The following is a 143797-nucleotide window of genomic DNA, read 5'->3' as shown; positions in this document are numbered from 1 at the left end:
TATTGACAGCTGAAAAGGGGGAACAAATTTGTACAAACTGTATAATTGATTGCTGGGAAGTATGTTTCCCGGGGTGTTTATGTGTTGTAACCGGTTTTGATACATGTTGGTAATAAAATACATTTTTTTTTAAAGAGAAAGGAAAGGAAAACAGGCCTGTAGTCATATTCACTGGGTTGTCCAAACTTGCTGTACTCCTAATACACATTATTGGTCAGTTATGTTTTATTCGGTTCTACTGAAATGATGTGTTGCTTTGAACTGGCATCTGCTGGGTTGCAAAGACTTCTGTGCAATAAAAGATCCTTCCGCCTCTAGCTCCAGTTGTTCCCCATTGCCAGCTTGCTTCCCTCCTTTTATGTTCAATTCTCCTTTGACCTTTTCTCTCTAGTTCCTCCAACTGAGTTTCCGATGACTAGCTGTACCTATATTTCCAAAAGGCCATTTGTCACTCAAAATGTTAAATGGCAAGATAATGACTCATGGAGTTCGAGGTGATACGTTAGCATGGATAGGGAATTTGTACAGCAAGCAATTCGGAAGGCAAATGGCATGTTGACCTTTCTTGCAAGGGGATTGGAATACATTGGGGCAGCACAGTGGTGAACACGTTCTCCCCGTGTCGGCGTGGGTTTCCTCCGGGTGCTCTGGTTTCCTCCCACAGTCCAAAAATGTGCAGGTTAGGTAGATTGCCTCATCATGATGTGACTCCCACCCATTGCGGGCGGGATTACTTTCTGGCAAATCTGCATATTAGAGTGAGACAGCACATTCCCCGCTAAGGCTCCAATCGATCCAAATGGCCGTTCAATAGAGTGGTGTTTCCGGCGCTACGGGGCTCTGTTCCCATTGGGTAGATGGTGCCCACATTCTGAATGGGTTTAACAGGGAGGACACTGTGAGGTTGTTTCTGTCGGCTGGGAAATCCAGAACACAGGGGCAGGGGACTAAGGGGACAATCATTCATGACTGAGTTAAGGATAAACATCTTCATCAAAGGGTTGCGAATCTTTGGAATTTTCCGTTACAGAGGATTGTGGATGTTCCATTGTGGAATATATTTGAGTCAGGGCAGCACAGCGGTTAGCTCTGCTGCCTCACGGGGGGTCAAGGAGCCAGATTTGATCCTGGCCCCGGGTCACTGTCCGTGTGCACATTCTCGCCGTGTCTGCGTGGGTCTCACCCCCACAACCCAAAAATGTGCCCCGTAGGTGGACTGACCCCTTAATTGGGATTAAAAAATAATTGTACTCTAAAGTTATAAAAAATGAAAAGGAATATATTTGAGGCTGGGATAGACACATTTTTGGTGTCTTGGGGAATCGAGCATGTCAGGTGTGGGCAGAAAAGATCAGCCATGATTTTACTGAATGCTGAAACAAGTTCAAGGGGCCACATGGTCAATGCCTCCCCCACCTCTGTGTGTTCTTAATTACCAAAACATTGTGCTGTGGTCTATGCTACCATCTCTTGCAACACCATTATTATTAAGGGTGCTCCAGGCTCAGCCTGGTACGATTTAAGGTAGTCCACCGGGCACACGTGACAGCGGCTTGGATGAGCAGGTTTTTCGGGGTAGAAGATGGGTGCGCGAGGTGCGCGGGAAGCCCAGCAAATCATGTCTACATGTTTTGGGCATGCCCGAAGCTTAGAGGGTTTTGGCAGGGTTTTGCTAAGGCAATGTCCACGGTGCTAAAAACACACGTGGTGCCGAGTCCAGAGGTAGTGACCTTTGGAGTGTCGGAAGAGCCGGGAGTTCAGGGGGCGAAGGAGGCTGACGCCTTTGGCCTTTGCCTCCCTGGTAGCGGAGACGGGTCTTGTTAATGTGGAGGGACTCGAAGCCCCGAGTGTAGAGACCTGGGTTAGTGACATGGCTGGGTTTCTCAGTCGCGAGAAAATAAAGTTCGCCCTAAGAGGGTCAATGGTCGGGTTCACCCGGAGGTGGCAGTCGCTCGTTGACTTTCTCGGGGAAAATTAAAATGTCAGCAGATGCAGTATTCCGGGGTGGGGGGGGAATCGTGTCGGATTGTTGTTTTATGGTTGGGGTGTGTGAAGATTGAGATGGGGGAAACGTTTATTATGCCATGTTGATGTCATTGTCTATGTTATTTTTATTAAAATTTTCAAATACCTTAATAAAAATATTTTTAAAAAGAAATTATTAAGTGTGCTATTATATTCCCCAATACCTGCATGAGCGCTGCTGACTTCCTGGAGTGCCAGGCTTTGCTTTTGAGAGGCTTACGGATGTCTCAGTGAAAGGTTTAGCTTTCAAGCCCCACTCAAGCGATTTGAGCAGACGAGGCATTGCGGTGTAGTGCTGATGGGAGTACTGCACTGTCAAAAGATGCTACCTGTCAAAATGAAAGGTTAAACTGATGTCTCGTGTAGATGTATAACCTCCTATGGCACTACTCCAGGAAAGGGCAAGGCTGCTGTCCCAGCCAATACTCATCCCTCGAATAGCACCACTAAAACTGATGATCTAGCTATTTACTAAACCCCACTTTGGGGGATTTTGCTGTGCGTTAAATGGCTGCCATGTTCCTTACTTTTTTTTGTTAAAAGCGAAGTCACTGCTGAAAGGTATTCAATTGGTTGCAAACCACTTTGGGAAGCCTAGAGGCTGTGAAATGTGCTTTATAAATGCATGTTCTTCCCCGGCACAGCTTGCTCATGCTAAATATAAAACAAGGACTCACTAAGACCGACTGCTGGGAAGACCTATTTTTAGACGTCTTTATGAGTCCAAACAGTTTTATACATAATAACCGCGTTGCGGGAACCCTGGGGCCCGGGCGCAATAAAAGCTATTTGTGGCTCAATATGTTGTCTCTTATTCTTAACTCATTCCTTCCCGGAACTCAAAACTGTGTATCCTTTGCTGCCTTCAGCTCCCGTTATGGAATCCTTATAGACTTCCTTTTTATACAATTTGCTTTTCCCTCCGAATCTCTTCCATATTCCTGCTGTCCTGCACTTTGACTATTGACCTTTCACCTAAGTTGCCCAGTTAGGGCAGCACGGTAGCGCAGTGGATAGTACTGCTGCCTCACGGCGCCGAGGACCCGGGTTCGATCCCGGCCCCAGGTCACTGTCCGTGTGAATTTGCACATTCTCCCCGTGTCTGCATGGGTCTCACCCCTACAATCCAAAGATGTGCAGGGTAGGTGGATTGGCCACGCTAAATTGCCCCTTATTTGGAAACATTTTAAGAAGTAAAAAAAAGGTTCCCAGTTAGAACAAACAGAGGTGAAGGGATCCCAAATTCCCAATTCTACAGTCCTCCCAAGCGACGCAAACACACAGTAGCACGAACAGGAGTTGCGAAATTCGATCAACGATATTACTGCCAAATGACACGGAGATTCATTTTGTTATTTAACTCAGTGCATTCGTTATTTTATTTTTAGAAATTGTTAATGAATTCATCTGGATTCACATACACATCAATTATTGAACTACATTGAGACAGATGTAGTAAATTTATTTATCGAGAGCAAGTTCAGCCCAGTTGCAACGGCCACACAGGTTTATCGTTGTATTTTTAAGTTTGAAACATTTCCTTCCACACTAATGGTGTTGGGAGATAGTTCATGGACATCAGAAGCCCTTTCAGTATCTCACTCTAAGTGTCCTTTCTTTGTGTGGGAGCCTGGTAGTCAGCAGGCTTTTCAACTTAAGTATTGCTGGAAAAAATTCATGCTGTGGAAGGTTTTCAGTTTACCTTCATCAGGATAGATGCAAGAACACCCCATTTCAAAGGTAAAAAAGTCCAGATATTGCGCCTCTAAACAGATACGGGACAATACTTCCCTGGTGCATTTTCCATGGCAAAGTCTCGACCAGAGTGTATTTGTCAACAAATCGGAATCCATTACTCATGCAGCATGGCTGGTTTAGCACAGTGGGCTAAATAGCTGGCTTGTAATGCAGAACAAGGCAGCAGCGCGGGTTCAATTCCCGTACCAGCCTCCCTGAACAGACGCCGGAATATGGCAACTAGGGGCTTTTCACAGTAACTTCATTGAAGCCTACCTGTGACATAAGTGATTATTATCATTATTATTGACCCCTTTGAAATTTGGCATTCTTGTGTCTGTCCTGATAGGTGCGATACAAAAAACTGTGACACCTTCTTATTTCAGCAATACACAAGCTTCTCAATCTATTGAAGCATTAACACCAACCACAAAACCTACACCTGCATGCATTTCCCAACAGGGATAGAGACCATGGTTATTCTCTTCCCCCCTACGCCCCATTCCCTAGCCCAGGCAACAGAGGCCAGTTGTAGGCATCTCTGCCACTGTGACAGCTGACGCAGCAGATCGGAAGGGTGCAATCTGGGGTCTTCTTGTTTCTTTAGCTCACAGGTTTTAAAGGGTGGGTGGGGGGGGGGGGGGGGGGTTAGACAGCTGATCTGTTGAATCTTCAGTAGAGATCTTAAGTACAAGTAAACCACAAACATGCAGCAACTTCCTCACAAACAATTCCTGTCGTTTAACGCAAGCTTCAAGAGGTGCGCGTCACGACTTGAGTTTGATCGCCTCATTGCTTCCTGTGAAATGTCTGGAGCAGTTTGGGGCTTCAGGCTAAACCGTGAATAGTCACACGATGAAACATTATTTGTCGAGCAAATAAAATTGTATCAGGTGAGATGGGTTTCAGCTGATTTCCTCTGGTGTTGAAGCTAAGAATGGCAGCAAGTCACTCTTGGTCTTTTGACTTCTAAAGTGGTCAGGATGAAGCTTCAGGAATGGTGTCACTGCGGCGTGACTGCTAACACGATGATCGTCTTCAATGAGAGTACAGTGCTGGGGTTCGCTGTGGATTCTGACACTATGTTAGACCGGTAATTAGTCAAAGAGGACATGTGAGATGGGCAATAGATCAACGGGCACTGCAGATCATTGCCTGCACACTGTTCAATTGCCTTTTATACAGTACTCCCAATCAGTAAGCAGATAAACTCGCAGTTAGTTCTACCATCAAGCTCAGGTATGCAGACATATCCTAGGTCCCAAAGGACATTTTAAATATATTGATTTGTAGAACATTCCTTATAAGAATATATTACACTCCCTTGACAGCTGAAATGTACAGATATTTACAGGATGCTTTGCAACATGTCAGCCAAGCGTTCGTTGAAATATAAATAAAAATTGCTTTAAAAATGTAGCGGAGATAAGTCTGGTATGGCTATGGTTTGACGGAAAATTTCAGGGGTCTATCCGAAAGGCCAACAGCTTTTCCGAGTGCATGTTGTTCAGAGTGCGGAGGTCTGGCAGTTTCAAAAGCAGCTTAGTGAAGCGCGTGGCCTCGTTGGGGTAATTCTTCATTATCAGTGCTCGCAGGACTCGGATGAGCGTTTCTTGGAGCTGTTCCACCGAGGTGACGTTCTCGATTCCAGAACGATCTGAGAGCATAAAGAGAATGGAGACAGGATGGTTAAGTCGGATCAAGCAGCATTGAAAGTTATCGGCATGAAAAGCGATTGGAGAGCAGGCAAGTTCACCGTTCACTCCCTAAACTGACGGCAAACTCGTCTTTTTTTTTAAATAGTCCCCCCTTCCCCTTCCCAAAACGGAGCGAGGAAGTGTAGAAGAGCAAGCCAAACCTGCCCTCACCCCTGAGAATTGCTGCTTATTCAGGAAAAGAACACAATGAGCTGAGTGTTCAGGCCCCGCCAGTATTCCAACCTCGCTCCTGCCGATCAGAAAGAATCCTGCAGAGAGAAGGTGGCGTCACAAGTCCAACAACACCTCCAGACCCCGATTAACGTGGTTGAGGAGTACATTAAAGGGGGGGGGAGAGAGAGAGAGACTATCTGTGTGGAGTTTGCACTTTCTCCTGTGTCTGCGTGGGTTTCCTCCGGGTGCCCCAGTTCCCTCCCACAATCCGAAGATGTGCAGGTTAGGTGGACTGGTCATGCACTAAATGCCCCTTCGGGTGGAGTTGCAGGACTAGGACAGGGAATAGGACAGGGAATTGGGCCTAGATAGGGTGCTCTTTTGAAGGTTCAGTGCCAACCCAATGGGGCCCCTTCTGCACTGTAGGGATTCTATGGGAGGCTGGTAGACAGCAAGGAGCCAGTCATGCTGACCCCGGGGGTCCTTGAAGGCGTGAACAGTGCAGCGATAGTGTCCAGCATTGACAAACAGTGGAAATGGCAGGAAGGCAGGGCAGAGAGCGAGGGAGAGAGACAATAGAAAACACCCTCCTGGCATAGCCATCTCAGAAGATCATGGGGCATGGTTGCCAAGGACAACTGGGCTGCCAGCTGACCTCAAGGTAGGCAGCTAGGCCTCTGGTTTTGCTGAGGAACTATGCAAATCAAGTGCTTTGTGATCTCTCACTCTGCCGCGTGAATATTCGAACAGCGGTCACAGTAATGGCCATGGATGTGAGTTTAAATTAGGCCCTGCACTTGAGTTGACCCACCTCTGCTCCCATCCCCACAGTCGCTAATTAGTCACCAAAACCGTCACCACATCAATCAACTGGCTGGCCCCGTGAAGCTGGGGCCTTATTCCTGCTACCACAACCCCCGGTGGAGTGGTCGAGGGAGAATGCAGCCCAACAAATTCTGAGACCTAGTCAACATGCTGTGTGTTAGGACGAGCTGACAGGAACATGGGGCTGCTGGTCTTTGTGGTAAACTGAGCTAGTTAAGGAGCGTGAAACCTGCTAACAACAGTCATGTTTTCTATATTTTCTGGGTTCAGCTGTACACTAGACATCAGGGAATCTCCCCATCCAGTTGTTGTTCCCAGACATGCTGACAAAGTTACTGCTGGCATGGAGGCAAAACATCAATACAGGGCTTGTCTGCAGGCCCAAGGGGGTTAAGCAAACCCACAGTGCGCTGAGCTGCTCAAACCATATTTGACATAACTCTCAGCTGGGGCGCCAAGGCAACCATTATAATTAATTGGCTTCCGGGCCCATTCTACAAGTTGCATCAAATCAGCCAAGATTCAGGACTGGTTCCGCTCGCCCTTGGAAAGAGAACCTCAACCTCCAGTACCTGACCACCCCCCTGACCACCCCCCCCCCCCCCCCCCCCCCCAGTCCTTACCTGCAGAGACCAGCACAACGGCAGTGAACAGACCCAGCTCTTCCTCACTGAGGTGCAAGGAGCTCAGTTTCTCGCTGAAGTCGAACATGGAGTTGAGCAGATCTCCCATCCTCATGCCCCGCAGCTCTTCGATGGAGTATGTGGTTCCACTGATAAATGTGACGGTCTGCTCCTTCATGTTGAACAGCGATGCAAACCTCACCATCAGGACCTGCCGTGCAAATGGGTCAAAGCAATCATATGTAAGTGCCCTTCAGAAGTGGGCTTTTCCTGCAGCGAACGTACACTACAAATTACACTGCAGATATACATTGCAAATACATAAATGTACCCCAGTCTCGGTGAAAACACAATTTGTCTTCCTGATGATTCAGCATGCTTGCGAGTTGTTTCACGTATGAGAAATTGCTTCTGACTTCGTCAAATCAAAATGAGTTCTTAAGGGCAACAAGGTGGCGCAGTGGTTAGCATTGCTGCCTGACGGCGCTGAGGTCCCGGGTTCGATCCCAGCTCTGGGACACTGTCCGTGTGGAGTTTGCACATTCTCCCCATGTTTGTGTGGGTTTCGCCCCCACAACCCAAAGATGTGCAGGGTAGGTGGACTGGCCATGCTAAATTGCCCCTTAATTAGAAAAAATGAATTGGGTACTCTAAATTTTTTTTTTAATGGTTTCTTAATTAACGGGGGCGATTTAACGGCCTCGTCACACCAGATTTGGTGTTGCGACGAGGCCATTGAATCTCACGAGGTTCATGATGCTCGAGACGTCTCGCGAGATTCAACCGAACCTCACGAAACATTGCGATCTGGATCTTGTTCGCATTGGGCGAGATCCAGATCAGTATTTTTTAAATAGTCTCATTTAAATATGAAGGCGCCGGATTCTCTGGGTTCCCAGAAACTAATGGCCTCCCCAGAGAGGCCTCGACCTCACCGTTTAGTACAGGTTCACACAAATGTGGACCAGGGATAACGGCAGCTGGGAAGTTTCCCAGGCTATTGGAGACCTCTGGGTGGTCAGGACAGGGCAGGGTGGCACCCTGGCTTTCCCTCTGGCATGCAGGAACCTCCATGCCCATAAAGGGGGAAAGGTGGGGGGGGGGGGGGGGGGGGGGGGGGTGAGGGGTGGGTATGCAGGGGCCTGAAAATTGGGGAACACTCAGCAACTTCATAGCAGGGTGCCCTTTCAAAATGGCGGCCAGATCTCGGCGGAGCCGATCCTGCCGGCGAGTTCAGCTCCCCATCGCTGAAAAAGATTCTAAATGTGGGTTTGACCAGGGAGAAACTCCGCAAGGCCCCAAAAAATGACTGAGTGTGGGTGATTAACGGTGTGGATCGCACCCAAAAGGCCGGTGGGAAAGACAGCCCCAAGATCACCCAAAATGACACTTAAGAGATTTTTTGGATAAATCACGCCAATAAATTCTGAGATCGAGTCAATATGTTGTGTGCTACTTTTTTGTCACCAAACTTTTATGTCCCCACCTTCATTTTTTCCCATTGGTGTGAGGAGGCAACACCTAGACTTTCATGAGTTCTTTTACCCTCCTTCCCCATTGGAATCTCCCTTGCCTGCATCCTAAAAACTCACTAAATGGAGACTGGTGGTCAAACCCTGAGCCCTGCCGCCTATGTGTTAACACAGGGATGGGAGGAGGAGTGGACCATGTGGGTTGGCGAGTCTGCCCCGCCATTCAATACAATCATGGCTGATCTAGGGTCAGCCTCAAATGTATTCAATGATGCAGCATGCACAACCCTCTGGGGTAGAGAATTCCTAAGATTCACAACCATTTGATGGAAGAAATTTCTCCTCGTCTCAGTCCTAAATGGGGCCCTTATCCTGCGGCTGTGCACCCCCCCACCCCCCCCCCCCCCCCCACCCCTGCCCCACGTTATAGACTTCCCAACCAGTGGCAATAATCCCTCAGCGTCCACCCTATCAAGCCCCATCAGAATCTTGTATGTTTCAACGAGATTGCCCTTCATTTATATAAACTCCAAAGAACATAGGCACAATTTAATAAGCTGGGCCACCTGCGGACTGAGTTTTTTTTTAAACTTAAATTTAGAGTACCCAATTCATTTTTTCCAATTCAGGGGCAATTTAGCATGGCCAATCCACCTAGCCTGCACATTTTTTGGGTTGTGGGGGAGAAACCCACACAAACACGGGGAGAATGTGCAAACTCCACATGGACAGTGACCCAGAGCCGGGATCGAACCTGGGACCTCAGCGCCATGAGGCAGCAGTGCTAACCCACTGCGCCCTGGACTGAGTTATTATAGCAACATTTCTTCATAACTGTTGCAGACCAGATTCCAGTGGTGTCCAGTTAACCCTTGGCCATGCAGTGTACCAACATCACATTTATACTGTGTGTGCCTGATACAAGTACAGGCAACACGGATTCAGAATTACTCCAAACCCGCAGCGTTTTAGACATTCATTCCACCCAAAAGAACAAATTAAATTCAAGTTCTAGCCCCAAAACTGAATGGACTCAAAACCTGACCCTGCTAAATTTTTTGCCATTGCATTTACTCCACCCAAGAGTACAGACATAATCATCTAGTAGGTTGCATGTAAATTAACTAATTTTTGCTCTCCCAAGTTTAGTAATGAACTTTGGAATTAACCCAACTTCTGATATTTAACTTTTCACAATTAGGTATTGCGTGTGCCTCAAAAGCAGATCCTCTAATCCCGTGATTTACCTCAAACGCTCCAGCTTTCAGCAGGATGACCTGGTCATGCTGGGACAGGTCCTTGAACCCCGGAATAAGTTTTGCAAACTCGACCACTTCTTTGACAGCTGGTGTGAAACTCAAGGAGAAATCCTCCCAGATCTGTTGTACTGATCGATTGCCTTCTACATGTGGCTGTATGTTCATCGGACAGGCCTGAAGAGAGAGAGAGAGAGAGAAAAAAATGTGACTTTTAATTAATCTCTTTTTTTTATTTTCCCCTCCCGATCACTTGGGCTCACTTCTTTGAATGTTTGCTCAACCAGTGTGGGCAACCAACCAGCAGCAAGACCCCGCTGCCTAGCTAAAAGAAACCAACAACAATGTGAGCAAGGACAGCGAGTGTCGTGTTTCTCAGTTCTGGGAAACTCTCCCTCCAAGCTGCTCGTTCATTACTTGGTTAGCTGGCAGACTGGGTCACCAATGGCAATCTGCTCAGGGTGTTCAGAAAGGTGAAGCCAGCCCTGTGGGTGCCCTACCACTGAGCTGATGCAAACACCCTCCAGGGACAAAGTCAGCTCAATGATTAGCAAAATAGAGAACGTTCTCTATGGCACCCCTTGTAATTCCTGTATGACGGGGCAGCATAAGAGAAATAGCACATTCCTTAACATTTAAATAACAGAGGAATGACATTCAAGTGACCGTACAATCTACTTTAGATCTTGATGTCAATGTTTATATGATTATGCTAATCAAACAATTTATCAAAACTCAACAAATTAACATATTGTGGTTTTCTATTAATTGCTCTTGAATCTAAATAATGGTGATTTTTAAGCTCTTTTTTTCTCCCAAACCACCTTTTTATTCAGAAAATCGATTCGATTAGAGAACCATAGAATCCCAGAAAGAGGCCAGTTGGCCCATCGAGTCTGCACTGACTCTCTGAAAGACCACTCTACCTCGGCCCAATCCTCTATCCTATCCCCGTAACCTCGCCTAACCTACACATCTCTGGACACTTAAGGGGCAATTTAATCGTGGCCAATCCACCTAACCTGCACATCTTTGGACTGTGGGAGGAATCCAGAGCACCCGGAGGAAACCCACGCAGACATGGGGAGAATGTGTAAACTCCCCACAGACACTCAAGACCAGAATCGAACCCAGGTCCCTGGCACTGTGAGGCAGCAGTGCTAACCACTGTGCAAATACTTAGTTTATTAGTATTTCATTGGGAAAATAATTTATTATCTGCAAACATATTTAATGGGGTTCCTGTTCAGAGGAATCTGATCAGGTGGCTGCCATGTTTCACAAAATTAGACACAGGTTGGGCAATACCGTACCAGAATAACACTGTTTACTCCTTTCCATGGGCAGGTCCTCCCATTGTCAGTCTCTATCTCGGCATTGGCAGTGTACGCGTTTCTAGTGTGTAATTTTTGTCCATTGGTCTGATTTTGGTAATGTCCACTGATGTGCCCATTAGTGTGACCGTTGGAGAAGGAAGATGGGTAACACATATTCTTCAGTCCACCATTATTGGTTTTGTGGAAGATATTGTTCTCCTGATGATAGATGGTGTTCATTCCGTTGACGTGGTACCCGTTCAGGCAGCAATTGGCATTGTGGTTCGTCAGTTCGATGTTGTGTCGGCAGGCAGCAGTCGTTTGCTTTAACTTGTCATGGGCATAGGTAAAGGTCTCTTTATGTGCCCTGGAAATAGTGTAGATGACTTCTTCCATTGAGGCTTCGGTGCTGGGACAGTATAACTGCTGGGGGTTGTGTTGCTGCTGGGGATGGAGGCTGGGGGATGACTGTTCCTGCTGTGGTGGTTGGACAGGACCTGCCAGAGGTGGCTGGAGTTGCCAGTTCTGCTGCTGGGGCTGGATTTCATTTTGTAGCTCTCCATTCAGCTGATTGTTCACCATATTATTCATGGCACTTTGCATCTCCGCCAACATTCTTTGCTTCTCTCGCTTGGGAATGCGCCCGAAGCGCACCGCTAATTGGGAAGGAAGGCAACACGTTACCCTTAATTCAACTTGTTTCTGCAACCATTCAAGACATCACACACTTTAAAAAAAATAATTCATAGGATGTGGACATCACAGGCTGGGCCAGCATTTGTTGCCTAATTGCCTTTGATCGGAGTGGTTTGCTGGGGCATTTCAGAGGGCATTTAACAGTCAACCACATTGCTGTGGATCTGGAGTCACAAGTAGGTCAGAACAGGTAGGGACGGCAGATTTCCTTTCCTAAAGGGCATTGGTGAGCCAGATGGCTCCAATCGACAATGGTTAAATGTCTTGATTTGACTTTTAATTCACACTACACCATCTGCCATGGCGGGATTCGAACCGTGGTCCCCAGAACATTACCCTGGGTCTCTGGATAATTAGTCCAGTGAGAATACCACTGGGCCACCACCTTCCCACCTGGCAGTTGTGTTGCCTGGGTTAAATCCAGACATTCCAACACCTCATGACACACAGATACTCATCCAGTCCATTAGATGGGAAACTACATTCAATCTAGTAGTGATCTGCGCTACCTTAAAGGAGCGAATAAGGACAATGCCTATCAGCTCAGCTTGAGACCACCGTAAGATGCATCTAGAAGCAGGTGCTTCTCAATGTGGTGGCAATAAATACAGGTAGGCGATTTTAATGGAAAGGCAATGATGCAATTAAAGTTATATTTTCAACTTAAATGTCTGGACACTGTTGGCCAATGTGTTGCTTTCTCGCCATCCATTCCTTGGCTCCGTCAAATGTGAAACAGGAGAAGGAAAAAGAGACTTACCGTCCCTGGACATGCCGACAGCAAGACACTTCTTAAAGCGGCATTGCTGGCAACGATTCCTGTTGATTCGCATGATGGTGCAGTTCTCGTTCTTGAGGCACTTCTTATACTGGATGTTCTGCTGAATGCTCCGCCTGAAGAAGCCCTGCAATGGGGGAAAAAATACCGTGTGACTCAACATCAACCAAAACAACACGTTTAGCTGACCAGCCAATGAATACCGAGGCGATTTTCAGTAAGAAACCTTGGTGAAGGGCCAATGCCCAAATTGCAGGACACCAACAAGATTTGCAAGAGCAAGGGGGAAAACAAATCAAACCAAGAAGCACTGGTTAAGTGGCAGCGCATTTGGGCTTTCAGGACAATGGAAGTATTGCAGCACTCAACTGGGCCCAGAGGCTTCGGGACATGGGTTCGAATCCCACCATGATAATTGGTAAAAATCAAATTCAATTAATAAATTCTCAGTAGGGCAGCACGTGGCGCAGTGGGTTAGCCCTGCTGCCTCATGGCGCCGAGGTCCCAGGTTCAATCCCAACTCTGGGTCACTGTCCGTGTGGAGTTTGCACATTCTCCCCGTGTTTGCGTGGGTTTCGCCCCCACAACCCAAAGATGTGCAGAGTAGGTGGATTGGTCACGCTAAATTGCCCCTTAATTGGAAAAAATGAATTGGGTACTCTAAATTTAAAAGAATAAATTTTAAAAATAAATATATTCTCACTAATGGTGACCATGACAACCAACACCAATTGTTGTAAATACCCATTGGTTCACTGATGCCCACATGCCATGCAAGAAAAATAGGTTATTCACTTGTGTCACTGACCTACATTGATTCCTGGTTAAACAATGTCTTGATTTTAACATTTCCATCCTTATTTCAAATCCCTCCATGGCCTCAACCCTCCCTATCTCTGTAATCTCCTCCAGTCCCACATTCCTCCGAGATATCGGTGCTCCTCTAACTCAGCATTTTTAACATCCCCAATTACAATCACGCTATTATTGGTGACATTGTTTTCAGCTGTCTAGGCCGAGGCCTTAAGCTCTGGAATGTTCTCCCTATACCTCTCCCCCTTGCCTGCCTCCTCTAAGGTACTCACTAAAAACTTACCTCTTCAACCAAGTTTTTGGCCATTTTGCCTCATATTTCTTTATGTGGCTTGGTGTCTCAATTTGTTTTATAACGCTCCTGTGAAGCACTTTGGAATGTTTTATTATGTTAAAGGTGCTACATAAACGTAAATCATTGCTGTTGTCATGCAGGGAATCACAGACAAAAGTGACCAATCCTGTCCTCGTTTCAGATCTCCACGTGAATACCTTTCAGTGGTGTTCTGTGGATCAAGGGTAGGGATTGGAACTCTGGCAGACTTGATCCCTTCTTGGTCCCAGAGACCATGAAACCAATGGCAATGTCCAGCCCCAGCTGAGGTCAGATTAAAGCTAGAAATGTCTTTGAATGGCAGAGGAATGTCTTACACAATGTCTTTGCTAACTAAGCCATTCAGAAACATACTGTGTACCTGTGTAAACACAGGCCACGTCTGTGCATATGCATGCATTTACATAGTTGCACGCGTGGATGCATACTGGTATGGTCTTCTCCTGTAACTTACCTTGCAACCTTCACAGGCATGTACTCCATAATGGAAACCAGAGGCTACATCCCCACACACTTTACACAGCAGAATCATTCCACTGATTTCTAGATGAAAGAAGAACAAATAGAAATGATGAGAGGTTTTGTCAAATTGTAAACAGCCTATTACATATTCATCTTTAGAGAACTGTCAACAGCCAATGCCTTCAAGCAGTGTCAAGGTGAGAACATGGGCTCGCAATGAAGGTGTGACTTCACTGTCCTGGTACAAAGTGGAACGTGGCCACATAGACCAAGGGTGAGGGCCAGGTTTGAATCCTTGACCTGTGTTGTTAGCTGATCTCTGATGGACTGGCTGTTGGGTTATTACAATTGATCGCAATGACTCCTAGATTAAGGAAACCAGCATTTTCTTCTCCTGATTGCTATCCAGTGACCTCTACTGGAAAACACGCATGCACAAGCAGGATGCAAGTCCCACCCCTCCACGATTAACTGGCTTGCCAACTTGCAATCTAGGTTTGTATACTTAAGAATTAAATCTTGGGCAAGGTGCAGTGTGAGACCAGCAACATTGGAAGAGACCCCAGCATAGGTCAGCATCCACTGACGAGATGAGAATGTGGTTGAAGGTAAGAGGGAGAAGATTTCCCTGGTAAATCATCAACCATTCTACCGTTGAAGCCCAAGCCTCACGGTCAGATAATGGAAATGAATTAACATTGATTCAAGAAACGTGATTAGCTCTGGCAGCTTCAGCTTCTGTTAAGCATATTTATACATCTCTCCTGATAGGGAGATGGGCTTCCAATCAAAATCATTCACCCCAGGGGTGTTAGTTAGGGTAGATAATTTTCCAACTTGTCAGATTTGGAAATCCAACACCATCCTCCAGCCTCCCGGCTGACACCTAGGATGCGGTGTATAGCGAATCACTCTGGATAGATCCCATTCTGTTTAACAAGGAACAGCGCACTCTATCCCTACCCAAGCTGTTCCCCTCCAGCAGAAAGACGGTGGATCTCCAATAGGTCAGCTCCTGACCCTGGACATATTTTCAAATTCTTCTCTTAGACAAAAACTTTTTGAAACTATTAATTTCCAAAAAATACTTTAAAATTCGATTTCAGCAGAAGATGCATCGGGAAAGATGTTAAAGCGTTTATGATGGGGTCATTCAGCTTTCAGTACCTCTTCTTGATTAACCGGAATTTTATTTTTACAACTTGCATTGTAAACCAATTGATAGCAAACATAGAATTTACAGAGCAGAAGGAGGCCATTCGGCCCATCGAGACTGCACCGGCTCTTGGAAAGAGCACCCTACCCAAGGTCAACACCTCCACCCGATCCCCATAACCCAGTAACCCCACCCAACACTAAGGGCAATTTTGAACACTAAGGGCAATTTATCATGGCCAATCCACCTAACCTGCACATCTTTGGACTGTGGGAGGAAACCGGAGCACCCGGAGGAAACCCACGCACACACGGGGAAGATGTGCAAACTCCGCACAGACAGTGACCCAAGCCGGAATCGAACCTGGGACCCTGGAGCTGTGAAGCAATTGTGCTATCCACAATGCTACCGTGTTGCCCTTCATGTGAAAGAATATCTCAGAGCATTTTACAGGAGGCTGAGCAGCAGGTAAAGGAGAAACTGAAAGTAAACTCAAGAGGTAGGCTTCTTTTGGAGGGGCAGCACAGTGGTCAGCACTGCTGCCTCACAGCGCCAGGGACCTGGGTTCAATTCCGGCCTCGCGTGACTGGAGTTTGCACTTTCTCCCTGTGTCTCCCTGGATTTCCTTTGGGTGCCCGCTTTCCTCCCACATCCAGAGATGTCCAGGTTAGGTGGATTGACCGTGCAAAATAGCCCTTTAGTGTCCAAAGATGTGAGGTTAACTGGGGTTATGGGGAAAGGGCGGGGAAGTGGGCCTAGGTGGGGTGCTCTTTCAGAGGGTTGGTGCAGACTCGATGGGCTGAATGGCCTCATTCTGCATTGTAGGGATTCTATGGAAATGATCTGGGAGTGCTTCAAAAAGCAGGCAAGCCTCCAGAAATATATTACTCTTTATCAATCTGTGGTCAATTTAAGAGTTACTTTTTTGTTGGAGGGAAAAGGAGAGGCTATGCCACTCAATGATGTCAAACAGAAGGAGGAAAAAGACATTGGGATTACTTACTGGTGATTCCAGAGCTACTCTTTGAGGTGGAAATGTTGGTTCCCTCTTCTGTGGAAAGCTTCAGATTGCTGAAGGGCCCAATGGTTGGACAATCCTCGCCGGATCCCGTCGAGTTACTTATGTAGTGTTTGCCATCCTGGGAGCCAGCGGTGTTGGGTGACGGTGGCAATGGAGAACATGATTGGGACACAGACTGGAAACTACTATTGGAGTTATCACTATACAACAGTACTGGACTCGAAGAGGTGCTGTTTGGTCCAATATAGGTGATCACTCCACCTGTAACAGAAGGACAGGATGATAAACATATAGTACTTGAGTTTGAGTTTTTAAAAACATGATAGTACTTGCCCAATATGCTCAAATCTAATTGGTCCAAGAAAAGAAAATATGCTGGATTTCATACTCTGGCCATCAAATAAGCAAGATATCAGGCTCATCTGCGATGCCTCCTGAGGCTGAAAAGCCTTCTACCACTCATTGCTCTTGCATGTTTATACTTAGTTCTCCTGTAGCGTGGTTCACAAGATAATAATAGTTTATTGTCACAAGTAGGCTTCAATGAAGTTATTGTGAAAAGCCCCTAGTCGCCACATTCCGGTGCCTGTTCGGGGAGGCTGGTACGGGAATTGAACCCGCGCTGCTGCCTTGTTCTGTATTACAAGCCAGCTATTTAGCCCAGTGTGCTAAACCAGCCCCTAAACCAGCCTAGATTCAACGCTGCTTACACTATTAAAACTGCCTCCCTTAACACCACAAAAGTATCTCAGAGGAGCCATGAACCTGAATGTAGAAGGGCTGGGGAGCCAGAGGACAGATGTTGCTGTTCCAGAACCTGAACTTCGGAACCACTAAAACAAAACATCAAAGCAGCAGATCATGGCCAACATGGGCAAGAGGTCCCAGAATGCCCAGTGCCCGGGGAACCATGCCCCACCAAGAAGTCAACACCCCCAGGGGAAGGGAAAAAGAACAAAAGTAGGCCAAAATAAAATTGGAAATCGCAACTGACTTCCATTCATTGAAGACAGGGCAGGAACACCTGAAACTTGCCCCCGGGGGAAAACAACATAGAGCAAACATTTGCATGAATACTCCCTTCATTGAATGGGAGTGCACTGGCAGTCAAATCAACTGTGGTATCAAGTTTACAGCTTTTGTTTTTAAACCAACCCAACCAAAAAAAAAGCACCAAATTGAAATATCAGAATGTCCTTGTCACAGTCATCTCTGTCTGTACTGTGTCCTGTTACTATTCTGCTAAACTGAAGAAAAGTAAAAATCAGTATTGACTCAGATGTACTGCAGATACTGCAAATGTGAAAACAAAAACAGGAAGAAAAGCTTCCATTATTTAGCAGGTCAAGTAACATCTGAAAAACAGAAATCAGTAAATTCACATTTGAGACCCAATCTGCCTGCAGATGCTGCCCTGACCTGCTTTGTGTTTTCTGTTGACTGTAATGAGGTTTACCTCCTCCTCCTCCTCCCCCCCGCCCCACCACCGCCACCACCACCCAACTCTCCACTCCCTACCCATTGTAGGATTCTGCTGATCTCTCATTGCTACAACATTCCAGCCTATTATAGCTCAGGAACCCAGTGACTGAACTGGAGCTTTATTATGCTTCGCAGTGCCAAGGCATACATGTTTACAGTTTCACCATTGGGATTGCTGCCAACTGTTTGAGGCTCATTTGCTGCAAAACAGAATTGCAGCAAACCATTTTATAGGGCACACCATAAAACTGGGTTTGGTTGCAAACTTGGGTATTTGAGGTTTGTGCAAAGCTCAACCTGTCTGCTGCTAAAATAAATCTCTTCCATGCCTGCGTTACGTCCAAGCTCCAATTATTCCTGGTTGGTACCCTCCCCAAACCCGAACTTATCCAAACTGCGATCCAACTCTCACTAAATCCCCTTCATCCATTATAGCTGTGCTCTGTGACCTACTTTGATTCTCCCTCTGGCAACGCCTCAATTTTTGACTTATCATTGTTGTTTTCATATCTGTCAATCGTCTCACCCATTCCTATAACCATAACCTTCTCCAGCCTTACATTTTGTTTATGATTCTGGCCTCTTGAACAGCCTTGATTTTCAGCATTGACTCCTGAGGTGTCCTTCAGCCGCTTAAACCTTTAAACTCTGGAATTCCTTTCCTAAACCACCTCTCAACATCTTTCCGACTTTAAGGCACCCCTTAACTATCTCTTTGACTAAGCTTTTGGTCATCTAACCTAGTATTCTCATATCTGACTCAGTGCCAAATGTTGTTTCATTGCCATCCACTACATTCAAAGGCACTATATAAATGCAAGTTGTTGTTTGTATGGGGTTGACTACTCAGTACTATCAAAATGTTCTTTTTCCACGGGATGCAGTGGTTAACTAGAGGCATTACCGAACTACCTCATCAGCAGTTCAATATTCAGGGACCTTTCAGTGAAAGGAAATACCTCCTACTGTGTTTTAAGGTGACCGGGAGGATTCACACTGCTATGAAGAACAGAATTGTGATCATCACAGAATTCGATCATACTGTGCAGAAGGCTGCCATTCAGCCCATCACGTCTGCACCAACCCTTCAAAAGAGCACCCTACCTCAGCCCACTCCCCCGGCCTATCTGGAACCCCATAACCCCACTTAACCTGCACATCTTTAGACACTAAGGGGCAATTTAACATGGTCAATCCACCTAACCTGCATATCTTCGGACTGTGGGAGGAAACCGGAGCACCCGGAGGAAACCCACACAGGCACGAGGAGAAAATGCAAACACCACACAGTCACCCAAGGCCAGGTGGCATGGTGGCACAGTGGTTAGCGCTGCTGCCTCACCGTGCCAGAGACCCGGGCTCAATTCCAAAGCTGGGTGACTGTGTGGAGTTTGCACAGTCTCCCCATGTCTTCGTGGATTTCCTCCAAGCACTCTGGTCCAAAGATGTGCAGGTTAGGTGGATTGGCCATGATAAAATTTCCCCTTAGTGTCCAGGGATGTGCAGGTTAGGTGGGGTTACGGGGTTAGGGCGGGGGAGTGGGCCTAGGTAGGGTGCTCTTCCAGAGTATCAGTGCAGGCTCAATGGACCAAATGGCCCCTTTCTGCACTGTAGGGATTCTATGACTTCCATGACTTCTACAAACTCGGGTCCCTGGTGCTGTGAGGCTATAGTGCTAACTACTGAACCACCGTGCCGCCCCATAACCCACAATCTCCGATATGCCAGCCTCATTCCTCCTTAAAGTGGGTTCACATGGCTACAGCATTGAATCTAGAGCCAGAGTAAATAGGTCAAACAATTGGTCACCACCCTGAGTAAAACCCCACTCAAACCACCCAACGGCCTTCAGAAAATGGCCAGGGGAAATCATCAATCCAGCCCAGATTAATTGAACTCAGAAAAATGACGTTGGACAAGATCTAATTTGTCAACAGTTAGTGTTTAACATTGATGCTGCAATATCTTGTGCTGGACTTAAATACCATTGCACCTTTTGGAATGACCAGCTTGAAATATCTGTCACGATCTTTTGATTGTACTGAAGCATTTTGGGTGCAACAAGCCGTATGCAGAAAACCTGAATATTATTGCACTTTCTGTGACCATTTTGAAATGTTTATCAAATTCTTTCAGATATTGTACAAATAAAGTACATTTATTTTTACAAAAAGAAATCTTGAGCTGGATTATGGTTACACAGATGCAAACAGCCATGTCTGCATAGTCATTCATCAAAGGTGACCTTAACTAGCAGTGTCAGTCAGCTATTTGACCACACGGGGCATCACTGTCAAGGTCGATCCCAATTTTAACCCAACGTCCACGTATTAATCCTCCTGCACAAGATTATTTTTCTTCCTCTGAAGTCAACTGCTCCTCAAAAGGACCGTGTTGTTGCATTTACACCTCATTGTAACCTGTACCACCTGGCTATCCCTATCTCTCGCTCCCAGTGACTCAAAATGCACCAAAAGTCGAATTTACAGAAGGGACATGATGGAAAATGTTTACAACTTGGGAAGATGAGGCGCTGGGGAAATGTACTCTTCCAAATACGTTTTGGATTGCCTATTAATAATTAAACGTTGAGGGCAGCACGGTGGCGCAGTGGGTTAGCCCTGCTGCCTCACGGCGCCGAGATCCCAGGTTCGATCGCGGCTCTGGGTCACTGTCCATGTGGAGTTTGCACATTCTCCCCGTGTTTGCGTGGGTTTCGCCCCCACAACCCAAAGATGTGCAGGCTAGGTCGATTGGCCATGCTACAAAATGCCCCTTAATTGGAAAAAATGAATTGGGTCCTCTAAATTTATTTTTTTTAAATAATTAAACGTTGCGCATCCAGCCATCCTGGAATTGGGGGGGGGGGGCACTCATGTTTGCAAAGAAAACCTCTCCCCCCCCCCGTTGTGTTTGTTTCATGTCAGTTTCCATTCAGCAGGACGCGCATTAGAGAGAGAGGCATAGAGAGAGAGAGGAAACATCGCTGCGCTCTCCCGCACCCAGTGAATGAAGGTTATTCCTGAGGCGGGGATATTAATAGAATTTGTGGGGGTTGAGTCACGGGCAGATCCACGTGTTGGCCGCAACTCGCGTGTCTCAGCAACGGGACCACCCCGCCCCCGCACGTGTCGGCCCAGCCAAAGCGGGGGAGGAAGGAGGCCAGCGGGAGCTGGGTCACCTCCTGCTCACAGATGTTGCTAAAACAGCCGTCACGTGTACAATTCCAGGAAATGTACGTGTGTCATTTCAACCTGGAGAGAGGGGGGAGGGGTCTCTGAATTTCTCACCACCCTACCCCACTCCCTGAATTTCCCCCCACTCCCTGAATTCCCAACCCTCTCCCTGAATTCCCCCCACTCCCTGAATTCCCACCCCACTCCCTGAATTCCCCTCCCCACTCCCTGAATTTCCCCCCACTCCCTGAATCCCCCCACTCCTTGAATTCCCCCCCACTCCCTGAATTTCCCCCCTCCCTGAATTCCCCCCCCCACTCCCTGAATTCTCCTCCCCTGAATTCCCCCCCACTCCCTGAATGCCACCCCACTCCCTGAATTCCACCCCACTCCGAGGACATCCTTTCCAGAAAAAAACACCTGTTTTGCAGCCAGATTCTGGAAGGATTGAGTGAACCCAAGTGCAGAGTGTTGGGACCACCAGCCAGCAAACCCCATCTCATCCCCCCAAACACTACCTTTCCCCACCCCCAATCTCATCTCCCCTCACCCCCATCTCATCTCCCCCACCTCCACCTCATCTCCGCCCACCCCACCTCATCTCCCCTACCCCCACCTCATCTCCCCCTACCCCCCACCCCCATCTCATGTCTCCCCCCACCCCCCATCTCATCTCCCCCACCCCATCTCATCTCCCCCCACCTCTATCTCGTCTCCCACCCCCATCTCATCTCCCCGCACCCCATCATATCTCCCCCCCCCCCCTCCAGCCAGCCATCCCATCTCCCTCACCCCCTTGACCTAGATGTTGTTATTTTTACTCCAGTGCTGTTTCAGGCAGTCATCCCAGCAGAGGTCCCCCTCCCCCCCCCCCCATCCACCATCACACGCCCAGCGGGGCGTAGACAGGGATCCTGGCCGAGGAGGCTGAGCCTCAACTTCCAGCTTGGAGAAAATAACACTGGTGAAAGCACATTCCCCGCCCCCTGACCTGGATTTACTGCTGCATCACCGCCACCCCCGCCCCCAGTTAACTGTCCAGGCACCGGACTCTCTGCTCCGCATTGGACTCACAAACATGTCCCTGTTCATGTGCTCCGGGTACGTGGGTCGCGGTGCAGTGCGGCGCAAGAGACCCATTTGATTTCTGTCTCCTGTCAGTTTCAGTGAAACGTCTGTTACCGCAAAACGTGTCTTTGGTATTTTAAATGAACTCCCGCAACCGAAGACAAAACAGGAAGTGATTTTCATTTTTTTTTTAAACTGCACATTTTAAATGCACATTAACGATCCCCCCCCCCCTTCCGCGCTGGGATTTTGCCTCATCCCCCCCCCAACCACCCACAACAGGCTTTACGAATGACAAGTGGCCATCTCCTCAATGAAACTCATCCAAAGCTCGACTGTGGCATCAGATAACATTAGCTCTTGTTTTTCTCTCTCTCTCTATCCACATATGCTGCCAGATCTGCGGAGTTCATCCAGCATTTTCTGTGTTTATTTATTACAGCACATTTACAGTCAGGTGGATCACACTGGGGGGGGGGGGGGGGGCACACCATAAATTGAATTGAGCTTTCCTTATTTTGGGAGAGGACTGAACTATGAATATTTATCGCGAATTCTAAAACGTATAAAATATAATTACCTAACCCAGTGGGTTTGCTCACTAAATTCTACTTAAGTCTGATATTTCTTTCTAGCAACGAGCAAGCTAACTGAAAAATCTAATCTCCATAAGGTTCCTGGTAAACTGGGGAGAAAATAAGTTTGAATTCACTTCCTATATCCCACACGCTAAAAGGCGTGGTTTATTTAATCCAATTCCCCCAGTGTCAATCCGAAATGCTTCAGTAGGTTATTTGACCTCTGTATCTTTTTGTTTTAAAAAAAAAGGCATTTAATAGTTTCGTGAAAACACCGCATGACTGCTGTCCTGACAACAGAAAAAATGTATCACAGATCTCAGAGAGGCACTGAGAGTGTCTTTTGTAAGAGTGAGGGGGGGGGGGGGCAGTTCTGTGTGTCCCCCCCCCCCCCCCCCGTCTCTTCAGCTGACATTACGTCAGTATCTGGTCAGACTTGCTGGAGAGATGCTGCCCACTCCCTCTTATGTACACTTGTGAGATTGAATGGGCGGGAAGAGGAGGAGCAACATACACAAGGTACAACACATGGCTAGGGTGCAACGTCCATGTGAGTTTCTGCAAAAATAACTTGCGCCTCACTCAGACTGTGACCTACTTCTGTGGGACTTGGAAAAAACAACGGTGGGGGGGGGGGGGGGGGGGGTGCAGGGCTCACTACAGTCCCATCCCAGTGGCACTAGCACCGAGCTAATCACGTCCTAAAAAAAAACACAGTATCAATCAGATAGCACAATTCAAGATCAGGAGGAAACTGAACCAACCGTGGAGGCAAGACACACACTACACTACAGTACAATATCCCAGTAATACTAACACAGAAACGTCAGTCAAACGAACGCAAAATAGCTCCTCTGCGACGTATAAAAATGCGAGGTCCCTATTAATAGCAGGTCCTGCTGGCAGAAGTTAGCTCACACATAGGTATACAGCCGGCTGTTTTAAGTAGAAATTGTCATGCTAGGAATTGGGCGAGATAATGCTGATACAGGCCAGCACATCTCGTACCGTTTGTAGACAGACATCGAGGAATTGTAACCATAGAGACAGACCACTACAGTGAATTGAAAATATCAATTCTCATCTGACCCCAGTCGCTGACTCGAATACAATTAAGTCATCTTATCGGCAAGCCCCGCTTCAAACGGACATGCTATTAAAACACATGCATTACAATTGCGTGTGTCAAAATGGTGTTTTGAAAGACTGATTTCCAATACTTCAGTAGCAGAGCAGGCCTTTTGACACACATTTTAAAAATCATGCTATGCATCTTTCTTTTTAAGAAAATGGTATTCCCCGCCCCCCCCCCCCCCCCCCCCCCCCCTCTCATACCTGTGTTGTTGGGATCCATAGCTGCCTTCCTTCAGGATTTCTGTTTACCGCTACTGAACAAACTATTTCTAACTGGCGTGCCAAACTGCTGGACGGTTTGCCAGCAGCGTTTTTGGTTTGGTCTATCTGGCCGCTCCGTCTTGCGATGCTGGGAAGGAGTTGTTGAGTTGCTGTTTTGAGCCAGGAGTTGCTGCTTGCCAGTGCAATTCTCTCCCTCTGCCGAGTTGGGAAAATCTCGCAGCCCCCCAGTAGCAGTGAAGGCAGCCCTCACTTCCCCGAACGGGGCAGGGAGAGGGGGTTCTATTTCAGGCAGCCTCTTCTGCCAGGTCGGTCCTCCGCAAGAGATGCGCTTGAAAAACAAAAAAACTCTGCCCCTTGCAGCACGGGTAGAGGGTGCTCTCTGCGAATCCCCCTCTAACAGGGCAGCCCAGCTACCGGCTCCCACTGCAACAAATGTGCACTGACACAACAGGAAGAGTTACTTGGAAGCGAGCGAGAGCCACACTGCGGTGAATCTGGGCCGAGCAGCAGATGAGACGGGCTCTGTGATTGGTGGCAGTTATTGTTTCCAATACTTTGATTGAAACCCAAAGATTAGGCAGAGTGCAGGGTGCTGTGATTGGCTCATCTTTAGCTTTCGTCGAATAGTATGCCCACTGGCACTAGTGTTGCAGAAGTAAAAGGTAAATATACATCTTCCAACCCTAAAATGCCCAATCTTTGTAACGTAATCCTTTTGTAAACCAACACTTTCGGGGTTTTTTCCCCCACCCTTGCACGATACAGTGAAAAAATAAACTTATTTCATCTGTTGGCGTTACAGAACGAGTAGAACAAGAAACAAAATAAATGCAGCACGTTTTGAGCAGATTCCTTACTGATATAACCAGCAACATTCTGCAGCTGTTGTGCATACATACATACAATTTACAGTGCAGAAGGAGGCCATTCAGCCCATCGAGTCTGCACCGACCCTTGGAAAGAGCACCCTACTTAAGCCCACACTTCCAACCTATCCCAGTAACCCCACCTACCTTTTTGGACACTAAGGGGCAATTTAGCATGGCCACTCCACCTAACCTGCACATCTTTGGACTGTGGGAGGAAACCGGAGCATCCGCAGGAAACCCATGCAGACACAAGGAGTACGCAGACTCCGCCCCGACAGTGACCTGAGGGTGCTGGATAAACTCAGCAGGTTTGAACTCAGAGGGAAAATAGCTAGTTTTTTAAAAATTTGGGTCTTCCATATTTACTTTAAAATTATTACTCATATTGATGTACCCAAGGCTATCTTTTCATAGAATCCCTACAGTAGAAGGAAGCCATTCAGCCCATCGCATCTGCACCGACCCTCTGAAAGAGCACCCTACCTAGGCCCACTCCCCCACCCCCATAACTGTAACCCCAGTTATCTTGCTCATTCTTTGAAGGCTAATGGCCAATTTAGCATGACTAATCCACCTAACTTGCAAATCTTTAGACTGTGGGAGGAAACCCACGCAGACACAGGGAGAATGAATAAACTCTGCACAGACAGTCACCCGAGACTGGAATTTAACCTGGGTCCCTGGGGCTTTGAGGCAGCAGTGATAACCGCTGTGCCACCCTGTTGGTGCTGCACCATGTTGGTGCAAAGCCATTGATGCTAAGGAATGGTTATTGTGAATCTAACACTGATCTAAAGTAGATTGGCACCTCGGATTGGGACGGACTCCTTTCTTTAATGATAAATGAGTGATAGGAACTGGATGAAGTGTTGAGTTAAGAACAATACCCAGGAAATGTATTTTCATACTAAATTAGCTTGGCTCAAGTGTGATTTTCCTTGTATTTTACTGCAAGGCCTGGGAATAATGTTCCTTACATTATACTGAGAGAGGAAACTCTCTGCTGCGGCCTCAATAAGAACATCCATGTTGCACAGCACTCACAGGGAAATTCAAGTGATCTCAGGGCATCACAAAGCACACAATGGCTCATGAAGTACAGTCACTGATGCAAGGTCCCACAAACAGCAATGTGATAATGGCCAAATAATTGTTTTTTTGTGTTGTTAATTGAGGGATAACTTTTGGCCAGGGCATCAGGAATAGGTAAAGGTAAAGTCGCCATAGTCCCAGATGACCATAGGCTGCTTTCCCCTTTAAGGGGGAGAGCTGACTGGTGGTGATTTAACCTGAGGATCACCACACCTCAGGCAAGGTTGATAAGGCCTTCATGATTTTTTAAAAATAAATTTAGAGTGTCCAATTCATTTTTTCCAATTAAGGGACAATTTAGCGTGGCCAATTCACATACCCTGCACATCTTTGGGTTGTGGGGGCGAAACCCACACAAACACGGGGAGAATGTGTAAACTCTACACAGTGACCCAGAACCAGGATCGGTGCCGTGAGGCAGCAGGGCTAACCACTGTGCCACAGTGGTTCCCCGAGCTAAACCAGGAATAACCCCCATTCCCACCCCCATGCTCTTCAAAACAGTACCAGGATATTTTATATCCGCCTGAGAGAGCAGGCGGGCCTCAATATCATGTCTCAACTAAAAGGCAGCACTTCCAACCATGCAGCATTCTCTCAGCACTGCGCCAGAGTGTCTACTGAAATATTTGCATTCAGACAAACTTGCAGGGAATAGAGCAGAGCAATGGGAATGACTGGAGTGCTCTGCAGAGAGCCGGCCTCCTTCTTTGCCGGAATGACTCTGTGGCCAGCATTTATGGCCAACTCGTTGCAGGCAAATCTTGAGCCCTCAAGCTTCTGACTCAGAGACGAGTGTTTTGGCTGTCACAACACCCATCAGTGAAATTCTTGTTGTTGTTGTTTGAGAAATATTGCAATTGTTGTATTGTTCCTGATAATACACTCTTTGCTACAATATCGTTACAGGCAACTATTAGTTAAATTGGTCCATTAGGGAAATAGCAACAAGAATAATAATAATAGCTTATTGTCGCAAGTAGGCTTCAATGAAGTTACTGTGAAAAGCCGCTAGTCACCACATTCCGGCGCCTGTTCGGGGAGGCCGGTATGGGAATTGAACCCGCGCTGCTGGCATTGTTCTGCATTACCAGCCAGCTGTTTAGCCCACTGTGCTAACCAGTCCCAGAACAGAGGATGCCAGAAAAAACTCAGCAGGTCTGCCAGCATTTATTAGGAGAGAAGCAGCGTTTTGAGTCCTTTGACTCTTCATCAGAATTGAAGGGAGGGAGAATGTGTTACAGCTGTAGAAACTGCAACAAAAAGTAGCAACTTTAAGAACTAAATCCAAATGGCCTGGTTTAGGGATGGGGTGCAGGGCGAGCGATGTTGCATTGAGGCAACAATACATGTATGGGATATTTTTTTAAAGGGGCTTAAGTTGGGGGTGGAAGGTCAAAACCTAAAGCTGCAAAACTCAATGTTGAGTCTCAAGGGCTGCAACATGCCCAAGCGGAAGATGAGATGCTGCTCCTCCAGCTTGCATTGGGCTTCATTGGATCCTTGCAGCAGGTCAAGGACGGACATGTGGGCACGAGAACAAGGTGCTGAGTTGAAATGGCACGCAACAGGAAGGTTGGGGTCATACTCGCAGACAGAGCGAAGGTGGTCTGCAAAGCTAGTTTGCGTTTAGTCTCCCCAATATGGAGAAGACAGCATTCGGTGCAGCTGGTTCGTTTGCTTACAGGGAAAACCATATAAGGTTGATATAAAAGAAATCCGTGTGTTGTGACTTGTACTAAAAGTCATAATGTTTTATCAACAAATTATAGAGCTGCTATTCATTTCAACTGTGGGCGAATTAATTTATGACCTTTCTCGTATGACTAGAAGTCCAGCTCTCTTGTTCAGGCTCGGTGCAATCCATATTTAGGTCAATGATGTCAGCCAGTGGCAGAACCACTGATGCATTATACAACTGGAAGATTTCCAAGCCAGTAGAATTGACGTAGCTAGTCTCAACTAGACTGATTTATCTCTGAACAAAACAACAAATAGCTTCTCTCAGGGAGGAGATTTGCCTTATGAGTTCTTTTCATTTTCTCTCCCCATCATAGTGTTTGTGAGCTGAGACCCTTAGATTAAAAGTGGACTCAGTCAGGCGGCACGTGGCACTGGGACTACGGCGCTGAGGACCCGGGTTCGAATCCCGGCCTGGGTCACTGTCCGTGTGGAGTTTGCACATTCTCCCCGTGTCTGCGTGGGTTTCACCCCCACAACCCAAAGATGTGCAGGTTAGGTGGATTGGCCACGCTAAATTGCCCCTTAATTGGAAAAAAAATAATTGAGTACTCTAAATTTGTCAAAAGAAAGTGCACTCTGTCACAGAAATAGTGCTCGTCACTGAAGTCTGATAGGGAAACTATCTTGCAGGGTCTTCATTCGACTGAATTCTTGGACGCCGAGTCTGATCTATTGGAAAACCATTGGAAGAACTCCAGACAAAAGAGGAATTTCTGTACCTCCCCTTCCCCCCTCATTTTAAGAAGAAATTGAAGTATCTCAGAAATGCCAAAGACCTAAGAACTTCTGTAAAGCTGACTGTATAGATGTCGATCTCGATCATACCTCAATGTCATTTCAAATGTTAATGGGGTGTTCAAATATTCTGCTTATCGTTCAACAAAACTTACGGCAGTCTGCCTGTATGTCACACATTAACCTGAAAGAATTATACATCTGCGACTTTCCCACTAATGTCAACCTAACCATTGCTATATATGCTGTATACATTTACTTTGAAAGGCATTAAATGGATAAAAACAAACAAGCGTGAGAAGCATCGCAGTCTGACATTTAAGTCACTTTGCTGGAACTTGATCTCTTGCCAAAAACATTTCCAGCAATGATGTGGCCAAAATGTATTTAGATAGATGATCCTTTTACTGATTCCACCCAAATATCCCCTGATTCAATGTTTACAGTGGCTTGGATATAAACGGCAGGATTCTCCGTTCCTGAGATTAAGTGTTGACGCCGGGCAGAATTCGTGGACTCCCACGACAGCAAAACTGGCACCGCATCTGGACCGATTCAGCTACTGTTTAGGGGCTAGCACCAGTGCCACGTGGAACACAATCAATTCCAATGAGAAACAATGCGGGATTCGCTGGATTCGCATTTGACGCTCAGCAGGCCGACAAGATGCAGCCACATATACACACTTTACTGCCCACACACACCACCCCAGCCAACAAGGTGGTACTGGTTGCGCTGGAGTGCACCCATATGGCTCATGGGTCGGCTGGGGCCAGAGGGCACCTAGGGGTGTGGCCTGGGGGTGGGGGGGGGGGGGAGGACACCCATACAACCCGTGGCCCCAAGTTCACAGTGGGAAGTCAGCAGCGTGTACAGCTGCATGGTTGCCTTGCAGGCTGCGGCAATGGCGTTCCGGGCCCGCCCCATCCACCCCGACACCACAGCCCACTTCCTGGCCAACCACACTACTCTCCCCCCCCCGGCCGTGGCAGATGCCCCCCCCTCGGCCAGCGGCACAACTGTCAACAAACTATGGCGACGTTGGACCCTTTCCATATCCCCGCCCTCTCCCTCAGCAGCCATGGCGCCTGTTTCACGATTTTTAAAAGCACAAGTGAACCTCGCCATCAGGAATTCGGCCCATAGGAAACGGAGAATCGTAGCGGCCCCGGAGAACATAGAACATACAGTGCAGAAGGACGCCATTCGGCCCATCTGCACCGACCCACTTAAGCCCTCACTTCCACCCTGTCCCCGTAACCGAATAACCCCTCCTAACCTTTTTGGTCACTAAGGGCAATTTATCATGGCCAATCCACCTAACCTGCACATCTTTGGACTGTGGGAGGAAACCGGAGCACCCGGAGGAAACCCACGCAGACACGGGGAGAATGTGCAGACTCCGCACAGACAGGGACCCAGCGGGGAATCGAACCTGGGACCCTGGCGCTGTGAAGCCACAGTGATGTCCACTTGTGCTACCATGCTGCCCTGTGAATGCCGAATCAGGCCCGCTAATGATATGCCAATGTTGTTTACTGTACGTGCGTTTCAGAACGCATTGACGCCGCTGTCGAGGTGACGGAGGATTAAGATTTGGCGTGAAATCGGTGCCAGCCGTGATTTCGGCGTCGGAATCGATTCTTCAGCCAATCACGTATCCCGATTCCGCCATCAGCCAACGGAGAATCCCGCCCAAAATGTTTACTGCAGTAGTTTTGAACTCACTGCAATAATTCTGATTGTTAAACACGTGAGAAAACATGGACTGAGAGGAGAGCACTTGTCTCATTGAGCCAGTCCTTAGACAGTTCACCCCTCCTTCACCCCCCCCACCCCCTCCCCCTGACATTACAGGGTGTGTTTTATGTACAGTGACAATTAGAAGTGACCATGAACATAGGATTTCAACTGCCTTCTATGAAGTCCAACCCAGTTCTGCTATATTCCAGAATGTTCTGGAAACTTTCCTAATATTGGTTATGAAATGAATCGTCTGTGAAACACCTTTTGTTCTTCTTGATGGCAGCTGATCAACTTATCTATGTTGGTTTGTTTACGTTGTGGTATATATAAGCAGATGCACTGACTGGAGGACACTAATGTTCGTGGCAGCATCTTAAACAAATCATGTTTTATACGGTTCAAAATTTGGAAAACATATACAACAACAACTTGCATTTTGATAGCACATTTAGCTTAAAAGAAAACCCCCGATTGTTTCATTGAAGGGCAATCAGGAAAACGTTGACACCAATAAGGAGATATTAGGAGGGGTGACTACAAGCTTGATGAAATAGTTAGACTTTAAAGAGGATCTTTAAAGAGATGGCAAGGCAGGGACATTTTGGGAGGGAATGTCAAAGCTCAGGGCACAGACAATTAAAGGCACAGTCACCAATAGTGAGGTAAATGGAGTGGGGGATAGGTAAGAAGCCTGAATTGACGGAATGGAGTTTTGCGAGGGTTGTAGGGATGGAGGAGGTTTCAGAGGAAGGACAAGTGAGGAGATGGATGGTTCTGAACACAATGAGAATTTTAAATTTGAGGCATTGGGGGGGCCAAAGTCAGCCAGCAAGCAACGGAGTGTGTTTGTGCAGGTTAGGCAGGGTTTTTAAAAAATATTTTTATTCTTCTCCTTTTTCACATTTTCTCCCAAATTTACTCCCAACAATAAACAATAATCAGTAACAAATGCAATGTCGATCCCCATATCAATAACAACAATCCCATCCTCCCACTAAACCCCCAAACATTAGCCCGAAAGTTAACATAAACAAATAACAAAACGGAATCAGGAATCACCCATAGTCACCATTAACACACACAGTCCCCCTCCCCCCAACCCTCCCAGCCCCCCACCACCCTAATGTTCGATGTGGTCCAATTCTCGTAAGTGCAGAATGAATAACACCCATGAATTGTAGAATCCCTCCATCCTTCCCCTCAGTTCAAATTTGACCTTCTCAAGAGTCAAGAATTAAGAATTCCAGCAGGTCCCCCGCCATGCCAGGGCATAGGGTGGAGAGCGTTTTTAATTTTTTTAAAATAGAATTAGAATACCCAATTCATTTTTTCCAATTAAGGCGCAATTTAGCGTGGCCAATCCACCTAGTCTGCACATCTTTGGGTTGTGGGGGCGAAACCCACGCAAACACGGGGAGAATGTGCAAACTCGACACGGACAGTGACCCAGAGCCGGGATTGAACCTGGGACCTCGGCATCGTGAGGCAGCTGGGCTAACCCACTGCACCACCGCTGCCCCAGGGTGGAGAGGTTGATCTCCATCCTAACAGGATCTGCCTTCAGGCAATCAATAAGGTGAAGGTTACAACATCTGTCTCCGGACCCATTTCCAACCCCGGCTGGTCCGACACCCCAAATATGGCCTCCCGAGGGCCCGGGTCCAGTTTCACATGCACTACTTTAGAGATTACCCGAAACACCTCCTTCCAGTAATCCTCCAGCTTTGGACAGGACCAAAACATATGAACATGGTTTACGGGGCCCCACCCCGCAACGTTCACACACATCTTCTACCCCCTCAAAGAGCCGGCTCATCCTCGCCCTTGTGAGGTGCGCTCTCTGTCCCACCTTCAGCTGTATCAGCAAGAGGTGAAGGCGTTCACGTTCTGGAGCACCTCACACTAGAAACCCTCCACCAATCTTTGGCGGGTAGGATCAAGGAAACCCCAAGGCCTTTTACACATATGTGAGAAATATGAGAATGACTAGAGCGAGGGTAGGTCCAATCAAGGACAGTAGCGGGAGATTGTGTATTGAGTCTGAAGAGATAGGAGAGGTCTTGAACGAGTACTTTTCTTCTGTATTTACAAATGAGAGGGGCCATATTGTTGGAGAGGACAGTGTGAAACAGACTGGTAAGCTCGAGGAAATACTTGTCAGGAAGGAAGGTGTGTTGGGCATTTTGAAAAACTTGAGGATAGACAAGTCCCCCGGACCTGACGGGATATATCCAAGGATTCTATGGGAAGCAACAGATGAAATTGCAGCGCCGTTGGCAATGATCTTTTCGTCCTCACTGTCAACAGGGGTGGTACCAGGGGATTGGAGAGTGGCGAATGTCGTTCCCCTGTTCAAAAAAGGGAATAGGGATAACCCTGGGAATTACAGGCCAGTTAGTCTTACTTCGGTGGTAGGCAAAGTCATGGAAAGGGCACTGAAGGATAGGATTTCTGAGCATCTGGAAAGACACTGCTTGATTAGGGATAGTCAGCACGGATTTGTGAGGGGTAGGTCTTGCCTTACAAGTCTTATTGAATTCTTTGAGGCGGTGACCAAGCATGTGGATGAAGGTAAAGCAGTGGATGTAGTGTACATGGATTTTAGTGTGGCATTTGATAACGTTCCCCATGATAGGCTTCTGCAGAAAGTAAGGAGGCATGGGATAGTGGGAAATTTGGCCAGTTGGATAATGAACTGGCTAACCGATAGAAGTCAGAGAGTGGTGGTGGATGGCAAATATTCAGCCTGGATTCCAGTTACCAGTGGCGTACCACAGGGATCAGTTCTGGGTCCTCTGCTGTTTGTGATTTTCATTAATGACTTGGATGAGGGAGTTGATGGGTGGGTCAGTAAATTTGCAGATGATACAAAGATTGGTGGAGTTGTGGATAGTGAGGAGGGCTGTTGTCGGCTGCAAAGAGACATAGATAGGATGCAGAGCTGGGCTGAGAAGTGGCAGATGGAGTTTAACCCTGAAAAGTGTGAGGTTGTCCATTTTGGAAGGACAAATATGAATGCGGAATACAGGGTTAACGATAGAGTTCTTGGAAATGTGGAGGAGCAGAGAGATCTTGGGGTCTATGTTCATACATCTTTGAAAGTTGCCACTCAAGTGGGTAGAGCTGTAAAGAAGGCCTATGGTGTGCTAGCGTTCATTAACAGAGGGATTGAATTTAAGAGCCGTGAGGTGATGATGCAGCTGTACAAAACTTTGGTAAGGCCACATTTGGAGTACTGTGTACAGTTCTGGTCGCCTCATTTTAGGGAGGATGTGGAAGCTTTGGAAAAGGTGCAAAGGAGATTTACCAGGATGTTGCCTGGAATGGAGAGTAGGTCTTACGAGGAAAGGTTGAGGGTGCTAGGCCTTTTCTCATTAGAACGAAGGAGGATGAGGGGCGACTTGATAGAGGTTTATAAGATGATCAGGGGAATAGATAGAGTAGACAGTCAGATACTTTTTCCCCGGGTGGAACAAACCATTACAAGGGGACATAAATTTAAGGTGAATGGTGGAAGATATAGGGGGGATGTCAGAGGTAGGTTCTTTACCCAGAGAGTAGTGGGGGCATGGAATGCACTGCCTGTGGAAGTAGTTGAGTCGGAAACATTAGGGACCTTCAAGCAGCTATTGGATAGGTACATGGATTATGGTAAAATGATATAGTGTAGATTTATTTGTTCTTAAGGGCAGCACGGTAGCATTGTGGATAGCACAATTGCTTCACAGCTCCAGGGTCCCAGGTTCGATTCAGGCTTGGGTCACTGTGTGGAATCTGCACATCCTCCCCGTGTCTGCGTGGGTTTCTTCCGGGTGCTCCGGTTTCCTCCCACAGTCCAAAGATGTGCAGGTTAGGTGGATTGGCCATGATAAATTGCCCTTAGTGTCCAAAATTGCCCTTAGTGTTGGGTGGAGGTGTTGACTTTGGGTAGGGTGCTCTTTCCAAGAGCCGGTGCAGACTCAATGGGCCGAATGGCCTCCTTCTGCACTGTAAATTCAATGATAATCTATGATTAATCTAGGCCAAAGGTTCAGCACAACATCGTGGGCTGAAGGGCCTGTTCTGTGCTGTATTTTTCTATGTTCTATGTTCTATAACCTCTCCCAACTCTTCCTCCCACTTCGCTTTGATCCCTTCCAGCGGTGCCTTCTCCTCTTCCAAAATAGCCCCGTAAACCGCCGACACTACACCCTTCTCCAGTCAGGTTAGGCAGAGTTTGGATGAGTTTGCAGAAGATGGGAAGCCAGCCAGGAAAACTTTGGAATCTCCTGTCTGAAGATAAGAAAGCACGGTTTATGGGAACCAGTGAAAAAGAATGTTAAAGGAGAGGGGGGACACAAGATAAAGTGATTAAATGAGGGAAAGGTGCCAAAGCAGTAAGTGAAATTTGATGACAAGGGCCACACTTGTCACCACGTCGGATTGGGTGGGGGGTGGGGGGTGGGGGGTGGTGGTGGTGGGGGGGGGGGGGGGGGGGGGGCAGGCAGAGAGGCTTCAGTGAGGAGCAAGATGTTATAATTTATGAGACAAGTTTCCATCAAGGCCATGATGTCAGTGCAGCCATCATAAGGTCATGGCTGGCAAGGGCTGTCCTTCCTTAATTCTGGTAAGTTCATTGCAGTGTTAATGTAAGCCTCCTTGTGACACTAATGAAGATTGTTATTATAGTGGGGCTCATTATCTGTTGGCAGATTCAAAGGGATCAGCACTGGATGTGTGGAATGGCGACATGAGCTCCCAGTGGGTGCGCTGGCTGGGAATTCTGGCAAGAGAGTAGGGTAGGGATGTTGGGGTTGTTGTGGGTAGGAGGCAGCGATGAGTACGCTGATGGGCCCTTTGGAGAATGGCAAGAGAGGCTCAAAGGGAAGCTGTGAGTTTATCCATGAGGGTGTCAAGCCTGGAATGGTGGCGGCAGGAGTGCAGGAAGACAGAGGGATTGGTAAAGGTTGTGGTAGGGATGGTAGACTTTATCTAGGTGGTGGACAAGATGGATATAGTAGGACCTGTCAAAGAAGCCTTGGTGTATTTTGTAGGTGGTACGCACTGCATCATCGGTGATGGAGAGAGTGACTGTTTAAGTAGTGGATGGGGTGCCATTCAAGCAGGGTGCTGTATACTGGAAGGTGTTGAACGTCTTCAGCATTGTTGGAGCTGTGATCATCCAGACTAGTGGGACTCATTCCCTAGGGCTCCTCACTTGTACCTTGCAGATAGTAAACAGTCTTTGAGGAGTCTGGAGATGAGTTACTCATGGCAAAATCGTAGAATGGTTACAGCACTGAAGGAGACCATTCAGCCTGCCTCGTCCATGCCAGCTGTCTGCAGGAGCAACACAGCAAGTCCCACTTTGCCGCCTTTTTCCCAAAACACTGGTAATTTTCTTCCCTTTCAGATTAACCAATTCTCTTTTGAAAACCAGGATTGAATTCATCTTGTTCACAGGGTGTGTACAGCAGATTACCTATAGTTCTTTCCCCATTTATCTTAATTTGGTGTCCTTTGGTTCTCAGCATGCCCACCAATGGAAACAGTTTCTCCCGATCTACTCTGTCCAGGCCTCTCATAATTTTGAACCCCACTATCACATCTCCTCTCGGCCTTCTCATCTCCAAGGAGAATAGACTCACATTCCCCAATCTATTTACGCAATTGAAGTTTCTCATGCCTGGTACCAGTCTCAGAACTCTTTTCTGCACCCTCTCTAAAGCCTTCATATCTTTCCTTAAGTGTCGTGCCCAGAATTGGACATAATACCAGTTGAGGCTGGACCAATGTTGGTGGGCAATTCAACAATGGGAATGCCACTGACTGTCAAAGAATATGGTTAGACTCTTGTTGTAGGGCATGGTCACTGTCTGGGTAACATGAAGAGGAGGAGACAGGAGAGAAGGGCACTAAAAGGGTAAATGGAAAAGAAGGAAAAGGGAGATAGAAGAAATGGGCTGGGGTGAGGAGCAGCAGCCAAAATGCACGCATGAATGATCATAGAGGAAGTTCAGGTAAAATAGGTTAAACCAAGGTAAGGCTAGATATGACCTGGTTATAAGCAATAGATTCGGGAGGAGACAGTTAGAGAGCAGCCAAGAGGGTGCAGTTAGCTTGGAGCACCACACTTTAGGAAGAATGTAAAAGGCTTAGAGAGGATGCAGAAGAGATTTCTGTGAATGTTTGATTGATGAGGTACTTCAGTTCCTTGAATAGACTGAACAACATGAGGCTGCCCTCCTTAGTGAAGTGTTCAGTACAAGTCAATATGGTCTAGCTTAGTTGGCTAGACAGCTGGTTTGTGGTGCAGAGCAAGGTCAACAGCATAGGTTCAAATTCCTGTACTGGCTGAGGGTCATAGAATTATCACAGAATTTACAGTGCAGAAGGAGGCCATTCGGCCCATCGAGTCTGCACTGGCTCTTGGAAAGAGCACCCTACCCAAGGTCAACACTTCCACCCTATCCCCATAACCCAGTAACCCCACCCAACACTAAGGGCAATTTTGGTCACTAAGGGCAATTTATCATGGCCAATCCACCTAACCTGCACATCTTTGGACTGTGGGAGGAAACTGGAGCACCCGGATGGTGACTTTACACTTAACACATCAATAGATGCAACGGACCAATAGAGGAATGAGAAGAATCCACAGCAAAATGTTGTTAAAAATTGAAGACAAGTGATGTCACAGCAAACAAATCTTCCTGGGTAGTCCAGTGGAGTGTGTCATCTTGACTAGAGGGATCCAAATTAAATTTGAGGAGAATTCCATCCACTGAAAAGAGCACAAAGAAAACAAGGACATGAAAGGCCTCGGGACGACAAAGAGGGCTTTCTACAGGTGACTTTAGATTTGTATCTTGAACTTGCAGTAAGTGCATTTTAACCCGACCTACGAGAGGGGGAGGACCTGAGGCAATAGAAGTGAGGACCAATTTCAACTCTGTTTAAGTGAATACATTTAAATGTACTAAATTCAGGCCTGAAATTGGCGTGGAAAGGATGTTATATGGGTGGCACGGTAGCACAGTGGGTAGCACTGTTGCTTCAGAGCTCCAGGGTCCCAGGTTCGATTCCTAGCTTGTGTCACTGTGTGGAGTCTGCACGTTCTCCCTGTGTCTACGTGGGTTTCCTCCCACAAATCCCGGAAGGCGTGCTTGTTAGGTGAATTGGATATTCTGAATTCTTCCTCAGTGTACCCGAACAGGCGCCGGAATGTGGCGTCTAGGGGTTTTCACAGCAGCTTCATTGCAGTGTTAACATAAGCCTACTTGTGACAGTAAAGATTATTATTATTATAAAGGTAAGGGTTCAAAAAGAGGAGCTCATTAAAGAACTTTCAGCATGGGACCCATCTTCGAAAATGTTATAACCCTTTTTGACATAGCCCCGAGATTTATGATAGAGCATATTTAAGCATATGGGCGGCACAGTGGCGCAGTGGTTAGCACTGCTGCCTCACAGCACGTGAGGACCGGGTTCAATCCCAGCTTCGGGTCACTGTCCGTGTGGAATTTACACATTCCCCCCGTGGGTTTCAACCCACAACCTAAAGGTGCAGGTAGATTGGCCACGCTAAATTGCCCCTTAATTGGAAAAATAAAAAATGTTTTAAATTTAAAATAATTAATATCCGTGATAATTCACATACAATGAGCTTTCAAATTGGCTTTAACTCTATGGTTTTATTCAAATATCTTTAAAAAAAAATTTTGAGTACCCAATTATTTTTTTCCAATAAGACCCAATTTAGCGTGGCCAATCCACCTACCCTGCACATCTTTGGCTTGTGGGGGTGAGACCCACGCAGACAGAGGGAAGGTGTGCAAACCTCACATGGGCAGTGACCCGGGGTCAAACCAGGGTACTCAGCGCCATAGGCAGCAGTGCTAATCACTGTGCCATTGTGCTGCCCTTTTATGTGTTTGATCAGGGACGGGATTCTCTGGACCCCCAGGCGCCTGTCTCTCGGCAGCGCGAGGTTCGTTGGCGGCGGGATTCTATCTTCCAGTCATTTGTCAATGAAATTTCTTCTAATACCTGAAATGTAGCAGCTCTGAACTTATTGGAACAATTGCTATGGGCCATGTAAATTAAGAGTTAAATTCAAAACAAGGGCATGGGGCAGCACGGTGGGGCAGTGGTTAGCACTGCTGCCTCATGGCGCCGAGGACCCAGTTTCGATCCCGGCCCCAGATTGCTGTCTGTGTGGAGGTTGTGCACTCTCCCTGTGTCTGCGTGGGTCTCACCCTCACAACCTAAAGAGATGTGCAGGGTAGGTGAATTGGCCACGCTATATTGACCCTTAATTGGAAAAAAATAATTGGGTACTCTAAATTTTTGTAAAATTCAAAACAAGGGCGGCACAGTGGCTAGCACTGCTGCCTAACAGTACCAGGGATCCGGGTTCTATTCCGACCTCGGGTGACTGTCTGTGTACAGTTTCCCCCCTTGTCAGGGCAGCACGGTGGCGTAGAGAGTTAGCCCTGCTGCCTCACGGCGCCGAGGTCCCAGGTTCGATCCTGGCTCTGTGTCACTGTCGGCGTGGAGTTTGCACATTCTCCCCGTGTTTGCGTGGGTTTCGTCCCCACAACCCAAAGATGTGCAGGTTAGGTGGATTGAACACGCTAAATTGCCTCTTAATTGGAAAAAATGAATTGGGTACTCTAAATTTACTTTTAAAAAGTTTCTCCCCTTGGCTGCGTAGGTTTCCTCCGGGTGCTCCATTTTCCTCCCACAGTCCAAAGATGTGCAAGTCAGGTGGGTTGGCCATGCTAAATTGCCCCTTAATGTCCAAAAAGATTAGGTAGGGTTATGGGGACAGGGTCGTGGAAAGGGCCTGGGTAGGGTACTCTTTTCAGGGGTCAGTGCAGACCCGATGGGCCAAATGGCCTCCTTCTGCACTGTAGAGATTCTATGATTCTATGAAATACTCATTCAACCCACCTTCAAAGAACCTCAGAAGCTGTTTACCACCAAGCTAACAAGTACAATTTTATGGACTCGGCTCTCAAATACAAAGCTCTTGTTCATATTTATCAGATGTGTTTTTATTTCTAGTAATCTATGTTGGATCATTACTGTATAATTTATACAACTCAATAAATCACTTAATACAATCAAAAAATCCCTGAGGTTGTTATTTATATTGAAGTGCTGTCTGGATAATATCACATTTCTTCTCCCACCACTTTCACCCCTCCTCTCCTAAAGGTATGGGCTCCTTATTAGGTTGTGCTCCCACAGGGTGGCAGGCAGCCAATGAAACTTCCAAGTGCCTATAATTCATGTGATAGGCATGAGAGGGGGTGCTGGTAGCTTATTTACTCTGCAGAGTCTTTCAATGAAAGCAACCCTCAGCTTAGTCCGTACAATATCCCTAAAACTACAAATGTACAAAAATACAGGTTGTTTGCACTCTGTAGAACCCATAGAATCCCTACTGTGCAGAAGGAGGCCATTCGTCTTCGCGTCTGTGTCGACCCTCTGAAAGAGCACTCTGTCTCGGCCCAACCCCTCCACCCTATCCCCGTAACCCCACCTAACCCGTATATATCTGGATTCTAAGAAGCAACCTGGCACGGCCAATCCACCTAACCTGAATATCCCTGGACACTAAGGGGCAATTTATCATGGCCAATCCACCTAACCTGCACATCTTTGGACTGTGCAAGGAAACCGGAGCACCCGGAGGAAACCCACACAGACACGGGGAGAACGTGCAAACTCCACACAGACAATCACCCAAGGCCAGAATTGAACCCGGGTCCCTGGCATTGTGAGGCAGCAGTGCTAACCACTGTGCCAATATGCCACCCCAAATAATTCAAATTCTTCCATAGATTTAGTTGGATAACCCCTTCAGAGTACCAGCACAAACACAGTGGGTGAATGGCCTTATTCTGTACTGCATCACTCCCTGATTCTTGTTTCTAATGTGTTTCAGTGTGTAGTTTCAGGCACCTGGGGGTGAGGTTGGTCTGTGGCATTAATATGAAATGGAAGTCAGTGAAAGATAAAAGCTAGCTCAGTGAAAACTTCGCTGCCATTTCACTTCAAGACTACTTGTGCTGCTGGAGTAGACCAACAGTGCAGAAGGAGGCCATTCAGCCCATCGAGTCTGCACCAACCCTCTGAAGGAGCATTCTACTTGGCCCACTTCCCCAGCCTATCCCCATAACCCCACCTAACCTGCGCATCCCTGAACACTAAGGGGCAATTTAGCATGGCCAATCTACCTAACCTGTGCATCTTTGGACTGTGGGAACATGGCTGGGGACACAGGAGGTGGGTCTCATGAACAAGCTGAACTCAGAGGGCATCAGGATACAGGAGAAAAACGAGAGAAAAATTCAAATTCATGGATAGGCAGTGGGAAAATCCTCTTCTCCCCCACGCAGACACGGGAAGAACGTGCAAACTCCACATAGACAGTCACCCAAGGCTTGGAATTGAAACTGAGTTCCTGCGAGGCAGCTGTGCTAACCACTGTACCACCATGCCACCCCAGTCTTGACCCTACGTGCTATTAAAAAGTGACGTAACGGGGGCAGTGGAGGCGGCATGGGGGGGAGTTAGGGCCTCGGCGTGGACCCCATTACGGGGGAACCACCGGTTCGCCCCAGGAAGAACAGGTGGAGGGTTTTCGGGGTGGCACAGGGCAGGCATACGAAAATTGGGGGACCTGTTTGTGGACGGGAAGTTCACGAGCTTGGGTGAGCTGGAGGAGAAGTACGGGCTCCCCCCGGGGAACACCTTCAGGTACTTACAGGTAAGGGCGTTTGCCAGACGGCAGGTGATGGAATTCCCACGGTACAGGACAGGGTGCTCTCGGGGGGGTGGGTGGGAGTGGGGAAGATCTCGGAAACTTACCAGGTGATGCAGGAGGAGGAGGAGGCCTCGGTGGTGGAGTTGAAAGGTAAGTGGGAGGAGGAGTTGGGAGAGGAGATCGAAGAGGGGACGTGGGCAGATGCCCTAGGGAGGGTGAACTCTTCCTCATCATGCGCGAGGCTCAGCCTCATACAGTTTAAGGAGCTGCACAGGGCACACATGACCGGGACAAGGATGAGCAGGTTCTTTGGGGGTGAGGACTGGTGTGTTAGGTGCTCAGGGAGCCCAGCAAATCACACCCATTTGTTCTGGGCATGCCCAGCGCTGGAGGAATTTTGGAAGGGCGTAGCGAGGACAGTGTCGAGGGTGGTAGGATCCAGGGTCAAACCGGGCTGGGGGCTCGCAATATTTGGGGTGGCAGAGGAGCCGGGAGTGCAGGAGGCGAAAGAGGCCGGAATTCTGGCCTTTGTGTCCCTGGTAGCCCGGCGAAGGATTCTCCTTCAGTGGAAAGATACGAGGCCCCCAAGCGTGGAATCCTGGATCAACGATATGGCAGGGTTCATTAAATTGGAGAGGGTGAAATTCACCTTGAGAGGGTCGGTACAAGGGTTCTTTAGGCGGTGGCAACCGTTCTTAGACTTTCTGGCAGAACGATAGACATTGGTCAATGGCAGCAGCAGCTCGGGGGGTGGGGGGGGTTTACTTTATTTTTGTTTATGTTATTTACACTTGTATTGTATACACCGCATATGAGGGGTATTACGGTAAGGCCCCTGTTCCACAGGTACAGGGGGTAGGTCCCTGCCTGCTGGCTCCGCCCAGTAGGCGGAGTATAAATGTGTGGGCTCTCCGAGCTGCAGCCATTTCGGCAGCAGCTGTGGGAGGCTACACATCTCTGCGTAATAAAGCCTCGATTACACTCTACTCTCGTCTTATTGTAATTGATAGTGCATCAATTTATTACGCAGAGATTTTACAACAATGGATCTCCGCATCGAGCCGGAGCGCCTGCAGCTGCACCCTCAAGCAGACAATGCCAAGTCGGCCTTCGCCAAGCTTGCTTTGAAGCATACATCGGATCTGCGACAGAACCACCCTCAGAGGCACAGAAGCTCCAGTTCCTTTACATGCAGCTGAGCTCCAATATCTTTTGGATATCCGGGACGCGCCGACCTACGCTGAGGCCATGGCGCTACTCAAGGAGAACTACACTCAGCAGACCAACAAAATCTATGCCAGGCACCTCCTGTCCACACGGCATCAACTCCCCGGTAAGTCTGTGCAAGATTTCTGGCGTGCCCTGCAAGCCCTAGTGAGAGACTGCGATTGCCAGGCCATTTCGGCCGTTGAACATTCTGACCTGCTAGCTAGAGACACGTTCGTTACGGGCATAGGGACGACCTATATCCGCCAGCGCCTCTTAGAAGGGGCTACCCTCGCCCTCACGGCGACCAAGAAACTAGCGATCTCGCTCACAGTCGCCTCACGCAATGTACAGGCGTATGACCTGTGGTGATATACTTCACTGTAAGTACACAATGGGTTAATGTACATACACTACACCTAGCTAGACACTAGAGGGAGCACCAGAGACATGACACACAGACAGTCAACCAATAGGTCAGTAAGATAGGACACGACCAATGGGCATTCACGATACACACAGAGGTGACACTACCACAGGAGGGCATTACACCAACCCATATATAAGGACACAGCACACATGCTCAGTCTCTTTCCAGTGGAGACACTCAGTGAGTACAGACACAGGGTTGATTGAACATCATACCCACCACGTGGATTGTAGCAGACTGGTTCGTCAGTCTGAGTAGCAATAGAAGGATTAACAGCAGAGTCAAATCCAAGTAGGAGAATTGTTAACAGTTTAATAAACGTGTTAAAGCTATCTCCAAGTCTGAACCTTCCTTTGTCAGAGTGCACATCAAGGAAGCAGCTTGTGCTATGTCAAGAGCATAACAAAACATGACCTGACCGCATGGCCCACCCCTCCTGGACATCGTCGACCCCGCCAGCGAACACCCCATCATGGACCCCATCAGTGACCGCCCCCAGCCAACACCAGGCCTGCGCCGCGCGGCAGCCAACCAAACCCGGGGGACCCAAGTGCTACTTCTGCAGACAGACAAAACACCCCCGGCAGCACTGCCCAGCACAGAGTGCGCTCTGCAAGGCCTGCGTGAAGAAAGGCCATTTCGCTGTTGTGTGCCAGGCCCACTCGATCGCCACTATTGTCCCTGCACCCCCCACGTGCAACCCGTGGGCGCCGCCATCATCTTCGCCTCAGACCATGTGCAGCCTGTGGGCGCCAGCATCTTGCTCGCCTCACAACACGTGCGGCCCGTTGGCGCCGCCATCTTGCTCGCCATCTTGCTCACCTCACAACACATGCGGCCCGTGGGTGCCACCATCTTGCCTGCCTCAGGACACGTGCGGCGATGGGCACCGCCATCTTCCCCGCCTCCGGACCCCTGCTCGTCGGCCATCTCATCGGGCCGCTCATCGCCTGCAACCGCCGCCGACCAGCCGCGCCTCGCCTCCATCACGATCGACCAGTCCCGACCGCACAACCTCGCGACCGCGTCAACGACAGTGAAGGTCGACGGGCACAAGATATCCTACCTTCTGGACTCTGGGAGCACTGAGAGCTTCATCCACCCCGATACGGTAATGGGCTGCTCCCTCACGGTATACCCCATTAACCAGAAAATCTCCCTGGCCTCCGGATCCCACTCTGTGGTGATCTGGGAGTACTGCACTGCCGCCCTCACCATCGAGGGCGTAGAGTTCAGCGGCTTCCGGCTCTACATCCTCCCCGACCTCTGCGCTGCCTTTTTACTCAGCCTGGGCTTCCAGTGCAACCTCCAGAGCCTAACCCTGAAATTTGGCGGGCCCCTACCACCCCTTACTATCTGCGGTCTCACGACCATTAAGGTCGACCCGCCTTCTCTGTTTGCAAACCCGTCGCCACCAGGAGCAGACGGTACAGTGCCCAGGACAGGGACCTGACCACCCCCCCACCCCCGGGACCTCGCCGTCGTGATGCAGCAGTGCTAACCACTGGGCCACCGCGCAGCCCTCTCTTTTTGTTTTTATTATCTGCTTTTTTGTTTCTCATTTTGTACACCTGTAAACATAACGTGCAAAAAAACCAATAAAAAACATTTTTTTTAAAAGAAGATGTGGCGTGGCATCGGGTAAGGTAACCAATGAGATTATTCTATTGACATCAACAATTGGCCCGTTCAGATCTCAACAAAATAAAGATAGATGGATCTACTCTTAATATACAAATAACCCCTGCAGTTTATGTTCCCAGTTTACACTATAGTGCAGCCTATTCTTTTTCAAATTGGCCAGTATGTGGGGATCAACTGAAGAAATCTGATGTTTGATTTAAAAAAAAACAATCTTTAAACTTTTAAAACACTTTTACACTTCACATCCCTGGCACGTACTGAGCTCACACTGGAACACGTTTTTCAAAATGCTCTTTTTCAAAACAACTTGCTGCCTAAATACTGCTTCTATTTACCTGCTAGGAGACGCTGCCACTCTGTACAGAGAGCAGTCTGAGACTGGTATCCGTAGTGCAACAATGCTCAGGGTGCAATAAGCCATTCCCAGTGCACAGTGAATTGTGAAAAAGTCACATTCAGGTGTGCGGCTGGTTTGGACACCCGATTGACACCAGTTCTCCCAAATCAGCCCTCGCTTCCTCTTTTTGAAACTAGCATACAAGGTTAGTGTGGAATTAAGGTGGCAGGCAGCAAACACAAATTTGATTAGGTCTGGAGTTTTCCTTATTTCTAATAATATACATTACCAAGTCTCAGGCGGTGTCAGAATTGGAATTAATTCAGATTCATCAGAATGTCTTCTGTGCAGAGGCAAAGAAAATTCCCCTTCTGTGACTGACTGGGTGGAAATTGCCTTTATCAGGATCGCAGAATGAGGAGTGTCTGGATAAATAAAGTCAAGAAGACGATGTAGAATTATATTTAAATGAGAAATCAGAGCGAGGATACTTGGACCATCAAGTCTGTGTTGATATTAATCCTTCACAGGCACAGCAGCTCTAATCCCATGATCTCCCTTATATCTCTTTTCCCTTGAACCAGTTATTTAAGCTATTGATGACATTGTTTGAGGCTTCATCACAAAGTCTGGTTGATTTAGCTCAGTTGGCTAGACAGCTGGTTCATGATGCAGAGTGAGGCCACCAACGTGGGTTCAGATTCCCGTAGCGGCCTTATCAACCTTGCCCCTCGACTGTGGTGTGGTGATCCTCAAAGGGGAAAGCAGCCTATGGTCATCAGGAACTCCGGCGACTTCACCTACTGCACCCCGCCATTTCTGTTTAAAAATGTTTCTCCGACTTTCTGTCACAAATCTCTTTTAATTTTTGAAAATTAATCACTAAATGTCTTCTCACTTCCAACAACAAGTGCAAGGAGCATATGGATTTGTTTAGCACTAAAGTTAAGACCATCCAATCCACTGCCTCTAACGCTTCCTTCCCTTGCACCACTGGCGCACATTTCATCTAGGGTTCCCCCTGCAGGATGTCCTGTGCTGCAGTGGGCAGAATGCCAGCACCAGAAGCTCCAGGTTTAAGTTCCGCTTCGAGCTTTTATTTTAAATAAATTTAGGGTACCCAATTATTTTTTTTTCCAATTAAGGGGCAATTTAGCATGGCCAATCCACCTAATCTACACATCTTAGGGTTGTGGGGGTGAAACCCACGCAGACACAGGGAGAATGTGCAAACTCCACACGGACAGTGACCCAGGGCCGGGATTCGAACCTGGGACCTCAGCGCCGTAGGCTGCAGTGCTAACCACTGTGCCACATGCCGCCCTCACTTCAACTTTGATGGCCAAGGAGGGTACGTTCGTCATGCAGCCAAACAGGTTGAGTACCAACCTGCTAATCCCTACAACACATACCAATGGCAGGCGGTAAGAGTGATATAGTTCCCTGGGCAGCAATGTGATGGAAAGAAATTAGCGGCTCCAGCATCACTACCCATAGCTCAGGGCTGCAGCATTCATGTAAGAGTGCATATTATCACAGGCTGGTGAGGACCAGATTGGTGCCAACCGCATGGATTTGATCCCTGTTCCGGCTGGGATTTGAAAATGAAAATCGCTTATTGTCACAAGTAGGCTTCAAAATGAAGTTACTGTGAAAAGCCCCTAGTCGCCACATTCCGGCGCCTGTCGGGGAGGCTGGTACGGGGTTTGGGCCGTACCTCCTTGCCCTATCATTAGGTGAGGTTGTGACATCCTGTGGGCAGAGAACTTAAGAGGGTTTTTCCACTGCCTATCCCTGAATTTGCATATTGCTCTAGTTTTTCTCCTGTATCCTGATGCCCTCTCCGAGTTCAGCTTGTTTCCGAGACCTATCTCCTGTTCCCCCAGCCCTCTCCCCACTACACTACTGAACACCCAACTTCCCTTCATGGGTCCCATGTAAGTTGATGTTATGAATGCTTCTCTCGGAGCAGCACGGTGGCGCAGTAGTTCGCATTGCTGCCTCACGGCGCCGATGTCCCAGGTTCGATCCCGGCTCTGGGTCACTGTCCGTGTGGAGTTTGCACATTCTCCCCGTGTTTGCGTGGGTTTCGCCCCTACAACCCAAAGATGTGCAGGGTAGGTGGATTGGCCACGCTAAATTGTCCCTTAATCGGAAAAAATGAATTGGCTACTCTAAATTTATTTTTTTAAATGAATGGTTCTCTCTGTTCAGATACGTCCCCCACTTCTTCAAATCTGCCATCATCTACCCTCGTCTCAAAAATAAATCCTGGACCTCCTCATGGAAACGATTGCCCAATCTCCAGCCTCCTTTCCCGCTTCAAGTCCTTGAACATTTTGTCCTGAATACCTACCCAATCCGTGCCTATCTCTCCGGGAATTCCGTAGTTGGACCTCTCCAGTCAGGTTTCCCAGCTCTTCCACAGAACCCAAACAGCTCTTATCAAAGTCACAAATTACATTCTATGTGACTGTGACTAAGGTAAACTACCCCTCCTTGACCTCTCTGCAGCCTTTCAAATTATTAACCGCACAATCCTCCACTGTCTCTTAACTGTCCAACTGCGGAATCTTACTCCAAATAAATTTGGGGACGATTGAACCCATTATCTTTCAGCCCCGCCACCAATTCCATCCCTCTCGCTGGCAAATGGCTGATGCTGTTCATAACCCTGGTGTCAAGTTTCACCCTAAGATGAGCTTCCAACCAGATATCCATGCCATCACTAAGACCACCTATTTTCACCCCTGTAACACCATTGACTCTGTGCCTGCCTCAGCCCAGCTGCTAAAACTCGCATCCATGTTATTTGCAACCTCTGGGATTAACGTTCCAATACGCCCCTGGCTGGCCTCCTACATTCTATCCATTGTAAACTTGAGGTCATCCAAAATTCTGCCACCCATGTTCTAACTCACATCAAGTGCCATCACGCCAGCATTCTCTGATCTATATTGAATGCTGGTTAAGCAATAACTTGATTTTAAAATTCTCACCCTTATTTTCAAATCCCACCATGGTCTTGCCCCTCACTACCTCGGCATTGTCCCCCAGCCCCACAACTCTGAGTTAGGTACAAGCCTTCAATTCTGGCCTCTTGAGTATCCCGACTTTAAGTGCTCCAGCATTGACAGCCGTGCCATCAGCTCCCAAAGCTGCACCTTTTGGAATTCTCTCCATTAACCTCGCCAACTCTTCTCCTCTTCGATGCTCCGTAAAGCCTACCTCTTTGACCAAACTTTTCGTCATCCCCCTTAGCATCTCCTTATGTGTCAAGTTTTGTTTGATAACATTTCTGTGAAGCACCTTGGGAAATTTTACTTTGTTTTTTTTTTAAATATATTTTATTGAAATTTTTTTCTAAACAACAATTTTTCCCTCTTACAAAGCAAACGAAACAATAACAAAACAGAAATTTTTAACAATACACAGGTAACAAAACCCCATTGTCTATTGACCTAAACTAAAAAAAATTACTTTGTTAAAGGTACTGTATAAATACAAGGTGTTGTTTTTTTTCATTCTACCTGCCATGTTCAATCACTTTATAATTTCAACCACCTCCACCAAATCTTCCCATGAGCACATCTGTTCTAACGGAGAATCCCAATCTTATGGCGACAGAACATTCTCCACAGTAAGAGGGTAGGGTTTGGAATAGAAACTGCAGAGGAGCACAGTCATAGAACATAGAACATACAGCACAGAAGGAGGCCATTCGGCCCATCGAGTCTGCACCGACCCACTGAATCCCTCACTTCCACCCTACCCCCGTAACCCAATAACCCCTCCTAACCTTTTTGGACACTAAGGGCAATTTAGCTTGGCCACTCCACCTAACCTGCACGTCTTTGGACTGTGGGAGGAAACCGGAGCACCCGGAGGAAACCCACGCAGACACGGGGAGAACGTGCAGACTCCGCACAGACAGTGTCCCAGCGGGGAATCGAACCTGGGACCCTGGCGCTGTGAAGCCACAGTGCTATCCACTTGTGCTACCGTGCTGCCTGTGCATGGTTGACCATATCAGGTTTGAAACCCTTGAGTGCTGGGAGTTTCTCATTGAAGTGTGATGGGGGCTCTTGGGTTGATAACTCTGTTTGGATGTATTCCAGAGGTTTCATCATATGATCTCCGTCTCACCCTGACCTGCCTCTAGTCTACCAATACAGCGACTTGGATTTATCCCACACCTTTAAAGCAGTGTTTTTCAAACTTCTTTTCCTGCAACCCATTGTTACCAATTGGCTAACCTTCACGACCTATGCCGGCCGACTTCACAACACACCATTTCAATAATAATCTTTATATGTGTCACAAGTAGGCTTACATTAACACTGCAATGAAGTTACTGTGAAAATCCCCTAGTTGCCACACTCCAGCGCCTGTTCGGGTACACTGAGGGAGAATTCAGAATGTTCAATTCACCTAACAAGCACGTCTTTTGGGACTTGTGGGAGGAAACCGGAGCACCCAGAGGAAACCCACGCAGACACTGGGAGAACGTGCAGACACTGCACAGACAGTAACCCAAGCCAGGAATCGCACTCGGGTATCTGGTGCTGTGAAGCAACAGTGCTAACCACTGTGCTACCCGCTTACATTTAATGCGACAGGTGAGCCTGCTTGGTCCTCACTATCTCATTCCAATCAGGTTCACAGGAGGAGATAGAAATGCACATATCAGGTGCAGAGTTCGGCCATCTTTTGTACTGTCTTCATCTTCGTGAGGTCGGAAAATCCAACCTCACACATGTAGGTCAATGTGGAGGGCAAGAGCAATAAAATGCTTGTTTTCCTCAGAACTGGATACTCCTCAGAGATGCTACTCCAGAATGCTGACAGCCTCATGAGCTTGTGCCGTGTGTTTAATGTGCTGCCACAGGTGAGGTGCAGAAGTTCAGTCTCTTCATTTGGAGTCAGCTGTAATTTAACAATTGACTCTGGGGTCTCAAACTCAAAAGGGTTTGTCACCCACCTCTTCTCTTTCAAAGTCTGAAACTTCTCCTCTGGAGAGTAGCGACAAAAATTGTTGATCAGCGCAGCCAGATGCGGTTGAAAAAGGCTTGCCAGTCTATTTTTTTTTATTTTTTAAAATAAATTTAGAGTACCCAATTCATTATTTCCAATTACGGGGTAATTTAGCGTGGCCAATCCACCTACCCTGCACATCTTTGGGTTGGGGAGGGCAAAACCCACGCAAACACGGGGTGAATGTGCAAACTCCACACGTACTGTGACCCAGAGCAGGGATTGAACCTGGGAACTTGGTGCCGTGAGCCAGCAATGCTAACCACTGTGCCAACGTGGTGCCCGGCATGCCAGTCTATTGGAAGTTCCCTTATTAATACTGTTTTCTTCGATGTATCGTAGCAGTGTGACGAACATTGGTACTTTGGGCTTTGTACATACACTTGCCAAACTTTCAAAGACTTTTGGAAAGCATCTATTTCTTCACAGTGCCGAAAGCAATCAACATCCTTCCCTTGCAATCTGAGGTTCAGTTCATTTAGACTTAAAAAGAATTTTGCAAGGTGACATAGTTAGCATCCAACTCTCATTTGCCAGTATTTCCCTGCATATAGCACGCATGGACTTTGCACACTGATTTACATTGGCACAATTAATAAAGCCATACCTCAAGAAATCATCTTGATACTGCTTTGTTCCCGATTTCCGTTTGTTCTTAATGGATTGTTCAGTAGAGACCCAGAAGCTCTGTATACAGCTCACACCAGCACTGCTTTGTCCTGCAATGTAACTCTCTCCAGCAGATTCAGTTGTGAGATCCTGGCCTGTTTTGTCTCTGGCCCTCTCTTCCTTATTGCAAAACAATCCAACTTCAGCTCTTCACAGTCCTGTTGCCTGTTTACTGGCAGCTAGAAAATGAAGGAATCTCTCCTCCATGATTTAGCGCTCAAAGCACGAATATACAAGGCGCGCGATGTCAGTGTACTTGCTTGGCATGTGACCTGCTCTCTGTCACCACTCTGGCGAGAAGACTCCAGCCAAACACTTATAAGGGCGGTTGCGGCCGGCATTCTTAAAAGCTGGTCATGGCCGTTGGGCGCATATCACGCGATCGGGAACACCGCAACGGAACACTCCACGATTCTCCTGACACCCACCCGTCTCATAAGAACAAGGAGCAAATCAGCCGCTCGAGTCTGCTTCGCCAGTCTATACAATCATGGCTGATCTTCTCTTGGCCTCAACTCCACTGTCCTGCCTATTTCCCATAACCCTTCTACCCATTCCTAATTTAAAATCTGCCTATCTCCTCCTTAAATTTACTCATTGTCTGGACGTACACCTCACTCTGGGACAGTGAATTCCACAGATTCTTTCCACAGACCCTTTGAGAGAAGTAGTTTCTCCTCCTCTCTGTTTTAAATCTGTCTCTAATGCAAATACATCCTTATATATATCGTAAAAATGACCTCTTGTTCTAGATTGTCCCACAAGAGGATGCATCCGCTCTACGTCTACTTTGTCAATACCTTTTATCATCATATATACCTCAATTAGATCTGTCTCTCATACTTCTAAACTCAAGAGTATAGGCCTAAACTACTCAATCTCTCCTCATAAGACAAGCCCTTCATCTCTGGGATCAATCCAGTGAACTTCCTCTAAACTGCCTCTGATGCAAATCAATCCCTCCTCAAATATGGGGACCAAAACTGTACACAGTACTCCAGGTGCAGTCTCATCAATGCCTTGCACAATGCTTTCGGAGGGTTTTCGGGCTAGAGGAGATTACAGAGATAAGGAGGGAAGGCAAGGTCATGGAGGGATTTGAAAACAAGGATGAGAAATTTAAATTCACAGTGTTGATTGACTGAAAGTCAGTGTAGGTCAGCAAGCACAGGGATTGATGGGGGAAGGAGAATTGCTGTGAGCTGAGACACAAGCAGCAGGTTGGTAGGGGATGGTTTAGCACAGGGCTAAATCGCTGGCTTTGAAAGCAGACCAAGGCAGGCCAGCAGCACGGTTCAATTCCCGTACCAGCCTCCCTGAACAGGCGCCGGAATGTGGCGACTAGGGGCTTTTCACAGTAACTTCATTTGAAGCCTACTTGCGACAATAAGTGATTTTCATTCATTTCAGAGATTTGGATGGCCTTAAGTTTATGGAGGGTAGAATGTGGGAGAAGAGCCAGGATGGTGTTGAAGTAGTTGAGTCTGGAGGAAACAGAGGCATGAGTTAGATTTTCTGCTGCAGATTAGCTGAGGTGGGGTGAAGTCGGGCAACGTTGTGAAAGTGGAAATAGTGATGGATCAAATGTGAGGTTGGGATCCTCATCTTGGGATCAAATGTGACACCAAAGTTGTGAGCGAACTGGCTTAATCTCAGACCATTGAAATGAAAATGAAAATCGCTTATTGTCACAAGTAGGCTTCAAATGAAGTTACTGCGAAAAGCTCCTAGTCGCCACATTCCGGCGCCTGTTCGGGGAGGCTGGTACGGGAATTGAACCCGCGCTGCTGGCCTGCCTTGGTCTGCTTTCAAAGCCAGCGATTTAGCCCTGTGCTCAGAGGGATGGAATTGATAGCTAGGGAATGGAGTTTGGAGTGGGGACTGAGAACAATTGTTTCAGTCTTCCCAATATTTAATTGGAGGAAGTCACCCAGTACTGGATGTTGGATCAAACAGTCTGATAAATTAGTAGCTATGGAGGAGTCGAGAGTGGTGGCAGTGAGGTAGAGCTGAGTATCCTCATTGTGATAACTAGCAGCGATGCCCTGGGGTGATATCACTGACGGCAACATGTAAATGAGAAATCAGCGAGGGCCAAGGGTAGATCCAAATGGATAGTTCCCAACTTCAGTCAGGCAGCCCCTTTTCCTTGAATTCAATCATTTTTGTAGCTAATAAGCAAAAGTGTTCAAAAATAAAATTTAAAAACACCATTTTTTAAATGCCATAACATTTTTCTCCAGGATTGATCAGCAGCAGTGTCTGCCTGGAGATTGACCTTCCAATTGCTGGAGACTCCAGGGCCCTCCAGGTGGGTTGGCAACTCTGGGGTCAGGCAGTTCATCAAATTTAAATAAAAGCAAATGACTGCGGATGCTGGAACCTGAAACAAAAACAGAAAATGTTGGACAATCTCAGCAGGTCTGACAGCCTCTGTGGAGAGAGAAGGGAGCTAACGCTTCGAGTCTGGATGACTCTTTGTCAAAGCTGGAGGGAGCTGGAAATAGGGTGAGTTTTATTCTGTTACGGGGCGGGGGCCAGTAGTGGGGCTGGATCGATGATCCAGCGATAGGTGGAGATTGACAAAGATGTCGCAGAGGAAAAGACAAAGGAATGTGGATGGTGGTGATAATGACTAAGAGGTCATTAACCCATTAAGAGACCAGAATGTGTTAATGGCAGAACTCAGATAGGCAGTGTGTCAAAATACAACTTGGAGCAGGGAACAGATGGCCCTGGTGGAATGGTGGGTTGGGGGAGGGGGCACACAATGGTGAGGGGGAAATGGATTGATGGAAGAAATTAAAATAAATTGATAGAAATAAAAATGGGGTGAAGGTGGAGAGAGTTCACGGTAGGAAGTTGTTGAACTCAATGTTAAGTCCGGAAGGCGGTAACGTGCTTATTCGAAAGATGAGGTGCTGTTCCTCCAGTTTGCACCGGGCTTCACTGGAACATTGCAGCAGGCCAAGGATGGACATGTGGGCACGAGAGCAGGATGGGTAGTTGGAATGGTAAGCAACTGGAAGGTCTGGGTCCTGCTTGTGGACAGACTGAAGACGTTCTGCAAAGCAGTCACTCAGTCTTTGTTTAGTCTCTCCATGGTAGACTACACTGCTTTGGGAGCAGCGAATGCAATGGAGCAGATTGAAGGAGGTGCACGTGGAGCGCTGCCTCACCTGAAAAGTGTTTAGGTCCTGGATGGTGAGCAGGGAGGAGGTAAAGGGGCAGCTCATCTAACTTTGCGTCCACACACACCCTGGACTTTCGAACTGACAGAACACAAGAGTGAATACCAGGAATCTTGAAACAGTAAACGCTGGAAATACCCAGCAGGCCAGGCAGCATCTGTGGAGAGCGAAACAAAAGAGCGAACGCTTCTTCACCTGAAACTTGAAGCACCTTGCAGAATTTTAAAAAATAAATTTAGAGTACCCAGTTACTTTTTCCAATTGAGGGGCAATTTAGCATGGCCAATCCACCTAACCTGCACATCTTTGGGTTGTGGCGGCGAAACCCACGCAGACATGGGGAGAATGTGCAAACTCCGCATGGACAGTGACCCAGAGCCGGGATCGAACCTGGGACCTCGGCGCCGTTTGCAGCATTTTTTGTCGGGTATTGCAGTAACCTCTTTGCTAGAATAATGAAGTTGGCAATGTGAATGCATCCTGTTTCAGACAAGCACAGGATTCAGGGACATATTTAACCCTTTGCACTGCTGAACCTTTTGAAACAAAAATATACATTTCAAAGAGATGAAATTGTATCAATGCAATGTTAAACTTAATTTTTGTTTGAGATGAATGGGCCGGTTAAAAGGTCGCGGGTGTTCGCGTACCTCAGGAGCTTGAAAATGGGGGTGGTCTTTCTGCAGGAGACACACCTCTGTGTGAAGGACCAGGTTAGGTGAAGGAAGGGGTAGGGTCAGGTTTTTCACTCGGGATTTGATTCGAAATCGAGGGGAGTGGCGATTTTAATGAGCAAAAAATGGGATTTGTGAGTGCGAAGGAGGTGAGGGATCTGGGTGGGAGATATGTGATTGTGAGTGGAGTATTGGAAGGGGCACCGTTGGTGTTGGTAAATGTGTATGCCCCAAATTGACATGATGTGGGTTTTATGAGGGGGTTGCTGGCAGTCATTCCAGATTTGGCCTTGCCCCAGTTGATCATGGGAGGAGATTTTAACTGTGTCCTAGAGACGAGGGTGGATAGGTCGAACCCCAGGTCGATGGGTAGGGTACGAATGGCAAGGGAGCTGGGGGGGGTTTATGGAGAGGATGGGTATGGTGGATCCATGGTGTTTTCAGAACCCAGGGGGAAGGAAGTATTCCTTCTTTCCACACGCCTATAAGATGTATTCGAGGATTGATTACTTTGTAGTGGGTCAGGAGATTTTGGTTGGGGTGGAGGGGGCAGAGTATGCGGGGATAGTTATCTAGGACCATGCACCCCACTGACTGGAGATTCGGTTCAGTACGGGACGGGAACAGAGGCCATGGTGGAGGTTTGACGGGGTTGTTGGCGGATGGAGGTTTTTGTGATAAGGTGCGGGCGGCGATTAAGGAGTATGTGGAGTTGAATCAGAATGGGGAGGTGTTGCCGGCCATTTTTTGGGAAGCACTGAAGGCAGTGGTCCGGGGGAAAATTATTTTGTTTAAGGCTCGTGCGGTTAAGGAAAGGATGGAGGAACATGACCGTCTCGTGAACAAGATAGTGGAGGTGGACAGGGAATATTCGAGGGATTGGCGAGGAGGAAAAAGTTGCAGGGGCAGTTTGACAGGCTGACAACAGGGAGGGCGATAGGGCAACTGCGTAGGGCAAGGGGGGTGCAATACGAGTATGGGGTGAAGGCGAGCCGCATGCTGGAGCACCAGCTGCGAAAGCAGGCTGCGTCCAGGGAAATATTGAAGATACGGACTGGGGCTGGGGATGTGGTGTCAGAGCCAGGGAAGGTGAATGAGGCATTTAGGGAGTACTACCAGGGAATTTATGAGGCAGACCCGGGAGGAGAGGAGGGGGACATAGGGCGGTTTCTGGACAAGCTGGAATTTCCCCAGGTGGAGGAAGCAAAGAGGCAGGCGTTGGAGGAGCCCCTGGGGCTGAGGGAGGTGCTGGATAGTATCAGGGGTATGAAGTCGGGCAGGCCCCTGGGCCGGATGGGTACCCGGCGGAATTTGAGAAGGAATTTGCGACGGACCTGGCACCACATGTGTTGGGGGCGTTTAATGAAGCACTGGAGAAGGGGGAGTTGCCGGAGACGATGACGCAGGCAGTAATCACACTAATCCCGAAAAAGGGGAAGGACCTGGTGGAATGTGGATCATATAGACCCATATCACTATTGAACATGGATGTGAAAGTATTGGCTAAGGTGTTGACGGGGACGATGGAGGAGTGTGTCCCCGGGGTGGTGGCAGAAGATCAAACAGGCTTCGTGAAAGGCAGGCAGCTCGCGGGTAATTTAAGACGGCTGTTGAATGTGGTGATGAATCCATCGAGAGCTCTGGTACCGGAGATGGTGGTGTCCATGGACGTGGAGAAAGCATTTGATCGGGTGGAGTGGCGGTACTTGTTATGGCGGCATGGTCGCACAGTGGTTAGCAATGTTGCTTCACAGCTCCAGGGTCCCAGGTTCGATTCCTGACTTGGGTCACTGTCTGTGCGGAGTCTGCATGTTCTCCCCGTGTCTGTGTGGGTTTCCTCCGGGTGCTCCGGTTTCCTCCCACAGTCCAAAGATGTGCAGGTTAGGTTAATTGGCCATGCTAAATTGCCCTTAGTATCCAAAAAGGTTAGGTGGCGTTACTGGGTTACAGGGATAGGGTGGCAATGTGGGCTTAAGTAGGGTGCTCTTTCCAAGGGTCTGTGCAGACTTGATGGGCTGAATGGCCTCCTTCTGCACTGTAAATTCTATGATTCCTGTTCGAGGTTTTGGGAAGGTTTGGGTTTGGGCCGAGATTTGTGGCATGGGTACGGTTGCAGTATGTGACATCAAGTGCGAGGGTGAGGATGAATGATATGAGCTCACATAGATTTGACTTACACAGGGATACGAGGCAGGGATGCCCGCTGTCACTGCTGCTGTTTGCACTGCTATTGGTAATGGCTCTCAGGAGGTCGGGAGAGTGGTGAGGGTTTATGAGGGGACAGAGTGAGCATCGGGTGTCGCTCTATGCCGCTGACCTCTTGCTGTATGTTTCGGATCTGTTGGAGAGTATGGGAAGGATTATGGGCCTGCTGGGGAGGTTTGGAGGGTTCTCAGGCTACAAGCTGAATGTAGGGAAAAGCGAGGTATTCCCGGTGAATGAGCTGGCACAGCGGGCTAATTTAGGGGGATGCCATTTACGGTTGCGAGGGATAGGTTTATGTATTTTGGGGATTCAGGTAGCGAGGGAATGGACAGGGCTCCATAAGTGGAACTTAACGAAACTGGTGGAGGAGGCTAGGAAGGATCTTAAGAGGTGGGATACACTGTACTTAACACTGGCGGGGAGGGCTCAAGTGGTGAAAATGAATATTCTGCCGAGGTTCTTGTTTATCTTTCAAGCTCTCCCGATCTTTATATCAAAGGCCTTTTTTCGGAAAGTGGACACGGTCATTTCTGACTTTATATGGGCGGGGAAGGTGCCGAGGGTGGGGAGGACCCTGCTACAGAGGCAAAGGCAGCAGGGGGAGTTGGCATTGCTGAACTTGCTTCATTATTATTGGACGGCGAGTGTGGACAAGGTGCGGCGGTGGAGGGAAGGAGAAGCGGTAGAGTGGGTTAGGGTGGAGGAGGAATCTTGTAGGAGTCTAGTTTAGGGCTATGGTGACGGCAGCGTTGCCAATGGCTCCGAGTAGGTATTCAAGGAGCCCGGTGTGCAGTCCATAATGAAGATATGGAATCAGTTGAGGAGGCATTTTAGGGTGTAAGGGATGTCGGTGCTAACGCCGCTGTGCGGGAATCATGGGTTTGAGCTGGGGGGGGGGGGGGGGTGGATAGTGTATACAGGAGGTGGAGGGAAGTGGGGCTGGTCAAGATGAGGGATCCATATTTGGAGGAAGAGTTCGCCAGTCTGGAGGAGCGAAGGGAGAGGGTAGAGCTGCCGAGGGGGAGTGAGTTCAGGTATCTGCAGGTTAGGGATTTTGCGTGAAAGGTCTGGAAGGGGTTCCCTAGATTATCGGGATACACCCTGCTGGAGTGACTGCTGCTTCCGGATGTGGAAGGGGAGGGAAGAATTGGGGATATATACAAATGGCTGGGGGAACAGGAAGGCGGGCGGGTGGTGAAGATCAAGGAGAAATGGGTAGCGGAGTTGGGAATGGAGATCAATTGGGGAGTATGGAGTGGGCACTGCGAAGGGTAAACAGGACCTCCTCTTGTGCAAGGATGAGCTTGATACAGTTTAAGGTGGTGCACAGGGTGCATATGACTCGGGCGAGAATGAGTGGGTTCTTTCAGGGGGTAGAAGATGAGTGTGAGAGGTGTGGGCGGGGACCAGCGAATCACGCACACATATTTTGGGGTTGCGAAAAATTGGGAAGATTCTGGGCGGGAGTGTTTGCGGTCTTAGCCAGGATAGTGGAGGAGGAAGTGGGACCTGTAGTGTTACCGCTAGCTAGTTTCTATTTCCGTAGTACCATGTAGTGTTACCTGCATGTTACTCAATCCTTGGCTGATGGTAAGGTCCTCCGAATCTTGTTGAAGACTCAAACTCGTCCAGTAACAACAACGGTTTATTGAGTAACTCTAACTATTAATGCGTGAGTTCTTTACCTTCTATGTTAACATGGGAACTAGGAATTGGATAACAAGATTTAACAATTGTAACTAAATGTAACTCCATTAACTATCTTTGTGATTCTGATGTTTCCCTGTTCACAGCACACCCGAGAGAGACAGAGACCCAGTGTGGCTGCCCTTTATTCATAGAATTTACACCTGTTGGTCCAGCCCTCTGGTGATCATGTGGATCTGCTATCTACCCATTAGCCCCTTGTGTGCATGCACCTACAGAGATCACCACAGGACCCTTTGGTGGCGATATTTGGGGTTTCAGAGAAGCCGGAGCTCATGGAGAGGAGGAAGGACAATGTTGTGGCCTTCGCCTCTCTGATTGCACGGCAGCAAATTTTGCTGGAGTGGCGGTCGGCATCGCGACCAGGGGTAGCGACTTGGTTGGGTGATCTGTATGACTTCCTGCGGTTAGAGATAATGTATAGGGCAGCACGGTAGCACAGTGGTTAGCATTGCTGCCTCACGGCACCGAGGTCCCAGGATTGATCCCGGCTCTGGGTGGGTCACTGTCCGTGTGGAGTTTGCACATTCTCCCCATGTCTGCGTGGGATTCACAACCCAAAGATGTGCACGGAAGGTGGATTGAACAAACTAAATTGCCCCTTATTTGGATAAAATGAATTGGGTACTCTAAATTTTTTTTAAAAAAGAGAAGATCAAGTATGAGTTAAGGGGCTCTTCACGGGGGTTTGAGGAAAGGTGGGGAATGTTTGTAACCGTGTTTGAGGGGCTGTTCGCTGCGGGGGAGGGGAGGGTGAAATATCTGTAGACTGTATAGTTGATTGTTGGGAAGTATGTTTCCCGGGGTATTTATTCGCTGTAACTTGTTTTGATACATGTTTGTAATAAAATATATTTTTTTAAAAAAGCATTTTTATTTTAGATGCTTGGAAACGTGTGTCATTTGCAGTTCAGATAATGTTGCAAAGGTCGATTGTTTTCCCAAGTATCAAGCAACATTAAAACTGAGGGGCTTATCTTGATTAATAAATGGATTAGGGGTTTTGGGGAGAAGGCAGGAGAATGGGGATGGGAAAAATATCAGCCATGATTGAATGGTGGAGCAGACTCGATGGGCCGAGTGGCCTATGTCTGCTCCTGTCTTATGGGCTCTCTCGGGGCAGCTCCCTGTACACTGCAAAACCGAGGCTGCGTTGACTTCCGCCTGGGGGAAAATAAATAAAGGACTGGTGTTGTGTCCCCGTGACTGTGGACTGGTACCGCAGCCCCTGGGGTCTGCATGTGTCTTGTGCAAAAGGGACATTAAAAGGTGCACATGTCACTTACTTTATGGGGGGGGGGGGGGGGGGTCATAGTTATATTTTAAAAAAAAAGTTACAGTCGAGGTTGCACTGAGATGTTTCAAAAATATCTCAGTCTGAGTTGCACATGTCAAATGCAAAGCCAGCAATGTGTTGGGAGTGGTGGTGGAGGAATCATCACGTTGCAATGCAGAACACAAACGTGTGGGCTTGTTAGAAAGAGGCTGATTTGAATGTAGGTCATGCTGCCAAATCCCTGCTCCTGCTAACCTACTGTTCGCGTGACTTGGAGAAAAAGTCTCGTCAACACAAGGTATCGGGGCTGATGCTAGAAGCGGTCCGAGGCGCTCGAAAGGTTTCACTTCCACAAAAGCAACACAAACAACAAACTCTGCCAAGAAATATTTTGCAGCATTTCTCGGGCAGGCTGCCCAATTTTATTTATGTTTAGCTAATTTTAAAATCTAAAGGTCTCGTCATTCTGTCGGCTCTTTTCGACAATGCACTTAAATTAATTTTGGTCACCCCGCCCCGCGGTTTTTCTGAAAGAATTTCGGTCCTCATCAGTCCTCCCTCACAAATGGCTTAATAACATCGCCACTCCGGGATGTGACATGAGCAAACAAGGTCCTTTTAAGGAGTGCTTGTGAGCAGTAAATGCTGACCACCATCCCCCCATGCTCCTCAAACATTTATTTCGGAATCACCGATAAGCCATCCCTGCCCACACGTGGCCTCTGCATGTGAGGTGACAGCTCCATATGCGCTACTTTCCCCCAAGTAATCACAGCAGACTGCTGCAAGGCGCGGGCGCTTCTGTGATACAGAATGCAGTGGGCGCCTGGCCTCAACATCACAGCTGAATTCAAAACGAGAGCTTCTCTCTTAAACCGCTCCCTTCGTTAACGCTGCCCCTCTATCCTGCAAGGAAAAGGTGTTCGCGTCTGGTGGTAAGGGTGAGCTGGGAGTGTGGGGGGGGGGGGTGGTAGGCTGCCAAGGCAAGGGCCGAAGACCCTGTGATGCCATCAACATTACAATATCTAGGGCGGTGCAGTGGTTAGCACTGCTGCCTACGGCACTGAGGACCCCGGGTCACTGTCGTGTGGAGTTTGCACATTCTCCCCGTGCCTGCGTGGATCTCACGCCCACAACCCAAAGATGTGCAGGGTAGGTGGATTGGCCACACTAAATTGCCCCTTAGTGGGAAAAATAATAATCGGGTACACTTATTTTTTTTTAAAATTACAATATCTGATACAGACTTACAGACCCAACCGCCTATTCATAGAATTTGCAGTGCAGAAGAAGGCCATTCAGCCCATCAAGTCTGCACCAGCCCTTGGAAAGAGCACCCTCCACAAGTCCACGCCTCCACCCTATCCCCATAACCCCACTTACCCTTTTTGGGCACTAAGGGCAATTTAGCACGGCCAATCCACCTAACCCGCACATCTTTGGACTGAGATAAAACTGGAGCACCCGGAGGAAACCCACGCAGACAGGGGGAGAACATGCAGACTCCGCAGACAGTGACCCAAGTCTGGAATTGAACCTGGGACCCTGGAACTGTGAAGCAACTGTGCTACCCTCTTCTTCCCCCTTTGCCAACTCATTAAATATGCTTTCTAATGTATTTTTGAAAACGATCTGGTCATCAAAACAAACTGCGCCTTTAATTTTGCTCCTGCTGCAGAATTTATTTTTGGAACTCTGGTTAAAATTAAAATGTAGTATGTCCCTTTCTTTTTGAGTTAACCTAGTTTTTAAGATGGGTTAGTGTGCTGATACATTAACCGCATTCCAGCAAGAATCAAAATATCAAGCAGGTATCCAGCTGAAGTGTTTTCAACTCCATCCCAACTGTCCACCTACAACTGCTTTTCAGGACCAAGGAATGAGCCAGCAGTGGAACATTTCCTTTCAAACAGTGCCCACCTCAGAGCTCAATTGTTTAAGGGCAATTAGGGATGAATTTTTTAAAAAGTTAATTGCGTTTCCTGCTGTTCAAAACTGTGCAGATGAGGAAATGTCAAAGCCAGAGGCTTCTTCTCAAGTTTGCAGATCTCAGCACAGACCTCCCAGGGATTACTCAACTTCATTTCAGCTACCCTGGGGAAAGAATAGCCTTTGGCCTGGCCCTTCCTGGGAAAGTACTAGTTCACTGGATTGATTTCTGGGATGAGAGGGTTGTCCTATGGTAGAACGGCGGTATGTTCAGAGTTTGCAAAATGAGAAGCAATCTAATTAAAATCTGGAAAATCTTTTTGAGAGGGCCAACAGGATAGATGCCAGGGAGGGGGGGGGTCTCCACTCAGGAAAAGGCAGGGGCAGGCACGGTGGCACAGTGGTTAGCAGTGCTGCATCACGGCGCCGAGGACCCAGATTCAATCCTGGCACCGGGTCACTGTCCGTATGGAGTTTGCACATTCTCCCCCGTGTCTACCTGGGTCTCACCCCCACAACCCAAAGATGTGCCGGGTAGGGGGATTGGCTATGCTAAATTACCCCTTAATTGGAAAAAAGAATTGGGTACTCTAAATTATAAAAAAGATTCAGGAAAAAACATTTAGGACTGAGATGAGAAAATTCTTCAGATCATTGTGCATCTTTGGAATTCTCTGGGCCAGACTACGGATGCTCAATCATTGAGAGTACTCAACCGAGAGCAACAGATTGCTGGAAACGAAGGGATTTTGGAGTAGGGCAGTAAAGTGGAGTTCAGTCATGATCTTATTAAATGGCAGAGCAGGTTTGAGATGTTCCCATTTCTAGGGCTGTATTCTCTGCCGGCGGGATGCTCCGTTTTGCCAGCAGCCCGGGGGTTTCCCGACAGGGTGGGGCTGCCCCACAATGGGAAACCCCATTGACCAGCCGGCGAAATAGAGCATCCCGCCGGCGTGCTGAACCAGAAATCTGGCACGGCGGAGAACCCAGCCCCTTATGTTCCAGACAGAACAGAAGAACCATGATCTGATGATTTTTATTTTTTTGAAGAATAAAGGGATTAAGGGTTATGGTGTTCGGGCCGGAAAGTGGAGCTGAGTCCACAAAAGATCAGCCATGATCTCATTGAATGGTGGAGCAGGCACGAGGGGCTAGATGGCCTACTCCTGCTCCTAGTTCTTATGTCCACCATCCATCCCCGCACCAAGCTGTAGCTGTCTAAAATGGCTACTCCAAGGATTCATGGAACCATCTAAAACTTTTTCAAAAAATAAATTTAGCTTATCCAATTCATTTTTTCCAATTAAGGGGCAATTTAGCGTGGCCAATCTACCTAGCCTGCACATCTTTGGGTTATGGGGGCGAAACCCACGCAAACACGGGAAGAATGTGCAAACTCCACATGAACAGTGACCCAGAGCCGGGATCGAATCTGGCATCTTGGCGCCGTGAGGCAACAAGGTTAACCCACTGCGCCACCGTGCTGCCCTAGCACCCATATAAAACTAATCAGAGGCAGCTCAGCTAATTGTAGAAGGTTTTGGGATCACATCTCATTGCAGGACTTAAAATGATCTAGACTACAGCAAGTGATGCATTCCCTCGCAAGATGTTACAGCATGTCTGCACCTGCAGACAAGATCACTCATGCATTTTTCAAAGAGCAGGCAGGCTCCCCAACATTCTCCCTCAATCAAAGCCACTAAGAACAAACAATCTAGCAAAGACCGCAGGTGCAAACTTTGCTGTGTGCAAACCAAATCACCCATCCTACAAAACAATCATTACTCTTCAGAAGTCGTCTGCAAAATGTTTTGGTATGCCCTGGGATATGAAGACACCATATATAAATGCAAAATCATCATCCTAATTGTTACATTCAAGAAAGCCAACACGAAAAAAAAGCATGGGAGTTGTGACAAATGCCAATCATTTGAATTCTGTCACCAAAGGGAGTTGCCTTTCTGGCAAATTCAAAATATATTCTGGATTCTAAACACAAAATGGTTCTGTACGAGTATGACAAAAGGTTACTCGAGGAAATAACGAGTACAGAAGTTACCTGCCATGTTTATTTGTGTATCCACCAAAACATAAGTTACAACATTCAAACTGGAGAGTTTTATTTTAAAACTTGAACCACACAGAAATTTTCCTGAAAGGCTTGCCGATACCCCTCCTTTCAGGCCCCGTGTGTTCATAATTGGAAAGGTGATAGTGCTGGGGCAAAAATAAATCTAATTTACCATCTAGTGACTCATCAACCACAGGTTGGGTGTGGTATGAATCATAAGAATTCACAATATTCCCTCCTTTAATCCTCAGTCCAATCAGGTAAATCCACTACCAATGGAATCTTCCATTCATCTACCACTATGATCTATCTATTGTTCCCCACTCTCAGGGCTGACACTTTGAGGTGCATGTTGTGATTTTACATTAACTGGATTCCGAAGCATGTAAAATTAAATTTCACTGGGGGAAAAAAAAGGGCCTGTAACTCTGAAAATGTAAAACTCCCCTTTGGATCAGCTAGATTCTGTAGTTTGTATTATTCCTTTGTCAGCCAAAAGGCCCTCTGTGTTCTCTCTCATTGGGCCGAGCCTCAATATGGGTCTCATATCACTCACTTGTGAGAGCAAAGACATTTACATCCTCTGCTCAACCCGTGTATAAGAAAGGGACGGTGGACTGTCATGTTGAATCAATCAATGCTCCCCCCCCAGGTTATAAGGAATGTTGGCAATTACCAGGTTGAACTATAGGTTCAGTAATCTGACAAAAGGGATATCATCTCTTTAATATGTTGTCTTAGTCAACTTGTTCGGGCAAGTATTATCTGGAAAAAACACAAATAACCAATTCTGAGAAGCAGAGCTGTTTGCAACATTTTTACGGAACACAAACTTTTTTTTAAAAAAAGGTGCGAGATTGCTGTACAAGATCTCAAATCTTTCTATACACTGTCAAATTTGCAGAATGGACTAAAACAGACCAAAACTCACTGTCCGAATTCAACAGACAAATACAGGAAAAATAATTGATTTTCACTTCAGTAAGAGAAGCGAAAGTATAAAGGCAAGAGACGAGACTATTCAGTTATTGATATAGCGACGATCAATTATAAACATCAATATAAACACTGAATGAGATCCATCAGGCAGGTGGTCCTTCTGAAAACCCACAGAGCTCTCTGCCGGTTGGCATCCTAAGTGCTGGCTTGCAGTACAGTTCGCAACTCGGCAGTGTACAAGTCAAATTTTTGTCCAAAGCATCTATTTGCGGCATGTTCGATGTGGCGTCTGTTTCTTCTGTATGTCTATCCTGCACCTACTGCGTTCATCCAACCATGGTAATTCGAAGTTTCTGCAGAGGAGGAGGACAGGTAAATCTCAGGCAGTTTTACTTTTGAGATTATACAAGTTCTTCTTTTCAAGTGCAATTATTTCCTCTCCCTTTCATTGCTCAATTTCAAACTGCCTACCGTACCTTCCAGAACATGATGCCAACACATCTCTCGAGATGACCCCAGATCACCTATGCAAGCCCCAACCACCAAGGCTACAGGGGGGATGGTTGAATACAAGATGAGGGGGGAATTAATGGAAAACATAATTTGTAAATCTTGAAAATGGTCTGCATTGGTATTCAGTTGGTTTATTTTTATTTTATTTTGAAAAATGTTCAGCTACATTACAAAGTTCTATGAGAAAGCAACCAGACATTTATCAAAATAATTACTTTCAAGACTGTTGTCAATGTACAAGGCCATTGGCCCTTCTTCCTTATCAATCCAGAAAGAACTTTCATCCTACGGCAACATCCAACTGTTTCTTAAATGATTCAAGGGTTTTTTTTTTGTTGCATTCATTACGTTACTTGCCATTCCATAAATAGATCATGCTGTGAGATTAATTTCCTGGACTCATCAGTTTTGCCTTTTAATAGTTTGAAACGGCACTGTTTTGGCAGTCAGTTAAATTTGCATTGTAGATTTAACTTTTCTATATTATTCACCATCATATTGTTTTCCAAGCTGGTTCACTGTTTGAACAGCTAAATTTCCCAAGCATTTTATTATGACCCTATTCTCCCTTTTAGAATAATGGCATTACATTTCCTGGTTCTTCGCTATACTTTCATTCTTGATTTAGACAAAAACAAACATCATAGGCAAATGGATTTGGGCCTACCCAATCCAACTTTTAGCAAATGTAGACCCACAGCACAAAACAGCACTAATTCCCCAGTCTCGTTCAAAGAGGCTATACGATGGCTGGAGACATTTTCACTGCAGTGCGGTCGGGGATGTTTTGTTGAAGTAGGGGACTTTGGCATCGGGAGAGAGTAGAGAGAGAGCTTTATATTCTTCATCTTGATCATAAAAATACACATTAAAAAGTTCAACGTGCAAACAATTCACCAAATCGCAATGTTGGGTACTGAATGGACATTACAGCACATACAAAGATCAGGTCATTTTATTGCATGCCAATGAAAGACTTACTGTTGTGATAACTTAGGCAGAGGTCTCCCAAAAGCCACCACGGGTAGAAATGGGGTAATTACCAGAGATTCCACTATGGAGTAAGGAGAAAACAATGACTTACTATTGTTACACTGAAATATTAAGATCCATTTTTAAAATTAAGGTCCATTTTAAAAATAAAGTTCAAATTTTTTGGGGGGCCGCTTGTGGTTTACCACGGCTTCAGTCCCTAGAACTGGAAGTGGGCGGCCCATTTGAGAAGCTTTTCTTTCCAAAACACCTGGAAGTTATTATCTATTACTGTTGGGAACTCACGATATTTAAGCCTACCATCATCAGGTTCAGGGAAAAAGGACAGGATTTCTGGTTCCGATTCCTGAATTCCTTTCTTTTTATACATCCGCAGTTGCAAACGTTGTAGCAGCCTTTGTTCCCTGATCCGCTGAATATCCCACCTGAAAGAAAAAGGGAAACATGATGCAGAAGTTACAGATCTCATCGGAAGGGGAAAAGATTCCACGTGGAGTTTGTCCCACTTGCACAAGAGGGAAATTCCACAGCACTAGCCCCAGGAAGCAGGCACCTAGACAGAAAAAATTAACAGTAGCCAGTACTGCTGAGGCCTCCCATTTACATTAATGGCTGCCCTGGATGGGGGGAATCCTGGAAAACTATCTCCTCCTGTAGCACCAGGGATAATTCCCTCATTTTTAAAAATGCTGTCATCAAAATCCAAGCTTCAAGAGCAGTGCTGAATTACTAAGTTTAAAACAATCTCAAACAACCGTTAATAGGTGGATCATGCTCATAAAATGCCTCTCACTTTTCCCATGGTGTCTACCACATTGTGCAATGCTGAATTCTTCAGTTGAATAATATTTTCAACGGATATACAGATAAATTGGCTGGACATTATTTTAAAAAGCTTTCAAGTAGCAAACACAGAAAAAATACTCCCAAATATCAACAATATCTTTTGATATGACAAGTGGCAAAATGGCTCACATGTAAACACAATGGATTCAAAGTCCCTTAAAGTGCGTGAAAACAACCTTCCCCGAGAAATGCCTTCTGCGCTGCTGTGATAAGTAGGACATTAGAATTAGGGCTTCCCTTTATCCCCAGTGGACAAGTGTACTACTTCTCAGCTGTGCCTCCAGACTGTGTCTAACAGAATTGGAAAGTGTTCCATGTCAGTAGAATAAGAAGATATCTGCCCAAGAGGCATCACCCCTGCCTTTTAAAGCACACCTAAAAAATTTTGAGAGAACAAAGCACTGATGTCAGAGATGCCCAGACTGGACTGTTCGTCCTGATCTCCTCAGTAAAGGTCAGCATGGATGTACAAAGACAGATATAACCTGGGACAAAAAAATGACGAAGTTCCATTCCTGAAATATATTTTTGTTAGAGTGGATTAAATTCCTCGACAGAAAACCCACTCCTACCTTTCTCTCAATAACCTAGCAAAATGGGGCAGCACGGTGGCGCAGTGGTTAGCATTGCTGCCTCACGGCGCCGAGGTCCCAGGTTCGATCCCGGCTCTGGGTCACTGTCCGTGTGGAGTTTGCACATTCTCCCCGTGTTTGCGTAGGTTTCGCCCCCACATGCCAAAGATGTGCAGGTTAGGTGGTTTGGCCATGCTAAATCGCCCCTTAATTGGAAAAAATGAATTGGGTACTCTAAATTTAAAATAAATAAATAAAAGAATCTAGCAAAATAGTTTTACAAAAATCGCATGTTTCAAAGTTGCCATCCTCGTAATTACATTAGAATTTAAAGCAAAGAGGCATTTTCCTCTTTTCTTGATCATGGAATTCATCCCATAGTCTTTATACTAGCTTAAGGAACATCTGGTGAACATGGCGGAAAATGGCAAGCCTGATGCTCCAGTGTGCTGTTTCAATACATGTGGCCAAGTTTGTGACAGAGTATCTAAAATCCCCAGTTCACTGGCTAGCAGGTCAATCCCTTTAATCTAGCTGTATCAGCCTGGTGATTGCGTATTAGTTCTTCAATTAGTGAATAGCTGGCACAAACATAAGCTGGTCCATAAATGGCAATGTTCTTTTCATTGTTTAAAGTACAGAGTTCTCAGGTACACTGGGAAGTCAATTACCTTTTCCTTCGTTTCTCATCGAGCTCAAGCTTTGCATGCCGCTTCGCAAACACACAGTCGTCTAAATTCTAAAATAAATAAAACAAGTTAGCAAACTAGCCTCATGAAGATAACCACAACACACTGGTATCCAAATCATTTCTCCTCGCATTCAAACTTTTGTGGATATTTCAGTCGCCAGCTTTCTCCAATAATGTGACGTTTTCTGAAAATATTACAAGGCTCCCATGAAAAGGGGTAGACAATTTCACGTCAATTTGGTAACATAGCAAGAAATTAATTTTAGAAACATGAACTAATGCTTCATTAGATGATCTCATCTGGATGTTCCAGTTCCTGACTACAGTGACCACTAAAGAAAATACACGTATGGGGATACAAGGTGAGGGCAGAACTGTGATGAGATAGGTAGTTGGATGGCCATCTGGAAGTCATCAGGACGTTCGAGAAATTAATGAGCAGCCACTTTGGACAAGGAAAGCAAGCGCTGTCTGTGCAATTGTGTGCAGTGATGGATTCAGTGATTTCAGGGGAGAGGTCAGAACAGTGGGAGAAAAAAGAATCAATTGTCATTGTTGATGGAAATAGCACTGAAAGTGATATTTAAAACCAAGAAGTACACAGACTTTGGAAACCATTGGAATTGTCATCTCAAACATCCTAAACAAGAGTGGCAGCAAGTAAAAAAAAGAGAACTGACTGCTTTGAAGAATGTTATAATTCAAAATAGGGCAGCACGGAGGCACAGTGGTTAGCACTGCTGCCTCACGGCGCCGAGGTCCCAGGTTCGATCCCGGCTCTGGGTCACTGTCCGTGTGGCGTTTGCACATTCTCCCTGTGTTTGTGTGGGTTTCGCCCCCACAACCCAAAGATGTGCAGGGTAGATGGATTGGTCACGCTAAATTGCTCCTTAATTAGAAAAAGTGAATTGGATACTCTAAATTAAAAAAATTTAATTATTTTTTTAAAAAAGAAAAATAATTCAAAATGTACCTGCTAAGATGCATATGAATTACTAACATTCCTTCAATAATGGTCAAAAGTCAGTAAGTTCAGAGTGTTAAGAAACTCCAGTTCCACCTGTGAGCATGAGAGACTATACTCTCTGGGAGATGCTTGAGCTGATAATGAAAGCAAAACCAAGGGCCCAGAATCTGCTGCTATAATTATCACTAACAAAATGAATGACATTGATACTTCCTGCATTATTAGGAATGCTCACTGCTTCTTTCCAAAACATACTTTTAATCTGCCACGGTACAATCTGAAAACTGTACCAGTGCTATCTACTCTCTTCACTCTTCTTAAAAAATAATATGGATTTCGTAGTTGATCTTAAAAAAAATTTTTTATAGAGTATCCGATTATATATTTTTTCCAATTAAGGGGCAATTTAGCATGGCCAATCCACCTAACCTGCACATCCTTGGACTGTGGGAGAAAACCGGAGCACCCGGAGGAAACCCACGCAGACACGGGGAGAACGTGCGGAGTCTGCAGACAGTGACACAGCTGGGAATCGAACCTGGGACCCTGGCGATGTGAAGCAATAGTGCTACCCACTGTGCTACCGTACCGCCCACGGTAGCACAGTGCTATGATGTATGAAAGAGCAAGGGCCACATCTACTACTCAAGGGCTCTTCAAACTTTTGAATCATTTACTGACTATCTATATGCTTGGGTTACATTTTTTGAAACAATGAGGTACAGTATCATTTAACAAAGTTTGAAAACAACCTTATTCGCTTTTCACTGAAAAATAGCGATGTCTTTCTTTTGGCATTTCTCTAACTGGAAAGAAATGAGATTTCCAGAAGAGGACTGCAGTAGTACTCACAACAGCAGACATTTTACCTCAAGGATATTATTTGTGTCATGTTGTAACGTTGCAACAGCATATTCCTGCCACCAGAGGTTCTCCTAGTTTTCTGTAGAACTAGAATTCCTTTACTGACAAGCGACCAATTCTGTTCGCATTGCAACATTACAGCAGCTAGCATGGATCTGAAATTGTTCGCTGGTAATCTCAGTCATCAAAGCAGACCTCCATTTTCATGACATAATGTGACTTCAATCTGTACAATTTCGATGCAGTACAGGAAACTGCAAACTATGAATTTCATGCATTTTCCTGTGAAAAATTGCAGTCATTTTATGTTGCAAAGAATGGAAAAGAGCAAAAAAACATGAACCCAACTCAGCACAGAGTTAAAAGCTCTGCACTAACGGCAGGCAGCCAGGTAGATATCTTCCTAATGGTGACACTACCTTCTTCCCATCCAGATGGCCACTGACTATTGCAATTGATGAACCTAGGGCTGAAGATGGTCAGCTGGAGTGTCTGCATTTAATCTCCTCAGGCAAACGGAGCAGCAACCTTTTATTTTTCAATCATTGCAATCACGAAGGAGGAGGAGAATAAACCAAACCTGGGAAGTGGGCTGCCGTTATTCCACTTGCTGACAGCAAGCAACCAGCAGTCTTACAGCCAATTTCACACAGCAAAATGTCTGACACCTCTTTACATGGTATGGTCCAGGAGTTGGGATACCAGTGGACATCATGCAAGGTGCAAGTACTGACAAGACTCAGAAGTTGAAGAGGGAGGTAGCAGGCAATGAGAAGTAAATCTAAGAGTACACAAGCCCATACAACTATTCAACAGTATGTTTCTCCCCAACATTAATGTTCCTATTCCAAAAACTCTCACTTTCAATTAATTTCAAACATTTTTCGGCCAGAAAACATTAAAGATGTACTTATTTCAAACCCATATAAAAGTAGAAAAATATCAACTAGTGCTATTAACTGTAGCTTTTGCGCTCCTTCAGCTTTATACCGGAATGCACTGCCTCACAAACTCCAGCCAAATCCACAAGAAAGTTTTTTTAAAAAATTCCTTTCCCATCCTGTAAGGTCACCGCACAAGCCATATTTTCAGTAAGATGGCCTGGATGCTGTGGATATATCAGACACGATGGATCAATCAACTGGGGTAGTAGTGTAGGGGTGCAGTGTGTCGCCACCCCAGAGTGCAATGACTAACCAGAGCTGGGTCCTATTTATCTGCTCATGAAAAAAGTGCTCGAGATAAAACACAAATACCCGTCTGGAAAGTAACAAAATCAAAAGACACCATCGGATGCTCCCACATGGTGCTATACCTCAATTAATTCATCGGGTTGCAGGCCTACGAGGGGTTCCGCCGAGTGTTCTTTCCAGGATGGAACTACAAAGAAACAAGGTTTAAGGAAAGAAAAACATCAGGTTTAAATGTCTGCTTCGAAACACTTCACTGGGCTCAGTCAAGCTTACCCTCAGCCAGCACTGCTGATAACGTATAGAATGGGACCCATTATTCAAACCACAATACTTCCTACCTTTAATCAGATCACTAACCTCACAATCAGGGACCCAGCCCACAAACATCAGGACTGCTGGTAGGTGCGCTTTCTTGTGCACTAATTTTCACATCCCTGTGGCACAGTAACCCACCTCTTGCTCTCCTACCCCAGAAAGTATTTTGGCATTTTGTCTCACTGGCATAAAATTTAAAAGCACCAAACACAAGGCAGGAATATTCTACCTCTTTGTTCGAGCCATGCTTTCAAATTGAAAACGAGCTCTGGGAGATAAAAGGCGGGTGAGCATCACCATTTGTGTGTGAGTATGGATGTGTCGGGCTCTGCTTTTCCCGACAGCAGGAAACAGACTTCGCTTCCTGCTTGTACTGTCCTGAAAATTGAGCTGCCTTGTGAATTGAGCCAAGCCGCATTTCTGGATGCAGAGTAAAGGCGGCAGCAAAAATACTTTCCTATCTTCCTGGCTTTGAGATTTGCAGTTCAGCACTTCCTTCCCCACAAAAACAATGCTATACATTCTACAATTTTAATACAGCAGCACTGTAATAACTCCATCTATCTAATTGTCTCCTGTATTCTCTGCCTGGGGAGCAGAGGTTTATGAATCCAATGCACCCTACACAGGCAGGACAATTAAAAAAAGACTGCTTCAGCTCACCCAATAGCTCAGTGGCTTTATTGAAGCAAGGAGCTGAGCAACTCATAGGTCATAAGCTCAAATTACCAGCCTTGCTGAAATCATTTTTTTTTTAAATTTAGAGTACCCAATTAATTTTTTCCAATTAAGGGGCAATTTAGCCTGGCCAATCCACCTAACATGCACATCTTTGGGTTGTGGGGGCGAAACCCACGCAAACACGGGGAGAATGTGCAAACTCCACATGGACAGTGACCTAGAGTCGGGATCGAACCTGGGATCTCGGCGCCGTGAGGCAGCAGTGCTAACCACTGCTCCAGTGTGCTGCCCTCGCCTTGCTGAAATCATAACATTTCCCCTCAATATTGTAGGTTAGGGAGTGAGGATGGTAGGCATACTTTTGTAAGCTCCTCAGTGACCCCATTCGCTAGAGGTACACGCGTGTAAAAGCAGAGGGACGATAGGACCTGTCTCAGCCAGACATCCTCTCTGAGCAACCTACTGACAATCACTATATCCCATTTTGAACAGCAATGAAGTTCTCATATGCGCAATTGATCATTTAGATACAATACCCAAAACTAATTGGTCCTCGTGTTACTATATCAGAAAGGTTTCCAAACCATCAAAAGACATTGGGAGAGGAGAATAAAAACACCAAAACTGATCAACCTGTGAAACCTGAGCGGTACTCACAATCTCTACATCTTTTAAATAGAAGACCAAAGTTTTGGTACAAGCTGATAAGAATTCAAGGTCTTCTCTACTGCTGAGCCCATTAATGCAGAGGAATTACATTATCATAACAGCATACCCTACTTTTATATGTGGAGCAAATAGACAAACCACTCCAGAAAACAAATCTGAACCGTTTCTCACCTTTCACTTCTGTAACTAGTTTGCCAACAAAAGTGATAAACACCTACTTAAAAGACTTGCACTTTCCCCTAATTACCAGGCCACTTATTGAAGGTATTAAGGCCTCTAGATTGCCATGCTCTTTATACTAACTTGCCACAGTTTCTTCCTTCTTGGGTGAAGGTTCTCGCAGAGGAGAGGGTGACCGCTGATGCCACCGACACAGGTACATCTCAGTGGTACAGAGGTATGGCTCCTCTTCTATGTCATTAGAAATTGGCTGATCTTTGCTGGTGGGCAGACCTGGAGTCTTTAATGTGGTTGAAGGTTTGTAGACTCCATCAGTTTGAGATTTGGATTTCTCCGGAGTTTCTTTACTTCGCAGTTCACGTTTTGAAACTTTGTCGGGCAAAGGGCTGCACGAGGCCTGTCGGAGTGGAGAGGATTTTGCCAGTTTTGTCCGCACTCTTGAGAAATCAGCTGCAAGCTTTTTCACTGGTGCCTTTCTTTCTGTTGTGCCTAGTGCTGATTTCCTGAATTCAATCAAAATTCATAAGTAGTTTAGTTTTCATGAAATTATTGGCCAAGGTGGAAGCTAAACACAGTTCCATGGTCAGGGCTACAGACAGAGACTCCTATTCTGTAGCTATTGCTGAGGAGGCGATAAAAGCTTCTATCTGCATAAAAAGCCAGCTATCACAATTACTGCATATTGTTTTGCATACCTACATACAAATTAGGAGTAGTAGGCCACTCGGCCCTTTGTGTTTGCTCCACTATTTGATAAGATCAGGGCAGATCCAATTGTAGCCTCGGCTTTTCAGCCTATCCCGATACTGCTTGACTCTCTTTGTCAGCAAAGAATCTATCAAACCCAGCCTGAAAAATATCCTATGACCCAGCCTCCATTGGTCTCTGCAGAAGACAATAAAGAATTGGATACTCTAAACTTATTAAAGAAAAGAATTCCACAGACGAACAACCCTCCGAGAGAAAGAAATTCTTCTCATTTCCAAAAGATTCTCATCTTAAATGGGAAATCCTTTATTTTTAAATAGTGTCCAATAGTTCTAATCTCTCCTTCAGGGGAAAACATTCTTTCAGCATCCACCCTGTTAAGTCCCCTCAAGACCTTGTATGTTTCAATAAGATCACCTCCCATTCTTCCAAACTCCAGTGGATACAGGTTGAACCATTCCTCCATGAGACAACCCTTTCAGCCCAGACATGAACCTGCTCTGAACTGCTTCAAATTCAATTATATCTTTAAGTAAGCTCTCTGGTAGGGTATTGCAGTGCAGTGTCAACATGTGCCACAGATTTGAGAGAGAGTAATGATCTTTGACCTCGGCCTGGCCATCATAAAAATAGAACACTCCCATGGGCTTCAATTATGTGACAGGGAAGAGGGAATGGAGCGCGAGAGGAAAAGGTATCGGAACAATGGTTACTTTGATCTACAAGTGGTATAATGAGGGGCTAAAATTTGTATAATCCACAAAGCTTTTATATATTGCAATGTGGGACCTACTGACAAAAATGACATTACCTGCATTAGTTACATGGCCCAGTAGCACTATGAATAAGATTCCTTATTCCCCACTGCCTCAGATCCACTGAATTTCTAGTATCCGGTGAAATTCTAATCCACCTACCACAAAGCAATTTTGAGATGGTGCTGAGCTTTGCTGTTGAGTGGGATATTCTACCTAAGTAAAGGAACGGGGTCGATGAGGTTTTTTTATCTTAACCGATTTTGTGACCTTTCCCCAGATATTATGGCCAACTAGAGAGACGAAGAAGCGGTGCGCGAAGTGACAAGGGCAAAAATACAACTTCTCGGTACCTGCTTAAATATGGAGATGTGATAAGTCTAGAGAAACATTTATTAAAGCCAGCACCTCAACCACTTCCAGCTGAGTGAAAAGCAGGACTCAGATTAGAAGTGTCAGACTTCTAGGATTCAGAAAAAGCAATTAGAACCATTTGATTAATCTTTACACAGCTATTCAGATTCCCAGCATTCCTTTCAATTCCCATCACAGGTATAACCAATTCCTATCTCACACCGTAGAGAACAGCAGAGGAATTCTTCAACTGAAATGGACGCATGGAGATAAGTTACTATGATATAAACTGTTTAATTTCAGTCTAAAACTGGCCATCTTTAGAAAAATTACATCATAAATTATCCTGTTGCCGTGGTGACCATGATAGCTCATTCAATAAGTAATGCATTTTGCAATACTGACCCACCAGTTATAATGGATCAGCCTTTTATTATTTCAAGACTCATGTGATCCAATAATTCATCATCCAACATTTGCACAATCTGATTGATTGGGAAGTTTTTTTTGTGGGGGGTGCCACGGGGTGCAATGCACCCGCTAATTGCTACAAATGACAAACGACCAACAAGCCACACCCTGCCAATTTCAGCAAAACAAAATTCTCGAGTCTGCACAAGAAGTACCTTTTGTAACCTTTCCCAGAGTGTGTTTCCATTCGATTGCCATGCGCCTGAACAAGAGGTTGTTCAGGGGTGACCTGTTGATGCTCGGGCTGGATTTTCTCCACCTCCGTTGCATTCTTCTCCTCCGCCCCTTCCGCAGTTTGTACAAATCGGTGCTTGTCCTTCTCATTCTCTTTTTTCACCAGCTGCATCCTCCTTTCCATGCGCTCAAGACGAGCCAGAAGCTATATTGAACAAAAATTGAAGACCTGAAGTGCTTGCATTTTAAAACAGGAGTTTTCACCATTACCAGGCGATCTCCATAGAATTGCACATAGATCTTCAGAACCAAGCACGGTCTTCAGGTGAAGCAGGAATACAGAGTTGGAGATAATGCAACCAGAGCAGAAGGTGCAATTCAGCCCCCATTTTAAAAGTCATGCATTTTGTCCTTATTTTCACATTTCTAGTAGAAATTCCAACATTCACATTTATAATTGAGACTACCGAACATATTTTTGCTGTATTTACATCCCCTTCACCAATAGTTCTGCCACTCCAGCACCTGAAAGGCGTGAATACAGCACAACAAATTTACATAAGACAGTTTACATCATAAATTTGGCACAGGAATTCATGATGCATAAAATGGACAGGAAAATCGGGCATAACACATATATACACTTTTTAAAGAAATCAGGTAGCCAATACTGGAAATTCTGAACATAGGTCAGATCTAAAGTATTGATTTTTCTGCTGTATATTTTCACATTTTAGTCCAGATCTCCAACATCATTTTTCATCTTTACTAAAGTAATAAATTTAATGATTGAAACAGCCTTACATAAAGATTAAGACACAATATGGCTGTTCATCCACCCCCCCCCCCCCCCCCCCCCCCCCCCACTGATTTTAGAATAACAGGATTTTTTTCAACTTTGTACAACTAGCAGTCTATAATCAGCTGCAAGTATTGTAATGTCTCGCGCCACTTGCAATTAGCTATTTCATGGTCATGATTGAAAAGTATACAAACCATTTTTAAACATTGGAGTCCCAAGATAAACTGAATTTCTGCTGCTGGGGACTGATTAGGTGCGTTCTTGAGGTATTGAAAGTGCAGTGCACAGCTTTTTATTTGATCATTTTTAAACCCTGAAGGAAACCGGTTTTGCCAGCTCATATAAAACCTGTAAATATAATGCTGCAGGTTTATTGTGGTCAGCTTAGAAAAGTGAATAAATTCAAAATATTACAAAACATCTATTGAGAGCTATTTCGTTTGACTCAGCATACTGTTTTCTATGGGAAAACGATCGGCTCCATAAGCAACTTAAGTCCTTCATTCCCATTCAAATATTAAGGTAAACATTTTTTCACCAGTCAGGTTCAGTCTGTAATTGATCAATTTTCCCACTGGGACTTTTCCAAAAATGATTTCTCCTTGTAAAACAATTGTTATTTGTGATATTCTTTCTGGGCAGAAGATTAAAGTATATAACCAACACATTTTCTTTTTGGTGGCTTTCAAAAATGTGTTTCTGCATTCATCAACAAGGGCAGAGATGATATGCATTTGATATTCAGTGCTATTGCACACCTCAGCCTAAATTACATTTGATGGCACTTTTGAGACAGTTGAAAGTCTTATTTATATTGTGCCCCGGCACAAAGGGCCGGAGGGAGTGTTGTTCATCCCATCAAGCTGTGCTGAATTTGAGCCCAGTTTGGTATTTATCTCAGCAATCTTGTTTGGTCTCCCCTTCTATTTCATCTCTATTCTAATTGAAAAACGAAGGGAAACTCAAGGCAAATTAACCTTTTCCAACGAGATGCGCAATTGTAAGAAAAATACTCATGGTCGTATGAATCATGATCATGACACATCTTATTTTACTTCCAAACCTCTCGCACCAAAAATATATTCTGCAATACATCGTAATTTCTGTTCTTACAAACTTCAAAAGCGGATAGTCAATGCAATTTGAGTGTAGCATTCTCGCTATGAACCTGCATTAGAGTAATTAGTACAGAAGTTTCAACCCCATTAATAAATTGCTTTTAGATTAGTCAAAACATCTTTCCTTCTAGAAGCAGAATTGCGGACCTTCTCAGAATTTGGGATTAATAATTTAACATTGGAATGTAATACCCTTTGGAAAAAAATACAGCTAACCAAATAGAGAACATCCATTATTGACTTTTTGGTGCAAAAAGCAGATTTCTAAGGAACTGTTTGCACAGAACTGTTAGAATCTAAAATGAAACTAAAAATGGCTTGAGCACAAGGTACACATGTGAGAGAAAGGACTAATATTGCATCATTTTTAAGAGTAAGATTTCTTTTCAAATGAATTGTAATTTGTCAAAATACACTTGCAGCTTGTGAACACGTTAGCATTGTAATACATTACACAGCTGACATCACAATGTACTTGTGCCCATATTTATTCCTTAAATATAAATGAAGCCAAGTTTGGTGCATTAGATAATTCAAAATAAACACCATCACAAAACAGACAAGGAAGCCAAGGAGTACTCCGTATGTATTGATGACAGGAACACAAACCATTCAGTATTATTCAATTCCCAAACAGAATAGTTGAAGCAACATACTTGTACATATGAGGCATCTCTGTAAATGGCAAAAATACTGAAGAGCACCATGAGCAGTGCTAATTAAGATCTATATAGGGAAACATATGTGCAGAAATGTAGCATCTGAAGCCGTCCTTTCATCTGGGGTTTAAAGAAAGGAAGAAAGAAATGGAGCTCCCTTTCCCCCAAAGACTTTGAATTATAGGCCAGGCAGGAAGAGAGAGAGAGCTAGTAACGTCATCGGCCCGCGACGAATTGGCTATCCAACTTGTCGCTCGCCATCGCGCTGGAGCCCTGGGGCAGGTTGGGAGAAGTAGTCCACGCTGACGTCACGCCAACAGCCTCAATAGCCGGCGGGGGGTAGATAAGACTACATCACCCGGCAAGCCCCGCGTCCGCCGCCATTTTACACCATCTAAGATGGTTTCCCGATGCCCCAGCACCGAACCGCCCGTCATTGTTACCACCGGGCATTTTAATGCGCCTCCGCCATTTTATTTTTCCTCACCGTCTCTTTCTCGGCCTTCAGCTCGTCGATCTCCCTCTCCTTGAGCTGGAGCTGTTGTTGTTGCTGCTCGATCAGGTCGAGCTGCAGGAGGACGATCTGCTTGAGGCGAGCGCTCTGACTGGGGCCCGGACCCTGAGACGATGGCGGCAGCTGGAACTGCTGCTGTTTCTTCACCTTTCCCCAGTGCAAAGCATCCAGGCCGGGCACGGCGCCTTCCCCGTGCCCGCCGCCTCGACCCAGGCCGCCTCCATCTCCTCCGGGGATCACGGCCGCCACTCGGCCCCAAGGGCGGTTCCCTTTGGCCGCTTTAGCCTCGCCGCCGTTCATCCGGCCACGGCCGCCTTTAGAAGGAGCGTGATCCCCGCCGTACCCGGGCGCCTCTCCGCCCGCTTCATCTTCTCCGTCATCGAGATCCTTGGTGGTAGTCGAATAGTCCGCCGCCCGCTTCTCGGCCTCCGCCACCCCGCCCGGCTGCTTCAGCAAACCCGGCTTCATGGTCATGACTTGCCGGGGGGTGAGCTGGCTGCCGCCCGGACCTGGCGGAGGCTGGCTCCCGGCCCGGCGGGCGGCTTGTCCCCGTTTCCTTCGGCGGCCGATATTCCCCTCGGAGCCGCGGGCTCGGGTTTGACTATCGGCTCTGCGGCCGGCTGATTTTATTCAGTGTCTTTTCTGTTTATTGTGATTGGTATCATTCATTTATGTCTCAGTGCTTGTCCTGTCCCCCTCCGCCTGCCTGCCTGCCCGCCCGCTCGCTCCTCCCAGCCCCCACCCCGGCCTCTCGCTCCTTCCTCCCTCTCGGTTTGTTTTCCCCTCGGCCGTTCCGGACCCGGTCACGGCGCATGCGCCGCTCACCACGCACCCTCACGTCGCACGCACGGCCACGTGGGAGGAAATGAGAGCTCACGCCCATCACCCCCCCCCCCCCCCTGAGAGAGAGGGGGTGAGGGACACTGTCCGTTCCCCCCCCCCCCCCCCCCCCCAGGGCGAGGGACACACTGCCTGTACCCGCCCCTCCAGAGAGGGGGTGAGGAGCATTGCCTGTACCCCCCCCCCCCCAGAGAGAGGGGATGAGGGGCATACTGCCTGCCCCCCTCAGGAAAAGAGGGCGAGGGACCCACTGCTTGCCTTCCCCCAGAGCGTGGAGGCAAGGGACATACTGCCCGTCTTCCCCCAGAGAGAGAGGGGTGCACTGTCTGTCCTTCCCCCCCCCCTTCAGAGAGAGGGGATGAGGGACATACTGCCTGACCCCCCCCCTCAGAAAAAGAGGGCGAGGGACACACTGCTTGTTTTCCCCCAGGGAGAGAGGGGGCGTGGGGCATACTGACTGTCTCCCCCAGAGAGAGGGTGAGGGTCCCACTGTTTGCCCCCAGAGAGAGAGGGCGAGAGACTCGCTGCCTGTCTTTCCCCCAGCCCCCCCCCCCCCCCCCCCCCCGAGAGAGAGGGGGTGAGGGACCTGCTGATTGCCCCTCCCTCACCAGAGAGATCTAGAGGGCAAGGGACCATTTCTCTTTCCCCCCCCCCCCCCACCCCAGAAAGAGAGGGGGGTCAGGGTCCTGCTGCCTGTCCTCCCAGAGAGAGGACGAGGGATCCACTGCCTGTCCCCCGATGAGGAGGGTGGGCGATCCACTGCTTGTCCCGAATGCAGATTGTGGGACCCTTTCCACCCAGTGGGCATTGTGAGAACTTCTTCCATCCTGCCAAACCTGCAGAGTGCGGAGCCCCCTCTCCCCAAGCCGGGTGCCAAATACGGGACCCTGCCCCCCCCCCCCCCCCCCCCCCCATGCCAAATATAGAACCCTCCCTCCCCCTCGTGTCTGATGCAGGACCTTTGTCCCTTCCCACCCCGAAGGCCACATGGGGAGCCCCATCCCCCGACCTAGTGTGCGGGACCCCCCCCCCCCCCCCCTGTTCTCTCCGGCCCGGTGTGTGGGGCACCTGTTGCCTCCTTTCCTGGCCCGCCCTGTCCTAGTGTACAAGACTCCAATTCCTGTCCCCTATCCACACCACCCTGCAGAATTAGGGACAGGACTCCTTTTCTGGAACACATTCTGGGATGAATCCAGAGAGCTGCAGGGCACTGCTTCACAGTGAGAGGCCGGTCATTTAGGACTAAGGTGAAGAGGAATTCCTTCACTCAGACGGCGGTGAATCTGAGATTTTCTACGCCAGAGGACTGGAGGCTCAGTCATTGAGCATGTTCAGTAGAATTCGAAATATTAAAGATATTAAGGGATATGGGGATAGTGTGGGACATCAGCATTGAGGTAGGAGATCAGCCATGATCTAGGTGAATTGTGGAACGGGCTTGGGAGGCTGAATGGCGTACTTCTGTTTCCTCCGTTAGAGTGTGCTGCTGATAGATTCACTCCATGTCCAAGTTAAAGCCGAGGCTGATCCATACATTGTGCCTGCCGCGGGTTCAGTGTCCATTGTTACACTCTTGAGCTGATCCATACAGTCCCTACGAAAGTGCAAGGCACATATACCCTGCTGCAGTCTGAGGTTGATGCATTCAGTCATTGCCCTTGCTGAATCTGAGGCTGTTAGATACACTCAATACCCTTGATATAGTCTAAGACTTACTCACGCAGTATCCCTGCTGCAGTCTCTGCGATGTCTAGGGTGTCCCTGTTTTAATAATAATCTTTATTGTCACAAGGGCAGTTTGGTAACACAGTGGTTAGCACAGTTGCTTCACAGCTCCAAGGTCCCAGGTTCGATTCCTGGCTTGCGTCACTGTCTGTGCGGAGTCTGCACATTCTCCCCGTGCCTGCGTGGGTTTCTTCTGGGTGCTCCGGTTTCCTCCCACAGTCCAAAGATGTGCAGTTAGGTGGAATGGCCATGATAAATTGCCCTTAGTCTTCAAAAATGTTAGGTGGGGTTACTGGGATAGGGTGGAAGCGTGGTCTTGAGTAGGTGCTCTTTCCAAGAGCCGGTGCAGACTCGATGGGCCAAATGGCCTCCTTCTGCACTGTAAATTCTATGAAGTAGGCTAACATTAACACTGCAATGAAGTTACTGTGAAAAGCCCCTAGTCGCCACATTCCGGCTTTATTGTGTGTGCCTGATCTGCTTACTCATTGTCCCAGCTTCTATATAACTTTAATATTCACTCTTGTGTCCCTGCTGCTGTCACCGACTTGTATTATTCTCCCTACGATGGCTGCAGTGTTCAGGCTGGTATGTTCACTCAATGTGATGCAGTGCAAACCAGCATTACAATTAATTCTGTTTGCTGAGGGAAATATTGAATTTCAAAAAGCTGTGAAAAACAGAAGGCATTTTGTTACGTTGAGATATTGGAAATTACAAAATCAGATAGATTGGTCAACCTTGAACAAAAGAGATATAATTCCTTGGAGATTCCCCTGCTTTACCATCATTATTTTGGTAGAATTCCAGTTTACTCAGCATAAGCGTGCTTCCCTTTGAACTTGTTCTGCTGATATATTCCCTGTGTCCCTTGCTGCAGTATTAGACTGATATATTCAGTTTGATGTATCCAGTATCCCTGTTGTAGTGATATATTCACTCGGTATCCCAACTGCTGTCAGATGTTGCATTCACTCGATGCCCCTTGCTGCAGTCTCAGGCTGATATATTCATTCACTGCGTTTCAGGCTTGTATAATCATTCTTGTGTTTTTGCTGCAGTCTCAAGCTGCATTCAGTCACTGCCCTCTGCTGCTTTCTAAAGCTGCTGCATTCAGTCACTGCCTCTGCTACAGTCAAAATTGATGCATTCAGTTACACTCAGGCCACTCGCAAGTCATATTTTCAGCTATCAGTCCAGCCAGTTGCTTTCCCCAAGATATTTAAAAGTCCTGAGTTAATCTCAGCTGCTGATATTTGGACCCAGTCTTATCCCTGTGGTGCTGTTGAGTGACAGATTTGAAAAACATGAAATCCCCTTCAATGTCTATGGCTGTGACACCATTCCTCTCTGTTAACACCCTTAATTGGATTACCATTCACAATGCCTCTCCACCACTTGAGTTCTGTCTGAGGCATCCTGAAGCAGGAGTAGTTCATGGAATCGAGAAGCAGAATATAAATCTTGTAGCTATAAGGGATTCAATAACTGCTGTCAAGATTGAGAGTCCGGTATTGGCTATCTGGTGCCCAGGTCTAGAAGCAGCTGAAATTGAACCTGAAAGAGGAAGAAAGAACTAGATATAATTTTCATATAAATACATAGAAAATAGGGGGATGCCATTTTACCCTTCGCGCCTGCTCCGCCATTCATTATGATCTTGACTGATCACCCAACTCGATAGCCTGATCCCACCTCTTCCCCCCTCCCCCCCCCCCCCATCCCCCATATCCTTTGATGGCCTTCACCCTAAGTGCTATATTTAACTGCTTCTTGAAAACAATACTATGTCTTTTCCTCAACTACTATCTGATAATGAATTCCACAGCAGATCACTCTGGGTGAAGACATTTCTCCTCATCTCGGTCCTATACGGTGTACCCCATATCCTCAGACTGTGACCTCTGGTTCTGGACACCCCCATTATCGGGAACATCCTTCCTGCATCTACCCACTCTATCCCGTTAGAATTTTGTTTACAAACGTGGAACTCTCCCTCATAGAAGGCAATGGCAAAGGCAGGTAAACAGATCTGAGGTGTAGATCAGACATAATTTTACTGAATGATGGAGCGGATTTGAATGGCTGAATGGCCTACTCTTTTTGCTAAGCAGAAAGTTCCGCAACTCAACACTCATGAGACCAAATCCTTCCTACCCACCGGAAACCTTTTCCTTCTGGCAATGTTCAGTGACCCTCCTTGTTCAGGCTGAACCCGTTCTATTCCATTGTCTCAGTTTTGTGCTTAAACGCAGTCACTTGCTGAGTTATTGGCCCGGCTGAATCCTAAACCCAGTCACCTGCTCTCTGCAGCTGATCTTTATTTACAACCAATTGCTCTCAAAGTATCTCCCAGCTACTGTCCTCTGCTTATTATGCACTTCCTGGAAACTATCCAAAGATCACTCTACTCAAAAACTTCTTAATTATTGCCTTGGATTGACATTCTGTCACTGGCTCTGACCTTGTCCATCATTCACTGTTTCAGACTGATATGCACATTCAGAATTATTTTTCCAGAGTTAGTGCCTTGTCCCTACTGACCGACTGATCTTGTAACCTTTGGAGTTCAGAGTTCTCATTGCATGCTGCATTGCTTTTTTTGTAAAGTGCTTTGGAATGTTTGGTTGTGTGAAAGAAGCTATAAGCACAAGCTATTGTTCTAGATCCGATTTCTCCGTTAGCTGGTGCTTGATGTGCTTCCTGTACAGTGAATACACTATACAATGAATGGTAGAACCCTCAAGAGTATTGACAGTCAGAGAGATCTAGGAGTACAGGTCCACAGGTCACTGAAAGGGGCGACACAGGTAGAGAAGGTAGTCAAGAAGGCATGCGGCATGCTTGCCTTCATTGGCTGGGGCATTGAGTATAAAAATTGGCAAGTCATGTTGCAGCTGTATAGAACCTTAGTTAGGCCACACTTGGAGTATAGTGTTCAATTCTGGTTGCCACACTACCAGATGGATGTGGAGGCTTTACAGAGGGTGTAGAAGAGATTTACCAGGATGTTGCCTGGTAAGGAGGGCATTAGCTATGAGGAGAGGTTGAATAAACTCGGTTTGTTCTCACTGGAATGACGGAGGTTGAGGGGCGACCTGATGGAAGTCTATAAAATTATGAGGGGCATAGACAGAGTGGATAGTCAGAGGCTTTTTCCCAGGATAGAGGGGTCAATTACTAGGGGCATATGTTTAAGGAACGAGGGGTAAGGTTTAGAGGAGATGTACGAGGCAAGTGTTTTACACAGAGTAGCGGGTGCCTGGAACTCGCTGCCGGAGGAGGTGGTGGAAGCTGGGAAGGTAGTGACGTTTAAGGGGCATCTTGACAAATACATGAATAGGATGGGAATAGCGGGATACGGACCCCGGAAGTGTAGAAGATTTTAGTTTAAACGGGCAGCGCGGTCGGCGCTGGCTTGGAGGGCCGAAGGGCCTGTTCCTGTGCTATACTTTTCTTTGTTCTAATGGCACTGCAAAGGCAAGCCCTAACCTACTGACTAAGAAACTTGAACACACGTTGCCCTCCTCATCTGAGTGATCCAAGTACTGATGTCGAGAAGTGAGATTAATGCACGACATGTTCCTCTATTTAACAGAATTGTTACATCCTCAATTAAATTGGAGCAATTAAAATCATTAGAAGAGTGCAGGGCGGCACATGGTGCAGTGGTTAGCACTGGGACTGCGGCACAGTGGTTAGCACTGGGACTGCAGCGCTGAGGACCCGGGATCGAATCCCTGCCCTGGGTCACTGTTCGTATGAAGTTTGCACATTCTCCCCGTGTCTGCGTGGGTCGCACCCCCACAACCCAAAGATGTGCAGGTTAGGTGGATTGGCCACGCTAAATTGCCCTTAATTGGAAAAAAGAATAATTGGGTGCTCTCAGTTTATTAAAAAAAAAGAAGAGTGCAGATCTCTGAGGGCTGTAGTGCTGGATGAGATTAGAGGGAGAGGTGAGACCAATTCGATGCATAGTTCAGCCAGATTCAATGTCACACAACTGGATGTTTGATGTAGCCAGATCAACATACAATTTCCTTTCATTGTTCCAGAAAGATACTTCAAACTATGGATTAGCAATGGATGTCACTGCACTAGAGAGGTGGAAGCAGGAAAATCGCCATTACACAGCACTTTGCAGCTAATGAGTCACTCATACCAGAAACTTGATACCATCTCATTTCTATTCTACTCGCATACTCGTTCATTTTTAGTTGCAAAATGAAGTAAAGCTATTAATGATTCAAATTCTTTGAAATGTATTAGGCTAAATTAGGGAAAGCCTCATTTCTCACTTATGTCTTTGATCTTTTTGCTCCATCACAAAGAAAGCTCAGACCAAATCATACTGGAACAGTGAAATGAAGTTGCATGTTTAGCTATGCCAAACACCCGATTGTGAGTGATATTGAAGCTTGCTGAACATAAGAATTAGGAACAGGAGTAGGCCATCTGGCCCCTCGAGCCTGCTCCGCCATTTAATGAGATCATGGCTGATCTTTGTGGATTCAGCTCCACTCTCCGGCCCGTACACCATATCCCCGAATCCCTTTATTCTTTAGAAAAGTATCTATCTTTTTCTTAAAAACGTTTAAAGAAGAAGCCTCAACTGCTTCACTGGGCAAGGAATTCCAGAGATTCACAACCCTTTGGGTGAAGAAGTTCCTCCTACACTCCGTCCTAAATCTACCACCCCTTATTTTGAGGCTATGCCCCCTAGTTCTGCTTTCCCCGACCAGTGGAAACAACCTGCCTGCATCTATCCTATCTATTCCCTTCATAATTTTATATGTCCCAATAAGATCCCCCCGCATCCTTCTAAACTCCAATGAGTACAGTCCCAGTCTACTCAACCTCTCGTCATAATCTAATCCCCTCAACTCTGGGATCAACCTAGTGAATCTCCTCTGCACTCCCTCCAGTGCCAATATGTCCTTTCTCAGGTAAGGAGACCAAAACTGAACACAATACTCCAGATGCGGCCTCACCAACACCTTATACAATTGCAGCATAACCTCACTAGTCTTGAACTCCATCCCTCTAGCAATGAAAGACAAAACTCGATTAGCCTTCTTAATCACCTGTTGCACCTGCACACCAACTTTTTGCGACTTGTGCACCAGCACACCCAGGTCCCTCTGCACAGCAGCATGTTTTAACATCTTACCGTTTAAATAATAATCCATTCTGCTGTTATTCCTCCCAAAATGGATAGCCTCACACTTGGCAACATTGAATTCCATCTACCAGACCCTAGCATTCACCTAACCTATCCAAATCCTTCTGCAGACTTCCGATATCCTCTGCACTTTTTGCTTTACCACTCATCTTAGTGTCGTCTGCAAACTTTGACACATTGCACTTGGTCCCCAACTCCAAATCGTCTATGTAAATTGTGAACAACTGCGGGCCCAACACTGATCCTTGAGGGACCCCACTAGTTACAGGTTGCCAACCAGAGAAACACCCATTTATCCCCACTCTCTGCTTTCTGTTAGTTAACCAATCCTCTACCCATGCTACCACTTTACCCTCAATGCCATGCATCTTTAGTTTATGCAGCAACCTTTTGTGTGGCACCTTGTCAAAAGCTTTCTGGAAATCCAGATATACCACATCCATTGGCTCCCCGTTATCTACTGCACTGGTAACGGCCTCAAAAAATTCTACCACATTAGTCAGACACGACCTACCCTTTGTGAACCCATGCTGCGTCTGCCCAATGGGATAATTTCCCTCCAGGTGCCCCGCTATTTCCTCCTTAATGATAGATTTCAGCATTTTCCTTACAACCGAAGTTAAGCTTACCGGCCTATAATTACCCGCTTTCTGCCGACCTCCTTTTTTAAACAGTGGTGTCACATTTGCTACTTTCCAATCCTCTGGGACCACCCCAGAGTCTAGTGAATTTTGATAAATTATCACTAGTGCGTTTACAATTTCCCTAGCCATCTCTTTTAACACTCTGAGATGCATCCCATCAGGGCCAGGAGACTTGTATACCTTTAGCCCCATTAGCTTGCCCAATACTGCCTCCTTAGTGATTACAATCATCTCAAGGTCCTCACCTATCATATCCTTATTTCCATCAGTCACTGGCATGTTATTTGTGTCCTCCACTGTGAAGACTGACCCAAAAAACCTGTTCAGCTCCTCAGCCATTTCCCCATCTCCTATTATTAAATCTCCCTTCTCATCTTCCAAAGGACCAATATTTACCTTAGCCACTCTTTTTTGTCTTATATATTTGTAGAAGCTTTTACTATCTGCTTTTATGTTCTGAGCCAGTTTACTTTCATAGTCTACCTTACTCTTCTTTATGGCTTTTTTTAGTAGCTTTCTGTTGTCCCCTAAAGACTTCCCAGTCCTCTAGTCTCCCACTAATTTTTGCCACTTTGTATGTTTTTTCCTTCAATTTGATACTCTCCCTCACCTCCTTAGATATCCACGGTTGATTTTTCCCCTTTCTACCGTCTTTCTTTTTTGTCGGTATGAACCTTTTCTGAACACTGAAAGATCGCTCGGAAGGTTCTCCACTGTTCCTCAACTGCTTCACCATGAAGTCTTTGCTTCCAGTCTACCATAGCTAGTTCTTCTCTCATCCCATTGTAATCGCCTTTGTTTAAGCACAAAACACTAGTGTTTGATTTTACCTTGTCATTCTCCAACTGTATTTTAAATTCCACCATATTGTGGTCGCTCCTTCCAAGAGGATCCCGAACTATGAGATCATTAATCAATCCTTAATCTTTGCATCTAATTGGCCTCACCTCTCACTCTCTCTCTAATCTCGTCCAGCACTACAGCCCTCAAGAGATTGGCACTCCTCTAATTCTTTTCACCATCCCTGATTTTAATTGCTCCAACTTTGTTGGCATGACTTCAGCTGTCAAGACCTTATGCTCTGGAATTTCTTTCCTAAATCTCTCCACCTCTCTTGCTCACTTCCTTCCTTTAAGAGAAGCCTTAAAATCTGCCTCTTTGACCAAGCTTTTGGTCACTTGCCCTATTTTTTTGAGGATGTAACTAGTAGTGTGTGTCAGGCGGAACCGGTAGATGTAGTACACTTGGATTTCCAAAAGACATTCGAGAAGGTGCAGCACAAAAGGTTAATATGCAAGAAATGGGCTCATGGAATTGGGAGTAGTATATTAACATGGATTATTATTATAGAGGTTTGGATAACGAGCAGAACATCACCACCTGCAAGTTCCCCTCCAAGCCACACACCATCCTGACTTGGAGCTATATCGCCGTTACTTCATGATCGCTGGATCAAAAACCTGGAATTCCCTTCCTAACTGCATTGTGGATGATTCACCAGGACTGCAGTGGTTCAGGAAGGTGGCTCACCACCACCTGCCTGAGGACAATTGGGCATCAGCAAGAAATGCTGGCCGAGTCAGCGATGCTCACATCCCAAGAGCGAATAATTAACAACGACATTGGCAGGCTTAGCTGCAAACCGCAAGGATCAGCACTGGGGCCCCAGCTATTTTAATGACTTTGATGACAAGAGAGTGCAATGTTCCCAAGTTTGCTAATGGCACAAAGTTAGCTGAGAATCCAATCGCTGAGGACAATAAAAGACTAAAATGATCTAGACAGCTTAAGTGAGCAGGTAACAATGGCAGATGGAGTTACAGTGTGGGGAGGTGTGAGGTTATTCATTTTGGCTGTGCAAATAGAAAAGCAGAATACTTTTTAAAAGCCGTGAAACAGATAAATGTTGATGTTCAGGGAGACTTGGGTGTTCATGTGCAAGAAAAACAAAGTTAGGGCGCAGGTGCAGCAAGCAATTAGGAAGGCTACACATTAGCCTTTATTCCAAGGGGATTGGAGTACCTGAACAAGGAAACCTTGCTACAATTGTATATGGCTTTGGTGAGACCACACCTGGAATACTGTGAACAGTTTTCCTCTCCATATTTAGATAAGGATATACTTGCATTGGAAGAGCTAGCGTGCAGGTTGGTTCGTGGAATCGGGGTTTTCCGATGATGAGGGGCTGAGTAAATTCGGCCTGCACCCTGGGGTTCAGAGGAATGTGAGGTGATCTCATTGAAACATACAAGATTCCAAAGGGACTTTACAGGATCGTCACAGAGGTCGTTTCCCCTTGTGGAATTTTGAACACGAGGGAAGAGACTCGGGTTGAGAGGAAAAATAATTTCGAGATTTTTTTTAAATTATAGATTTAGAGCACCCAATTATTTTTTCCAATTAAGGGGCAATTTAGTGTGGCCAATCCACCTATCCTGCACATCTTTGGGTTGTGGGGGTGAAACCCACGCAGACACTGGGAGAATGTGCAAACTCCACACGGACAGTGACCCGGGATTGAACCCGGGTCCTCGGCGCCGTAGGCAGCAGTGCTAACCACTGCGCCATCGTACCGCCGCTATCATTTAGAGATGAGGACAAATTTCTTCATTCAGAGGGGTATGAATCTTTGGAATTCTCTTCCCTAGAGGGTTGTGGATGCTCCATCATTGAGTATACTGAAGGCTGAGAAAAACAGATGTTTGGTGGCTCATGGAATTGCGATATTGGGCGCTGTTATGAAAATGCAGTTGAGGTAGAAGATCAGTCGTAATATTGAATGGTGAGCAGGCTGGAGGGGCTGTATGGTCTACTATTCCACTCTTATCTCCTTACATATTTGGTGTCACATTTTGTTTTATAGTGTCCAGGTGAAGCACCTTGGTACATTTTATTCTGTCAAAGGTGCTATATAAATTCAAGTTGTTGGTTTATAATGGTCCTGTGAAGCACCTTGGACCATTTTATTACCCAAGGCGTTATATAAATCAACGTTATTGTTGTAAATACTACATTAAACTCATACCCTAAGTGTGAATGCAAGATGCAGATGTATTTGTACCAGTTAATTCCTTGTCACTTTACCGCACATAATACATCTTTGGCACTTAGATCCCTTAATGGTGTTCACTGGCTGAAATTAACATGCAGGAGGTTTCATTTCGATGTTTCTGAAACAACTATTTATGACGGTCGGTCATAAGGGTCAGTTGCAGCTCAAAAGTGTGTTGTGGTGTGTATTGATGTATCTGTTATCATTGTGGGGAATCACCTGAATAAAAGACTTCGGGGTACGAAAAAATGATTTAGAAACACAAATTGGTACGAAATGGCTTGGTGACTTTTTCTGATGAAATAATTTCCTTTTTTTTTTCTTTTTTTTGGAATAAATTTAGAGTACCCAATTCATTTTTTCCAATTAAGGGGCAATTTAGTGTGGCCAATCCATCTACCCTGTACATCTTTGGGTTGCGGGGGAGAAACCCACGCAAACACAGGGAGAATGTGCAAACTCCACAGGGACAGTGACCCAGAGCTGGGATCGAACCTGGGACCTCGGCGCCGTGAGGCAGCAACTGCGCCACATGAAATAATTTCCTGAAGGAATTTAATCCCTTTAACTTTCAATTTTCAAAAGTAATTCACCTATTATTTATAATGTATTGAATTTCCTTGGTTATGTTGTGCACTTGTTATTTGGTCTTCTCACAGTCATACCACAAGGTCTGCATTTTTACCATGAAATTAAACTTCCAAAATTCCAGAGGCTGCAGATCTCCAAATAATAGCTAGAGCATCACTACCGTGCTGAAGGAAAGTCACTTTGACCAGACTTTTTGTTGGTAAAGCCGTGGAAGATCATTATTGCTTTTACTGACTGTGCCATTTCCTCCCTTTTGTTTTCTTTGCCTTTGCAATCCCATGTACATCTCTAAACAGGTCACAGTTGTAAATCGGTTCAGCTTGGCACAGTTGTAAGCACTCAAGCCTCTCTGAGATCGGGGGTTGTGCGCTCAGATCCGACTCCATCATTTGACCACATAATTTAAAAAAAAAAAAAATTGAGTACCCAATTCATTTTTTCCAATTAAGGGGCAATTTAGTGTGACCAATCCCCCTAGTCTGCACATCTTTGGGTTGTGGGGGCAAAACCCATGCAAACACAGGGAGAATGTGCAAACTCCACATGGACAGTAACCAGAGTGGGATCGAACCTGGCACCTTGGCACTGTGAGGCAGCAGTGCTAACCACTGTGCCACCGTGCTGCCCATTCTCCCCATGTTTTCATGCCAAAGATGTGCAGTGTAAGTGGATTGGCCATGCTAAATTGCACCTTAATTGGAAAAATGAATTGTGTAATCAAAATTTTTTTTTTAAATCATAAGGAAGACAACTGTTGCTTGTTGCAAGGGAAAGGAAGTTTTGCAACAATTGTTTGAGCAATAGTGAGACCACGTCTGCAGTTCTGTGAACAGTTTAGGTCTCCTTACCCAAGAATGATATAATAGCATTTGAAGCAGTTCAGAAAAGGTGACAGACCCTTTGTCAGAACAGTGGGATGCATTCAAGATTGAAATAGAGTACAGGGCCAACATGTTCCAAGAAAGAAAAAGGGTGGGGCCAATAAATCCAGAGAACCGTGGATGTCGAGGGATATACGGGTGGCACGGTAGCACAATGGTTAGCATTGTTGCTTCACAGCGCCAGGAACCCGGGTTCGATTCCCAGCTTGGGTCACTGTCTGTGCGGAGTCTGCACGTTCTCTCCATGATTGCGTGGGTTTCCTCCAGGTGCTCCGGTTTCCTCCCACAAGTCCCAAAAGATGTGCTTGTTAGGTGAATTGGACATTCTGAATTCTCCCTCAACTGTACCGGAACAGGCGCCGGAGTGTGGAGGGGAGGGGATTTTCATAGTAACTAATATTGCAGTGTTAATGTAAGCCTACTTGTGACACTAATAAAGATTATTATTATCCAGCATTGGATAAAGAGAAACAGGGAGATTTATGGCAAATATCGAGAGCTCAAAACACCAGAAGCCCTAGAGATGTATAGAATGTGCAAAGGGGAACTTGAAAAGGAAATTAGGAGAGCAAAAAGGGGACATGAAACAATACTAACAAATAAAATAACGGAAAATCCTAAATTGTTTTACAAGTACATTAAGGGTAAAAGGATAACTAGGGAAAGAGTAGGGCCCATTAAAGACCACAGTGGCAATTTGTGTGTGGATCTGGAGGACGTGGTAGGGTTCTAAATGAGTACTTTGTGTTGATGTTCACTCGTGTGAGGGACAGTGTGGGTATAGAAATCAGGGAGAAGAACTGTAATACAAAAATAAATGAACTAAGAGAGGAGGTTCTGAGTGGTCAGGCAGGCTTCAAAGTAGCTAAATCTCAAGGACTGGATTAAATATATTCCAGGCTATTGAGCGAGGCCAGCGGAAACAGCAGGGGCACTGGCAATAATTTTCAATTCCTCTCTGGCCACAGGAGAGGTGCCGGAGCACTGGAAGGTAGCCAATGTGGTAGCATTATTCAAGAAAGGAGGAAGGGATAAACCAGGAAACTACAGGCCAGTCAGTCTAACCTCAATGGTGGAGAAACTATTGGAAGCAATTCTGCGAGACAGAATGAATCTGCATTTGGAGAGGCAGGGATTAATCAAGAACAGTGAGCATGGTTTTGTTAAGGGAAGGTCACTTGATTGAATTTTTCTAAGACATCACCAGGTGTGTAGTTGAGGGCAATGCATTTGACGTCTAGTTGGGCTTCAGCAAGGCTTTTGATGAGGTCCCAAATGGGAAACAGATAGCGAAGGTAAGAGCCAATGGGATCCAAGGGAATTTGGCAAATTGGATCCAGAATTGGCTGAGTGGCCGGAAGCAGAGGGTGATGCTTGAAGGATGTTTTTTCTGACTGGAAGCCTGTGTCCAGTGGGATCCCACAGGTATCAGTGTTGGGGCTCTTGCTGTTTGTGGTTTATGTAAATGATTTAGGCTTAAATGTAGGAGGGTTGATAAGTAAATTGGCGGACGACACAAAAATTGGTGAGGTGGTAAATAGTGAGGAGGATAGCTTTAGAATACAGGAGGATATAGATGGGCTGATCAGTGGCAAATGGAATTTGATCCAGGTAAGTGTGGGATGATGTACCTGGACAGGACAAACAAGGCAAGAGAATACATGATGAACGGCAGGACCCGAGGAAGCACCGAGGATCACCGAGACCTTGGTGTGCATGTACATCGGTGCAAAGGTTAAGAAGGCATGTGGTATACTTGCCTTTATTAGCCGAAGCATAACGTTTAAGAGCAGGGAGGTTATGCTGGTACTATATAAAACATTGGTTAGGCCACAGCTTAGAGTACTGTGTGCAACTCTGGAATCCACATTACAGGAGGGATGTGATAGCACTAGAAAGGGTGCACAGGAGATTTACCAGGATGTTGCCTGGGCTGGCAAGTTTTAGTTATGAAGAAAGATTGGATAGACTGAGGTAGTTTTCCTTGGAGCAGAGGAGACTGAAGGGGTACATGACTGAGATGTAGAAAATTATGAAGGGCATAGATAGAGTAGCCAGGAAGAAACTTTTCCCTTGGTGGAGGGATCAATGATCAAGCGGCTTAGGTTTAAGGTAAGTGGTAAAGTGGTAAATTTTAAGTGGCAGGAGGTTAAGGGGATTTGTGGAAAACACTTCCACCCAGAAGATGGTGGGAGTCTGGAACTCGCTGCCTGAAAAGGTGGTGGAGTCAGAGACCTTCATAATATTTAGGAAGTATTTAGATGTGCACTTGCAACACCAAGGCATACACGGTTATGGACCAAGTGCTGGAAAATGGAATTAGAATACTTCGGTGGTTGTTTTTGACTGGCACAGAAACGATGGGCCGAAGGGCCTTTCCTGTGCTAATCACTTCTATGACTCTAAGGCTCACTCGACTGATCTCTGGGATGAAGGTGCTTTCTTGTGAGAAAGGTTTGGGCACGTTTCTCCTGTAGCCATTTAAGTTTAGAAAAATGAGAGGTGATTTTATTTAAACTTTTAAGACCCTGAGAGAGGGGACGCTGAGTGGACATTTCTATTGTTGGAGAGACTAAAATTAAGGGGGGCACAGTTTCAAAATAAAGGGTCTCCCTCTTAAGATGAAGGTGAGGAGAAGTTTCTTCACTTAGGGTTGTTGTTGTGTGGAATTCTCTTACTTACCCCAGTGGAGGACAGTCATTGATCATTTTTAAGGCTGAGTTAGATAAGATTCTTGATTGAAAAGAGAGTCAAAGGGTACCTGATTGGGAGTGGGGGCGGCGGGCGGGCGGGGGGATGGTAGACAAGGTGGATTTGAAGCCACAATCAAATCAGCCAGTATCTTATCAAATGATCAAGTGGCAAAGCAGGCTTGAAGGGCCGAATGAGCTACTTCGGCTCCGACTTCATATGCATTCCAGTTGTTACTGGGCCAGTGCGCAGTAAAGTGCAGTCCCACTTGACCCAAAGTCACAACACCAGCGAAATTAGACATCATTATAAAATACCCAAGGTCTTTGGTTGTCCAAAAACTACAGTCACCAGGTTTGTAAATTTAAACACAAACTTTTTAACAGTAACTATAATTAAATAGACAACAAATACAACTGGGTAACAACTATCTAATCTCTAACTTCCCCGCCCTTTAACTTTCCCCACCCTCTACACATACAGACAAACAAACACAGAGGGGAAGGAGGGGTGTAAAATAATGATGTAAGTAAAAGGATAAGAGTCTTTGTTTCAGATGGACGTTTTCCAGTTAGTTTCTTCACTCTAGGCTTTCAAGTGGATGATATCTTTTCTTTCAGCTTGTAATGGTTTTCATTGTAAACTCACAGAAGTAGCAGGCAGCCAGCATTCGACAGAGAAAGAGACAGCTTTGTCTTTCAGGGTCTAGAAGGTTTCTCCCTCCAGACAGTAGGCAGCAGAGAGAGAGAGGTGCTTCCACCACAAAGATCTAGTGGCTTCTCCTGGGTTCCCTCTGAAAAACCCCAGCTGACGGGAACCAATTGCTGTCGATTGCCAGGCAGAATACCGCCCCTGGCCTATCCATTGGCCACCAGCCAAATACAAATCCCTCCAATCTCTGGGTATCACATTCACATTTATGAACGATCCATGGACCAAAAATGATGAAGACAAAACAAATAGGAACTAAGGGAATCAACAGGAAGGGTCCTTACACAATGTAGTACTGAGGGAGTGCTGAATTGTTGGAGTTGCTGTTTTTTGGGTGAAATGTTAAATCCATTGACATACTGGGTTATCCCAGTGTTCTCACTAGCATTCTTCTCTCATACAACAACACTATCAACATTATCTGGTTATTAATTCATTTTTTTCTTTATGACTACTGAATGCAAAACAATTGACATCTGCTTTGATAACAACAGTGTCTACATCTCAACGTGTGACTTCCTTATTTTCTTTACCAAAATGTAATATCTCACAATTAGCCACGTTGGAATCCATTTCCCAATAACATGTCCATTCTGCAGGTTTATTTTTTAAAATTTAGAGTAGCCAATTCTTTTTTTTTCCCAATTAAGAGGCAATTTAGCATGGCCAATCCACACATCTTTGGGTTGTGGGGGTTAGACCCACGCAGACACGAGGAGACTGCGAAAATTCCTTGCGGGCACTGACCCAGGGCCGGTATCCAATGTGGGTCCTCGGTATCTTGAGGAGTGCTAGCCACTGCGCCACCGTGCCGCCCTTCCTGCAGATTTAGTATTGTCTTTATGTAATTGGTTGCAATTTTTCTTAGCGTTGACTATCCCTCCAAATTGGTTGTGGAAGAAAATTTGGAAATTGTGTGTATATAAACTGACCCCTGCAGGGATTCTTGTGGGACCCCACTTCACATCTCTGTAACTCTGTTTAGCTACCATTTACACTATTCTACATCTTGTCTTCCTGCCAGCTAGCCATTTTGTCACATGTCCACCGATTCTGCATGGTCTGACATTATTCAGTAGTTTTTATGCTATATTATATGAAGACCTTTTGGAAATCTAGGTATATTACATCTACCATGTCACCCTTATAGAAAACCTCCTTGTTGCAATTTCAAAAACTCAAAGGTAATCAAGCAAGATGTTCCCCTCGGAAATCCATGTTGACTATTCATTATTAAATATTTGGTTTCAAGCTGTTGCATCTCACGTGCGATTGGTCTTTCACAGGTGAGATGTGACATCTTTTATGTCATTCTGGCTATCACATCCACATTTATTAATATTTCATGCAGCTCATACCATGTATTAATAAAATACCAACAAGTTACAACTGAAGTGACAATTATTTCAGCAAAATGTGAGTAATGCAGATTGAGCAGTTACCATGGAGATTGATTGATTGATTTATGACTAAGGACCTATGAAAACAATAAGTGAAACATGACCAGTCACTAAAATCTAGCAATAAAATAAAGCAATGTAATTGTGCTGAAAAATCATATGGAGTCATTTTTCTTTCTCCACGAGGAAACCTTGTATTTATTAAACTCACTTACACAAAATGTTGAAGGATGGAATTCTCCCATTTTGAGTTCTACGGGGGGGGTGGAAACATGGAGTCTTTTTCCCTGCGGAGATGTAAAAAAAAACTTTCACAGACTTCATTAGTGAACACACAAGGTATTTATTAATAAAAATTGTATAGCAGCCTCATGGCTAACTCCCCAAAAGTCTCTGCCTAGGAGCCTCTCTCACCATGGGGTGATTCACACTCTGGGTCCCAATTGGTCACCCAGGCCAGATGGCTCTTACTCTGCTATGTTTCCCTTAAAGGGCAATCACTACATCCCTCCCCCTTTAACTCCTTTATACAATCTTCAATAACTAATTCACGTTGACATAGATACTCACCAAATTTAGTGTGGCCAATCGACCTACCCTGCACATCTTTGGGTTGTGGGGGCGAAACCCATGCAGACATGGGGAGAATGTGCAAACTCCACACGGACAGTGAACTAGAGCCAGGATCGAACCTGGGACCTCAGCGCTATGAGGCAACTGTGTTAACCACTGCACCACCGCCCTTAGGCCAGACTTGAAAGTTAGGCTGGCTCTCTCGGTTAGTCCGTTTGATGCTGGGCGGTAAGATACTAATGTGTTTAATACCATTGAGAGCGATGAGGTTTTCAAACTCAGCACTTGTGAGAACGGTTCCATTATCTGGATACCATGACTTCAGGTAATCCATGAGTTGAAAAGCATTGGTGTAATCTTTCAGGGGTAGCATATGATGTAGGGTACTTCACCTCAAAAATGTCCGTCTTATAGAGTGTGTGTCAATTCAGGAATGGACGAACATAATTGATATGGATTGGTACCCATGGCTGGCCAGGCCATTCCCAAGGGTGCAGTGGGGCAATCTTTGTTGCAGTTGGCACTGTTGACAGTGCTTGACTAGCTTCTCGATACCAGACCACCACACATAACTCCGGGCAGCATCTTCATCCTAGAGATGCCAGGACAAGCGCTGTGGAATTAATTTAGGAGCAGCTCTCTGCCTGGTACAGGAATGATTACTCTTGATCCCAGAGTATGAGGCCATCCTGACAACTCAATTTATTCTTGCGGGTAAGAAATGGTTTAATTTCCTCGGAAACTGGCTCATTTAACCAACCTATAAGTATTTTGTCTCTCACTCTGGGATCTCGGTTGTACAGTTCCTGATCTGCTTCACCGAGACTGGCAATGTGTATAAACAATTTAATATATTTCTTGTGGTACTGGAGTACATGTGATACTTTCTTGAAAGCGTAAGTGATCAAGAGCAACCGCATTCATTGTGTGTGTTCAGGTCGATGCTTGAAAGTATATTCCTAGGTGGACAGAATTAACGGCCATTGTTGCATTGTTGCCGAGATGATCAGTGGGATCGTCTTGATGTCTTTGAAAAGACCCAAGAGCGGTTTGTGGTCAGAAACAATGGTAAAGTGTCTATCATGTAAGTACTGGTGAAATTTCCTAATGCCAAAGACTATTGAAAGTCCTTCCTTCTCGATTTCTGAGTAGCCTTTTTCGGCCTCTGAGAGGGTTCTTGACATTTACCCTATCAGCCTTTCAGACCCATCGTCCATCTCGTGGGACAACACCATATGGAGAGGCATCGTTGGTTAATATCAGTTCTTTAGTTGGGTTAAAATTTTGGGCAGCACGGTAGCTTTAGTTGGGCAGCACGGTAGCATTGTGGATAGCACAATTGCTTCAAAGCTCCAGGGTCCCAGGTTCGATTCCCGGCTTGGGTCACTGTCTGTGCGGAGTCTGCACATTCTCCCCGTGTGTGCGTGGGTTTCCTCCCACAGTCCAAAGATGTGCAGGGTAGGTGGATTGGCCATGCTAAATTGCCCTTAGTGTCCAAAATTTCCCTTAGTGTTGGGTGGGGCTACTGTGTTACCGGGATAGGATGGAGGTGTGGACCTTGGTAGGGCGCTCTTTCCAAGAGCCGGTGCAGACTCGATGGGCCGAATGGCCTCCTTCTGCACTGTAATTTCTACGATTTCTATGATAAAGTGTACTAACAGGTTTGAGGGATGCAGTAATTGCTTTCCGTTGAAAGCTTCCTCCTGAGAAGCCTTCCAAGACTAACGATGGTGTTTGTTTAGCAGAATATGCAAGGGGGCCAATACCATTGATAAGTTTAGTAAAAGAAAAGTAAAAAACTAGCCCAGGGGGTCGTAACAGCTGAAATTGTTTCCCGCCTTGCGACTGCTTCAGTGATTTTGGCGCCATGTCTGGCTGCAGGTTCCTGTCCTAACTGGTGGATGGCGCCATTTTGTGCACTCTGCAGCCTCTTGTGCACCTTTTTCTGCACATTCCATTACCAGTGCTATTTTCATGCTCCTTTAAAATTTATGTTGACCTCTGCAAACAATCTGTGTTTAATAGTGTTGTTGTTCACACCACAGACTAACCTATCCCATAACATGTTTTTTAGGGTGGCTCCAAAATCACAATGCTCTGAAAATTGCTTGAGTTTAGCAATGTACGTCATGATCAATTTGCATAGGACTCTCACCCTCAAATTACCTTTGAATCTCTGGAGTATGACTGATGGTTGTGGTTGCAAATGCTCCTTCATTAAATCCACAAGCTCACTAAATGATTCGGAGTTGGCCACACTTGGGACTGTAAGACTACAAATAAGGTTATAGGTGTGAGTTCTAAAAACACCAGAGAATTACTTTGCGTCTCTCCTCCCCCCCGATTTCAGTTGCTTGGAAATAACATCCAAGTCGCTTGCCGTATTCATAGAATGATAGAATCCCTACAGTGCAGAAGGAGGCCATTTGGTCCATCAAGTCTGCATTAATCCTCTGAAAGAGCACCCTATGTAGGCCCACTTCCTCAAAGCACATCTATGGACTGTGGGAGGAAACCAGAGCACCCAGAGGAAACCTACATGGCCACGGGGAGAGCGTGCAAACTCCACAAAGACAGTCACTCAAAGTCGGAATTGAACCCAGGTTCCTGGCACTGGGAGACAGGAGTGCTAACCACTGTGCCACCATGCCAACCAGTCCAGTCCTCCATGGAGGAGTCAAATGCATCTATTTGTCCAAAGAGAGGCATTCTGGTGAGTATATTTATTTTCTCAGACTTTGATTAAAACGTGATACTCACAGGTGTTGGGCCAGAGGCAGTGTCAGGATAATTTATCCTCATCGACAGATGTAAAGATGCACTTTCACAGACCTCATTAGTGAACATGAAAGGTATTTATGAATAAAAATTGTACAGCAGCCTCATGGCTGCAGCTAACTCTCAAAATATCTCTTTGCCGAGGAGCCTTTGTCACCATGGGGTGATTCCACATGCTGAGTCCCAATTGGTCACCCAAGCCAGACCATTACTCTGCTGTGTTGCCCTTAAAGAACAACATCACAGGAGGCTGGTGGGTAAACATGCCAAATCCTCCAGCTCTGACTTAATGAATTATGCACCCATATGTTTTACAGTGCATTCAGTGGCGAGGCAAACCTGGATGGAGTGTAGTCCGTCATCCTATCAGAGCACTATATTGAAAAGGTGCCAAACATCATTAAGCTACTATTGAGGAAATACCTCAAGAAATCGGGCAGCACGGTGGTGCAGTGGTTAGCACAGCTGCCTCACGATGCCGAGGTCCCAGGTTCGATCCCGGCTCTGGGTCACTGTCCGTGTGAACTATGGGTTTCGCCCCCACAACCCAAAAGATGTGCAGGGTTGTTGGATTGGCCACACTAAATTGCTCCTTAATTGGAAAAAATGATTTGGGTACTCTAAATTTTTTTAAATAAATAAATACCTCAAGAAATTATCTTTATACTGTTTTGTTCCCAAATTTGGTTTCTTCTTAGTAGGTTGTTCATCAGAGGCCTTGGAGCTCTGTATACAGCTCACATTAGCACAACGTTGTCCTGCCATGGACTCTCTTGTGCAGCTCTCTCAAGCAGATTCAGTTGTGAGATTCTGGCTTTTTCTGTCTCTGGCCCTCTCTTCCTTATAACAAAATGATCCGTCTTCAGTTCTTCACAGTCCTGTTGCTTGCTTGCTGGCAGCTAGAAAATGGCCAAATCTCTCTTCTGTGATTTCATGCCAAAAGCAGGGACATACGTCAGTGCATGTGCCGGTCGCTTGACCTGCTCTCTGCCGCCGCTTCTGGCTGGAAGACTACACCATTTGTGTTTAAAACCCAGTCCCGGCCGACATTCTCAACTTAAAAGTCCGTCACGGCCGGCACTCTTAAAAGCTGGTCACGGCCATTGGGCGCTTCTCCCGCGATCGGGAACGTCTTGACAGATCACTCTGCGACCCTCCCGAAGCTTGCCCGCAACCCACCCGTGGGTCATGACCCACAGTTTGAAAAACCCTGGTCGAAAGGATCAAGAACGAGAGGGCACACGTTTGTACTGATTTGCAAAAGGAGCAAATGCAATGTGAGAAAATGATGTTCACACAGACAGTGGTTGGGGCCTGGAATGCACTGCCTGGAAGTGTGGTGGAGGCAGATTTAATGGAGGCATTAGACGATAACTTGAATAGAAGCAATGTGAAAAGGTCGGAGTTGCTCCTTTGGAGAGCTGGTGCAAGCATGATGGGCCAAATGGCCTCCTTCTGCGCTGTAACAATTCTGTGATTTATTTCATTTTATAAGTTTACATTATATTATAGCATAGTTTATTTTTAGTTGGATCCCACTTAAGGGATGCATTTATGTTTGATGGCCCTGGGGCAACCCTGCACAGAATCCATCTCCTTGTGTCTTTAAATTTTTAAAGCAGGGCACAGTCTTTACCTGGGAGAGTGGGGCTGGGATCTGTAATTTTGAAGCTCCGTGAAGACTACAATTCCCGGGATGCTCCGGGCGGTGGCCAGTGAGACTGGCGCCTGCCGGGCATTCTGGGCGTTGTAGTTTTACTGGGCTGACCACACCCCAGGGAGAGCGCTTCGCTGCCCCCACGACTGCCGGGAGTTGTAGTCCACCTCCCACAGCGGTCTTCCCGCCTACAACTCCCGACGCGCATCGCGCGCGCCGAGGGCCCTTCCGGTCGCCTGCAAGCGGCAAGATGGCGGACAGACGGCGGCGACGCGCGTCTCAGGACACGGACGAGGAAGATGAGGATGTGCCCCGGTCGGAGGTGGAAGCCGCTCCCTCCGTCCCTTGCGTCTTGGACTTATCCGGCGTCCAGGCTCGCGAGGCTGAGTCTGAGTGTGTGAGTGTTCCCGGGCGGGGGAGTGAGCCGGCGGTGGGGAGAGCGGGGCCCCTAGGCGGGCCTGGCGGCCTAGGGAGGGGGAGAGGGCTTCAGGCTCTAACCTGCGGCCAGTGGCAGGCCTTTGGCTCCAGTCTGGAGGCAGACAGTGGGCGAGCCTTGCTTGCCAAGCGTGAATACTTCAATTCGTCGCTTGTTCACTGGCCCAAATATAACCTGGAGTTTATTGTATTTGTTCTAACGGTTAGGTTGAATTTGACGTGTAACAGGTTTCAGGATGGCGAGCCTGACATCAGTGGTGGGGAAGCTTTTGGAAAAGATACTGAGCGACAGGATGTATACATATTTGGAGGGAAATGGACTAGTTAGTGACAGGCAGCATGGTTTTGTACGGGGAAGGTCACCTTTCACCAACTTGATTGAGTTTTTTGAAGAGGTGACAAAGAAAATTGATGAGGGACGGGCTGTGGGTGTAGTTTATGTGGACTTTAGTAAGACGTTTGACAAGGTTCCACATGGCAGTCTGATCCAAAAACTGAAATCACATGGGATTCGGGGTGGACTGGCTAGATGGATACAGAACTGACTTGGTTCTAGAAGACGGAGAGTAGCAGTGGAAGAGTGTTTTTCTGAATGGAGAACTGTAGCTAGATGTGTTCTGCAGGGATCAGTGCTGCGATCTCTGTTGTTTGTAGTATATATAAATGACCTGGAGGAGAGTGGGTGGTCTGAATAGTAAGTTTGTGGATGACATGAAGATTGGCGGAGTTCCTGATAGTGCCAAGGATTGTCAGAATATACAACAGGATATATAGAGATAGATTGGAGACTTGCGCACAGAAATGGCAGATGGAGTTTAATCCGGACAAATGCAAGATGGTGCATCTTGGAGAATTACATCTAGGTATGAATTGTACTGTAAATAGCAGAACCCTTAGGAACATTGACATACAGAGGGATCTGGCGTGCAGGTCCACAGTTCCCTAAAAGTGTCATCACACGTGGTCAAGGTGATTAAGAAGGCATATGGCATGCTTGCCTTCATCAGCCGGGACATTGAGTACAAGAGTTGGGAAGTCATGCCACAGCTATATAAAACCTTGGTACGGCTGCATTTGGAGTATTGTGTGCAGTTCTGGTCACCACATTATCAGAAGGACGTGGAAGCTTTGGAGAGACTGCAAAGAAGGTTCACCAGGATGTTGCCTGATCTTGAAGGTGTTGGCTATGAGGAGAGGTGAATAAACTCGGACGAAAGAGAAAATGCTGAAAAATCTCAGCAAGTCTGGCAGCATCTGTAGGGAGAGAAAAGAGCTAACGTTCCAAGTCCAATGACTCTTTGTCAAAACTCACAAAGCTTTGACAAAGCTCACAAAGCTTTGACAAAGAGTCATCGGACTCGGAACATTAGCTCTTTTCTCTTCCTACAGATGCTGCCAAACTTGCTGAGATTTTCCAGCATTTTCTTATCCGTTTCAGATTCCAGCATCCGCAGTAATTTGCTTTTATTGAATAAACTAGGATTGTTTTCACTGGAAAGACGGAGGCTGAGGGGTGACCTGATAGAGGTCTTCAAAATTATAAGAGGCATAGACAGGGTGGATAGTCAGAGATTTTTTTCAAGGGTGGAAGTGTCAATTGCAAGGGGGCACAGCATCAAAGTGGCAGGGAAAGTTTATGGGAGATATGCGGGGTACGTTTTTCACACAGAGAGTGGTGGAAGCAGACACATTAGCAACATTTAATAAGCATCTGGATGGATACATGTATAGGGAGGAAATAGAGGGATACGGACTGAGTACGGGCAGAAGGTTTTTTTTTTAGTTAGGGCACCATGATCGGCACAGGCTTGGGGGGCCGAAGAGCCTGTTCCTGTGCTGTACTTTTCTTTGTCCTTTGAGAGTGATGGGTGGTTTAATCCAGTCCCTATTTGAAGCAATGAGTCGCCTGGAGAGTGACCCAGCAAGCTAGAACTCTGGTGTGTGAATTTTGTGTTTTGCATCATTGTATGATGGTTGTTAATTTGCGTGTTATGAATTGAGCTTTGCCCTCACTCAGGGTGGATCAAAGCTGCTGAGGCTTGTATATGAATGAAATGGCAGTCTGTCCGTATTCTGGGCAAGGCGCGTATTCTTCCATGCCGACTGCAATGTGTCTCGCGTTGTGTGCTTGTCACCTTTCTCCACTGGCTTTTTTTCCAACAGACGATGACTTACTGATCTCAGATATGTTACTGGTTTTAGGCTTGAGGAAACATTACACTATTTCTAGTTATATTCATATCAACATTGAGCGGCGTTATGAAGGGATTTGGAAATGTCTTGTTACTTTGGTCCATCGTTGCACCACCTGACCATTTATGGATAAAAGCTGGAAAGTTACAAAATGAATAAATTTGTAATAGTTTGTGGCAGTAGCATTGTTTGTTACTGACAGGTTACTGTTACTTGCATGTATTCAAAAGAGTTGTTAAAAGGATGTCTTTTGGAAATGTGTTAAGCTTTCAAATATAAATAATTTTTAACGGACAATTTCTGCAGATGGTCCATTTGGATGTAAGATTGGCCTGTTAATGTCTGTTTAATTGGCCTGAAAATTGATTTTATTGCTGTAGCTTCGATAAATGAATTCTCTACCACAGAAAGCTATTGGGGCCAGCCAGTTCGTTGGATATATTCAAGAGGGAGCTGGACGTGGCACTTGAGGCTAAAGGGATCAAGGGGTATGGAGAGAAAGCGGGAATGGGATACTGAATTTGCATGATCAGCCATGATATTGAGTGGTGGTGCAGGCTTGAATGGCCTACTCCACCTATTTTCTATGTTTTTAATGTGTATAGGTTATCTCATTAAGTCAACCATGTTGTTTTGAGGTTGTCTCTAAAGAGGCATAAGTGGCTTTCTGTCCTTTTCTTCAGTTTTGACCAAAAACAGCTTCTTCCCCGCTGTTACCAGACTCTTAAACAACCCTCTTATGGACAGATCTGATTAATACTACACTCCTGTATGCTTCACCCGATATCTGTGTCTATGTATTTACACTGTGTACCTTGTGTTGCCCTATTGAATTGTTTTTTTTTTCATGTACTAAATGATCTGCTTGAACTGCACGTAGAAAATTACTTTTCACTGTACCTCGGTACACATGACAAGAAACAAATCCAATATTTTTACTTTGAATGCTGATGGACTTGCTGCGTATTTCCAGCACTCTATTTTTAATTTTGCCTCATTTTGTTTTAGTTTCAGGGTAAACAATAGGATTTTCAATACTGAATGCCCAAGCATAGAGATATTTTGGCTGAAATTGAATATGACGAGTCATACAAAAAGCCTTCACTAGTGGGCAGCATGGTGGCACAGTGGTTTGCACTGCTGCTTCACTGCTGCGGGGTTTTCACCCCCACAACCCAAAAGATGTGTAGGCTAGGTGGATTGGCCACACTAAATTGCTCCTTAATTGGAAATAAATGAATTAGGTACTCTAAATTTATAAATTAAAAGTCTTCACTTCATGTTTTCTACTATATGTGGGTACAGTCAATCCATATGTTTAGCTTTTTTTTCAGTTTTATTCTCGGCAGGGTTTAAGACAAGCTCAATAGTGATATATGGATGATAACGGGGTGAGAGTTACAAAGCATTATGGTATCATCAAACATTTTAGTCTTTATCTTTTTGATTTAAGATTTGTTATCACCAGTGGTATCATCAGAGGGTCTGCCTTATGGGAAGGAGGTAAAATAATGTACTGTGGTAACAACTTGAGTTACTAAATTAATAATTTGTCGCTGTTCAGCTGATACGGACTTTACCTAGAACTGGGAGGTCAGCAGCCCCAGAAAGAGTATTAACCCACACTTTTAAAACTGGTAAAAGAGGCACTGATGCTGAGACTTCTTCTTTAACAGGTAAATCTGGTATATATTTCATGTTACAATGATTTGTTTTTCTTGTACTTTGTTGCATCTGTAGAAAATACATGAAGATAACAAATTGGTCACAGGACAAATCCCAGTAGTCTGGAAGGTCTTTTAAAAAGTGCCTGTGGTGATTGTCCCCTTACTCTTACAGTTACTGCTCTTTGTATCTCTTGTGTTTGAAGAAAACGTTGGAATAAATTAAGATTACAGTTCTAAACTATCCAAGCTCCTAGCAAAGAGCTGGTTGTTGCGTTTAAAGATAGAGTGTTAGTGTTTCAAATGTAAAGGCTCAGTGGATCACTGGGTCTGATTTTCTTAGCTGATCTACTTGGGGAGAAGACTGCAGGATCAACTCTGAATTCTATTTCTAATATAATATGCTAACAGGAATCTTCCACTTTTTAAGATCGCAATGTCACCACATTAGCTCAAGTTTCTAACCCTACTGCTTCTGCCCACATTTGGTTGGCTGAAGGTTTCTATGATCTTTGGCTAATTTGACTTGGAAGACTTTCACACAGGACTGTGTGCCAAGCTGGATAATTTGAAATCCATTGGATTAAGAATCAAACAGCATTACTACTTCTTGTGTCAGGAGGAGTTGTTTTCAATGTGGAGTGGACACCAGACCAGAATTAATAGCCCTAACCACAGTGGGAGATGAATGGTCATTTTAATTGCGCTGACTTTAATTGGGCTAGCAGTGTTATATGGAACAAACTGGTCTTCACTGGTCAGTTTTTCATTGGATATAATTTACATTTTTGGATTCTGCCAGATTGGCAGGCAGGTCCATTTTAATTTTATGGACAAGAGACTTTTGCAAGTTCTGCTCTTATTGCCATGTGTTTGTCTTAGAATCGTCGATGGACAACTTTGAAGATTGTGGTTAAAGAATGTTCCATAGCAGAAGCTCTCCCAACAAGCTCAATAAGAGGGGAAGAAAATCAGTATTCATTGTTTCGCTTAACTCAAGCCAATTCTAGTCTGCCTAGATTTTTCACCATTAACATTGCTTCTTATGATGGAACACCAACAGTGTAATCAGCAATGCAGCAGGTTTTACTGAGCCAAAGTCTTCCGGGCAGTCTTCAAATCTTGCTGTTTCTGTGCTGTGAGTTGCTGTGCCTGGTTCACCATAATTCTTTAAACCTCTTGCTCCAATCAGTTTGCAAATATACCCATGAGACTTTCCTGTAATGCAAAATGCTTGGAGACTCTAGAGATGTATTTTGTACAATAATGTTCTGTAAGGCTTGTATGTTTTCCGTTCTTGTCTCCTGCATTGAATCTGCAAGAATTTCCTATTGACTCTGAAAGATCTGTTGGAATATTTCAGTATGAGTAAAGGATCCAAGAGAAATTGTTTTTTGAGACCCTGCAAGTAAACCGTTTACAGCTTTAGCAAAACAAAACTTTTAATTGTTTTTGGTTCTGAGGCCAGTTATCAATGATAAATCAGGAATGTTTTTTTAAAATAAAAAATGAAGCAAAGTTTGTTGATAGTTAATACTCAGTAATATAGGATAAAAAGTGCCTACTCATGCAGCATTTATGGTTATTCGTGACATTTTTTAGTTGGTGTAACATTTGTGCTTGGACAGGTTTTGCTACATGTTTATTTATCAAAGCACGTTGAATATAGAAAGGTACTGGCTGCTGGACCTCAATGTATATTTAATTCTGATTTTAATCATGGTAAACCCCCCGCCTGGTTTTGGCGGCCCAGAATCCCTCCATTCCAATAAGATCCATTTCCGGGCTACCAGGGAGGCAAAGGCCAAGACATCAGCCTCTCCCGCCCCCCGGACTCCTGGGTCTTTTGACACTCCACAAATCGCCACTCCTGGACTCGGGAGCACCTTTACCTTCAAGACCTCTGACATAAACGTCGGCAAACCCCTGCCAGAATCCCCCAAGCTTCGGACAGGCCCAAAACATGCGAACATGATTTGCGGGCCCACCCACGCACCTCCTACACTTACCCTCCATCCCTTCAAAAAACCTGCTCATCCTGGCCAAAATCACATATGCCCTGTGATCCACTATGAACTGAATAAGGCTAACCTGGCACATGACGAGGATGCAGTAACTCTCTTCAGAGCCTCCTCCCACACCCCAGCCTCCACCTCCCTCTCCAATTCTTCCCCCACTTGCGCTTCACTACCCCTCTCGGGGCTCCCTCCCAATCCATCAACTCCTTATAAATTTCCGAAACTTTACCCTCACCTACCCCTGTTTTTGTCACCACCTTGTCCTGTAGCCCCTGGGGCGGCAGGTGAGGAAAGGACGGTACCTGCTTCCGGACAATACCTCACCTGCAAATACCGGAGCAATTCACATTCCTCCACCAAACCCTCCAAGCTTGGATAGCTGCCCCCAAAGAATAGGTCCTCAAACTGCTCAATCCCTGCCCGTTGCCACCCCTGAAACCCCCCCATCCAGCCCCCCCTGGTGCAAACTTGTGATTCCCACAAATCAGTGCCCAAACTGAGGCCTCCTCCAACCTCAGGTGCTGCCGCCACTGTCCACACACCCTCAGATCCACCACCGGGCTTGTGGAATACCTGGCCAGCGAGAAAGTTAAAGGTGCTGTCAAAAGTGCCCCCAAACCCTTGTCTTTATAAGAGGCTGCTTCCATCAGTTCCCATACCGACCCCTCCCTGGATTCTGGAACACAACCAAGAGCACCAAGGCCGGAGAAACCTGGTTATCGAAGAGAAGCTGACGAGGCTCTTCAATGAAAAACTGTTCAAGTCAAAAAGGAAGATTGAGAGTGACCTCTCCGGTCTCTTCAACGAGCATAAAATTCCACATCCTGTGACTGCTGAAGCCAATCTGGTACGACTGTTTGAATACCAGCTGTCCCGACCAGCAAAATAGCTTAATAGTAACTTTTCACTGATTGTACCCGTCCCGCCAGCGGGAGCACATCCCATCTCCTGAAATCCCATTCATCTGTTCCACCAACTGCGCCAGATTCAACTTGTGCAACTGCTCCCTTCCCCACGCCACCTGAATACCCAAATATTGAAAGCTTGCCCCCACTACTCTAAATGACAACTCCCCCAGCCTCTTCTCCTGCCCCCTCGCTTGAATCGGAAAAACCTTGCTCTTCTTCATATTCATTTACATCCCGAAAATCGGCCGAACTCCAATATACCCATAATCCCCCCAATACCTTCCGAAGGGTTTGAAGTGTAGGGCATTAGATCGTCCGTGTGCATGATCCACCCCCTGCATTATTCCCCGCTGAGAGTCAACATCACTGTCTCATCCCCCGGTGCAGCCTGAAATAGTCCAAACTCACCCAATTCATTCGTACACTCGCTACCGGCGCCTGGTACAACAACCGGACCCAATCCACAAATCCCTGCCCAACCCAAACCACCCCAGCACCTCCCCAGATAGTCCCACTCCACCTGGGTGAAGGCATTCTCTGTATCCACGGTGACCACCACCTCCACACTTCGTCCCTCTGGGGGCATCATTAAAACATTTAACAGCCGCCTGATGTTGGTTGACAAATTCCTCCCCTTAACAAACCCCGTCTAGTCCTCCCCTGACACACAGTCCTCAATCCTTCAGGCCAAGATCTTGGCCAGCAACTTGCTGTCCGCATTTAACAGCAGAATTGGCCTGTAGGACCCACACTGCTCAGATCCTTATACAAATGTCAGTTTTGACCTTTTATTTAAGTATGAGGCTTGGATAAATATGTTTAAATGTGATTTGAAATTGTGTTAGATATTTCATGCTTTTCAGGGTTCAGTGAAATGTCAGTCTTTAGGTTTTCAATCTAGGATTGAACTTGATGTGCCTTTTAAAGGCAATATGCACAGCACAGGAGTCGGTCGGTTTTGTTCTGTGGCAGAGGTGTAATTTGTGTAGAATCGTTTACTGAACCTGTGAATTACAGGGTGATGAAGAGCTTTGGATAGAACTTGTGCTGACTGTGCAAACCATATGCTTACAGGTTTGCTGTGTCCATTTCCATGCCATGGTGGGATGTTTTTTCATGTTTTGCGAGAGTTGCTGATTTGTAATGTTCTGTGCCAGCTAAGGATCCCAGCAGTTGAGGGGGAACCAGTAGGGGGTGGGGAGCATAAACATCTTGTTAGTCTTTGTTCCTGAGTTATATGCGTTGGCAGTGGTGAAAGTCTGGTGGCAAGTATCAACTATAGATAATATTTCTGAGTCACGGATCACAGGACCCATAAACATAATTTAAAAAAAAGAAATTATCGGGGGCAGCACGGTGGCGCAGTGGGTTAGCCCTGCTGCCTCACGGCGCCGAGGTCCCAGGTTCGATACCGGGTCTGGGTCACTGCCCGTGTGGAGTTTGCACATTCTCCCCGTGTTTGCGTGGGTTTCACCCCCACAACCCTAAAAAGATGTGCAGGCTAGGTGGATTGGCCACGCTAAATTATCCCTTAATTGGGAAAAAATGAATTGGGTACTCTAAATTTTTTTTTTTAAAAAGAAATTATCGTAGGATGGATACTAATAAAAGTTTGTTTCTTTCACAGGAGAGTGAAGATGGCATAGGTGGTGATGGTAAGTACCATGGCTACACACAAGCTTGTTGGTTTCAGCCAAAATTCATTACACCACATTAGGGCATCACCTCAGGTACTACCTTCTTGTCCTTCCTTACCTAATTTGGGAAGCAATTCTCCTAATTAACTGAGATTCAGTTTACAAATAATTTACCTTTTTATGAAAGGCAACTCTTTGCCTGACCTGTCCAAATGCACTGACTGTGGGATATGGACCCACAGGCAGTGGCAATAAATGTTGGCGGGTAGCTTTACAATTGGGGGGAGGTCTTGGAATGCATCCTGATCCTGTCCTCATTCACAACACTTTGCAGCAGAAAACATTGTGTGCTGGTCAGCACTACCTGCCTCTTTCTCCTCCTCCTCTCCCTCTTCCCCCCCCTCTCCCCATAACCACCATGATGTTTTGTTACGAATAGGCTGTTGGCTTAAATAAAGAAACAATGATTGATTCTATGTTCATTTTCTTGGTACTGTTGTAATATGTTGCAGTACTTTACTTTGATTACAAATTTGCTAATTTTTGTTCTTTAATTTCAGCTGTCGTGCTTTCAGACTATGAAAGTACTGAAGAGAATGGTTCTCAGAAATCTGTAAGTCCAGCAATTGATAACTGCAAGGCCTGGAGCCGTGTACTAGGAGCTTTGTGCCATTCCTGTGCTAGTATTGGCAGGTGGTAGTCTGTGAATATTATACTTGTGTTGCCGATGGCAATGCAAGAGTCCTGTTGCTGTGGTGAAGGTACAGTACTGTACCTTTCCATACCTGTACTGGTAATATGGATGTTACCATTCTCATTTAATGGCAAGTACTGCCGGTTGCCAAATTTGAGACTTCTTTTTGGTTTCTATTATTTTTGTGTGTTGGCGTGAGTGGCAATAGGTAGAGTGGTCCTGTGGTGCATTTGCCTTCCACCAATTGGTTGCACTCTGCATGTGCACTCTTCTCTCCCTTCTCTCCTGGCTCTTATGCTGTAGCTCCTGTTCCTGAGCCCTGCTTCTCACCCGAGCTTCTTTCTGTCTTTCTCTCCCTTGGTGAGAAATTGCCTCTTAATTTGATTTCTTTGAACCAACTTCCTTTCTCCCATTCCTGGGCAGCCTGTTTTGTCTGATGTCTCCCGAGTGGTCTCTGCTGTTGTTTTGGCTTCTTTCGCATCTTTTTTGATGAGCTTACCTGTCTCATCTCTTCAGGTTCATTTTGGCTTGCTTCCATGCAGCATCTCAGCTGCACTTGCCTCTGATCTTTTTTACAAGATCTACCTTGTTCTGCTCTTGATTCTTATTTCGTTTGGCAATCGGAAGTATGGTCAACAACTTGGATTTGAGTATTCCCTCCCTGCCTGTGTAGATACGAAAATAACTTCAACAGATTTTACATTGTGTTTTTTGTATTTTACCTGTATGATTTGTGTAAAATAGAAGTTTTAATGTAATTTTAAATTAATGGAATGTATGCACTCAGAGCAATAACGTTAGTGTCAGAAATGGTGGTTCTGCATGAGTACTGTTTGGAGGTGACAGGGGAATTATCCTTCGATAAGATGGCAGGCAGATGCAATTTGTAGCAGTGTAACACAACCTGAGCTAATATGTGATGGAAAATTTCATGACAGATGCATTTTATATTTAAAATCATCTCATATATTGCCGGATGTCCATATTCCATGAGCTTTAACTGTGAAAATGTAACTGGACATGTGTTCAGAGACTGATGGGGAGGAGGAATGAAAAGTGCTGGCTTACTATTGAATAGAAGAACAATAAAAGCCGTGTGCTGTATCGTGAATGAGCATTTTGTCAGTTGTATGTACAGTGTGAATGTGCGGCTATATTGTCTACTAGCTTCCAATCCGCTAAATCTCTTATTTTAAACTAAAATGCAAACAGTAAAACAAAGTTTGGAATACTGTGCAATAAATGCCTGTTGCTCCCAGCTTATGCGTTTCTGTATTGCTTGGTGTATTTGCAGATTAATGTTGTCATACCACAGCTCACGTTTTCTGGAGACAAAAATTAGTCAGAAATCCTGCTGCTGCAATTGGACGGTCAGGCTCGGATGCATCACGCCTCACTAATCTTGCCCGGTTACTGTTTTAGTTCACACGTGAACAGTGACTACTGATGGGAGGTTGTTGTCCGAGGATTGCTGGCATCAATAGAAGCCACTGCAAGTCACTATGGAGAAAATATGGTGGGGGGGGGAAAGAATAAATTGCCTTTTCTGGTTTGTGGAGGGAGGGGATCTACTAAATTGTCTTGAATGGCAATTGAACGTAAATTATATTCATCTGTTCATATCACATTGTATTGTGTAAGTGAAATGTTCTTTGACAGCAGTTACCCTGTATTATTCTTGCACTGAGTCACTTCTAATACCAGTGTCCTTTAGGCATGAATATTTTCATAATTATTTTTATCATTAGAATGCAATTCACCCATTAATGTATTGTGTATAAAGATTCACCTCAATTTGATTCATGCAACTGGCAGAGAGTTAGCAGTATTCATAATTTAATGGGTTTCTCTATTTTTTGTTATGGTACAAATGTGTTGATGGACAAGCCCAACTGCACAAAAAAGTGGCTGACCCAGATTTCCTGCAGTCCTTTTTAAAAAATAAATTTTGAGTACCCAAACCGTATTTTAATCAATTAAGGGGCGATTTAGCATGGCCAATTCACCTACCCTGCACATCTTTTTGAGTTGTGGGGGTGAGGCACACACAGACACTGGGAGCATGCGCAAACTCCACATGGACAGTGACCCGGAGCCAGGATTGAACCTGGGTCCTCGGCGCTGTGAGGCAGCAGTGCTAACCACTGCACCACTGTACGGCCCCTCCTGCAGTCCTACTAGGACTATTGATTTTGTTTGCCCCAACATCTATTTGATGAAGTAATTCCAGAGCATTTGTCTGTTTATCTAGCGGCATTATTCTGTTTATCACTGTTTTAAGGCCACACTCGGTTCTGTCAGAATGGCCAGCACGGTAGCATTGTGGATAGCACAATTGCTTCACGGCTCCAGGGTCCCAGGTTCGATTCCCGGCTTGGGTCACTGTCTGTGCGGAGTCTGCACATCCTCCCCATGTGTGCGTGGGTTTCCTCCGGGTGCTCCGGTTTCCTCCCACAGTCCAAAGATGTGCAGGTTAGGTGAATTGGCCATGATAAATTGCTCTTAGTGTCCAAAATTGCCCATAGTGTTGGGTGGGGTTACTGGGTTATGGGGATCGGGTGGAGGTGTTGACCTTGGGTAGGATGCTCTTACCAAGAGCCGGTGCAGTCTCGATGGGCCGAATGGCCTCCTTCTGCACTGTAAATTCTATGTTAATCTATGTTAATCAGTCATTCCTCCAACAGTATAAACTTTGCCGTTAGCATCCAGCTTGCAATCTTTTCTTAACGCTGTCCAGCTGAGCAAAGTTCAGCTGCATCACGGCGCCGAGGCCCGGGTTCAATACCGGCCCGGGTCACTGCCCATGCAGTTTGCACATTTTCCTGTCTCTGCGTGGGTCTCGCCCCCACAACCCAAAACGATGTGCAGGGTAGGTAGATTGGCCATGTTAAATTGCCCCTTAATTGGAACGAAATGAATTGGGTACTTTAAATATAAAAAAAAGTTAATTTGCCATGATCATATAAAATGTTTGATTTGAATTGGTTGAGGTGTGTCCTTGGTTACCATTGCTTAATCAATCTTTGTCTACAGGGAGATGAAGAGGAAGGTGAATATAGTGACGAGGAAGTTCCAAAGGAGGAAATAAAATCAGGCAATGCAGTGAACGAAAATGAATCGTCCAAAGAAGGAAAACCTGAAGAGAAGGGAGAGATTACTGGAGAAAGACAGAGTGGCGATGGGCAGGTAACAAAAAATGCCACAGTTTTTTTCTGACATGGACAGGGTGCAGGTTTGAATCTTGAACAAACCTAATAGAATTAGGGGAATTTATTTGTGGCAATAATGTTCGCAGGAAGAGTGGAAAGAGATGTAGGATGGCAGAGGTAGAGGGGTGCAGGCATTCATCGACAAAATAATTCAAAGCTTGCATTTTTCAATCGGTTTTCTTGGAAATATCTCAACCTCCTTCCTAACCAGGGCATTATTTCGTGCTATCATGATTTGTTATGTAGGCAAATGCAATTTGGCCAGTTAATCCATTTTTGGTGGCCTTGAGAGAGCAACGTTGGCCAAGATTCTCGGAGAACTTTTTTCTCAATAGAGATGTAGAATAACATCCACTGGAACAGGCAGAAGGACCTCAGTTTTGAAGCTTGACCGTTCATGACACATTACTGTACTGAGTTGTTACCCTACATCATGTGCTCAATTTTGAATAAAGCTGCAAGCTTCTCACTCCAAGGTAGGAGTGCTGAAGAATCGTCCGTTTACACAGTTTCAAGGCACGAGGAAGAAGAAAAGTGACCTATAAATTTTGAAATGGAATTCAAAAGAGATGGGAAATAAAATCAGGAACTCCTTGATTGCTATCTTCATGTAACCGTTGAATGCAGAAGTTGTACAGCCGGAAGCTCAATGTTAAATTGCTCGGCTCCAGCAGCTACTGTGAAGGTCCACGTTTAACACATCTTCAAGACTGCTATGCCTCTTTTTTAAAAAAATAATATTTTAATTCAAATTCTCAACATTTTAACATTTTGACAACAAATAAACTCAACTCCAACACCACTCCCCCTTGATGGCAATCAAATACACAAAGTGTAAGATAAACAAACCCAATCTCTTGTGGAACCCCTCATTTGCCCCTCTCAGAGCATATTTCACCTTCTCCAAATACAGGAACTCCATTAGATCCCTCAGCCACATCAAGGCACAGGGAGAGAAGCTGACCTCCACCCCAACTGGCCCCGCCTGCGAGTGATCAACGAGGCGAAGGCTAAGACGTCTGCATCCGTCTGCAACTCCGGCCGTCCTGACCCCCCGAATATGGCATCCAGGGATCGAGCTCCAAATCCATGTGCAAAACCTCAGACGTGATGCTGAAAAACACAGGGCAGCACGGTGGCGCAGAGGTTAGCACTGCTGCCTACGGCACTGAGGACCCGGGTTCGATCCCAGCCCCGGGTCACTGTTTGTGTGGAGTTTGCACATTCTCCCCGTATCTGAGTGGGTTTCACCCCCACAATCCAAAGATGTGCAGAGTAGGTGAATTGGCCATGCTAAAACGATCCCCAAGCCATGTCCGTCTTACATTGAGAGGTTAATGTTGAAGCATTGAAATGTCCTCGGTGTGTAAAGTGTGCTACTGAGCATTTGGTTCAGGAAGATGCCAAGTATAATGCTACTCTGTACTGAGTTATATAATGACACAAAAGTAGAGGAGTACAGGCATTCATCAACAAAATAATTTAAAACTTGCGTTGTTTTTTAAAATAAATTTAGAGTACCCAATCCCCCCCCCCCCCCAATTAACGGGGCAATTTAACGTGGCCAATTCACCTACCAGGAACATATTTGGGTTGTGGCAGTGAGATCCACGCAGACACGGGGAGAATACGCAAACTACAGGAAAACTGACCCGGGGCCGGAATCGAAGCCGCGTCCTCCGAGCCATGAGGCAGCAGTGCTAACCACGGTGCCGCCGCCCCTTAATTGCTTACATTGTGACTTCTGCTTGTGACCATGGAGGGATTGGTCACATGAAGTGATGTTCCTGTTCAAAGTCACAGAAAAGGGCTCTTTTTACCCAGATCTGGGTGGAATTTTGATGAAAAGGCGTAGGTGAATGTTAGAGGAGTAGTTTACCCCTGGAATGGTATGTCTTCTGATCACCATACCCGGCAGAAAACAGTGAGAGGTTTGGCTGGAAAGTTGAAACAGTCTTGTGCTTCACAGACAGTCTCTTCCAGCATGCAGGCGGGGGAGGGGCAAACTGTAAGGCCCCAGGTACAGGAACTGATGACTTTTATCAAGGAGGAATTCGATAAACAGAGGAAAGAAATGCATGAGGATCATGCAAAGGCCATTGCAGAAGCTGTGGCACCCCTGAAGAGTACTTTGGAGCAGATGGAGAGGTGTTTGGAGGTGCAGGGGTCACAGATTCGGGAGATTGAAGGAGTGATCTCGGACCACAGCGATCGTGTGTTGGCTCTGTAGGTGGAGGTGGGGCTGGGGCTCCTAGGAGACCTTTGTAAAACGCTGAGGGCAAAGGTGGAGGAGCAGGAGAATGCTTCGAGAAGGCAGAACCTGCGAATAGTGGGCCTGCCTGATGGAGTGGAAGGTGTGAGTGCCACGAGGTACGTCTCGAGGATGCTGGCAGGACTGGTGGCAGAAGGGGTGCGTAAGGCACCTGAAGTGGACCGAGCGCATAGGTCTCTGAGGCAAAAGCCTAGAGCTGGGGAGCCGCCGAGGGCGGTGATCGTGAGAATCCATAAATTTGTGGAGAAAGAGAAAGTTCTACGGTGGGCCAGGGGGAAACGTAGCTGCGACTGGGAGGGAAATAGCGTCCGGATTTATCAGGACGCCGGAGCCGAGTTGGCAAAACAGCGGGCAGGTTTCAACAAGGCCAAGGCAGTGCTGTACAGGCGGCAGATCAGGTTTGGGGTGCTCTACCCGGCGAAATTATGGGTGACGCTCGGAGGCAGGGAGTATTATTTCGAGACCCCAGAAGTGGCCAAAGACTTCATTAAGGAGCATAAACTGGGGAGAACTGAACGGACAATGCTTGGGAGCCGGGGTGCTGGCACTATGTAATGGTCAGGAGCATTTTTGAAGTGGGTGTAGGGATTGTGGGATTTTCGCCTTCTTTTGTGGTGGTGGGGGGGGTCTGTTCAATGTTGAGAATGTAAGGAGTTGTAGGGGTGAAAAGAATATGTGGGGATGGATGTTCCCATCCCCACTCCTGTTTTATGGGACTATTTGTGTTTAACATCTGTTTGTTTGCTTTTGAAGAAGGCTACCTGGAGTTCAGGAGAAGTCCTTGTTTGGGTGGGGGAGGGTAAGGCCAGCAGGAGGCCTTCTTCTTTGAGCTGAGGAGTGGGGGGGGGGGAGAGGAGAGGGAGGGGAAGGGTATTAGGATGTGCATTTGGGCAGGGGCAGCCGTGCTAGCAGGTTACGCTGGTGAATGGAAGTGAGGTGGTGGGGGAGAAGGCCAAGAGGGGTGGCTGGGGGGAGGGGGAAGAAGGGGAAAAGCGGGGGGGGGGGGGGGGTTCTGCGACAGGGCAGGGGGTGAGAGATGACATGGTCAAGGGCGAAGAAAGGGGCCATCTGGGATGGGCTAGGTACAGAGTGGAATTAAAGGGGCGGGTGTTAAGTGGGGAAGATGACGGACGGTAGAGGGGATTGGAGGTGCAAGCCTCCGATAAGGTTGGTGACGAGGAACATCCGGGGACGGAATGGGCCGGTTAAAAGGTCGCGGGTGTTCACACACCTCAGGAGCTTGAAAGTGGGGGCTGCCTTATTGCAGGAGACACACCTCCGTGTGAAGGACCAGGTGAGGTTAAGGATGGGGTGGGTCGGGCAGGTTTTTCACTTGGCGTTTTATTTGAAATCGAGGGGTGTGGTAATTTTAATGAGCAAAAAAGTGGGATTCGTGAGTGCGAAGGAGGTGAGGGATCCAGGTGGAGATATGTGATTGTGAGTGGGGTATTGGTAAATGTGTATGCCCCAAATTGGGATGATGTGGGTTTTATGAGGGGGTTGCTGGCAGCAATCCCGGATTTGACCACGTACCAGTTGATCATGGGAGGAGATTTTAACTGTGTCCTGGAGCCGAGGGTGGATAGATCGAGCCCCAGGTCGATGGGTAGGGTATGAATGGCAAGGGAGCTGGGGGGTTTATGGAGAGGATGGGTATGGTGGATCCATGGCGCTTTCAGAACCCAGGGGGAAAGGAGTATTCCTTCTTTTCACACGTCTATAAGGTGTATTCGAGGATTGATTACTTTGTAGTGAGTCAGGAGATTTTGGTTGTGGTGGAGGGGGCAGAGTATGCAGGGATAGTTATCTCGGACCATGCGCCCCACTGGCTGAATATTCGGTTCAGTACAGGACGAGAGCAGAGGCTGGGGTGGAGGTTTGACTCGTGATTGTTGGGCGGATGGAGTTTTTTGTGATGAGGTGCGGTTGGCGATTAGGGATTATGTGGAGTTCAATCAGAATGGGGAGGTGTCGGCGGGCATTTTTTGGGAAGCACTGAAGGCAGTGGTCCGGGGAGAAATTATCTCATTTACGGTTCGTACGAATAAGGAAAGGAGGGCGGAACATGACCGTCTAGTGAGAGGGATAGTGGAGGTGGACAGGGAATATTCGAGGGTGCCCACCGTGGAGGGATTGGCAGGGAGGAAAAAGTTGCAGGGGCAATTTGACAGGCTGACAACGGGGAGGGCGTTGGACAACTGCGTAGGGCAAGAGGGGTGCAATACGAGGCTGGGGAGAAGGCGAGCTGCATGCTGGCGCACCAGCTGCGGAGGCAGGCTGCGTCCAGGGAAATATTGGGCTGGGGATGTGCTGTCAGAGCCAGGGAAGATAGATGAGGCATTTAGAGAGTATTACCAGGGACATTATGAGGCAGACCCAGGAGGAGAGGAGGGGGACATGGGGTGGTTTCTGGATGACCTGGAATTTCCCCAGGTGGAGGAAGCAAAATTGGAGGAACCCCTGGGTCTGAGGGAGGTGCTGGATAGTATCAGGGGTATGAAGTCAGGGAAGAGTCCTGGGCCGGATGGGTACCCGGCAGAATTTTATAAGTAATTTGCGGCGGACCTGGCACCACATGTGTTGGGGGCGTTTAATGAAGCACTGGAGAAGGGGGAGTTGCCAGAGACGATGACGCAGGCAGTAATCACACTAATCCAAAAAAAGGGAAGGATCCGGTGGAATGTGGGTCGTATAGACCCATATCACTATTGAACACAGATGTGAAAATATTGGCTAAGTTGTTGGCGGGGAGGATGGAGGAATGTGTCCCGGGGGTGGTTGCAGAAGATTAAACAGGCTTTGTGAAGGACAGGCAGCTCGCGAGTAATATAAGACGGCTGTTGAATGTGGTGATGAATCCGTCGAGAGCTCTGGTACCGGAGGTGGTGGTGTCCATGGACGGGGAGAAAGCATTTAATCGGGTGGAGTAGTGGTACTTGCTCGAAGTTTTGGGAAGGTTTGGGTTTGGGCGAGATTCGTGGCATGGGTGCGGTTGCTGTATGTTGCACCAAGAGCGAGGGTGAGGACGAATGATATGAGCTTACGAAGCTTTGACTTACACAGGGTACGAGACAGGGGTGCCCGCTGTCGCCGCTGCTGTTTGCACTGGCCATAGAGCCATTGGCGATGGCTCTCGGGGTCGGCAGAGTGGCAGGGGATAATGAGGGGACAGAGGGAGCATCGGGTGTTGCTCTATGCCGATGACCTCTTGCTGTATGTTTCGGCTCCGTAGGAGAGTTTGTGAAGGATTATGGGCCTGTTGGGGAGGTTTGGAGGGTTCTCGGGATACAAGCTGAATGTAGGGAAAAGCGAGGTATTCCCGGTGAATGAGCTGGCACAGCGGGCTAATTTAGGGGGGGATGCCATTTACGGCAGTGAGGGATAGGTTTAGGTACTTGGGAATTCAGGTAGCGAGGGAAAGGACGGGGCTCCATAAGTGGAACTCAACGAAGCTGGTGGAGGAGGCCAGGGAGGATCTTAAGAGGTGGGATGCACTGCACTTAACGTTGGCAGGGAGGGTCCAAGTGGTGAAAATGAATATTCTGCCAAGGTTCTTGTTTATCTTTCAGGCTCTCCCGATCTTTATACCAAAGGCCTTTTTTAGGAAAGTGGACACAATCATCTCTGACTTTGTATGGGCGGGGAAGGTGCCGAGGGTGGGGAGGACCCTGTTACAGAGGCAGCAGGGGGGGTTGGCATTGCCAAACTTGCTTCATTATTATTGGGCGGCGAATGTGGGCAAGGTGCGGCGGTGGTGGGAAGGAGAAGGGGTAGAGTGGGTTAGGATGGAGGAGGAATCTTGTAAGGGGTCTAGTTTGAGGGCTATGGTGACGGCAACATTGCTAATGGCTCCGAGTAGGTATTCAGGGAGCCCAGTGCTGCAGTCCATGTTGAAGATATGGAATCAGCTGAGGAGGCAGATTAGGGTGGAAGGGATGTCGGTGCTAATGCCGCTGTGCGAGAATCATGGGTTTGAGTCGGGGGGGGGGGGGGGGGGGGATGGATAGTGTATATAGGAGGTGGAGGGAAGTGGGACTGGTCAAGGTGAGGGATTTGTATTTGGAGAAAGGGTTCGCCAGTCTGGAGGAGCTAAGGGAGAGGGTGGAGCTGCCAAGGGGTAGTGAATTCAGGTATCTACAGGTTAGGGACTTTGCATGAAAGGTCTGGAAGGGGTTCCCTAGATTGCCGGGATACACCCTGCTGGAGCGACTGTTGTTTCCGGATGTTGAAGGGGAGGGAAGAATTGGGGATATTGGCTGGGGGAGCAGGGAGGCGAGCGGGTGGTGAAGATCAAGGAGAAATGGGAAGCAGAGTTGGGAATGGAGGTTAATTGGGGAGTATGGAGTGAGGCACTGCGAAGGCTAAACGGGACCTCTTGTGCAAGGATGAGCCTGATACAGTTTAAGGTGATGCACAGGGTGCATATGACTCGGGCGAGAATGAGTGGGTTCTTTCAGGGGGTAACAGAAGTGGGTGAGAGGTTTGGGCAGGGGACAGCGAATCATGCGCAAATGTTTTGGGGTTGTGAAAAATTGGGAAGATTCTGGGTGGGAGTGTTCGCGGTCTTAGCCAGGAAAGTGGAGGAGGCAGTGGACCCGGACCCTTTGGTGGCGATATTTGGGGTTTCAGAGAAGCCGGAGCTCATGGAGAGGAGGAAGGCCGATGTCTTGGCCTTCGCCGCTCTGATTGCACGGTGACAAATTTTGCTGGAGAGGCGGTTGGCATCGCCACCGGGGGTAGCAGCATGATTGGGTGATCTGTATGACTTCCTGCGGTTAGAGAAGATAAAGTATGAGTTAAGGGGCTTCAGCAGGGGAGTTTGAGAAAAGGTGGGGGATGTTTGTGACCGCGTTTCAGGAGCTGTTCGTCGGGGGGGGGGGGTGAAAAAGGAGAAAAATCTGTACAAACTGTATAGTTGATTGTTGGGAAGAATGTTTCCCGGGGTGTTTATTTGCTGTAACCTACTTTGATACAAGTTTGAATAAAATGCGTTTTTAAAAAAAAATTAACCTTACATTGTTACAGCACTTCATCAATTTTCTTAGAAACATCTCAAACTACTTCACAGCTAGGGCATTATTTTGCACTATCATGACTTGCTATGCAGGCAAATGCAGAGGACATTTTTCCAGTTAATCCATTTTTGGTGGCTTTGAGCGAGTAATGTCGGCCAAGATTCTGGGATAAATTCTTTCTCAATAGGTTCAGGAAGACCCCAGGTACAGTGCCGGGCTGTACTAAGCTCACGTAGAGTGCTACAATTGAGCTCAAGAGCCTCTGAGTTGAGGAGAAAATTGGCCAGGCATCCTGCTTTTCATCTGTATCCATTGACTGCTGGTGGAAGTGTATTTGTGAAAGAGCATCACACTAGGGACAGCATTAGGCTGGACTATGACGCTTGCGTTAGCGTAGCCAGCGGGTACACATTGTCAAACTTTACACAAAGTGTAAGCTATCTGTGGGACTATTATCTGCAACAAGAGATCAATGGCTTCAGGAAAGAAGGAATTTTAATGAGATTTTTAAGAATACATTGGGGCCAATAAAAGTCCATAAGACATAGGAGTGGAAGTAAGGCCATTCGGCCCATCGAGTCCACTCCACCATTCAATCATGGCTGATTTCAACTCCATTTACCCGCTCTCTCTCCATAGCCCTTGCTTCCTTGAGAAATCAAGAATTTATCAACTTCTGTCTTAAAGACACTCAACGTCCCGGCCTCCACCGCCCTCTGTGGCAATGAATTCCACAGACCCACCACTCTCTGGCTGAAGAAATTTCTCCTCATCTCTGTTCTAAAGTGACTCCCTTTTATTCTAAGGCTGTGCCCCCGGGTCCTAGTCTCCCCTGCTAATGGAAACAACTTCCCTACGTCCACCCTATCTAAGCCATTCATTATCTTGTAAGTTTCTATTAGATCTCCCCTCAACCTCCTAAACTCCAATGAATATAATCCCAGGATCCTCAGACGTTCATCGTATGTTAGGCCTACCATTCCTGGGATCATCCGTGTGAATCTCCACTGGACCCGCTCCAGTGCCAGTATGTCCTTCCTGAGGTGTGGGGCCCAAAATTGCTCACAGTATTCTAAATGGGGCCTAACTAATGCTTTATAAAGCTTCAGAAGTACATCCCTGCTTTTATTTATTTTCATAGAATTTACAGTGCAGAAAGAGGCCATTCGGCCCATCGAGTCTGCACCGGCTCTTGGAAAGAGCACCCTACCCAAGGTCAACACCACCACCCTATCCCCATAACCCAGTAACCCTACCCAACACTAAGGGCAATTTTGGACACTAAGGGCAATTTATTATGGCCAATCCACCTAACCTGCACATCTTTGGACTGTGGGAGGAAACCGGAGCACCCGGAGGAAACCCACGCACACACGGGGAGGATGTGCAGACTCCGCACAGACAGTGACCCAAGCTGGAATCGAACCTGGGACCCTGGAGCTGTGAAGCAATTGTGCTATCCACAAGGCTATCGAGGCTTTATATTCCAAGCCTCTTGAGATAAATGACAACATTGCATTTGCTTTCTTAATTACGGACTCAACCTGCAAGTTTACCTTTAGAGAATCCTGGACTAGGACTCCCAAGTCCCTTTGCACTTCAGCATTATGAATTTTGTCACCGTTTAGAAAATAGTCCATGCCTCTATTCTTTTTTCCAAAGTGCAAGACCTCGCACTTGCCCACGTTGAATTTCATCAGCCATTTCTTGGACCACTCTCCTAAACTGTCTAAATCTTTCTGCAGCCTCCCCACCTCCTCCATACTACCTGCCCCTCCACCTATCTTTGTATCATCGGCAAATTTAGCCAGAATGCCCCCAGTCCCGTCATCTAGATCGTTAATATATAAAGAGAACAGCTGTGGCCCCAATACTGAACCCTGCGGGACACCACTCGTCACCGGTTGCCATTCCGAAAATGAACCTTTTATCTCAACTCTCTGCCTTCTGCCTGACAGCCAATCGTCAGTCCATGTTAGTACCTTGCCTCGAATACCATGGGCCCTTATTTTACTCAGCAGTCTCCCGTGAGGCACCTTATCAAAGGCCTTTTGGAAGTCAAGATAGATAACATCCATTGGCTCTCCTTGGTCTAACCTATTTGTTATCTCTTCAAAGAACTCTAACAGGTTTGTCAGGCACGACCTCCCCTTACTAAATCCATGCTGACTTGTCCTAATCCGACCCTGCACTTCCAAGAATTTAGAAATCTCATCCTAAACAATGGATTCTAGAATCTTGCCAACAACCGAGGTTAGACTAATTGGCCTATAATTTTCCATCTTTTTCCTTGTTCCCTTCTTGAACAGGGGGGTTACAACAGCGATTTTCCAATCTTCTGGGACTTTCCCTGACTCCAGTGACTTTTGAAAGATCATAACTAACGCCTCCACTATTTCTTCAGCTATCTCCTTTAGAACTCTAGGATATAGCCCATCTGGGCCTGGAGAAGTATCAATTTTAAGACCTCTTAGTTTCTCTAGCACTTTCTCCTTTGTGATGGCTACCATATTCAACTCTGCCCCCTGACTTTCCTGAATTGTTGGGATATTACTCATGTCTTCTACTGTGAAGACTGACGCAAAGTGCTTATTTAGTTCCTCAGCTATTTCCTTGTCTCCCATCACCAGATTACCAGCGTCATTTTGGAGCGGCCCATTGTCTACTTTTGCCTCCCGTTTGTTTTTAATGTATTTAAAGAAACTTTTACTATCATTCCTAATGTTACTGGCTAGCCTACCTTCATATTTGATCCTCTCTTTCCTTCTTTCTCTCTTTGTTATCCTCTGTTTGTTTTTGTAGCCTTCCCAATCTTCTGACTTCCCACTACTCTTTTGCCACATTATAGGCTTTCTCTTTTGCTTTGATGCATTCCCTAACTTCCTTTGTCAGCCATGGCTGCCTAATCCCCCCTCTGATAACTTTTCTTTTCTTTGGGATGAACCTCCGTACTGTGTCCTCAATTACTCCCAGAAACTCCTGCCATTTCTGTTCTACTGTCTTTCCCACTAGGCTCTGCTCTCAGTTGAATTTCACCAGTTGCTCCCTCATGCCCCTGTAGTTACCTTTATTTAACTGTAACACCTTTACATCTGATTCTACCTTCTTTCTTTCAAATTGGACATTGAATTCGACCATATTATGATCACTGCCTCCTAAGTGTTCCCTTACTTTGAGATCTTTAATCAAGTCTGGCTCATTACATAACACTAAGTCCAGAATGGCCTGTTCCCTCGTAGGCTCCATCACAAGCTGTTCCAAAAAGCCCTCCTGTAAACATTCAATGAATTCCCTTTCCTTGGGTCCACTGGCAGCATACTCAAGAGTGACACCATTTGGCCAAGTTACAGAAACTGGTTGCGGTTATAGCCTTTTAAAAATCAGTATAGTTGAAAGTTGCTTAATTCCTGTTGCTTTCGTGTCAAGTCCTTTTACCTTTCTCCTTTTTTCGTGCAGGAAAGTACAGAACCTGTTGAAAATAAAATAGGTAAAAAGAACAGGCGGCAATTGGACGATGATGAGGATCGAAAAAACCCTGCCTACATCCCACGGAAAGGACTCTTCTTTGAACATGATCTCCGAGGGCATACTGAACCCGAGGAAGTGAGGTTTGTAATGGATAATGTTCCTGCTTGTGAAGTTTAAGCCTGAGCTTTACATGTTCTGGAAAAATTAGGAATCTTAAATTATTGTGGTAATGTTCAGGTAACCAAATCACTTTGGGAGAGGGGGCATTCATGAGGAGAGTGCATTACCCCCTGTAACTAAAACTGTAAGATCTTCTTGCCTCTTTTTGGAGAAGGCAAGTTTAATAATTTAGCTATGCGTCTTCCAGTAAGTACATACTAAACAGAGAATTGATATTGAATAAGGTATTTCCCATAAAATTCCTGATATGCAGAATAGCTAATGACTGCATGTATTTATACAGTACCTTATGGTTAACAAAAAACTTCCCAAGGTTATAGAGGGATAATTGGTTAATAATTAGCACCAAACAAAAGATGCAGATATTAGCTGTTTAGTCTAGAAGCTTAATCAAAAGATGGGTTTTAAGGAGAAATTTGGGGATTGTTGGGCAGTTGGGGACCTGTTGCAAATGGTGAGCCGACGTATAGGGAGGGATACATGAGGCCAGGAACAGCATGTCCTGGGGGCGTGGGGCAGGGGAGGAAGCTAATGAAGGAATTCTACAAGGAATTATTAAACATGAGAATTGAAATTGAGGGGTTAGTGGACCATGAGCCAGTGGAGGTCAACATGAACAGTCATATTGTTTGAGCAGGATTTGGTGTGGGCCTTGATTTGGGTAGCAAAGTATTGGAAGAGTTACTGTTTAGTGGAGCATGGACTATGGGAGGCCGTCCAAGAGGGCATTAGAATTCTGTAGCTGGTTCTGGAGATGACCATGGCATGAATGGGAGCTTCAGGAGCAACTGGATGGAGGTAGGTGAAGTCACAAAGCTGCACATCAACAATCTATAATGAAGGGGATATGGGTTCAGAAATTCAGCTGGAATTAAATAGAATAATGAGTTTGCAAACAATCTGGTTCAAACTGATATGATGCTTGAGGATGGGTCTGGAGCCTGTGTTATGGCTCAACAGCTTGTGATGGGAGCCATAGATGATGGGGTTGCTTTTTTCACCGTTTTTGGGAGGAAATTGGAGCTCATCCTATGCTAGATGTCAAATGAAGAGTGGCGTCTTTCATGCCGCAGAAGGGTTGAGTTGAATATCGTCAGGGAATGCATAGAAGAACTAGCCCCATGCCTTTGGGTGATGCCAGTGGGCAGTATAAAGATGAGAAAGGGGCCAAGAATAGGTCCCACAGGTAATGGACAGGAAGAAAACCCATTGATGAAAGATGCTCTGCGAGTGAAGAATGGAGAAAACAATGGCAATTCCAATGAAGTGTAAACCACAGGCTAGTTACCAGAGGAGGATGATATAGTTGGCCATGTCAAAGGCTGCAGAGAGGTCATGAAGAAGAAAAATGTACCAATGTTACAGTTAGAATATGTAATTTATGACTTGGGCCATTTCAGTGCTCGGGAATGATGGGCATGCAGGAATATTCTAAATTCTGGTTGATATATATTTAGATGGCAACATAAACAATTATCCAAGCCCTGTAATATTAGTTAATTGATGACCACACCAACAGATGCCTCTCAGCACCTTAAAACTAATGCACATGTTAGTGCTACTCACTGAGCCACAAGTTTTAGTTTTAATTTTTAAAGTATTTTCTTGTATCTATTCATAAAAATATAGACATATAGGATTCTCAGGTTGCTTGACAGGGTAGATGCTGAGAGGTTGTTTCCCCTTGTGGGAGAGTCTAGGACCAGAGGGCTTAATCTCAGAGAAAGAGGTTGCCCATTTAAGACTAAGATTTTTTTCTTTTCTTTACAAATTTAGAATACCCAATTCATTTTTTCCAATTAAGAGGCAATTTAGCATGGTCAATCCACCTTCTCCTGCACATCTTTGGGTTGTGGGGGCGAAACCTACGCAAACAAAGGGGAGAATGTGCAAACTCCACACAGTCAGTGACCCAGAGCCGGGATTGAACCTGGGACCTCGGCGCCATGAGGCATCAGGGCTAACCCACTGTCCCACCGTGCTGCCCTCATTTAAGACTGAGATAAGGAGAATTAGGAGGTGAGGAGAATTAGTTCTTGGAGAATAGTGAATCTGGGGAATTATTTACCGCAGAGAGCTGTCGAGACTGGGTCGTTAAGTATGTGCAAGACTGAGATAGAAAGATTTTCAATCAGTAAAGGAATCTAGGGCTATGGGGATAAAACAGGCAAGTGGAGTTGAGGACGATCAAATCAGTCATAATAATATTGGGAGGACTGTGGGAAGAAACCGGAACACCCACACAGACACGGGGCGAATGTGCAAACTCCCCACAGACAGCCACCCGAGTCCGGAATTGAACCTGGGTCCCTGGAGCTGTGAGGCAGCAGTGCTAACCACTGTCCCACATGCTGCTCAAACATAACATGGCTATTATCCAGGGTAATTGATTTATCACGCATACTTTTAATTGGAAAATTGGCACATTTCAATAAATCAAGATATTTGCACCGACAGTATCATTTATTGTGCCAGTGACTACATTTTAATAAGAAAAGCGCAGAAACAAAATAGAAAACCAGACACGTCTCTCTCTCTCTCTCTCTCTCTCTCTCTCTCTCTTTCCCCGCCTCTCTCTCTTTGATACTTTAAGGTTGGCACAAGGCCTAATAGATCCACTGTTATTTACATTCCAAAGCAGACCCAAGCTTATGGCAGTGGGTTGCCTCTGTGCACTTCGCGTAGTTAAAAACATTTGCTTTTCATTTTGGCAGTAGTGACCCTGTGTTTTTCCCACATATTGCATTTAGTTCACTATTTGATAGCCAGAAATGCCTGCCACAGCTGTGAAATTTAAGATTGAATCCTGTAGTGTGTTCATTCCACGGGTGCAGATGATGATGTACAAAAGATCTGTGTGTTTTCAATGTTTATTCATGCTGGTCTGTTTGTGGTTCGATATTAACTGATGTGGTTGTGAAAACCCTGATTGGTTCTGAAGTGGTCAGTGTTGAGCTTTATTCTCCTGTTTACAGACCCAAAGTCCGCCAGCGGAAGCTTTGGAAAGATGAAGGGCGATGGGTGCATGATAAGTTCCAAGAAGATGAACAAGGACCTAAGTCCCGAGATGAACTTATTTCCCTGTATGGTTATGACATTCGATCAGACCGAAATCCTGATGAAATAAGGCCGCGAAGGATAAGAAAGCCAAGGTTTGAAACATTTCAGGAATCATTGAGTTTTCAGTGCATTGATGGAATGAAAAGTACTGTGCAACTTTAATCCCTCGCATTTCTTTTTCTCAAAGTGCATCGATTTTAATTAATGTACATTTACAAATATACTTTCTTCTCCCCTCAACTGCCATTCTCTTATTGCCTCCCCCTTACTCTTCTAGCCCTATCCCTCCTTTCTCAGCCTGAAACTATAATATGGGATGGGTTGTTGGGGGTTGCATCAATGTGAAGTTCATAGAGGCTTTGGATGGCTTGAAAGTACTGCAATTATGGGTGGGAGATCTCTTGTTTAGTAAGTTTGAGAGAAACTGGTTTGGCTGGGGTGACTTTTGGGAGTTCCTGGACTCGGTCTCTGATGAGGTGAGATACCTGGGCTTTGGTAGCATCAGAAAGAAGCATTGGAGTCCGTCAGCATTTGTTCCTGGGCTGGGGCAATGTGAGAAGCAATTCCCACATCCTGGCAACACTGGGTGGTGGATTCCCGAATGTCTGAAAGCTGGTAATGGGGAGATGGGCAGGTTGCTGATTCTGAGGCAGCTGAGAAATCCCGTCTGCCTCGGATGCAGAAACAGGCGAACGGTGGAAGTGCAAATCAGCAGAAGGCAGAGGATAATTTCTGGTTTAGAAGAATTTGAGAATAGAAATTGCTTGGGAATGCAGATCTCCAAGACAGCAAAATCTTCAGCTGGGTGCCCAGTTTTTCATCTTTGTTGGGGATGGACTGAGAATTTCTCATGGATAAGTAACCAACTGCACCGCCTACCTTGGAGCCCAAGAAAGGAGACTGAGTAAGAAGCAAGTAGAGGCAAGAGGCAGTCCTCAACATGTCAAAAGTGGCGTGAACAGAAGCAAGTATGACCCTTGCATGCTACACATATCCAAGGCTTTATCATTATAGATATAAACACTTGGATGTTTTTTCTTCATCAGTGACCAGTGTGGATTGGGGAGAACAAGCCTGCCTTCAATTGGTAGTAGCGTACATAACTTAAACATTAACTTTTTTTTAAATAAATGTTTTTTGTTGGGTTTTTGAATAAAGTATATTTACCGTTAAGTACACAAAATAGAATACGTTAGAAGAGAAGGGAACATGCACAAAAATCAAAACAAACAACAACAACAAAAAAGTTAGAATAAAATAACTGGTAGGGTATTATGTGCTAGCTCGACAACAGCAGCTCTGTACAATTGGCAGTATTGTTTTTAGCACATAAGTAGGCATCTTTGTGGGGGGGGGAACTGGGTGGGTGCATATACATTTGGGCGCCGGGGAAACAAATACAGAACAACTGCAGAGGGCAATACACTAATGGATCTGGTGTTGGTGTTGTCGTTGTCGCTTGCTTCTACTGGACAGTTATCGCTGCCGTTGTCTTCTCGTGATCACCTCCGCTTCAGCCGTTCGTCCTGTCTTTTGCCCGGATTTTCCTTGTTCTCTGCTCCTGTAGATGCCAAGTTTGTTATTGTTTCCCGTGCCCTCCTCCCGGCTGTCATTCCCTTGGCCCCCACCTCACTGGTTCCCCTCTATTGTTCCCTGTCTCCTCCCTCTTCTACCCCTCCCCTTCTCCTGTGGTTCGCCTTTCATTTCGCTTAGGCTTAGCTGCAACCCCCCTCCCGGTCTATCCATCCCTCCCAGCCTCGGCTACTTTCCCCTGATTCTTGGCTACCTGGCTATTCTTCTGCTTGTTCGTTGGCCACGAGCAGGTCCCGGAACAATTGGGTGAATGGCTCCCACGTTCTGTGGAAGCCGTCGTCTGACCCTCGGATGACAAATTTGATTTTCTCCATTTGGAGAGATTCTGAGAGGTCGGACAGCCAGTCTGCAGCTTTGGGTGGTGCTGCTGACCACCAGCCGAACAGGATTCTACGGCGGGTGATCAGGGAGGCAAAGGCAAGGGCATCCGCCCTCCTCCCCAGGAATAGATCTGGCTGGTCTGATACCCCGAAGACCGCCACTTTCGGGCATGGCTCCACCCTCATCCCCACCACTTTGGACATTGCCTCGAAGAAGGCTGTCGTGTACCTTGCAAGTCTGGGGCAAGACCAGAACATGTGGGCATGTTTGGCCGGGCCTCCTTGGCACTGTTCACATCTATCCTCCACCTCCGGGAAGAACCTACTCATACGAGTTCTTGTTAAGTGGGCTCCATGTACCACTTTTAATTGCGTCAGGCTGAGCCTTGCGCATGTGGAGGTGGAGTTGACCTTATGCAGTGCTTCGCTTCAGAGTCCCCACCCTATTTCAGTCCCCAGATCCTCCTCCCATTTCTTTCTTGTTGCGTCCAGTATGGTGTCGGCCCTTTCTACCAGTCGGTCACACATGTCGCTACAGTTCCCTTTATCTAGGATGCTGGCGTCCAGTAACTCTTCCAGTAATGTCTGTCGTGGCGGTTGTGGATACATCCTTGTCTTCTTTCGTAGGAAGATTTTGAGTTGCAGGTACCATAGCTCGTTCCCCCTGGCTAGCTGGAATTTCTCTGTCAGTTTGTCCATTGTTGTGACCCTGCCTTCCGTGTATAGGTCCCTGACTGTCACTGTCCCTCCGTCCTGTCCCCACTTTTTAAAGGTGCCGTCAGTCAGCGCTGGTGCAAACCGATGGTTGTTGCAGATGGGAGCTTTGTCCGACATTTTGGGGATGTAGATCGGGATGGATCTAAGTAGGAAGAGGTTTCTGGACAGCATGTTCATTTTGATTGTCTGGACTCTCCACGCGAGGGAGAGTGGGAGTGTGTTCCATCTTTGCAAGTCCTTTTTTACTTCCTCTGTCAGAGTGGTGAGGTTCCATTTGTGGATCTCTTTCCAGTCATGGGCTATTTGGATCCCCACGTAGCGGAATTTGTGTCGGGCTTGTTTAAACGGCAGTCCCGTTAGTGCTGCCCCCCCCTCCTTAAGGGTGCACCGGGAAGATCTCGCTTTTGCTCATGTTGAGTTTGTAGCCCGAGAAGGCGCCAAACTCTTTCAGGAGCGCGATGATTCCGTCCATGCTGCTCTGTGGATCCGAAATGTAGAGGAGCAGGTCACCTGCATAGAGTGAGACTCTGTGCTCTCTGCCGCCCCTTTGGATCCCCCTCCAGCTTTTTGCTGCTCTGAGAGCAATTGCTAATGGTTCGATCGCTAGAGCGCACAGCAGCGGGGACAGTGGGCATCCTTGTCTTAAACATTAACTTGTTGTCACCTTGAACCATCGATATACAATTCTGTTTCTTTTTAAAAGATTTAGAAGTCCTCCAAATCGAGACCCTGACTGGATGGATGAACCACCACCAAGGCCTTACATGCGAAAACTTGGCAGTAGTGTTCCTTCTGCAAGAACTTTTAACCGAAGAATGGGAGGCCCTGAGCGGAGATCTCCAGCAAAGAGTTACTCCAGAAATGATGCTTATGATGAAGACCGTAATAACATGAAACAGGCTGAAGTAAATAATTCACAAAATTATCACTCTTCAGAAGAGTTACCTACCAGCGAAAGTAAAGTGGATGTGAAGAATGTTGAACAGAGTCATTTGAGGGAGAGTGTGATCGTGACAGACAACGTACGGTCAGTGAAGAACAATGGTGTGGCACGAGAGGATGCCCCCCTACAAAATCAGTCACTCCCTGCTGAGACTGTGCCACAGGTACAGGAAAAGATGATAGAAAAGAAATCCTATTCTCGTATTCGTAGGACCAGGAACAAGGTCACGGAGGTAGGAAAGCCACTGGCAGCGGAGGACGGTTCTGTACCAGGTTTGGTGGCTCCAGCTCAGCAGATTCCTGTTCAGTCTGTCCCTCCGCCTGTACCAAAGGCTGGATCCTGGGAGACTCCACCTGTAGACTCCAATCTGACTGGGCTAGAGAGTGAGATGACCCAGATTAATTTATCAGGGAAAGACTGGACACCGAGTAATCCACCGCAGTATGTGCAACCACGAGAACTCCGCGGTAAGTTGTGCTCGATTTTTCACTTGACCATTTTGGAATAGCTTGCACCAGCATCATAACGTTACAATCATGAGTGTTCTTCATAAGGGAGAGGAGTTAACACTTTTTTAAAAAACTGCTTATTCTTGAGGCGTGATTTTTTTTTTTGAAGGTGGGAAAATTATGGATGTCCCATATAATGATATAATGGCCAGGGTTTTGGGTTGACTCTTTCGTCTAGGTCCCATCGCCTCACTCCCCTGGCATGGTTTCATCTTCTGAGTGCTTTACCATTTCCCAGCTCTTACCCCCTCTTCAAAATCCTTCTCCATACACTGTCTTCAAAAACACCCTTGCGGCATCCTGAGATCCTTTACAGCCTTTGAAGTGCTCTCACTGTTGCAATATAGGAGCCGCAGATGCTAATTTGTGCACAGCAAGGCAATATGATAAATGTTAACATTACCAACAAGCGATCAAGTACTCATCAACAGGGGAGCATCCACTGTCCCATGTTGAGGAATAGTGCTATATTAAGGGATGTAGAGGCTCTTTAAAGCATAGGGTGAGAGCAAAATGACTCAACGCTCAAGTGATCATAGATCAGTTTTGTTCTTGCTAAGGAATGAAAGCAAAAGCCACCTCCATTAGTCTGACACCTGCCTTGGTTAGCATGGAAAAATGTTTATTATAGTGTATTTAAGGATAGGCACTTAAACACAATATTTTAAATAAATATGGAAAAGCCTCCTTTAGTTCCCACAGGTCATCTGATTTAGAGAATGTGATCTGAAGCAGCAGCCAGGATATATAATTTTTTTTATTGTTATGTTGGGGAAATGCTCACTCCACCAGATCTTGTGGGATACAGTGATTTTAAACCCTGCTATCGACATCAGAATAGTGTAATTTTGCCAAAATTGTGCCAGTGCAGCAAGAATTCAAAACTTATTGAAAGTGAGCACAGGGAGAGAAAGTGCAATTGGCAACTGGTCTCTCGAATTATTAGTTCCAAGTTCTGTTATTTTTCTAGAATGCTGATGGTGACACCACTTTCTTTAAATGCTGTTCATTCAAGTAAAATGATGCTGCTGAAAATATTACTAATTGATAAATAGTCATTCAGCACCGTATGATAGGTAGGAATTGATGGCTGTGTTTCTTCCAGGAATTCCTAATTCATTACACATTGGTGCTGCTCCTGCCCAGTATACCCGGGTGGAAGAAATGGTAAGCTGAGCAGAATTTGCCTTCAATTAGTGTAATTTTTAGACTGTAAGTAATTCAGTTGTGACACGATGGTTGAATGGCTATGTATAAAATCATTATGACTGTTGGTATTCGACCTGTATTATTTTTCAAACACGTTTTCCTGGAAGCTAGTTGCTGAAGTTTTTTAAAAAATGACAGACTGACATTTATATGAGCAGCGATTGTTGGTGGATCAGGTGGCAGATAAAATCTTTAGAAGTATTCTAGATGGATCAAAATCCTGCATCTCCCTCCCTAATAACACTGTGGGTCTACCTGTGGGACATGACGGTGAAGTGGTAATATGGCTGGACTAGTAATCTGGAGGCAATTGCTCTGGGGAGATGAGTTCAAATCCCACCATGGCAGCTGGTGGAATTTAAATCTGGAATCTAGGTGACCTTGATTATCATCTATTGTTGTAAAATCCCATCTGCTTCAGTAATGCCCTTTGGAGAAGGAAAACCGCCATCCTTACTTGGTCTGGCCCACATGTGACTCCAACTCCACAGCATTGTGGTTGACTCTGAACAGCCCTCCGTTCAAGGGCAATTAGGGATGTGCAACAAATGCTGGCTTTGCCAGCAACACCCACACCCCGTGGCAGAATTTTAAAAAACCTGCGCCACATGGACTGCAACGATTCAAGAAGGCAGCTCACCACCTTCTCAAGGGCTGGCCCACATCCTGTGAACGAGTAAGTAAAAGTACAAGATGTGGCAATTTAATAAACTGTAGACATATAATTTTAACCTAGGCCCCATGACTTGAGAGATATTTAATCATTGCTGCTATGTGTAATTGTTTGAAGCATTACTATTTTGGAAAAGCACCAAAGCACTTGTAAGACCAAGGTGTGCTAGCAGCTAAATAAGCAAGGTGATATTCGTAATGAATAATGTAGTGTTTCTGAGAGGATGGTATTGGGAAAGGGAAAAAACAGATTGTTACGAGTGGAAAAAGTGAGGAAGTGGCGCCATGATTTGTTTGATGGAGTACGGCAATGCAGCTTACACACCCACTGTTGAATTCCTTGTATTTGACTTAAAATGGTTGAATGTGTTACAGGGTAACCAAGGAAGACGGGCAAAGCGTTACTCATCTCAACGGCAGCGGCCAGTCCCTGAGGCACCTCCACCACCACCACCACCACCTCCTCCTCCTCCTCCTCCCCCTCCACCTGCACCGGCACCAGCCCTGGGACCAGCACCAGCTCCAGCCCCTGCACCAATGCACATCAGCCTCATGGAAGGACATTATTACGATCCACGTAAAAGGATTTCTTTCTAATTTTGTCTATGACCTGGCCTACAAATGGGAAACCCAGTTTAATATTAGTTTAGAATGTTGGGATGACAAAATACCAACTGAGATTATTCTAGTAAGATTTCTTTCGGACTTCATAATTTGACTCGCAATAACATGGGAGCAATAAAAATCCAGTTTTTAGATGGATTTCTCCTCGAACCTAATATTACAGAAAGATGTAAGATTTGCAGTTAGTCCGAGAGTACTTTGCTAATGGATTTAAAAAGAAATCTTCCGAAAAAAGATTGTGTGTTTCGCAATGATTCATAATACATCAAGCAGCAGAGGAACTGAAGGGCAGTCAGTATAAACGGAACCATTTGCAGAGTTTTCTTGGGAGATATTCAGTAAAATAAGTTGAAGATGATTATTTTGCTCACGATTATTGTTTAACTAGCCGTGAACATGAAAAGAGCATTCTGAAGGATTGATATGTTAAGTTAATGCAATATTTCTGGAAAAAGTATCCGTATAGTAATTTATTGTGAATGAGTAAGTGCCTTTTAAGCAGTTTTTCAGTGCCCTGCTCGCAGTGCTGTGACCTGTCTGCATAATCTAAACTGTGGATTTTGTTTGCAGTACAATTTCAAGGACCAATATATACCCACAATGAAAGTCCAACTCCTCTACCACCCCAAGGCATGATTGTCCAGCCAGATATACACCTTCCTCACCCAGGTACATTACTCTTTTGAAACAAGAATGAGAGATTGACTAGCATTCAGATGCACTTGGTAGGGAAAAAGAAAATCTCAATTGAAGACTCATCAAGATAGACTATCTGGTTGGATTCACGTTTGACTATTTAAAGTGTCTCGCCATTAACAGCCGAATATTTTCTTCATTTAGCAATTTCTAAAAATCTTTCTTTTGGATCTTTGTATCTGTTAATTTGTTATTGCTCTTTGTGTTTAAAAAAAAAAAAAAAAACTTCTCATGGCATCCCATCCCATAGCTTTATTTTTGTAACCATGTTTATGGATCATTCCTTGGAGTCTTTGTGAATTACCGTCAGTTTATTCCTCTGGCTAACTGCCAATTGTTATCAGTTCCAGGTTTTAATCACCATCAGTCGCCTGGCCACCTAACCAACCCTGGTCTCTACGCTCCACAAGTCCAAATGCCAACTGGACAACCACCCCCTCCTCAGGTGCTGCCCCCTCCCTTCTTCACGCCAGGAATGATGAACTATGGAAATCCCAGTTATCCATACACAACTGGGGCCCTCCCACCTCACATTTATCCAACCACACAGGTGAGGGTGCCGGCAGGGAAACGGTTGGTACGTAGGAGTTTATAGATCAGAACATATCCTTAGATTTATCAATGTGGAAAGTTTTACCATGGGGGCAAAAATCTGAATACGCATTTGGAACAACAGCAACTTAAAAAATATATTTACTACCTTCATTTTAAGCATTGACTGCAATTTTACTGCAAACTTAAGTATCTTCAAGAGGGTGGAGAGCAAATCAGACTCTGGATTGTAAGTAAATGGCACAGTTACCACTATTCTTAAGTGACTGCACATCAAAAAAGAAAATCACTGGATTAAATCCGTTTTGTGGCATCCTGTTAAGATGGGGCTGTACAAATGCAAATGTTTTTTTAAAAACTGGACTAATGCCTCAAAATACATTTACTCTCCCACGTGGGAAATTGGATTGCAGCAGAAGTCAATAGAGATGCAGTGGCTGACTTTTAAGGAGATATTTTGTAACACTCTGCGAAGATACATTCCAGTGAGAAAGAAGGACTCTAGGGGAAGGAGGCACCATCCGTGGTTAACTGAAGAAGTTACAAAAGGTGTCAAATTGAAAGAAAAGAAGTTGCGTTCCGCCAAGATTAGTGGCAGGTTAGAAGATTGGACAGAATATAAAAAACAGGAAAGAATGAGGGAGAGAGTGTGTGGGAAAGCTATCGGTAGCAAGAGTTTCTACATGTATTTAAAAAGGCAAAGAGTATGTAAGATGAATGTCGGTCCTCTACAGGGTGAGCCTGGGGAATTAATAATGGAATATAGGAAATGGCAAATCAATTGAACAGACATTTTGCATTTTTTTTCACTGTGAGGATACAAATAACATCCCAGAAATAAGTATGCATCAAAAGGTGAAAGGGAAGGGGGTACTAAAAACAATTACAATCACTGGGGAAAAGGGTACTGAGAAAATTATTAGAATTAAAGGCGGACAAGTTCCCAGGTACAGCAGGATTTAGATGGGCGGAGAGATGGCAGATGGAGTTTAATCTGAATGTGAGGTAATGCATTTTGGAAGGTCTAATGCAGGTAGGGAATATACAGTGAATGGTAGAACCCTCAAGAGTTTTGACAGTCGGAGAGATCTAGGTGTACAGGTCCACTGGTCACTGAAAGGGGCAACACAGGTGGAGAAGGTAGTCAAAAAGGCATACGGCATGCTTGCCTTCATTGGCCGGGGCATTGAGTATAAGAATTGGCAAGTCATGTTGCAGCTGTATTGAACCTTAGTTAGGCCACACTTGGAGTATAGTGTTCAATTCTGGTCGCCACACTACCAGAAGGATGTGGAGGCTTTAGAGAGGGTGCAGAAGAGATTTACCAGGATGTTGCTTGGTATGGAGGGCATTAGCTATGAGGAGCAGTTGAATAAATTTGGTTTGCTCTCACTGGAATGACGGAGGTTGAGGGGTGACCTGATAGAGGGGCATAGACAGAGTGGATAGTCAGGGGCTTTTTCCCAGGGTAGAGGGGTCAATTACTAGGGGGCATAGGTTTAAGGTGCGAGAGGCAAGGTTTAGTGGAGATGTACGAGGCAAGTGTTTTTACACAGGGTAGTGGGTGCCTGGAACTCACTGCCGGAGGAGGTGGTGGAAGCAGGGATGATAGTGACATTGAAAGGGCATCTTGACAAATACATGAATAGGATGGGAATAGAGGGATACGGACCTCGGAAGTGTAGAAGATTTTAGTTTAGACGGGCAGCATGGTCGGCACAGGCTGGAGGGCCGAAGGGCCTGTTCCTATGCAGTACTTTTCTTTGTCTTTGCTCTTCTTTGCTCCTAATGGAATTCATCCTAGGCGCTTAAAAACCGAGATTCGGAGATTGTTTTGAGATTTAGGAGAATTCTTTTCTCTGAGGGTTGAGAGTATGTGGTACTCTCTTCTCCAGAGACCAATAAGTCATATTATAATCATTAAATATTTTTTAAATTCTTAATTGATAAGGGTGTCATAGGGTATAGAGGGTAGAAAGGAAAGGAGATCAGGCCCGAATCAAAATCAGCCGTGAATGACGGAGCAGGTTCAAGGGCCTACTCCTAATTTGTCTGTACCACAACAGTAAAAATTAGGTCACCAAAGCTTTCTCATCTTCTGCACACACTTCCTGCTTGTGAAAAAGTAGCTTAGTTGGTGCAATTCATTATACTAACCAAAGTTGCCTTTGTATTTATTTGTTCTCCGCATTTGAAGATTTTATTGTACTTTGTAAACTGTGATTATGCATTAATTCACCCACCACAAAAATGGTAACCCACTGAGGAAAGCACCGCAGAAAATATTTCATGTTTGTTGCACATCCTGTTTGACATTCGAAATAAGGAATTACAGAAATATTAACTATTTGTTATGTGTGGTCAGGCCCAGTCTCAGGTCTTTGGTGGAGTCACGTACTACAACACTGTACAGCAACAGGTCCTGCCTAAACCATCACCTCCACGGAGACAATCGCAGCCTGTTACTGTTAAACCACCGCCACCTGAGGTACTTGATACATCCGTCATCTGGTTTCCGTGCAGCTTAGGTACAACACCCATCTGAAGCTGCAAAATACCATGTTGATGTAAAGATAAATTGTATAATCCATGTATCACTAATCTCTACTGATGTCTAATGTTAATGTTTCTCTCTCTCTCCTTAGAATGTTTCCTTTTAAGTTCTCTTCATCAATTGCTCCCCCCACTCCTGCCAAGGATTCATTCTTTCACTTTTCATTTTGTTCCCTCTGCTGTGCCCTCCCAAGCTACCTGTACTGTTCTTCAACTAGGTGGTTAGTCTTTTCTTTCTCTTCCACTGTCCCTCTCCCTCCATCTCTTTCTCCAACCCTCTCTTCTGTCTCTCTCTTTCACTTAGTTTACATATCTCTATCATTTATAATGTATGCTAACGATTTTGTGTTTTTCTTAAAGGATTTATGTACTAAGAGTTTAAGTGGCAGTATATTTTAAGGCACAGCTCCAGCAAGGCTTCCTTATGACTCAATGTATCAATGCACCATTTGATATGGTACTGAGATATATTGTCTCGGAAGTTCTCCCGTTGTCCTTTTAATACCAGCCAGTGAGGACACTCTGCTTGTCCTTTGTGTGGATTGAAAAGTAGGAAATTTGGCCAGGTTACCCATGTGCCTGCATGTGAACTTCAGGCATGAAGTTTTTCTCTCATGCCCTCGCAGTGAGTAACCTGCTTTCCTTCATCCTCCACTGTTCCTTTCACGTGACAAGGAGCCTGGTTAACTCTTGCTGTAGTTCCTGATAACTTGGGTGGAAAATCGGATATCAAACACTTGCCATGTAAGCTATCCCAAATGTGTTGATAGTTATTGAAATATAGCCCCACAGATGACTGAAGCTCTCTTAGGTAGCTCACCAAAGTAGCCGTTCTTCAATTATGAACCTTAACAGTGGCCTTTGCCAGGCAGATTCACTGTGGAGGACAACACAATCTAGTTCACATATCCTAACCTGAGATGCACATGTTGTTTCCAGTAAAGGTCACTGGACAGTGAACAGCATCAGAAGCTCAAGATGATTTTGTTTCTCCCTAACCCAAAGATCGTGAGGTTAACTGTATTACACCAGAATATTCATGTTTAAAGTAATCAAATGCCTTTCATTAAAATTTAATAAAAAATACCATTGTGGCATTTATTTAACTTTTATAAAATAATTTGTGATTCCAGTTCGTTGAGATTTGAAGTTTTCCAATTTATTTTTCAGGACAGCCGAAGTGAAAAGCTGAAAGAAAGGAATGAAGCTTAACGATGGGAGAAGTCTTTCTCTATGAATTTGAAAGGAAAATAATCCATGTAGAAGTGGACAGAATTTGACTGCTAATCAGAGTCCTCTGTTGGCATTGATGGGCGTCCTACTGGCTCGGCAGTGTTGCTGACGTTGCTAATGTTCACGGCCATCATTTAACTCTGGCTGCAGGACATGCCGGTCCTTGACAAAGCAGAGCAATGAGCACATCTGACTCCTTGGCACTTTTCTTGCACCTGTTTATGAGTATAGGTTCTTGGTGCCGCTTTCCATTAATGGTGTGAATGGTAACATTGCAGTAAACCAGCAGTCGATTCCACAAGGGCCTGATTTTGAATACGAGTCCTGTGTGATCAAGTGTGACTTAGTTCCAAAAAAAAGTACAGCAATAATCTCCTAACCACTGAACCTTGATGTTGATTAATATTGACTGATTTGTGGGTCAGCCTGCTCTGGTCTTGACTTTCTGTATCGCATAATACACACTTATCAATATATGATCCAAAAATGTCTTCAGCCCAGTGCATGGTCAAACAGTTAACTGATTTTGTCTTTAACAGGGAGAGGGGAAAGATGTAGCCATAAACAATGTGCATACAGCCTAGGTTTCAGCCTGGCTTTTAAGGTGCTCCTGTGTGTAGAGTATTAATTTGGTAAAAGCTTTGTTTTGCGTAATCCTGTTCTTTATTTTTTTAAATAAATTCCTCCCCTCCACCCAAGTCAGGAGCCAAGGTAACCCTGCCATCTTTTTACAAGTGTACCTCGGTCAGTCATCCTTTTGCTTTGAAAAGTAATTGGTAATCAAAATCCTGTTGCCTCCATTGAATTAGATTTTCTATTGCGTTGTGTTAACGTTTGAAAGAAACGCTTTCTCATGCGGGAGAATGTGAGGTGGGTGCAAGTTGACGTGCAGTTGGCTTATGCTACTTCAAATCGGATTGTGTTTCGGTTTAATACCATCTGCCGCTAATGGGGGATGGATGGCTTTTTATCCCAATTGTAATTACTATACCAACCTGAAATCTTGATCTGTTCTATAAATAATGCATTCCGCATTCGCTGTATAGGATAGAGCCGACATGACCATGTGATTGCATCTCTTGTGCACCAACGCAACCATATTAAGCATTAATGCTGTATAAGAGCACTTTACTTGGGGATATCCTTGATTTGTTGGTTTGTGGCAATGTGACCATTGATACAGTAAATAGAAACGCGAGCAGAAGTAACATTGCAGAGAAAGGCAAGCCAGGTCCAGGTGTTCAACGTTTCATTGGGCAACAATTTTTCAACCTGCTTTTTAAGGTCAAGACTGTAAAAATTATTGATGTGAGTTTAGTGAGCAATTGGGGATTATGAGTAGTGAATTGTAGTGTTACATTATCCATTCTGCTACATGCCATTGCTTCCCAAGAGGGCTGCAGAGGATAAAATTGGTATTGTATCACCACATATACCAGGCCACAGGCCTGTTTGTTTCTTTGTTGTTTACAGACCTGAACATTGATGCTGTTAACCTGGATTAATGTGTCTGCTACCCCTGGGGTCTGTCTAGCCTGTACCTGTTAGACTGCTTTAAGACAGGTTGTTTATATGTTAAAGGCTGACTAATAAGTGTGTAATTATTCCTTTATAACAGACATTTTCTAGTTTAAAAGAAATATGTCAAATATTGCAGAGTGTAAACACTTTCAAAATGTTGCATTTAAATGTAATTAATTTTTTTTTAGTATTTTTTGCCTTAAAAAGATTGTATTTGTAAATTTCACATATCAGTTGTGTGACTAATCTAGACCCCAGAACACTGTGATGGCTAGTTTTTAATCTTCTTAGAAATGGAGATTTGTAATCAATATTTTTGTTGCCATTTGGTGGACACGGTTTAATAAAGTGTGGGAAAAAAAGTTCTTGCACTGATACTTGTTTTACCATAGTCCGGTTTCATGGGTCAATTTTGTGCTTGTATTCCCAGCTTTGTTTTGTTTTAATAAATACTGCCAATCCCCCACCCCTGCTCCCACCCCCAGTCCGGGCTCTTCAGCCAGCAATAAAAGTACATATGAAAACAAAGTGCTGGAAAAGCTCAGCAGACCTGGCAGCATCTGAGGAGCGAGAAACAGAGTTGGCCTTTTGAGTCAATATGACTTTATTCGACTGAAACGTCCCTTCACAGATTTGCCAGACTGGCTGAGTTTTTATTTCAAATTTCCAGCTGTCCGCAGTAATTTGCTGTAATTATAGCTGTAACAGTACCTTAGGGTAACGTGGCTGCCGATTATTCTCTGTCCACGCGCTCCAATTTAAACGTGTCATTTCTGAGACCAGGAACTTACCAAATGCTGAGCACTGCTGCTGAGCAGTCACACAAGTCTTAACGTAACATGCTGATTCCATTAGCTTTGCAAATGCCGAGGTGGGAAAAGGCACCGACTAGTGGTGAGCAATGCACACTAGATCGCGCGTCCAGTCTCCTGCCTACTTCTAAACCAGTTGGTATCCGTGGCAGCAATTGACCAAGAGCCAAACCACAATCTGTAAAGCTAGCCACTTCCAGTGGCCATCCAGTGCCCTCTGCTGGAAGTGCAGTACATGGCTGTCAGGTCAAAACAGAATCTGGCTCTGCTATAATGGGGCCCACTGTGGAATAGTCTACCAATGCTTGGAATACAGAAGCAGGAGTAGGTCATTCAGCCTCAAGTCTATTCCTCAATTCAATTCGATTATTTGCTGATCCACATCCCTTGTTATCCTTATCTAGTAAAGAAAATCCGTTGATCTCGGTCAAGAAGATTTCATTTGACCCCGAATCCACAACTTTTGGCGAAAACCATTCCATATATTTCTACTGTCCTTTGAAGAAGTGTTTCCTGACTTCTCTGCTCAGTGGCCTAGCTCTAATAATATTATGTCTGCCAAAGATACCGATATGAGCTCATCTTACCATGATGGCCTAATGGGTAAGGTTATCTATGACGAGGCAGCATTTTGAGATCCGCAATGGAGTCAAGCAAAAGGGGGGGGGGGGGGGGGGGGGGGGATGTGGCCCTGGGGAACTCTCGGGGTACTTACCCTGGTTGCCCTCGTGAGGTCGTGGAGCTTCTTGCGGCACTGCTCCCCAGAATGAGGGGTGTGCCCCACAGCGCTAACGGCGATGCCCACATCACGCCAGTTGCGCCTGACTGCTGGTCGGGTGCCGGTGGCCACGTCTTGGGTACAGGATCGACCTTCACTCTTCCACTGCGTCCAGCAGTGTCTCCAGGTCATTGTCCCTGGGGGCGTCACGGCGGGGCGCAGCCATCTGTGTCGGGGCCTGTGCGCAGATTGCGCACACAAAATGACACGGCGCCGCGTCATCCGGGCGTCGCGCGATGATGGCACTGCTCTGGTGCCACGCCCACCGCGTTTCCCGTGGTCCCACTGCTGGCCCATTTTCAGGGCCTGAATCGATGCTGCCGGCGGCCTGTTCGCGCCGTCGTGAAACGTGACACTCTGCCGCGCCTTTGGAGAATCCCGCCCAATATTCCCCCAAAATATTTTTTAAATCTATCCTTACATCAAGCATAGTATTTTGCAGGACTGGCCGTGTAGTTTAGGCCGTAATGGTGGCACTGCTGTCGCACAGCTTCAGAGACCTGTGTTTAATTCTGGCCTTGGGTGACTCGGATTTCCTCCCACAGTCTAAAGGTGTGCAGGTCAGATGTACTGGCCATGCTAAATTGCCCCTTAGTGTCCAATAGGTTAAGTTGGGTTACAGAGATAGGGCGGAGGCGTGAGCTTAAGTAGGGTGCTCTTTCCAAAGACTGGTGCAGACTCGATGGGCCGAATGGTCTCCTTCTGCACTGTAAGGATTCTATGATTAACTTGTCTGGGACATTGCTGACTAGCTCTCTGACCTTTCAAAAGAACAAAGAACAATGCAGCACAGGAACAGGCGCTTTGGCCCTCCAAGCCTGCGCCGATCACGTGTCCTATCGAGACCAACCGCCGAATCCTATACCCTGTCTGTTCATGTGCCTATCCAGATAAGTCTTAAAGGTCGCTAACGTATCTGTCTCAACCACCTCACTTGGCAGTGTATTCCAGGCCACCACCACCTCTGTGTAAAAAGACTTAATCCGCACATCTCCACTGAACCTTTCCCCTCTCATCTTGAACTTGTGCCCCCTTATAATTGTCATTTCCGCCCTGGGAAAAAGCCTCTCAACTATTCACCCTATCTATACCCCTAATAATTTTATAAACTTCTATCAGGTCACCCCTCAGCCTCTGTTTCTCTAGGGAGAACAATCCCAGTTTATTCAAACACTCCTCCTGGCTAATACCCTCCATACCAGGCAACATCCTGGTAAACCTTTTCTGTACTCTCTCCAAAGCCTCCA

The 143797-nt window shown here is 46.0% G+C and overlaps 3 protein-coding genes and 1 long non-coding RNA gene across 9 annotated transcripts; 1 reads left to right on the top strand and 3 right to left on the bottom strand.

Annotated features, from left to right (window-relative positions):
* Positions 1–3372: 3372 nt before the first annotated feature.
* Positions 3373–24501, bottom strand: nr1d1 (nuclear receptor subfamily 1, group d, member 1). The gene is made up of 8 exons (XM_072487370.1): positions 24025–24501; positions 16368–16646; positions 14201–14289; positions 12582–12726; positions 11123–11781; positions 9801–9986; positions 7082–7292; positions 3373–5419 (listed from the first exon to the last, which is right to left on the bottom strand). Exons 1-8 carry the CDS (start codon positions 24041–24043, stop codon positions 5223–5225), a joined length of 1785 nt encoding a protein of 594 aa, XP_072343471.1. The 5' UTR covers positions 24044–24501; the 3' UTR covers positions 3373–5222.
* Positions 24502–63346: 38845 nt separating this feature from the next.
* LOC140398567 (male-specific lethal 1 homolog) lies at positions 63347–79059 on the bottom strand. 4 transcript variants are annotated; one of them, XM_072487368.1, is made up of 9 exons: positions 78314–78432; positions 76244–76397; positions 75229–75452; positions 72909–73288; positions 71063–71127; positions 67897–67964; positions 66108–66232; positions 65796–65868; positions 63347–64654 (listed from the first exon to the last, which is right to left on the bottom strand). In XM_072487368.1, exons 2-9 carry the CDS (start codon positions 76388–76390, stop codon positions 64564–64566), a joined length of 1173 nt encoding a protein of 390 aa, XP_072343469.1. In that variant the 5' UTR covers positions 76391–76397; positions 78314–78432; the 3' UTR covers positions 63347–64563. The 4 variants fall into 4 exon arrangements, with proteins under 4 accessions (XP_072343469.1, XP_072343467.1, XP_072343466.1 ...); XM_072487366.1 differs by lacking the exon at positions 78314–78432 and adding an exon at positions 77824–78240; XM_072487365.1 differs by lacking the exon at positions 76244–76397 and having other exon boundaries at positions 78314–79059.
* Positions 79060–81582: 2523 nt separating this feature from the next.
* On the bottom strand, positions 81583–100292 carry LOC140398034 (uncharacterized). Its single transcript, XR_011937395.1, has 3 exons — positions 100055–100292; positions 96273–96344; positions 81583–82462 (listed from the first exon to the last, which is right to left on the bottom strand). It is a non-coding gene; the product is annotated as an uncharacterized lncRNA (long non-coding RNA).
* Positions 100293–101288: 996 nt separating this feature from the next.
* casc3 (casc3 exon junction complex subunit) lies at positions 101289–141351 on the top strand. Of its 3 annotated transcripts, none has more exons than XM_072487363.1 (13): positions 101289–101462; positions 109911–109938; positions 110481–110533; positions 113648–113800; positions 124567–124718; positions 127734–127910; positions 131152–131858; positions 133006–133067; positions 134157–134358; positions 134976–135074; positions 135446–135651; positions 138019–138141; positions 139377–141351. In XM_072487363.1, the coding sequence occupies exons 1-13, from the start codon at positions 101316–101318 to the stop codon at positions 139416–139418; spliced, it is 2151 nt and encodes a 716-aa protein (XP_072343464.1). In that variant the 5' UTR covers positions 101289–101315; the 3' UTR covers positions 139419–141351. The 3 variants fall into 3 exon arrangements, with proteins under 3 accessions (XP_072343464.1, XP_072343463.1, XP_072343465.1); XM_072487362.1 differs by having other exon boundaries at positions 138019–138181; XM_072487364.1 differs by lacking the exons at positions 109911–109938; positions 110481–110533 and having other exon boundaries at positions 138019–138181.
* Positions 141352–143797: the final 2446 nt, after the last annotated feature.

The sequence above is a fragment of the Scyliorhinus torazame genome, chromosome 21 (assembly GCF_047496885.1).
Source record: "Scyliorhinus torazame isolate Kashiwa2021f chromosome 21, sScyTor2.1, whole genome shotgun sequence".
NCBI lineage: Eukaryota > Metazoa > Chordata > Chondrichthyes > Carcharhiniformes > Scyliorhinidae > Scyliorhinus > Scyliorhinus torazame.
Note: the sequence above shows the minus strand (reverse complement) of the source record. Positions and strands in the feature narration are given on the sequence as shown.

What these genes read in the sequence shown, in the direction of transcription:
- nr1d1 (XM_072487370.1), bottom strand. An exon ending in GAGTAAACAGTGTTATTCTG is followed by an intron (nt 9,987 to 11,122) that starts GTACGGTATTGC and finishes CTCTCTCTTCAG; the next exon opens with GCCTGTCCGATGAACATACA. An exon ending in CGTTGTGCTGGTCTCTGCAG is followed by an intron (nt 5,420 to 7,081) that starts GTAAGGACTGGG and finishes TTATGCTCTCAG; the next exon opens with ATCGTTCTGGAATCGAGAAC.
- LOC140398567 (XM_072487365.1), bottom strand. Translation starts at nt 78,814, where the DNA reads ATGACCATGAAGCCGGGTTTGCTGAAGCAGCCGGGCGGGGTGGCGGAG. An exon ending in TTTCCCTGAACCTGATGATG is followed by an intron (nt 65,869 to 66,107) that starts GTAGGCTTAAAT and finishes CTTACTCCATAG; the next exon opens with TGGAATCTCTGGTAATTACC. An exon ending in CTGCCTAAGTTATCACAACA is followed by an intron (nt 64,655 to 65,795) that starts GTAAGTCTTTCA and finishes CCTCCTCTGCAG; the next exon opens with AAACTTCGAATTACCATGGT.
- casc3 (XM_072487362.1), top strand. Translation starts at nt 101,316, where the DNA reads ATGGCGGACAGACGGCGGCGACGCGCGTCTCAGGACACGGACGAGGAA. An exon ending in ATACCCGGGTGGAAGAAATG is followed by an intron (nt 133,068 to 134,156) that starts GTAAGCTGAGCA and finishes AATGTGTTACAG; the next exon opens with GGTAACCAAGGAAGACGGGC. An exon ending in ACATTTATCCAACCACACAG is followed by an intron (nt 135,652 to 138,018) that starts GTGAGGGTGCCG and finishes ATGTGTGGTCAG; the next exon opens with GCCCAGTCTCAGGTCTTTGG.